The 144,179-nt window shown below is 41.2% G+C and overlaps 4 protein-coding genes and 1 long non-coding RNA gene across 8 annotated transcripts in view; 3 read left to right on the forward strand and 2 right to left on the reverse strand.

Annotated features, from left to right (window-relative positions):
* Positions 1 to 1,916: 1,916 nt before the first annotated feature.
* gramd1c (GRAM domain containing 1c) lies at positions 1,917 to 63,387 on the reverse strand. 3 transcript variants are annotated; one of them, XM_061921156.1, is made up of 13 exons: positions 62,906 to 63,387; positions 52,660 to 52,768; positions 50,097 to 50,196; positions 46,600 to 46,680; positions 32,772 to 32,867; positions 32,572 to 32,630; positions 12,799 to 12,917; positions 10,519 to 10,630; positions 10,228 to 10,444; positions 2,520 to 2,660; positions 2,337 to 2,455; positions 2,136 to 2,278; positions 1,917 to 2,060 (listed from the first exon to the last, which is right to left on the reverse strand). In XM_061921156.1, exons 2-13 carry the CDS (start codon positions 52,747 to 52,749, stop codon positions 1,943 to 1,945), a joined length of 1,395 nt encoding a protein of 464 aa, XP_061777140.1. In that variant the 5' UTR covers positions 52,750 to 52,768; positions 62,906 to 63,387; the 3' UTR covers positions 1,917 to 1,942. The 3 variants fall into 3 exon arrangements, with proteins under 3 accessions (XP_061777140.1, XP_061777139.1, XP_061777141.1); XM_061921155.1 differs by having other exon boundaries at positions 32,572 to 32,652; positions 46,600 to 46,700; positions 62,906 to 63,371; XM_061921157.1 differs by lacking the exon at positions 46,600 to 46,680 and having other exon boundaries at positions 62,906 to 63,380.
* A 7,049-nt stretch (positions 63,388 to 70,436) lies between these two features.
* Positions 70,437 to 82,606, forward strand: naa50 (N-alpha-acetyltransferase 50, NatE catalytic subunit). 2 transcript variants are annotated; one of them, XM_061921159.1, is made up of 5 exons: positions 70,437 to 70,639; positions 76,873 to 77,006; positions 77,066 to 77,185; positions 77,240 to 77,306; positions 81,844 to 82,606. In XM_061921159.1, the coding sequence occupies exons 1-5, from the start codon at positions 70,632 to 70,634 to the stop codon at positions 82,010 to 82,012; spliced, it is 498 nt and encodes a 165-aa protein (XP_061777143.1). In that variant the 5' UTR covers positions 70,437 to 70,631; the 3' UTR covers positions 82,013 to 82,606. The 2 variants fall into 2 exon arrangements, with proteins under 2 accessions (XP_061777143.1, XP_061777142.1); XM_061921158.1 differs by having other exon boundaries at positions 70,439 to 70,639; positions 76,870 to 77,006.
* Positions 82,607 to 91,414: 8,808 nt separating this feature from the next.
* LOC133569043 (uncharacterized) lies at positions 91,415 to 97,079 on the forward strand. The gene is made up of 3 exons (XR_009809733.1): positions 91,415 to 91,547; positions 96,871 to 96,981; positions 97,048 to 97,079. It is a non-coding gene; the product is annotated as an uncharacterized LOC133569043 (long non-coding RNA).
* A 3,657-nt stretch (positions 97,080 to 100,736) lies between these two features.
* Positions 100,737 to 117,021, forward strand: LOC133569042 (mucin-2). Its single transcript, XM_061921160.1, has 4 exons — positions 100,737 to 103,376; positions 103,453 to 103,549; positions 105,449 to 110,238; positions 115,134 to 117,021. Exons 1-4 carry the CDS (start codon positions 103,278 to 103,280, stop codon positions 116,904 to 116,906), a joined length of 6,759 nt encoding a protein of 2,252 aa, XP_061777144.1. The 5' UTR covers positions 100,737 to 103,277; the 3' UTR covers positions 116,907 to 117,021.
* An 11,207-nt stretch (positions 117,022 to 128,228) lies between these two features.
* boc (BOC cell adhesion associated, oncogene regulated) overlaps positions 128,229 to 144,179 on the reverse strand; it is an 82,952-nt gene continuing 67,001 nt past the window's right edge. The window contains 9 exon segments of the mRNA XM_061921161.1: positions 128,229 to 128,448; positions 128,522 to 128,592; positions 129,286 to 129,374; positions 133,833 to 134,131; positions 134,366 to 134,551; positions 134,625 to 134,757; positions 134,759 to 134,848; positions 140,691 to 140,866; positions 142,666 to 142,875. Coding sequence (XP_061777145.1) covers positions 128,375 to 128,448; positions 128,522 to 128,592; positions 129,286 to 129,374; positions 133,833 to 134,131; positions 134,366 to 134,551; positions 134,625 to 134,757; positions 134,759 to 134,848; positions 140,691 to 140,866; positions 142,666 to 142,875 — 1,328 coding nt within the window. The 3' untranslated portion in view covers positions 128,229 to 128,374.

Raw genomic sequence — 144,179 nt, forward strand, 5'->3', positions numbered from 1 at the left:
TTGCCTCCATGGAATCAAACTAGCACCTAACAATGACTGAATCTTCACATATTGTTGCTGGGTTACTAACATGCTTCAACTTGGATTCTTGCCTCCATGGAATCAAACTAGCACCTAACAATGACTGAATCTTCACATATTGTTGCTGGGTTACTAACATGCTTCAACTTGGATTCTTGCCCCCATGGAATCAAACTAGCACCTAACAATGACTGAATCTTCACATATTGTTGCTGGGTTACTAACATGCTTCAACTTGGATTCTTGCCTCCATGGAATCAAACTAGCACCTAACAATGACTGAATCTTCACATATTGTTGCTGGGTTACTAACATGCTTCAACTTGGATTCTTGCCTCCATGGAATCAAACTAGCACCTAACAATGACTGAATCTTCACATATTGTTGCTGGGTTACTAACATGCTTCAACTTGGATTCTTGCCTCCATGGAATCAAACTAGCACCTAACAATGACTGAATCTTCACATATTGTTGCTGGGTTACTAACATGCTTCAACTTGGATTCTTGCCCCCATGGAATCAAACTAGCACCTAACAATGACTGAATCTTCACATATTGTTGCTGGGTTACTAACATGCTTCAACTTGGATTCTTGCCTCCATGGAATCAAACTAGCACCTAACAATGACTGAATCTTCACATATTGTTGCTGGGTTAGTAACATGCTTCAACTTGGATTCTTGCCCCCATGGAATCAAACTAGCACCTAACAATGACTGAATCTTCACATATTGTTGCTGGGTTAGTAACATGCTTCAACTTGGATTCTTGCCTCCATGGAATCAAACTAGCACCTAACAATGACTGAATCTTCACATATTGTTGCTGGGTTACTAACATGCTTCAACTTGGATTCTTGCCTCCATGGAATCAAACTAGCACCTAACAATGACTGAATCTTCACATATTGTTGCTGGGTTACTAACATGCTTCAACTTGGATTCTTGCCTCCATGGAATCAAACTAGCACCTAACAATGACTGAATCTTCACATATTGTTGCTGGGTTACTAACATGCTTCAACTTGGATTCTTGCCTCCATGGAATCAAACTAGCACCTAACAATGACTGAATCTTCACATATTTGAGCTCCTATGTGTAGAAAATAAAGGCAGAAGTCCATTTGCTGACAAAGTATCTTTGACTGACTTCCTGCTTTGTTTGTTCAAACGGAAATTCCAAATAATAAAAGATTACTTGATCGGGAGATAATGAATGTCAAAAGTATATCAAACTTTTAATGGAGTGACACTCTTGCATTCTTCCACTCTCCTCCTTTGAAATGGAGTGTGAGCTACTTTTGTACTTTTTCATAACATCTTGCACTCTTCTGCCCTTTTTCATTACCTGAAGAGGAACTCTGAAGAAACCTTTTGAAGGATTCTTCCAGCCCAAAGCGGCACAATGATGGAGGGACGGCGTGGCGCAGTGGAAGAGTGGCCGTGCGCAACCTGAGGATCCCAGGTTCAATCCCCACCTAGTACCAACCTCATCACCTCCGTTGTGTCCTTGAGCAAGACACTTCACCCTTGCTCCTGATGGGTGCTGGTTAGCGTCTTGCATGGCAGCTCCCTCCATCAGTGTGTGAATGTGGAAGTAGTGTCAAAGTGCTTTGAGTACCTTGAAGGTAGTAAATAAGTGCTATACAAGTACAACCCATTTATCAGTTGTTTAATGCTAAGACTAAGACTAAGACTAAGACTAAGACTAAGAGGTGAGGTCATGAGAGGGCTGGGTGGGTGAGATGTTGGTCAGCATGTGAGGATGTATTATACACCGTGAATGTCACCTGCTTCTTGTTGTCACCCTGAAGGCAACCAAACTTCTCCACCTGAACTTTTTCCACTCAAACCTTCAACATCGTAATATTTTGATGACGGCGAGAAGCCAAAATCAAAATGGAGATTATTGGTCGACGTCAACTTTGCTCACCCAGTTCTCGAAAGTAATCTTCAATCCCGTTCCAGGAGTTCTTGGTGATGAAAGACTTGATGAGACTCCAGGGGTGCTTCTTGTACTTGACGTCGGTGAAGACCCTGACACACACAAAGTCTCCATCAACACAGCAGCGCCACACACACACACACAGCAGGAGGCGGCGGCGGCATTACGTCAGGCGACACTTGTGCTTGGAGTGGCGTCGGATGTAGTATCGGTTGTGGGTGTAGAAGTACTCGCTGTAGGGCACGTCGTGCGTGTACACCTCACAGTCCACCAGGTAATAGTGACCATCCTGCGAGTCCTTGTAGAGCGTCTGAGGGAGCAGTGGAGTCAGTAGGAGCAGCAACACCTGCCGGCTGACACCAACACACCTGCTTCTCCGTCGCCGTGGAGAACTTGCCAATCAGAGGGTTGCTGATGGTGATGGTGTAGTTCAGGATCCTCTCAGAGTTCCCCGCCGGGTTCTTCTGCCACTCTGTGAAGGTGGGCTCTGCCGGCGACACAAGGATGCTGCTTGAGCCGCTAGACTTTGGTGGCGGCACAGGTGGACTTACCGGTTATCTTGCGCACGCTCATGAAGCTGCGGATGAAGGGAGAGTCGCTGAAGAGCAGCTGGAACATCCGGCTGGCACTCACATGGAAGACTCTGTTGAGGTAGCGCCGGCCCTCTTCCTGCGGCAGGACCACTCCTTCCTCTGCAGGACCACAGCAAGTGCTTTCATTCATACGTCACAACATATAGTCGCACAGCCTCACACATCTGTGCTCCTTCCTCTGCAGGACCACAGCAAGTGCTTTCATTCATACCTCACAACATATAGTCGCACAGCCTCACACATCTGTGCTCCCTCCTCTGCGGGACCACAGCAAGTGCTTTCATTCATACATCACAACATATAGTCGCACAGCCTCACACATCTGTGCTCCCTCCTCTGCAGAACCACAGCAAGTGCTTTCATTCATACATCACAACATATAGTCGCACAGCCTCACACATCTGTGCTCCCTCCTCTGCGGGACCACATTAAGTGCTTTCATTCATACCTCACAACATATAGTCGCACAGCCTCACACATCTGTGCTCCCTCCTCTGCGGGACCACAGCAAGTGCTTTCATTCATACATCACAACATATAGTCGCACAGCCTCACACATCTGTGCTCCCTCCTCTGCGGGACCACAGCAAGTGCTTTCATTCATACATCACAACATATAGTCGCACAGCCTCACACATCTGTGCTCCCTCCTCTGCGGGACCACAGAAAGTGCTTTCATTCATACCTCACAACATATAGTCGCACAGCTACACACATCTGCTCTAAACACACATAGGAAGTGCTTTCATTCATACGTCACAACATATAGTCGCACAGCCTCACACATCTGCGCTCCCTCCTCTGCAGGACCACAGCAAGTGCTTTCATTCATACGTCACAACATATAGTCGCACAGCCACACATGTCTGCGCTCCCTCCTCTGCAGGACCACAGCAAGTGCTTTCATTCATACGTCACAACATATAGTCGCACAACCTCACATGTCTGCGCTCCCTCCTCTGCAGGACCACAGCAAGTGCTTTCATTCATACGTCACAACATATAGTCGCACAGCCACACATGTCTGCGCTCCCTCCTCTGCAGGACCACAGCAAGTGCTTTCATTCATACCTCACAACATATAGTCGCACAGCCACACATGTCTGCGCTCCCTCCTCTGCAGGACCACAGCAAGTGCTTTCATTCATACGTCACAACATATAGTCGCACAACCTCACATGTCTGCGCTCCCTCCTCTGCAGGACCACAGCAAGTGCTTTCATTCATACCTCACAACATATAGTCGCACAGCCACACACGTCTGCTCTAAACACACATAGGAAGTGCTTTCATTCATACGTCACAACATATAGTCGCACAGCCACACACATCTGCGCTCCCTCCTCTGCAGGACCACAGCAAGTGCTTTCATTCATACGTCACAACATATAGTCGCACAACCTCACGTCTGCGCTCCCTCCTCTGCAGGACCACAGCAAGTGCTTTCATTCATACCTCACAACATATAGTCGCACAACCTCACATGTCTGCACTCCCTCCTCTGCAGGACCACAGCAAGTGCTTTCATTCATACGTCACAACATATAGTCGCACAGCCTCACACATCTGTGCTCCCTCCTCTGCGGGACCACAGCAAGTGCTTTCATTCATACATCACAAAATATAGTCGCACAACCTCACACATCTGCACTCCCTCCTCTGCAGGACCACAGCAAGTGCTTTCATTCATACATCACAAAATATAGTCGCACAGCCTCACACATCTGCGCTCCTTCCTCTGCAGGACCACAGCAAGTGCTTTCATTCATACATCACAAAATATAGTCGCACAGCCTCACATGTCTGCGCTACCACCTCTACAGGACCACAGCAAGTGCTTTCATTCATACGTCACAACATATAGTCGCACAACCTCACATGTCTGCGCTCCCTCTTCTGCAGGACCACAGCAAGTGCTTTCATTCATACCTCACAACATATAGTCGCACAGCCTCACATGTCTGCGCTACCTCCTCTGCAGGACCACAGCAAGTGCTTTCATTCATACGTCACAACATATAGTCGCACAACCTCACATGTCTGCGCTCCCTCCTCTGCAGGACCACAGCAAGTGCTTTCATTCATACGTCACAACATATAGTCGCACAGCCACACATGTCTGCTCTCCCTCCTCTGCAGGACCACAGCAAGTGCTTTCATTCATACGTCACAACATATAGTCGCACAACCTCACATGTCTGCGCTCCCTCCTCTGCAGGACCACAGCAAGTGCTTTCATTCATACGTCACAACATATAGTCGCACAGCCACACATGTCTGCGCTCCCTCCTCTGCAGGACCACAGCAAGTGCTTTCATTCATACGTCACAACATATAGTCGCACAACCTCACATGTCTGCGCTCCCTCCTCTGCAGGACCACAGCAAGTGCTTTCATTCATACGTCACAACATATAGTCGCACAACCTCACATGTCTGCGCTCCCTCCTCTGCAGGACCACAGCAAGTGCTTTCATTCATACCTCACAACATATAGTCGCACAGCCACACATGTCTGCGCTCCCTCCTCTGCAGGACCACAGCAAGTGCTTTCATTCATACGTCACAACATATAGTCGCACAACCTCACATGTCTGCGCTCCCTCCTCTGCAGGACCACAGCAAGTGCTTTCATTCATACCTCACAACATATAGTCGCACAGCCACACACGTCTGCTCTAAACACACATAGGAAGTGCTTTCATTCATACGTCACAACATATAGTCGCACAGCCACACACATCTGCGCTCCCTCCTCTGCAGGACCACAGCAAGTGCTTTCATTCATACGTCACAACATATAGTCACACAGCCACACATGTCTGCGCTCCCTCCTCTGCAGGACCACAGCAAGTGCTTTCATTCATACCTCACAACATATAGTCGCACAGCCACACAGGTCTGCGCTCCCTCCTCTGCAGGACCACAGCAAGTGCTTTCATTCATACGTCACAACATATAGTCGCACAACCTCACATGTCTGCGCTCCCTCCTCTGCAGGACCACAGCAAGTGCTTTCATTCATACCTCACAACATATAGTCGCACAGCCACACACGTCTGCTCTAAACACACATAGGAAGTGCTTTCATTCATACGTCACAACATATAGTCGCACAGCCACACACATCTGCGCTCCCTCCTCTGCAGGACCACAGCAAGTGCTTTCATTCATACCTCACAACATATAGTCGCACAGCTACACACATCTGCTCTAAACACACATAGGAAGTGCTTTCATTCATACGTGACAACATATAGTCGCACAGCCACACACATCTGCACTCCCTCCTCTGCAGGACCACAGCAAGTGCTTTCATTCATACCTCACAACATATAGTCGCACAGCCTCACATGTCTGCGCTACCTCCTCTGCAGGACCACAGCAAGTGCTTTCATTCATACGTCACAACATATAGTCGCACAGCCTCACATGTCTGCACTCCCTCCTCTGCAGGACCACAGCAAGTGCTTTCATTCATACCTCACAACATATAGTCGCACAGCTACACACATCTGCTCTAAACACACATAGGAAGTGCTTTCATTCATACGTCACAACATATAGTCGCACAACCACACACATCTGCGCTCCCTCCTCTGCAGGACCACAGCAAGTGCTTTCATTCATACCTCACAACATATAGTCGCACAGCCTCACACATCTGCGCTCCCTCCTCTGCAGGACCACAGCAAGTGCTTTCATTCATACCTCACAACATATAGTCGCACAGCCTCACACGTCTGCGCTCCCTCCTCTGCAGGACCACAGCAAGTGCTTTCATTCATACCTCACAACATATAGTCGCACAGCCTCACTCATCTGCTCTAAACACAAATAGGAAGTGCTTTCATTCATTCGTCCCAACATGCAGTGGCACAGCCACACACGTCTGCTCTAAGAACACACTCACTAGACCAAAAGTTGCAGATAACTTGTACACTTGTGTTCATTTAGGAATCTCACAGCTGTTATTTCAACTTCTGCGGTATCCTCCGGAAGTTTCTGTGACGAGTGCGACCTGACAGGTTGGAATTAAACATTCCTTGTACAAGTCAAACTAATTGTGTGCTCACTTTTTGGAGTGTTGCCTCTCATTCACAATCAATATTTAAGACAAGAACACACAGGTTTTACTTTTTGATGCATTCCAAATCCTAAAATACAGCAAGTAAGAGGTGGCTAACTATGCAAATAATGGGAGCACAATCTTTTGCCATAAAGTTGCCAAATAAGCACCAACAATACATGTGGTGACCTGAATATCAACAAGTATTAGTGATCTTATTGTTATAAGTGCTAACACAGAGGAACTACTTTTAGAGAGCTATAATGACATATTGAGCTACTGCATCACCTCTGAGTTGGTGAAAGGTAATTGTAGATTAAAAATCATGCCACTCACCTCACACTTTTTTGATACAACTTCCTCAGGATCAGCATGACATGTTGATGTAAAGGGGAAGATATAAACACTCAGTCTTTATCCCAGTGAGAGCAGACATTATACAGTAGGTGATTTTATTATGTTTGTATATTTTGTTTAGGACTTAGCAATACTGCTACATGATGCTACAGTTTCTAAAACTTGTAGATCACCCTCCTTATATTCAGGTTCAAAAATAGAAGTTTGTGGAGCATCATTCGTCCTAAAGTAGTCTTTGTTGTCTCTCATCAAGTCTGCCATGGTTAGTAGTCTTCTTCTTCTTGTGGAAGGGAACTCGACAACATTTTGTGAAATTAATATGCCGCTGAATGATGAAAATATGTAAATATTACATGTTATTATGAATGTTACTACATGTTATATATACTTACATCATGTATATATTACATGTTATTATGAATGTTACTACATGACATATATACTTACATCATGTATATATTACATGTTATTATGAATGTTACTACATGACATATATACTTACATCATGTATATATTACATGTTATTATGAATGTTACTAGATACTACATATATACTTACATCATGTATATATTACATGTTATTATGAATGTTACTAGATACTACATATATACTTACATCATGTATATATGACATGTTATTATGAATGTTACCAGATACTACATATATACTTACATCATGTATATATTACATGTTATTATGAATGCTACTACATGACATATATACTTACATCATGTATATATTACATGTTATTATGAATGTTACTACATGACATATATACTTACATCATGTATATATTACATGTTATTATGAATGTTACTACATGACATATATACTTACATCATGTATATATTACATGTTATTATGAATGTTACTACATGACATATATACTTACATGTTATTTTGAATGTTACCAGATACTACATATATACTTACATCATGTATATATTACATGTTATTATGAATGCTACTACATGACATATATACTTACATCATGTATATATTACATGTTATTATATACTTACATTATGTATATATTACATGTTATTATGAATGTTACTACATGACATATATACTTACATCATGTATATATTACATGTTATTATGAATGTTACTAGATACTACATATATACTTACATCATGTATATATTACATGTTATTATGAATGCTACTACATGACATATATACTTACATCATGTATATATGACATGTTATTATGAATGTTACTACATGACATATATACTTACATCATGTATATACTACATGTTATTATGAATGTTACTAGATACTACATATATACTTACATCATGTATATATGACATGTTATTATGAATGTTACTACATGACATATATACTTACATCATGTATATATTACATGTTATTATATACTTACATTATGTATATATTACATGTTATTATGAATGTTACTACATGACATATACTTGCATCATGTATATATTACATGTTATTATGAATGTTACTACATGACATATATACTTACATGTTATTATGAATGTTACCAGATACTACATATATACTTACATCATGTATATATTACATGTTATTATGAATGTTACTACATGACATATACTTACATCATGTATATATTACATGTTATTATGAATGTTACTACATGACATACATATACTTAGTTTGTATATAAATCATTGGAAGTTTTTGGAAAAGAGCGACTCACATTAGCTCCATTGCTAGCTGACTTTTACCAGTGTTTATTCATCATTTAGAATGCATAAAACAAAACAAAAAAGCACATGTTCTTGTCTCACAATGTTATGCAGGATGCTTTCTGGTAATGTTGCATAATAATAATAATAATAATAATAATGGATTAGATTTCTATTGTTAGATACTCAAATCGCTCACAGAGAAGTGGGAAGCCATCATTCATTCACACCTGGTGGTGGTAAGCTACACCTGTAGCCACAGCTGCCCTGGGGTAGTTTGACGGAAGCGTGGCTACCAGTTTACCACTCACAGAGCTTATTTAAACCTGTTTCACAGAGTAATGAAGACAATTGGAGCCGCTAACGTTCTCGTGACTATCCACTAGCATTCATCCTGATGACAAGAATGTGGGCGTGCTGAGAAGCCATTGCCTTAGACACTTTCAACAACATGTACACACCGATTGTTGGTCCGGCAACATGTTGTGTGCAGCTTCCGCAATCACACGTACAAGATTGAAAGGCATACAGAGTACACTGATGGTTGTGATATAAACAACTTTAACACTTACTAATATGCGCCACGCTGTGAAGCCACACCCAACAAGATTGACGAACACATTTCGGGAGAACATCCTCACAGTAACACAACAAACGCAACACCACAAATACCCATAATCCTAGCGGGGTGTATAAAATAGTCAGGAAGTGTCATGAATACAAAGGATTCTGGGTATTTGTTGTGTTGCGTTTATGTTGTGTTACTGTGAGGATGTTCTCCCGAAATGTGTTTGTCGTTCTTAATTGGTGTGGCTTCAAAGCGTGGCGCATATTACTAAGAGTGTTACATTTGTTTCTATCACACCAATTAGTGTACTGTGTGTCACCCAGCATGCCTTGCAGTCGTGTGCGTGTTGACGCAGAAGACACACACAACATGATGCTGGACTGACAAGCAGACCGTACATGTTGTAGAAGGCGACAAAGCCAAAGGCTTCCTAGCACGCCCTAATAGTTATTATCTGGGTGAGTGCCGGGTGTCATTCAGGAGAATATTAGTGTCTCCTATTGTCTTCTTCGCTTTATGACACAGGTCTAAAATGGCTCTTTGAATGGCAAAGGATACGGATCCCAGGACCATGTATATCAAATATTTCCGGATGGTTCAACCGCCACCCGCCCGGATCTAATTAAAATTTATTTTTTCGCCATGTCAACCGCCCGACTCTCCGCGGATGAGACTGCAAACCGCGCATCTCTAGTGTTCATGTTCCCAATAAACTCAAGAAAGAAAGCATGTCAGCTCTTCCATCACCACGTCTGTCTTCTCCACTTTTCAATTGGCAAAACATCTGACATCTTCTCTGAGCCCTTTGCTCTCTTTCCACATTGTAGTGTTTTCCTGAGTCATCAGCAACAGGTGCACTGCTCTTCTTCTCTAACAGGCAATCATCTCTGAGCACTTTGCTCTCTTTCCACATTGTAGTGTTTTCCTGAGTCATCAGCAACAGGTGCACTGCTCTTCTTCTCTAACAGGCAATCACAATTCAAGCCTCACCTTCGTCCACGCTGTCCTCTGACACACCAGTGGTGCTGGGCTCAGGAGCAGGAGAGCGGCGCTTGGAGCCTCGCTCACCAGTGGTGCTGCGCTCAGGAGCAGGAGAGCAGCGCTTGGAGCCTCGCTCACCAGTGGTGCTGCGCTCAGGAGCAGGAGAGCGGCGCTTGGAGCCTCGCTCTGGTGTGACGAGATCCAGAGAAGTGCGAGGATGGTCGTTCTGTGGCAGAGTAGAAAAGTGTTAGGGTTATGGGGGTGTCCATGGGGGGAAGGGAGGGCAGACTTTTGGACTACCTCAATGGTGACCTTGCGTGAGTCACTTGGTGAGGGAAAGTCCTTGTCCTGAGGGCTGGAGGTGTCGGACCTGGCCAAGGTGGTATCGCCACCAGCAGACCTCGCAGCCACGCTGTCAAGTGAAAGGAACATCGAGCTAGGATTTCTACATCTTTCTTTCTTCATCTTTTTTAGCTGCTCTTTTTACTACAGATGTATTTATTTTTTGCTCTTTTTACTACAGATTTATTTAAATTGATTTGTTACTCTTTATTACAGATGTATTTACTATATATTACAGATTTATCTATTTGTTGCTCTTTTCATTACAGATTTATTTGTTGCTCTTTTTGTTACAGATGTATTTAATTAATGTATTTGTTGCTCCTTATTATCAAATACTTATTTATTTGTTGCTCTTTTTATAACAGATGTATTTTTGTTGATCTAATTATTACATATGTATTTATTTATTGCTGTTATTATTACAAATATATTTATGTGTTGGTCTAATTATTACAGATTTAATTCATTTATTTGTTCCTCTTTTTACTACAGATGTATTTATTTATATGTTGCTTTTTTTATTACAGATGCATTTAATTAATTTATTTGCTGCTTTTTTTATCACATATGTATTTATTTGTTGCTCTTTTTAATACAGATTTTATGTATTTATTTTTATCACAGATTTAATGTATTTGTTGCTGTTTTTAATAAAGATTGATTTAACCAATTCATTTGTTGTTGTTTTTATCACAGATTTATTTATTTCTGGCTTTTTTTATTACAGATTTAATGTATTTATTTGTTTCTCATTTTATTACAGATTGTATTTGTTTCTCTAATTACATATCTTTCTCTTTTTAATACTGATTTATTTAATGTATTTATATGTTGCACTTTATATTACAGATGTATTTAATGTACTTAAGATGTTGCTCTTTTTATCACTGATTTACTTATTTGTTGAATCAATATTTATTTGTTGCTCTTTTTATTAAAGATTTATATAATGTATTTATTTGTTGCTCTTTTGTATAACATATTTATGTGTTTATTTATTTGTTGCTCTTTTTATAACAGATTGATATTCGACAGTTGTTGCTCTTTTTTATTACAAATGTCTTTAATGTACTTATTTTGAAGTAGTCTAGTGCTCTCCATGCAAGTACACAAGTGTACCAAATGAGACAGTTTCAAAGTAAAACAGGGGTTCTTAACCTTTTTGACCTGGGGGCCCAACTTTTCCACTACAGAGGGGCCCGGGGCTCACTCGAATATCAACACTGAAATAGTAATCCTACTCTTGACTTTTCCAATTGATATGAAATCATGTATTATTCACAAAAGTTATTATTTATTAACACATAATCCTTGCGCTTAGATCAGGCTGATTAGAAAAGTAAGTGCTAATGAAATATACTGCATAATAAGGGACTCAGAAATAAGTGTACATACAATTTAGCTTAACTAAAGTGTCAATACAAATGAAAATATACAGCTTCACCACTTTAGTCATCATTTTTGCATTTCAGAAACTTCTCTACGACTTTAGCTGCTGACTTCTTCTGTTTGATATTGTCATTACTGCCGCAAGTGCTGGAAAAGTGTTTTACAAGCCAGTGCTGCTGCGGACTATAAACACAACAGCTGAGAAACAGATACTTTTCTTAGCAAGTGCTGGAAAAGTGTTTTACAAGCCAGTACTGCTGCGGACTATAAACACAACAGCTGAGAAACAGATACTTTTCTTAGCCCTCCAGGGGGCGCTTGCAAGCCAACAAGGGGCCGGGGCCTTAGGGTTAAGAAAGTTAAAGTAGCAATGATTGTCACACACACACACACACACACACACACAGTAGGTGTGGCGAAATTATTCTCTGTATTTGAGCCATCACCCTTGATCACACCCTGGGAGGTGAGGGGAGCAGTGAGCAGCAGGGGTGGCCGCGCCCAAAAATCATTTTTGGTGATTTAACCCCCAGTTCCCAACCTTGATGCTGAATGCCAAGCAGAGAGGTAATGGCTCCCATTTTTATAGTTTTTGGTATGACTCGGCCGGGGTTTGAACTCACAACCTACCCATCTCAGGGCGTACACTCTAACCACGTGGCCACTAAGAAGCAGAATCAGACATACTTTATTCATCCCCGAGGGGAAATTAAAGCAGTGGTTTCCAGCACAACACAAGCATTGTTTGAGGATGTAGTGCAGGAATGAGGTGACATGACGACTATCAGTATCAGTAAAGACATGTAGTTGCCACTGCTGTTGGGTCACATGACCCGTCTTACTCACCTGCTCTGCATGCTGGATTCAGCAGAAAAGCGCAAGGTCTCCATCTCCTCATGGCTCAGACCCAGGTCAGTGCCATAATGCTGTTGGACCATCTGAAGAGACTCTTTGGGGCTCAGCGGCTGCGAGTTACGGGAAGACAAGAGGGCGGGCCATGAACACCACTCGGAAAGTAGAAACCTTCATAAGTAACAGGAAGTAGAGGTGCTAAAGGGAAGTAGAAGTGCTAAAGGGAAGTAGAGGAGAACACAGGAAGTAGAAGTGCTAAAGGGAAGTAGAGGAGAACACAGGAAGTAGAAGTGCTAAAGGGAAGTAGAGGAGGCCACAGGAAGTAGAAGTGCTAAAGGGAAGTAGAGGAGGCCACAGGAAGGCGAAGTAGAGGAGGCCACAGGAAGTAGAAGTGCTAAAGGGAAGTAGAGGAGAACACAGGAAGTAGAAGTGCTAAAGGGAAGTAGAGGAGGCCACAGGAAGTAGAAGTGCTAAAGGGAAGTAGAGGAGGCCACAGGAAGGCGAAGTAGAGGAGGCCACAGGAAGTAGAAGTGCTAAAGGGAAGTAGAGGAGAACACAGGAAGTAGAAGTGCTAAAGGGAAGTAGAGGAGGCCACAGGAAGGCGAAGTAGAGGAGGCCACAGGAAGTAGAAGTGCTAAAGGGAAGTAGAGGAGAACACAGGAAGTAGAAGTGCTAAAGGGAAGTAGAGGAGGCCACAGGAAGGCGAAGTAGAGGAGGCCACAGGAAGTAGAGGAGAACACAGGAAGTAGAAGTGCTAAAGGGAAGTAGAGGAGGCCACAGGAAGGCGAAGTAGAGGAGGCCACAGGAAGTAGAGGAGAACACAGGAAGTAGAAGTGCTAAAGGGAAGTAGAGGAGAACACAGGAAGTAGAAGTGCTAAAGGGAAGTAGAGGAGGCCACAGGAAGTAGAGGAGAACACAGGAAGTAGAAGTGCTAAAGGGAAGTAGAGGAGAACACAGGAAGTAGAAGTGCTAAAGGGAAGTAGAGGAGAACACAGGAAGTAGAAGTGCTAAAGGGAAGTAGAGGAGGCCACAGGAAGGCGAAGTAGAGGAGGCCACAGGAAGTAGAAGTGCTAAAGGGAAGTAGAGGAGAACACAGGAAGTAGAAGTGCTAAAGGGAAGTAGAGGAGGCCACAGGAAGTAGAAGTGCTAAAGGGAAGTAGAGGAGGCCACAGGAAGTAGAAGTGCTAAAGGGAAGTAGAGGAGGCCACAGGAAGTAGAAGTGCTAAAGGGAAGTAGAGGAGGCCACAGGAAGTAGATGAAGATCAAATTGAGACTCTGCAGTCCCTCCATGACAGTAGGGCCCCGCATGCACCAAGACTACTGCCCTTTTTTACCTGCCACGCCGTGTTGGCTGACATTGGAATGTTTTAGTTGTGTTTTGTCTAAAAAATAGAACTGACCTACAGCCAGAGTAAAGAGAACAAGAATATAAATGTGAGTATTATCGCCACATTTTTAACCACTTCCACTCTTTTGTCCTTGCAATGAGTGACTCCCGTCCATGAAGCTTTCTTTCATATACTTTCAAGTTATTTTCTTTAAATCTTGACTTTTTTCTATATTTTTTTTATCACAGTGTTATTCGAATAAAGATTGAAAAAGAAAACCATCGCTTCACGGTGGCAGAGGGGTTGGTGCGTCTGCCCCACAATACGAAGGTCCTGCAGTCCTGGGTTCAATCCCGGGCTCCGGATCTTTCTGTGTGGAGTTTGCATGTTCTCCCCGTGAATGTGTGGGTTCTACGCCGGCTACCTCCCACCTCCAAAGACATGCACCTGGGGATAGGCCCCTCCCACCTCCAAAGACATGCACCTGGGGATAGGCCCCTCCCACCTCCAAAGACATGCACCTGGGGATAGGCCCCTCCCACCTCCAAAGACATGCACCTGGGGATAGGCCCCTCCCACCTCCAAAGACATGCACCTGGGGATAGGCCCCTCCCACCTCCAAAGACATGCACCTGGGGATAGGCCCCTCCCCCCTCCAAAGATAGGTTGATTGGCAACACTAAATGCTCCCTAGTGTGTGAATGTTGTCTGTCTGTGTTGGCCCTGCGATGAGGTGGCCACTTGTCCAGGGTGTACACTGCCTTCCGCCCGATTGTAGCTGAGATAGGTGCCCCAAAAGGGAATAAGCGGTAGGAAAATGGATGGATGGAAAGAAAACCATGATGAATTGATGAAGGTGGACCCCGACTTAAAGAAGTTAGAACTTATTGGGGTGTTAGCATTTAGTGGTCAATTGTAGGGAATATGTACTGTACTGTGCAATCTACTAATAATATGTACTGTACTGTGCAATCTACTAATAATATGTACTGTACTGTGCAATCTACTAATAATATGTACTGTACTGTGCAATCTACTAATAATATGTACTGTACTGTACAATCTACTAATAATATGTACTGTACTGTGCAATCTACTAATAATATGTACTGTACTGTGCAATCTACTAATAATATGTACTGTACTGTGCAATCTACTAATAATATGTACTGTACTGTGCAATCTACTAATAATATGTACTGTACTGTGTAATCTACTAATAATATGTACTGTACTGTGCAATCTACTAATAAAATATGTACTGTACTGTGCAATCTACTAATAAAATATGCACTGTACTGTGCAATCTACTTATAAAAGTTTCAATCAATCAATCAAAACACCTTGACGGACGGTAGGTAGCCTTCGCGCATGCGTGTACCGATGGTGTGGTCACGTGACTGACTAGCAGCTTTGCAGCAGGTTGATACTTTTTATTAATAGATTGCACAGTACAGTGCATATTTTATTAGTAGATTGCACAGTACAGTACATATTTTATTAGTAGATTGCACAGTACAGTACATATTTTATTAGTAGATTGCACAGTACAGTACATATTTTATTAGTAGATTACACAGTACAGTACATATTCCCTACAATAGACCACTAAATGGTAACACCCCAATAAGTTTTGAAACTTGTTTAAGTCGGGGTCCACCTTCATCCATTCCTGGTAGTGGTGGTTCCAAACAACACATTTGGATACAAAACTGGTCGATAAGTTGCATTGACATAAACAGTGTTAAGCATATTTGTATTATTAGTGTTTATATGAAGACCTTCCTTTCAGCTCTTGTTTCATATTATGAGGTTGTCTTCTTGCTCAATTCACCTTTTACAACATCAAACAAGTTGTTCCATTCCAGAAGATGAAATGTTAAACAAGTTGTTCCATTCCAGAAGATGAAATGTTAAACAAGTTGTTCCATTCCAGAAGATGAAATGTTAAACAAGTTGTTCCATTCCAGAAGGTGAAATGTTAAACAAGTTGTTCCATTCCAGAAGATGAAATGTTAAACAAGTTGTTCCATTCCAGAAGGTGAAATGTTAAACAAGTTGTTCCATTCCAGAAGATGAAATGTTAAACAAGTTGTTCCATTCCAGAAGGTGAAATGTTAAACAAGTTGTTCCATTCCAGAAGGTGAAATGTTAAACAAGTTGTTCCATTCCAGAAGGTGAAATGTTAAACAAGTTGTTCCATTCCAGAAGGTGAAATGTTAAACAAGTTGTTCCATTCCAGAAGATGAAATGTTAAACAAGTTGTTCCATTCCAGAAGGTGAAATGTTAAACAAGTTGTTCCATTCCAGAAGGTGAAATGTTAAACAAGTTGTTCCATTCCAGAAGGTGAAATGTTAAACAAGTTGTTCCATTCCAGAAGGTGAAATGTTAAACAAGTTGTTCCATTCCAGAAGATGAAATGTTAAACAAGTTGTTCCATTCCAGAAGGTGAAATGTTAAACAAGTTGTTCCATTCCAGAAGGTGAAATGTTAAACAAGTTGTTCCATTCCAGAAGATGAAATGTTAAACAAGTTGTTCCATTCCAGAAGGTGAAATGTTAAACAAGTTGTTCCATTCCAGAAGATGAAATGTTAAACAAGTTGTTCCATTCCAGAAGGTGAAATGTTAAACAAGTTGTTCCATTCCAGAAGATGAAATGTTAAACAAGTTGTTCCATTCCAGAAGGTGAAATGTTAAACAAGTTGTTCCATTCCAGAAGGTGAAATGTTAAACAAGTTGTTCCATTCCAGAAGATGAAATGTTAAACAAGTTGTTCCATTCCAGAAGATGAAATGTTAAACAAGTTGTTCCATTCCAGAAGGTGAAATGTTAAACAAGTTGTTCCATTCCAGAAGGTGAAATGTTAAACAAGTTGTTCCATTCCAGAAGGTGAAATGTTAAACAAGTTGTTCCATTCCAGAAGGTGAAATGTTAAACAAGTTGTTCCATTCCAGAAGATGAAATGTTAAACAAGTTGTTCCATTCCAGAAGGTGAAATGTTAAACAAGTTGTTCCATTCCAGAAGATGAAATGTTAAACAAGTTGTTCCATTCCAGAAGGTGAAATGTTAAACAAGTTGTTCCATTCCAGAAGGTGAAATGTTAAACAAGTTGTTCCATTCCAGAAGATGAAATGTTAAACAAGTTGTTCCATTCCAGAAGATGAAATGTTAAACAAGTTGTTCCATTCCAGAAGGTGAAATGTTAAACAAGTTGTTCCATTCCAGAAGATGAAATGTTAAACAAGTTGTTCCATTCCAGAAGATGAAATGTTAAACAAGTTGTTCCATTCCAGAAGATGAAATGTTAAACAAGTTGTTCCATTCCAGAAGATGAAATGTTAAACAAGTTGTTCCATTCCAGAAGATGAAATGTTAAACAACGTCCGTCAATCATTGACAACTTTGTACCTCGTCAGCCAACGTGGAGGTGAAAAGTCTTTTAGTCGCTCGTCTCTCAATATTCACTGCAAAGTTGACATTTCAAAGACTTCGCGTTCCAAGACTTCCCAAATCTTACTTGTTGCAGGTAAAGTCCTCAGGTAAGTCTCCAGGTAAGTTTCCAGGTGTGCTCCGACCGGGCGGCCAAGTGCCAACTGAAATCTGTTTCCACGACCCGGAAGTAGACAAGCTCCGCCCACATCAACGTCACATTATGACGTCAATTATTACGTCTTATTTCTTAATCCTAGCAAAAAGAGCAAGTGTGTTTGTGCAACAATAATATATTATTACCTTTTATTACATCTTATTTCTTAATTCTAGCAAAAAGAGCAAGTGTGTTTGTGCAACAATAATATATTATTACCTTTTATTACATCTTATTTCTTAATTCTAGCAAAAAGAGCAAGTGTGTTTGTGCAACAATAATATATTATTACCTTTTATCACATCTTATTTCTTAATTCTAGCAAAAAGAGCAAGTGTGTTTGTGCAACAATAATATATTATTACCTTTTATCACATCTTATTTCTTAATTCTAGCAAAAAGAGCAAGTGTGTTTGTGCAACAATTGACAACACCAGAAAGGTCAGTGAACTTTACCTAACGGTGCACGCACACAACTACACCGTGCACAATAAGGTCACGTATGTGAAAGCTGAACATTTAAGAAAGTAGAATGGGGGAAATCTTTATGTGCATAAATATTGCTATGAGTGCGTGCAATGATGTCATTGTAACAACAGGAAGTGGTGAGCAGTATCTTATCAACGTTGTTCTTCCAATGTTTGACTTTTTACTATCTTGTTTGCTCATTTGAAAAAAGATCTGCCAAATAATAGTGCACACCTTGATATGTGTCCACATAATAGTGCACACCTTGATATGTGTCCACATAATAGTGCACACCTTGATGTGTCCACATAAGAGTGCACACCTTGATATGTGTCCACATAATAGTGCACACCTTGATATGTGTCCACATAATAGTGCACACCTTGATATGTGTCCACATAATAGTGCACACCTTGATATGTGTCCACATAATAGTGCACACCTTGATGTGTCCACATAATAGTGCACACCTTGATATGTGTCCACATAATAGTGCACACCTTGATATGTGTCCACATAATAGTGCACACCTTGATATGTGTCCACATAATAGTGCACACCTTGATATGTGTCCACATAATAGTGCACACCTTGATGTGTCCACATAATAGTGCACACCTTGATATGTGTCCACATAATAGTGCACACCTTGATATGTGTCCACATAATAGTGCACACCTTGATATGTGTCCACATAATAGTGCACACCTTGATATGTGTCCACATAAAAGTGCACACCTTGATATGCGCCCACATAATAGTGCACACCTTGATATGTGTCCACATAATAGTGCACACCTTGATATGTGTCCACATAATAGTGCACACCTTGATATGTGTCCACATAATAGTGCACACCTTGATGTGTCCACATAATAGTGCACACCTTGATATGTGTCCACATAATAGTGCACACCTTGATATGTGTCCACATAATAGTGCACACCTTGATATGTGTCCACATAATAGTGCACACCTTGATGTGTCCACATAATAGTGCACACCTTGATATGTGTCCACATAATAGTGCACACCTTGATATGTGTCCACATAATAGTGCACACCTTGATATGTGTCCACATAATAGTGCACACCTTGATATGTGTCCACATAAAAGTGCACACCTTGATATGTGTCCACATAATAGTGCACACCTTGATATGTGTCCACATAATAGTGCACACCTTGATATGTGTCCACATAATAGTGCACACCTTGATGTGTCCACATAATAGTGCACACCTTGATATGTGTCCACATAATAGTGCACACCTTGATATGTGTCCACATAATAGTGCACACCTTGATATGTGTCCACATAATAGTGCACACCTTGATGTGTCCACATAATAGTGCACACCTTGATATGTGTCCACATAATAGTGCACACCTTGATATGTGTCCACATAATAGTGCACACCTTGATATGTGTCCACATAATAGTGCACACCTTGATATGTGTCCACATAAAAGTGCACACCTTGATATGCGCCCACATAATAGTGCACACCTTGATATGTGTCCACATAAAAGTGCACACCTTGATATGCGCCCACATAATAGTGCACACCTTGATATGTGTCCACATAATAGTGCACACCTTGATATGTGTCCACAAAATGGTGCACACCTTGATATGTGTCCACATAATAGTGCACACCTTGATATGTGTCCACATAATAGTGCACACCTTGATATGTGTCCACATAATAGTGCACACCTTGATATGTGTCCACATAATAGTGCACACCTTGATATGTGTCCACATAAAAGTGCACACCTTGATATGCGCCCACATAATAGTGCACACCTTGATATGTGTCCACATAAAAGTGCACACCTTGATATGCGCCCACATAATAGTGCACACCTTGATATGTGTCCACATAATAGTGCACACCTTGATATGTGTCCACAAAATAGTGCACACCTTGATGTGCGTCCACATAATAGTGCACACCTTGATGTGTCCACATAATAGTGCACACCTTGATATGTGTCCACATAATAGTGCACACCTTGATATGCGCCCACATAATAGTGCACACCTTGATATGTGTCCACATAATAGTGCACACCTTGATATGTGTCCACATAATAGTGCACACCTTGATATGCGCCCACATAATAGTGCACACCTTGATATGCGTCCACATAATAGTGCACACCTTGATATGTGTCCACATAATAGTGCACACCTTGATATGTGTCCACATAATAGTGCACACCTTGATATGTGTCCACATAATAGTGCACACCTTGATATGTGTCCACATAATAGTGCACACCTTGATGTGCGTCCACATAATAGTGCACACCTTGATGTGTCCACATAATAGTGCACACCTTGATATGTGTCCACATAATAGTGCACACCTTGATATGTGTCCACATAATAGTGCACACCTTGATATGTGTCCACATAATAGTGCACACCTTGATATGTGTCCACATAATAGTGCACACCTTGATATGTGTCCACATAAAAGTGCACACCTTGATATGCGCCCACATAATAGTGCACACCTTGATATGTGTCCACATAATAGTGCACACCTTGATATGTGTCCACATAATAGTGCACACCTTGATATGTGTCCACATAATAGTGCACACCTTGATGTGTCCACATAATAGTGCACACCTTGATATGTGTCCACATAATAGTGCACACCTTGATATGTGTCCACATAATAGTGCACACCTTGATATGTGTCCATATAATAGTGCACACCTTGATATGTGTCCACATAATAGTGCACACCTTGATATGTGTCCACATAATAGTGCACACCTTGATATGTGTCCACATAATAGTGCACACCTTGATATGTGTCCACATAAAAGTGCACACTTTGATATGCGCCCACATAATAGTGCACACCTTGATATGTGTCCACATAATAGTGCACACCTTGATATGTGTCCACAAAATAGTGCACACCTTGATGTGCGTCCACATAATAGTGCACACCTTGATGTGTCCACATAATAGTGCACACCTTGATATGTGTCCACATAATAGTGCACACCTTGATATGCGCCCACATAATAGTGCACACCTTGATATGTGTCCACATAATAGTGCACACCTTGATATGCGTCCACATAATAGTGCACACCTTGATATGCGCCCACATAATAGTGCACACCTTGATATGTGTCCACATAATAGTGCACACCTTGATATGTGTCCACATAATAGTGCACACCTTGATATGTGTCCACATAATAGTGCACACCTTGATATGTGTCCACATAATAGTGCACACCTTCATATGTGTCCACATAATAGTGCACACCTTGATGTGCGTCCACATAATAGTGCACACCTTGATGTGTCCACATAATAGTGCACACCTTGATATGTGTCCACATAATAGTGCACACCTTGATATGTGTCCACATAATAGTGCACACCTTGATATGTGTCCACATAATAGTGCACACCTTGATATGTGTCCACATAATAGTGCACACCTTGATATGTGTCCACATAATAGTGCACACCTTGATGTGCGTCCACATAATAGTGCACACCTTGATATGTGTCCACATAATAGTGCACACCTTGATATGTGTCCACATAATAGTGCACACCTTGATGTGCGTCCACATAATAGTGCACACCTTGATATGTGTCCACATAATAGTGCACACCTTGATATGTGTCCACATGATAGTGCACACCTTGATATGTGTCCACATAATAGTGCACACCTTGATGTGCGTCCACATAATAGTGCACACCTTGATGTGCGTCCACATAATAGTGCACACCTTGATATGTGTCCACATAATAGTGCACACCTTGATATGTGTCCACATAATAGTGCACACCTTGATATGTGTCCACATAATAGTGCACACCTTGATATGTGTCCACATAATAGTGCACACCTTGATATGTGTCCACATAATAGTGCACACCTTGATGTGCGTCCACATAATAGTGCACACCTTGATATGTGTCCACATAATAGTGCACACCTTGATATGTGTCCACATAATAGTGCACGCCTTGATGTGCGTCCACATAATAGTGCACACCTTGATATGTGTCCACATAATAGTGCACACCTTGATATGTGTCCACATAATAGTGCACACCTTGATATGTGTCCACATAATAGTGCACACCTTGATGTGTGTCCACATAATAGTGCACACCTTGATGTGCGTCCACATAATAGTGCACACCTTGATATGCGTCCACATAATAGTGCACACCTTGATATGTGTCCACATAATAGTGCACACCTTGATGTGCGTCCACATAATAGTGCACACCTTGATGTGCGTCCACATAATAGTGCACACCTTGATATGTGTCCACATAATAGTGCACACCTTGATATGTGTCCACATAATAGTGCACACCTTGATATGTGTCCACATAATAGTGCACACCTCGATATGTGTCCACATAATAGTGCACACCTTGATGTGTGTCCACATAATAGTGCACACCTTGATGTGCGTCCACATAATAGTGCACACCTTGATATGCGTCCACATAATAGTGCACACCTTGATATGCGTCCACATAATAGTGCACACCTTGATGTGCGTCCACATAATAGTGCACACCTTGATGTGCGTCCACATAATAGTGCACACCTTGATATGTGTCCACATAATAGTGCACACCTTGATATGCATCCACATAATAGTGCACACCTTGATATGCGTCCACATAATAGTGCACACCTTGATATGTGTCCACATAATAGTGCACACCTTGATATGTGTCCACATAATAGTGCACACCTTGATATGTGTCCACATAATAGTGCACACCTTGATATGTGTCCACATAATAGTGCACACCTTGATATGCGTCCACATAATAGTGCACACCTTGATATGTGTCCACATAATAGTGCACACCTTGATATGTGTCCACATAATAGTGCACACCTTGATATGTGTCCACATAATAGTGCACACCTTGATATGTGTCCACATAATAGTGCACACCTTGATATGTGTCCACATAATAGTGCACACCTTGATATGTGTCCACATAATAGTGCACACCTTGATATGTGTCCACATAATAGTGCACACCTTGATATGTGTCCACATAATAGTGCACACCTTGATATGTGTCCACATAATAGTGCACACCTTGATATGTGTCCACATAATAGTGCTCAACACAACTTTGTTGTCATAATAATACATGTAGTACAAAATAGTACAATGTAGTATTACTACATGTAGAACAATGTATTCTTTATTCATACTACATGCACTACAATGTACAAACCCCGTTTCCATATGAGTTGTGAAATGGTGTTAGATGTAAATATAAACAGAATACAATGATTTGCAAATCCTTTTCAAGCCATATTCAGTTGAATATGCTACAAAGACAACATATTTTTTGCAAATAATAATTAACTTAGAATTTCATGGCTGCAACACGTGCCAAAGTAGTTGGGAAAGGGCATGTTCACCACTGTGTTACATCACCTTTTCTTTTAACAACACTCAATAAACGTTTGGGAACTGAGGAAAATAATTGTTGAAGCTTTGAAAGTGGAATTCTTTCCCATTCTTGTTTTATGTAGAGCTTCAGTCCTTCAACAGTCCGGGGTCTCCGCTGTTGTATTTTACACTTCATAATGCGCCACACATTTTCCATGGGAGACATGTCTGGACTGCAGGCGGGCCAGGAAAGTACCCACACTCTTTTACTACGAAGCCACGCTGTTGTAACACTTGTCTTGCTGAAATAAGCAGGGGCGTCCATGATAACGTTGCTTGGCTGATAATATATGTTGCTCCAAAACCTGTGTGGACCTTTCAGCATTAATGGTGCCTTCACAGATGTGTAAGTTACCCATGATTTGGGCACTAATGCACCCCCATACCATCACACATGCTGACTACAACACACTAATACACCCCCATACCATCACACATGCTGACTACAACACACTAATACACCCCCATACCATCACACATGCTGACTACAACACACTAATACACCCCCATACCATCACACATGCTGACTACAACACACTAATACACCCCCATACCATCACACATGCTGACTACAACACACTAATACACCCCCATACCATCACACATGCTGACTACAACACACTAATACACCCCCATACCATCACACATGCTGACTACAACACACTAATACACCCCCATACCATCACACATGCTGACTACAACACACTAATACACCCCCATACCATCACACATGCTGACTACAACACACTAATACACCCCCATACCATCACACATGCTGACTACAACACACTAATACACCCCCATACCATCACACATGCTGACTACAACACACTAATACACCCCCATACCATCACACATGCTGACTACAACACACTAATACACCCCCATACCATCACACATGCTGACTACAACACACTAATACACCCCCATACCTTCACACATGCTGACTACAACACACTAATACACCCCCATACCATCACACATGCTGACTACAACACACTAATACACCCCCATACCATCACACATGCTGACTACAACACACTAATACACCCCCATACCATCACACATGCTGACTACAACACACTAATACACCCCCATACCATCACACATGCTGACTACAACACACTAATACACCCCCATACCATCACACATGCTGACTACAACACACTAATACACCCCCATACCATCACACATGCTGACTACAACACACTAATACACCCCCATACCATCACACATGCTGACTACAACACACTAATACACCCCCATACCATCACACATGCTGACTACAACACACTAATACACCCCCATACCATCACACATGCTGACTACAACACACTAATACACCCCCATACCATCACACATGCTGACTACAACACACTAATACACCCCCATACCATCACACATGCTGACTACAACACACTAATACACCCCCATACCATCACACATGCTGACTACAACACACTAATACACCCCCATACCATCACACATGCTGACTACAACACACTAATACACCCCCATACCATCACACATGCTGACTACAACACACTAATACACCCCCATACCATCACACATGCTGACTACAACACACTAATACACCCCCATACCATCACACATGCTGACTACAACACACTAATACACCCCCATACCATCACACATGCTGACTACAACACACTAATACACCCCCATACCATCACACATGCTGACTACAACACACTAATACACCCCCACACCATCACACATGCTGACTACAACACACTAATACACCCCCATACCATCACACATGCTGACTACAACACACTAATACACCCCCATACCATCACACATGCTGACTACAACACACTAATACACCCCCATACCATCACACATGCTGACTACAACACACTAATACACCCCCATACCATCACACATGCTGACTACAACACACTAATACACCCCCATACCATCACACATGCTGACTACAACACACTAATACACCCCCATACCATCACACATGCTGACTACAACACACTAATACACCCCCATACCATCACACATGCTGACTACAACACACTAATACACCCCCATACCATCACACATGCTGACTACAACACACTAATACACCCCCACACCATCACACATGCTGACTACAACACACTAATACACCCCCATACCATCACACATGCTGACTACAACACACTAATACACCCCCATACCATCACACATGCTGACTACAACACACTAATACACCCCCATACCATCACACATGCTGACTACAACACACTAATACACCCCCATACCATCACACATGCTGACTACAACACACTAATACACCCCCATACCATCACACATGCTGACTACAACACACTAATACACCCCCATACCATCACACATGCTGACTACAACACACTAATACACCCCCATACCATCACACATGCTGACTACAACACACTAATACACCCCCATACCATCACACATGCTGACTACAACACACTAATACACCCCCATACCATCACACATGCTGACTACAACACACTAATACACCCCCATACCATCACACATGCTGGCTTTTCAACTTTGTGCCTATAACAGTCCGGATGGTTATTTTCCTCTTTGTTCTGGAGGACACCACATCCACAAATTCCAAATATAATTTGTAATGTGGACTCGTCAGACCACAGGACACTTTTCCACTTTGCATCAGTCCATCTTAGATGATCTCGGGCCCAGCCAAGCCGGCGGCGTTCCTGGGTGTTGTTGATAAATGGCTTTCGCTTTGCATAGTAGAGTTTTAACTTACACTTACAGATGTAGCAACCAACTGTAGTTACTGACACTGGTTTTATGAAGTGTTCCTGAGCCCATTTGGTGATATCCTTTACACACTGATGTCGGTTTTTGATGCAGTACCGCCTGAGGGATCAAAGGTCTGTAATATCATTGCTCAGGAGTAGTGATTTCTCCAGATTCTCTGAACTTTTTGATGATTTTACGGACATCAAATATGTTGTCTTTGTAGAATATTCAACTGAATATGGCTTGAAAAGGATTTGCAAATCATTGTATTCTGTTTATATTTACATCTAACACCATTTCCCAACTCATATGGAAACGGGGTTTGTAGTATTACTACATGTTTCCACTCAAGATCATGCCCTACTAGATCCACTATGGATTGGACTCTCACACTATTATGTTAGATCCACTATGGACTGGACTCTCACTATTATGTTGGATCCACTATGGACTGGACTCTCACACTATTATGTTAGATCCACTATTGACTGGACTCTCACTATTATGTTGGATCCACTATGGACTGGACTCTCACTATTATGTTAGTTCCACTATGGACTGGACTCTCACTATTATGTTGGATCCACTATGGACTGGACTGTCACTATTATGTTAGATCCACTATGGACTGGACTCTCACTATTATGTTAGATCCACTATGGACCGGACTCTCACTATTATGTTAGATCCACTATGGACTGGACTCTCACACTATTATGTTAGATCCACTATGGACTGGACTCTCACTATTACGTTAGATCCACTATGGACTGGACTCTCACACTATTATGTTAGATCCACTATGGACTGGACTCTCACACTATTATGTTAGATCCACTATGGACTGTACTCTCACTATTATGTTGGATCCACTATGGACTGGACTCTCACTATTATGTTAGATCCACTATGGACTGGACTGTCACTATTATGTTAGATCCACTATGGACTGGACTCTCTCTATTATGTTAGATCCACTATGGACTGGACTGTCACTATTATGTTAGATCCACTATGGACTGGACTTTCACTATTATGTTAGATCCACTATGGACTGGACTCTCACTTTTATGTTAGATCCACTATGGACTGGACTCTCACTATTATGTTGGATCCACTATGGACTGGACTCTCACACTATTATGTTAGATCCACTATGGACTGGACTGTCACTATTATGTTAGATCCACTATGGACTGGACTCTCACACTATTATGTTAGATCCACTATGGACTGGACTCTCACTATTATGTTAGATCCACTATGGACTGGACTCTCACCATTATGTTAGATCCACTATGGACTGGACTCTCACTATTATGTTAGATCCACTATGGACTGGACTCTCACTATTATGTTAGATCCACTATGGACTGGACTCTCACTATTATGTTAGATCCACTATGGACTGGACTGTCACTATTATGTTAGATCCACTATGGACTGGACTCTCACACTATTATGTTAGATCCACTATGGACTGGACTCTCACTATTATGTTAGATCCACTATGGACTGGACTCTCACTATTATGTTAGATCCACTATGGACTGGACTGTCACTATTATGTTAGATCCACTATGGACTGGACTCTCACTATTATGTTAGATCCACTATGGACTGGACTCTCACACTATTATGTTAGATCCACTATGGACTGAACTCTCACTATTATGTTAGATCCACTATGGACTGGACTCTCACACTATTATGTTAGATCCACTATGGACTGGACTCTCACTATTATGTTAGATCCACTATGGACTGAACTCTCACTATTATGTTAGATCCACTATGGACTGGACTCTCACACTATTATGTTAGATCCACTATGGACTGGACTGTCACTATTATGTTAGATCCACTATGGACTGGACTCTCACTATTATGTTAGATCCACTATGGACTGGACTCTCACACTGTTATGTTAGATCCACTATGGACTGGACTCTCACACTATTATGTTAGATCCACTATGGACTGGACTCTCACTATTATGTTAGATCCACTATGGACTGGACTCTCACTATTATGTTAGATCCACTATGGACTGGACTCTCACTATTATGTTAGATCCACTATGGACTGGACTCTCACTATTATGTTAGATCCACTATGGACTGGACTCTCACACTATTATTTTAGATCCACTATGGACTGGACTCTCACACTATTATGTTAGATCCACTATGGACTGGACTCTCACACTATTATGTTAGATCCACTATGGACTGGACTCTCACTATTATGTTAGATCCACTATGGACTGGACTCTCACACTATTATTTTAGATCCACTATGGACTGGACTCTCACACTATTATGTTAGATCCACTATGGACTGGACTCTCACTATTATGTTAGATCCACTATGGACTGGACTCTCACACTATTAGGTTAGATCCACTATGGACTGGACTCTCACTATTATGTTAGATCCACTATGGACTGGACTCTCTCACTATTTTGTTAGATCCACTATGGACTGGACTCTCACTATTATGTTAGATCCACTATGGACTGGACTCTCACTATTATGTTAGATCCACTATGGACTGGACTCTCACACTATTATGTTCGATCCACTATGGACTGGACTCTCACTATTATGTTAGATCCACTATGGACTGGACTCTCACTATTATGTTAGATCCACTATGGACTGGACTCTCACACTATTATGTTAGATCCACTATGGACTGGACTCTCACACTATTATGTTAGATCCACTATGGACTGGACTCTCACTATTATGTTAGATCCACTATGGACTGGACTCTCACTATTATGTTAGATCCACTATGGACTGGACTCTCACTATTATGTTAGATCCACTATGGACTGGACTGTCACTATTATGTTGGATCCACTATGGACTGGACTCTCACACTATTATGTTAGATCCACTATGGACTGGACTCTCACTATTATGTTAGATCCACTATGGACTGGACTCTCACTATTATGTTAGATCCACTATGGACTGGACTCTCACTATTATGTTAGATCCACTATGGACTGGACTCTCACTATTATGTTAGATCCACTATGGACTGGACTCTCACTATTATGTTAGATCCACTATGGACTGGACTGTCACTATTATGTTAGATCCACTATGGACTGGACTGTCACTATTATGTTAGATCCACTATGGACTGGACTCTCACACTATTATGTTAGATCCACTATGGACTGGACTCTCACTATTATGTTAGATCCACTATGGACTGGACTCTCACTATTATGTTAGATCCACTATGGACTGGACTCTCACTATTATGTTAGATCCACTATGGACTGGACTCTCACTATTATGTTAGATCCACTATGGACTGGACTCTCACTATTATGTTAGATCCACTATGGACTGGACTCTCACTATTATGTTAGATCCACTATGGACTGGACTCTCACTATTATGTTAGATCCACTATGGACTGGACTCTCACTATTATGTTAGATCCACTATGGACTGGACTCTCACTATTATGTTAGATCCACTATGGACTGGACTCTCACTATTATGTTAGATCCACTATGGACTGGACTCTCACTATTATGTTAGATCCACTATGGACTGGACTCTCACTATTATGTTAGATCCACTATGAACTGGACTCTCACTATTATGTTAGATCCACTATGGACTGGACTCTCACTATTATGTTAGATCCACTATGGACTGGACTCTCACTATTATGTTAGATCCACTATGGACTGGACTCTCACTATTATGTTAGATCCACTATGGACTGGACTCTCACTATTATGTTAGATCCACTATGGACTGGACTCTCACACTATTATGTTAGATCCACTATGGACTGGACTCTCACTATTATGTTAGATCCACTATGGACTGGACTCTCACTATTATGTTAGATCCACTATGGACTGGACTCTCACTATTATGTTAGATCCACTATGGACTGGACTCTCACTATTATGTTAGATCCACTATGGACTGGACTCTCACTATTATGTTAGATCCACTATGGACTGGACTCTCACTATTATGTTAGATCCACTATGGACTGGACTCTCACTATTATGTTAGATCCACTATGGACTGGACTCTCACTATTATGTTAGATCCACTATGGACTGGACTCTCACACTGAGGTGGTGGAGGGGTATTTATGATTTGGGCTAAATAAATATACTTTGACTGATTGATTGATTGATTGATGTAGTACAATGTTGCCTTTGTTGTCTTACTACATGTAGTACAATGTAGTATTACTACATATAGTATAATTTGGTACAATGTAGTATTACTTCATGTAGTACAATGTATTGTTTGTTGTGATACTATGTGTAGTACAATGTAGTGTTACTACATACAGTATAATGTATACTTTGTTGGGATACTACATGTAGTGCAATGTATTCTTTGTTGGGATACTACATGTAGTACAATGTATTCTTTGTTGGGATACTACATGTAGTACAATGTATTCTTTGTTGGGATACTACATGTAGTACAATGTATTCTTTGTTGGGATACTACATGTAGTGCAATGTATTCTTTGTTGGGATACTACATGTAGTACAATGTATTCTTTGTTGGGATACTACATGTAGTGCAATGTATTCTTTGTTGGGATACTACATGTAGTACAATGTATTCTTTGTTGGGATACTACATGTAGTACAATGTATTCTTTGTTGGGATACTACATGTAGTACAATGTATTCTTTGTTGGGATACTACATGTAGTACAATGTATTCTTTGTTGGGATACTACATACAGTACAATGTATTCTTTGTTGGGATACTACATGTAGTACAATGTATTCTTTGTTGGGATACTACATGTAGTGCAATGTATTCTTTGTTGGGATACTACATGTAGTACAATGTATTCTTTGTTGGGATACTACATGTAGTACAATGTATTCTTTGTTGGGATACTACATACAGTACAATGTATTCTTTGTTGGGATACTACATGTAGTACAATGTATTCTTTGTTGGGATACTACATGTAGTACAATGTATTCTTTGTTGGGATACTACATGTAGTACAATGTATTCTTTGTTGGGATACTACATGTAGTACAATGTATTCTTTGTTGGGATACTACATGTAGTACAATGTATTCTTTGTTGGGATACTACATGTAGTGCAATGTATTCTTTGTTGGGATACTACATGTAGTACAATGTATTCTTTGTTGGGATACTACATGTAGTACAATGTATTCTTTGTTGGGATACTACATGTAGTACAATGTATTCTTTGTTGGGATACTACATGTAGTGCAATGTATTCTTTGTTGGGATACTACATGTAGTACAATGTATTCTTTGTTGGGATACTACATGTAGTACAATGTATTCTTTGTTGGGATACTACATGTAGTACAATGTATTCTTTGTTGGGATACTACATACAGTACAATGTATTCTTTGTTGGGATACTACATGTAGTACAATGTATTCTTTGTTGGGATACTACATGTAGTACAATGTATTCTTTGTTGGGATACTACATGTAGTACAATGTATTCTTTGTTGGGATACTACATGTAGTACAATGTATTCTTTGTTGGGATACTACATGTAGTGCAATGTATTCTTTGTTGGGATACTACATGTAGTACAATGTATTCTTTGTTGGGATACTACATGTAGTACAATGTATTCTTTGTTGGGATACTACATGTAGTACAATGTATTCTTTGTTGGGATACTACATGTAGTGCAATGTATTCTTTGTTGGGATACTACATGTAGTACAATGTATTCTTTGTTGGGATACTACATGTAGTACAATGTATTCTTTGTTGGGATACTACATGTAGTACAATGTATTCTTTGTTGGGATACTACATGTAGTGCAATGTATTCTTTGTTGGGATACTACATGTAGTACAATGTATTCTTTGTTGGGATACTACATGTAGTACAATGTATTCTTTGCGGTGATACCAGATGTAGTACAATGTATTCTTTGTTGGGATACTACATGTAGTACAATGTATTCTTTGTTGGGATACTACATGTAGTACAATGTATTCTTTGTTGGGATACTACATGTAGTACAATGTATTCTTTGCGGTGATACCAGATGTAGTATTCCTCCATGTAGTACTACAAGATGTATATTACCTGGTCCATCAGTGCGTTCTGCCACATCCGGAAGATTTCCTTGTAGCTTTTGTCTCTCGCTGAGAAGGAAGTGAGGAAGAGCTGTGTGTACAAGTGTGTACAAGTGTGTACAAGTGTGTACAAGTGTGTACAAGTGTGTACAAGTACAAGGAAAGTACACGTGAATGAACATTAAGTTGCAGTTGTTGTACATGTCTCACCCTCTCCGATGTGGTGCGGACAACCATGGCGTTGGGAATCAGACGGGCAGTTTTTTCCCTGGTCAGTTGCACGATGTCTTTGAGGAGAAGAGTGAACTACAACAACCAAAACACATGACTTTGCATCACAACCAATGTTGGAATCACAGCGACTGCTCAGTCAGCACTAACACAGTAGAGGACTAACAACACTGGCAAGTCCAACACCCCAACAACTAAACAGCAACGTTTTCAAGTGCACACAGAGGTAGACGTGAGTTCATTGATGACAACAACACTCCAACAACTAAACAGCAACATTTTCAAGTGCACACAGAGGTAGACGTGAGTTCATTGATGACAACAACTAAACAGCAACGTTTTCAAGTGCACACAGAGGTAGACGTGAGTTCATTGATGACAACAACTAAACAGCAACATTTTCAAGTGCACACAGAGGTAGATGTGAGTTCATTGATGACAACAACACCCCAACAACTAAACAGCAACGTTTTCAAGTGCACACAGAGGTAGACGTGAGTTCATTGATGACAACAACACCCCAACAACTAAACAGCAACGTTTTCAAGTGCACACAGAGGTAGACGTGAGTTCATTGATGACAACAACACCCCAACAACTAAACAGCAACGTTTTCAAGTGCACACAGAGGTAGACGTGAGTTCATTGATGACAACAACACCCCAACAACTAAACAGCAACATTTTCAAGTGCACACAGAGGTAGATGTGAGTTCATTGATGACAACAACACCCCAACAACTAAACAGCAACGTTTTCAAGTGCACACAGAGGTAGACGTGAGTTCATTGATGACAACAACACCCCAACAACTAAACAGCAACGTTTTCAAGTGCACACAGAGGTAGACGTGAGTTCATTGATGACAACAACACCCCAACAACTAAACAGCAACGTTTTCAAGTGCACACAGAGGTAGACGTGAGTTCATTGATGACAACAACACCCCAACAACTAAACAGCAACATTTTCAAGTGCACACAGAGGTAGACGTGAGTTCATTGATGACAACAACTAAACAGCAACATTTTCAAGTGCACACAGAGGTAGATGTGAGTTCATTGATGACAACAACACCCCAACAACTAAACAGCAACATTTTCAAGTGCACACAGAGGTAGACGTGAGTTCATTGATGACAACAACTAAACAGCAACATTTTCAAGTGCACACAGAGGTAGACGTGAGTTCATTGATGACAACAACTAAACAGCAACATTTTCAAGTGCACACAGAGGTAGACGTGAGTTCATTGATGACAACAACACCCCAACAACTAAACAGCAACATTTTCAAGTGCACACAGAGGTAGACGTGAGTTCATTGATGACAACAACTAAACAGCAACATTTTCAAGTGCACACAGAGGTAGACGTGAGTTCATTGATGACAACAACACCCCAACAACTAAACAGCAACATTTTCAAGTGCACATAGAGGTAGATGTGAGTTCATTGATGACAACAACACTCCAACAACTAAACAGCAACATTTTCAAGTGCACACAGAGGTAGACGTGAGTTCATTGATGACAACAACTAAACAGCAACATTTTCAAGTGCACACAGAGGTAGACGTGAGTTCATTGATGACAACAACACCCCAACAACTAAACAGCAACATTTTCAAGTGCACACAGAGGTAGACGTGAGTTCATTGATGACAACAACTAAACAGCAACATTTTCAAGTGCACACAGAGGTAGACGTGAGTTCATTGATGACAACAACACCCCAACAACTAAACAGCAACATTTTCAAGTGCACACAGAGGTAGGCGTGAGTTCATTGATGACAAAAACTAAACAGCAACATTTTCAAGTGCACACAGAGGTAGACGTGAGTTCATTGATGACAACAACACCCCAACAACTAAACAGCAACATTTTCAAGTGCACACAGAGGTAGACGTGAGTACATTGATGACAAAAACTAAACAGCAACATTTTCAAGTGCACACAGAGGTAGACGTGAGTTCATTGATGACAACAACACCCCAACAACTAAACAGCAACATTTTCAAGTGCACACAGAGGTAGACGTGAGTTCATTGATGACAACAACTAAACAGCAACATTTTCAAGTGCACACAGAGGTAGACGTGAGTTCATTGATGACAACAACACTCCAACAACTAAACAGCAACATTTTCAAGTGCACACAGAGGTAGACGTGAGTTCATTGATGACAACAACACCCCAACAACTAAACAGCAACATTTTCAAGTGCACACAGAGGTAGACGTGAGTTCATTGATGACAACAACTAAACAGCAACATTTTCAAGTGCACACAGAGGTAGACGTGAGTTCATTGATGACAACAACACCCCAACAACTAAACAGCAACATTTTCAAGTGCACATAGAGGTAGATGTGAGTTCATTGATGACAACAACACTCCAACAACTAAACAGCAACATTTTCAAGTGCACACAGAGGTAGACGTGAGTTCATTGATGACAACAACTAAACAGCAACATTTTCAAGTGCACACAGAGGTAGACGTGAGTTCATTGATGACAACAACACCCCAACAACTAAACAGCAACATTTTCAAGTGCACACAGAGGTAGACGTGAGTTCATTGATGACAACAACTAAACAGCAACATTTTCAAGTGCACACAGAGGTAGACGTGAGTTCATTGATGACAACAACACCCCAACAACTAAACAGCAACATTTTCAAGTGCACACAGAGGTAGGCGTGAGTTCATTGATGACAAAAACTAAACAGCAACATTTTCAAGTGCACACAGAGGTAGACGTGAGTTCATTGATGACAACAACACCCCAACAACTAAACAGCAACATTTTCAAGTGCAGACAGAGGTAGACGTGAGTTCATTGATGACAACAACACTCCAACAACTAAACAGCAACATTTTCAAGTGCACACAGAGGTAGACGTGAGTTCATTGATGACAACAACTAAACAGCAACATTTTCAAGTGCACACAGAGGTAGACGTGAGTTCATTGATGACAACAACACCCCAACAACTAAACAGCAACATTTTCAAGTGCAGACAGAGGTAGACGTGAGTTCATTGATGACAACAACACTCCAACAACTAAACAGCAACATTTTCAAGTGCACACAGAGGTAGACGTGAGTTCATTGATGACAACAACTAAACAGCAACATTTTCAAGTGCACACAGAGGTAGACGTGAGTTCATTGATGACAACAACACCCCAACAACTAAACAGCAACATTTTCAAGTGCACACAGAGGTAGACGTGAGTTCATTGATGACAACAACAAAACAGCAACATTTTCAAGTGCACACAGAGGTAGACGTGAGTTCATTGATGACAACAACACCCCAACAACCAAACAGCAACATTTTCAAGTGCACACAGAGGTAGACGTGAGTTCATTGATGACAACAACACCCCAACAACTAAACAGCAACATTTTCAAGTGCACATAGAGGTAGATGTGAGTTCATTGATGACAACAACACTCCAACAACTAAACAGCAACATTTTCAAGTGCACACAGAGGTAGACGTGAGTTCATTGATGACAACAACTAAACAGCAACATTTTCAAGTGCACACAGAGGTAGACGTGAGTTCATTGATGACAACAACACCCCAACAACTAAACAGCAACATTTTCAAGTGCACACAGAGGTAGACGTGAGTTCATTGATGACAACAACTAAACAGCAACATTTTCAAGTGCACACAGAGGTAGACGTGAGTTCATTGATGACAACAACTAAACAGCAACAATTTCAAGTGCACACAGAGGTAGACGTGAGTTCATTGATGACAACAACACCCCAACAACTAAACAGCAACATTTTCAAGTGCACACAGAGGTAGACGTGAGTTCATTGATGACAACAACACCCCAACAACTAAACAGCAACATTTTCAAGTGCAGACAGAGGTAGGCGTGAGTTCATTGATGACAACAAAACTCCAACAACTAAACAGCAACATTTTCAAATGCACACAGAGGTAGACGTGAGTTCATTGATGACAACAACTAAACAGCAACATTTTCAAGTGCACACAGAGGTAGACGTGAGTTCATTGATGACAACAACACCCCAACAACTAAACAGCAACATTTTCAAGTGCACACAGAGGTAGACGTGAGTTCATTGATGACAACAACTAAACAGCAACATTTTCAAGTGCACACAGAGGTAGACGTGAGTTCATTGATGACAACAACTAAACAGCAACATTTTCAAGTGCACACAGAGGTAGACGTGAGTTCATTGATGACAACAACACCCCAACAACTAAACAGCAACATTTTCAAGTGCACACAGAGGTAGACGTGAGTTCATTGATGACAACAACACCCCAACAACTAAACAGCAACATTTTCAAGTGCAGACAGAGGTAGACGTGAGTTCATTGATGACAACAACACTCCAACAACTAAACAGCAACATTTTCAAGTGCACACAGAGGTAGGCGTGAGTTCATTGATGACAACAACACCCCAACAACTAAACAGCAACATTTTCAAGTGCACACAGAGGTAGACGTGAGTTCATTGGTGACAACAACACCCCAACAACTAAACAGCAACATTTTCAAGTGCACACAGAGGTAGACGTGAGTTCATTGATGACAACAACTAAACAGCAACATTTTCAAGTGCACACAGAGGTAGACGTGAGTTCATTGATGACAACAACACCCCAACAACTAAACAGCAACATTTTCAAGTGCACACAGAGGTAGACGTGAGTTCATTGATGACAACAACACCCCAACAACTAAACAGCAACATTTTCAAGTGCACACCGAGGTAGACGTGAGTTCATTGATGACAACAACACCCCAACAACTAAACAGCAACATTTTCAAGTGCACACCGAGGTAGACGTGAGTTCATTGATGACAACAACACCCCAACAACTAAACAGCAACATTTTCAAGTGCACACAGAGGTAGACGTGAGTTCATTGATGACAACAACTAAACAGCAACATTTTCAAGTGCACACAGAGGTAGACATGAGTTCATTGATGACAACAACACTCCAACAACTAAACAGCAACATTTTCAAGTGCACACAGAGGTAGACGTGAGTTCATTGATGACAACAACACCCCAACAACTAAACAGCAACATTTTCAAGTGCACACAGAGGTAGACGTGAGTTCATTGATGACAACAACACCCCAACAACTAAACAGCAACATTTTCAAGTGCACATAGAGGTAGATGTGAGTTCATTGATGACAACAACACTCCAACAACTAAACAGCAACATTTTCAAGTGCACACAGAGGTAGACGTGAGTTCATTGATGACAACAACTAAACAGCAACATTTTCAAGTGCACACAGAGGTAGACGTGAGTTCATTGATGACAACAACACCCCAACAACTAAACAGCAACATTTTCAAGTGCACACAGAGGTAGACGTGAGTTCATTGATGACAACAACTAAACAGCAACATTTTCAAGTGCACACAGAGGTAGACGTGAGTTCATTGATGACAACAACTAAACAGCAACATTTTCAAGTGCACACAGAGGTAGACGTGAGTTCATTGATGACAACAACACCCCAACAACTAAACAGCAACATTTTCAAGTGCACACAGAGGTAGACGTGAGTTCATTGATGACAACAACACCCCAACAACTAAACAGCAACATTTTCAAGTGCAGACAGAGGTAGACGTGAGTTCATTGATGACAACAAAACTCCAACAACTAAACAGCAACATTTTCAAATGCACACAGAGGTAGACGTGAGTTCATTGATGACAACAACACCCCAACAACTAAACAGCAACATTTTCAAGTGCACACAGAGGTAGATGTGAGTTCATTGATGACAACAACACTCCAACAACTAAACAGCAACATTTTCAAGTGCACACAGAGGTAGGCGTGAGTTCATTGATGACAACAACAACTAAACAGCAACATTTTCAAGTGCACATAGGGGTAGGCGTGAGTTCATTGGTGACAACAACACCCCAACAACTAAACAGCAACATTTTCAAGTGCACACAGAGGTAGACGTGAGTTCATTGATGACAACAACTAAACAGCAACATTTTCAAGTGCACACAGAGGTAGACGTGAGTTCATTGATTACAACAACACCCCAACAACTAAACAGCAACATTTTCAAGTGCACACAGAGGTAGACGTGAGTTCATTGATGACAACAACTAAACAGCAACATTTTCAAGTGCACACAGAGGTAGATGTGAGTTCATTGATGACAACAACTAAACAGCAACATTTTCAAGTGCACACAGAGGTAGACGTGAGTTCATTGATGACAACAACTAAACAGCAACATTTTCAAGTGCACACAGAGGTAGATGTGAGTTCATTGATGACAACAACTAAACAGCAACATTTTCAAGTGCACACAGAGGTAGACGTGAGTTCATTGATGACAACAACACCCCAACAACTAAACAGCAACATTTTCAAGTGCACACAGAGGTAGACGTGAGTTCATTGATGACAACAACACCCCAACAACTAAACAGCAACATTTTCAAGTGCACACAGAGGTAGGCGTGAGTTTTTTGATGACAACTAAACTCCAACAACTAAACAGCAACATTTTCAAATGCACACAGAGGTAGACGTGAGTTCATTGATGACAACAACACCCCAACAACTAAACAGCAACATTTTCAAGTGCACACAGAGGTAGATGTGAGTTCATTGATGACAACAACACTCCAACAACTAAACAGCAACATTTTCAAGTGCACACAGAGGTAGGCGTGAGTTCATTGATGACAACAACAACTAAACAGCAACATTTTCAAGTGCACACAGAGGTAGACGTGAGTTCATTGATGACAACAACTAAACAGCAACATTTTCAAGTGCACACAGAGGTAGACGTGAGTTCATTGATGACAACAACACCCCAACAACTAAACAGCAACATTTTCAAGTGCACACAGAGGTAGACGTGAGTTCATTGATGACAACAACTAAACAGCAACATTTTCAAGTGCACACCGAGGTAGACGTGAGTTCATTGATGACAACAACACCCCAACAACTAAACAGCAACATTTTCAAGTGCACACAGAGGTAGACGTGAGTTCATTGATGACAACAACTAAACAGCAACATTTTCAAGTGCACACAGAGGTAGACGTGAGTTCATTGATGACAACAACACTCCAACAACTAAACAGCAACATTTTCAAGTGCACACAGAGGTAGACGTGAGTTCATTGATGACAACAACACCCCAACAACTAAACAGCAACATTTTCAAGTGCACACAGAGGTACACGTGAGTTCATTGATGACAACAACACCCCAACAACTAAACAGCAACATTTTCAAGTGCACATAGAGGTAGATGTGAGTTCATTGATGACAACAACACTCCAACAACTAAACAGCAACATTTTCAAGTGCACACAGAGGTAGACGTGAGTTCATTGATGACAACAACTAAACAGCAACATTTTCAAGTGCACACAGAGGTAGACGTGAGTTCATTGATGACAACAACACCCCAACAACTAAACAGCAACATTTTCAAGTGCACACAGAGGTAGACGTGAGTTCATTGATGACAACAACTAAACAGCAACATTTTCAAGTGCACACAGAGGTAGACGTGAGTTCATTGATGACAACAACAAAACAGCAACATTTTCAAGTGCACACAGAGGTAGACGTGAGTTCATTGATGACAACAACACCCCAACAACTAAACAGCAACATTTTCAAGTGCACACAGAGGTAGACGTGAGTTCATTGATGACAACAAAACTCCAACAACTAAACAGCAACATTTTCAAATGCACACAGAGGTAGACGTGAGTTCATTGATGACAACAACACCCCAACAACTAAACAGCAACATTTTCAAGTGCACACAGAGGTAGATGTGAGTTCATTGATGACAACAACACTCCAACAACTAAACAGCAACATTTTCAAGTGCACACAGAGGTAGGCGTGAGTTCATTGATGACAACAACAACTAAACAGCAACATTTTCAAGTGCACATAGGGGTAGGCGTGAGTTCATTGGTGACAACAACACCCCAACAACTAAACAGCAACATTTTCAAGTGCACACAGAGGTAGACGTGAGTTCATTGATGACAACAACTAAACAGCAACATTTTCAAGTGCACACAGAGGTAGACGTGAGTTCATTGATGACAACAACACCCCAACAACTAAACAGCAACATTTTCAAGTGCACACATAGGTAGACGTGAGTTCATTGATGACAACAACTAAACAGCAACATTTTCAAGTGCACACAGAGGTAGATGTGAGTTCATTGATGACAACAACTAAACAGCAACATTTTCAAGTGCACACAGAGGTAGACGTGAGTTCATTGATGACAACAACTAAACAGCAACATTTTCAAGTGCACACAGAGGTAGATGTGAGTTCATTGATGACAACAACTAAACAGCAACATTTTCAAGTGCACACAGAGGTAGACGTGAGTTCATTGATGACAACAACACCCCAACAACTAAACAGCAACATTTTCAAGTGCACACAGAGGTAGACGTGAGTTCAATAATGACAACAACTAAACAGCAACATTTTCAAGTGCACACAGAGGTAGACGTGAGTTCATTGATGACAACAACTAAACAGCAACATTTTCAAGTGCACACAGAGGTAGGCGTGAGTTCATTGATGACAACAACACCCCAACAACTAAACAGCAACATTTTCAAGTGCACACAGAGGTAGACGTGAGTTCATTGATGACAACAACTAAACAGCAACATTTTCAAGTGCACACAGAGGTAGACGTGAGTTCATTGATGACAACAACTAAACAGCAACATTTTCAAGTGCACACAGAGGTAGACGTGAGTTCATTGATGACAACAACACCCCAACAACTAAACAGCAACATTTTCAAGTGCAGACAGAGGTAGACGTGAGTTCATTGATGACAACAACACCCCAACAACTAAACAGCAACATTTTCAAGTGCACACAGAGGTAGACGTGAGTTCAATAATGACAACAACTAAACAGCAACATTTTCAAGTGCACACAGAGGTAGACGTGAGTTCATTGATGACAACAACACCCCAACAACTAAACAGCAACATTTTCAAGTGCACACAGTGGTAGACGTGAGTTCATTGATGACAACAACACCCCAACAACTAAACAGCAACATTTTCAAGTGCAGACGGAGGTAGACGTGAGTTCATTGATGACAACAACACTCCAACAACTAAACAGCAACATTTTCAAGTGCACACAGAGGTAGATGTGAGTTCATTGATGACAACAACACCCCAACAACTAAACAGCAACATTTTCAAGTGCACACAGAGGTATATGTGAGTTCATTGATGACAACAACACCCCAACAACTAAACAGCAACATTTTCAAGTGCACACAGAGGTAGACGTGAGTTCATTGATGACAACAACAACTAAACAGCAACATTTTCAAGTGCACATAGAGGTAGACGTGAGTTCATTGATGACAACAACACTCCAACAACTAAACAGCAACATTTTCAAATGCACACAGAGGTAGATGTGAGTTCATTGATGACAACAACACCCCAACAACTAAACAGCAACATTTTCAAGTGCACATAGAGGTAGATGTGAGTTCATTGATGACAACAACACTCCAACAACTAAACAGCAACATTTTCAAATGCACACAGAGGTAGATGTGAGTTCATTGATGACAACAACACCCCAACAACTAAACAGCAACATTTTCAAGTGCACATAGAGGTAGATGTGAGTTCATTGATGACAACAACACTCCAACAACTAAACAGCAACATTTTCAAGTGCACACAGAGGTAGGCGTGAGTTCATTGATGACAACAACAACTAAACAGCAACATTTTCAAGTGCACATAGGGGTAGGCGTGAGTTCATTGGTGACAACAACACCCCAACAACTAAACAGCAACATTTTCAAGTGCACACCGAGGTAGGCGTGAGTTCATTGATGACAACAACACCCCAACAACTAAACAGCAACATTTTCAAGTGCACACAGAGGTAGACGTGAGTTCATTGATGACAACATCTAAACAGCAACATTTTCAAGTGCACACAGAGGTAGACGTGAGTTCATTGATGACAACAACTAAACAGCAACATTTTCAAGTGCACACAGAGGTAGACGTGAGTTCATTGATGACAACAACACCCCAACAACTAAACAGCAACATTTTCAAGTGCAGACAGAGGTAGACGTGAGTTCATTGATGACAACAACACCCCAACAACTAAACAGCAACATTTTCAAGTGCACACAGAGGTAGACGTGAGTTCAATAATGACAACAACTAAACAGCAACATTTTCAAGTGCACACAGAGGTAGACGTGAGTTCATTGATGACAACAACTAAACAGCAACATTTTCAAGTGCACACAGAGGTAGACGTGAGTTCATTGATGACAACAACACCCCAACAACTAAACAGCAACATTTTCAAGTGCAGACAGAGGTAGACGTGAGTTCATTGATGACAACAACACCCCAACAACTAAACAGCAACATTTTCAAGTGCACACAGAGGTAGACGTGAGTTCAATAATGACAACAACTAAACAGCAACATTTTCAAGTGCACACAGAGGTAGACGTGAGTTCATTGATGACAACAACACCCCAACAACTAAACAGCAACATTTTCAAGTGCACACAGAGGTAGACGTGAGTTCATTGATGACAACAACACCCCAACAACTAAACAGCAACATTTTCAAGTGCACACAGTGGTAGACGTGAGTTCATTGATGACAACAACTAAACAGCAACATTTTCAAGTGCACACAGAGGTAGACGTGAGTTCATTGATGACAACAACACTCCAACAACTAACCAGCAACATTTTCAAGTGCACACAGAGGTAGATGTGAGTTCATTGATGACAACAACACCCCAACAACTAAACAGCAACATTTTCAAGTGCACACAGAGGTATATGTGAGTTCATTGATGACAACAACACCCCAACAACTAAACAGCAACATTTTCAAGTGCACACAGAGGTAGACGTGAGTTCATTGATGACAACAACAACTAAACAGCAACATTTTCAAGTGCACACAGAGGTAGACGTGAGTTCATTGATGACAACAACAACTAAACAGCAACATTTTCAAGTGCACATAGAGGTAGACGTGAGTTCATTGATGACAACAACTAAACAGCAACATTTTCAAGTGCACACAGAGGTAGACGTGAGTTCATTGATGACAACAACACTCCAACAACTAAACAGCAACATTTTCAAGTGCACACAGAGGTAGGCGTGAGTTCATTGATGACAACAACTAAACAGCAACATTTTCAAGTGCACACAGAGGTAGACGTGAGTTCATTGATGACAACAACACTCCAACAACTAAACAGCAACATTTTCAAGTGCACACAGAGGTAGGCGTGAGTTCATTGATGACAACAACTAAACAGCAACATTTTCAAGTGCACACAGAGGTAGATGTGAGTTCATTGATGACAACAACACCCCAACAACTAAACAGCAACATTTTCAAGTGCACACAGTGGTAGACGTGAGTTCATTGATGACAACAACTAAACAGCAACATTTTCAAGTGCACACAGAGGTAGACGTGAGTTCATTGATGACAACAACACCCCAACAACTAAACAGCAACATTTTCAAGTGCAGACAGAGGTAGACGTGAGTTCATTGATGACAACAACACTCCAACAACTAAACAGCAACATTTTCAAGTGCAGACAGAGGTAGATGTGAGTTCATTGATGACAACAACACCCCAACAACTAAACAGCAACATTTTCAAGTGCACACAGAGGTATATGTGAGTTCATTGATGACAACAACACCCCAACAACTAAACAGCAACATTTTCAAGTGCACACAGAGGTAGACGTGAGTTCATTGATGACAACAACAACTAAACAGCAACATTTTCAAGTGCACACAGAGGTAGACGTGAGTTCATTGATGACAACAACAACTAAACAGCAACATTTTCAAGTGCACACAGAGGTAGGCGTGAGTTCATTGATGACAACAACAACTAAACAGCAACATTTTCAAGTGCACACAGAGGTAGGCGTGAGTTCATTGATGACAACAACAACTAAACAGCAACATTTTCAAGTGCACACAGAGGTAGGCGTGAGTTCATTGATGACAACAACAACTAAACAGCAACATTTTCAAGTGCACATAGAGGTAGACGTGAGTTCATTGATGACAACAACAACTAAACAGCAACATTTTCAAGTGCACACAGAGGTAGGCAAATTCAAGTTATTGATCATATATTGCAGATGAAATCATGAAGTTATTGATCATATATTGCAGATGAAATCATGAAGTTATTGATCATATATTGCAGATGAAATCATGAAGTTATTGATCATATATTGCAGATGAAATCATGAAGTTATTGATCACATGTTGCAGATGAAATCATTCATCGAGAAAGCCACCATTTTCCCCCGCGGCTCGTAATGGACAAGCGGTAGAAATACGATGGATGGATGGATGGAATTTTAGTATTATTTATATGATCATTATTTTCATATTTATGATGATTGTTATTATAATGATCATGATTATTAATAATATTATCATAATGACGATTATGTGTATTATTATCATCATTATGATGGTTATGATTATTATTAGTAGTAGTATTATCATAATTATGATGATTTTTTGCAAAAGTATGATCAATATTATGATGATGATTAGTATCATTATTATGATGATAAATATTAGTATAATTATCATTAGTATGATGATGATTATTAGTATAATTATCAATATCATGAAGATGATTATTAGTATAATGATCATTATTATGATGTTTAGTATTTTGATGAACATTACTCTGGTGAATATGACCTTGGTGTTATGATGAACATTACTCTGGTGAATATGACCTTGGTGTTATGATGAACATTACTCTGGTGAATATGACCTTGGTGTTATGATGAACATTACTGTGGTGAATATGACCTTGGTGTTATGATGAACATTACTCTGGTGAATATGACCTTGGTGTTATGATGAACATTACTCTGGTGAATATGACCTTGGTGTTATGATGAACATTACTCTGGTGAATATGACCTTGGTGTTATGATGAACATTACTCTGGTGAATATGACCTTGGTGTTATGATGAACATTACTGTGGTGAATATGACCTTGGTGTTATGATGAACATTACTCTGGTGAATATGACCTTGGTGTTATGATGAACATTACTCTGGTGAATATGACCTTGGTGTTATGATGAACATTACTCTGGTGAATATGACCTTGGTGTTATGATGAACATTACTCTGGTGAATATGACCTTGGTGTTATGATGAACATTACTCTGGTGAATATGACCTTGGTGTTATGATGAACATTACTCTGGTGAATATGACCTTGGTGTTATGATGAACATTACTGTGGTGAATATGACCTTGGTGTTATGATGAACATTACTGTGGTGAATATGACCTTGGTGTTATGATGAACATTACTCTGGTGAATATGACCTTGGTGTTATGATGAACATTACTCTGGTGAATATGACCTTGGTGTTATGATGAACATTACTCTGGTGAATATGACCTTGGTGTTATGATGAACATTACTCTGGTGAATATGACCTTGGTGTTATGATGAACATTACTCTGGTGAATATGACCTTGGTGTTATGATGAACATTACTCTGGTGAATATGACCTTGGTGTTATGATGAACATTACTGTGGTGAATATGACCTTGGTGTTATGATGAACATTACTCTGGTGAATATGACCTTGGTGTTATGATGAACATTACTCTGGTGAATATGACCTTGGTGCCGCGGAACACGTTGCTGTAGAAACAGAGCCAGTTGTCTGTGAGGTAAAGACGTCCCTGAAGGAGGATGTCTCTCTGCAGGGCACACGGGTAGTCTGTCACACACAACATGTACACAACTCATGATGTACACAACACATGATATCACAATGCAGGGCACAGGGGTAGTCTGCCACACACAACATGCACACAACACATGATGTACACAACACACATGTAAGTACATGGACACAACACATGATGTACACAACACACATGTAAGTACATGGACACAACACATGATGTATACAACACACATGCAAGTATATGTACACAACACATGATGTAAAAAACACACATTTAAGTACATGTACACAACACATGATGTACACAACACACATGTAAGTACATGGACACAACACATGATGTACACAACACACATGCAAGTATATGTACACAACACATGATGTAAAAAACACACATTTAAGTACATGTACACAACACATGATGTACAAAACACACATGTAAGTACATGGACACACCACATGATGTACACAACACACATGTAAGTATATGTACACAACACACATGTAAGTACAGTATATGGACACAACACACTGGAGGTAACACGGGTAGTCTGATGTACACAACACACATGTAAGTACAGTATATGTACACAACACACATGTAAGTACAGTATATGTACACAACACACATGTAAGTATATGTACACAACACATGATGTACACAACACACATGAAGTATATGGACACAACACACTGGAGAGAACACGGGTAGTCTGATGTACACAACACATGATGTACACAACACACATTTAGGTACATGTACACAACACATGATGTACACAACACACATTTAAGTATATGTACACAACACATGATGTACACAACACACATGTAAGTACATGGAGACCACATGATGTACACAACACACATGTAAGTATATGTACACAATACATGATGTACACAACACACATTTAAATACATGGACACAACACATGATGTACACAACACACATGTAAGTATATGTACACAACACATGATGTACACAACACACATGTAAGTATATGGACACAACACACAATGTACACAACACACGTTTAAATGTATGTACACAACACATGATGTACACAACACATGATGTCTCGCTGCAGGGCACACAGGTACTCTGACACACACCACACATGTTGAACATAACACACCTTGAAGTACACATGATGTACACCATACACATGTTAGTACATGTACACAATACCAATGTAAGCATATGTACACACGTAATTTTATGTACACAAAACACATGTACAAATATACATGATGTACACAATACACATGTAAGTACATGTACACAACACATGATGTGCACAACACACATGTAAGTACATGTACACAACACATGATGTACACAACACTCGTGTAGGTATATACATAATGTACACAACACACATGTAAGAATATAAATGATGTATACAACACACACGTATGTATATATGTAATGTACACACACATGTAAATATATACATGATGTACACAACACACATGCAAGTATATACATGATGTATACAACACACACGTATGTATATATGTAATGTACACACATGTAAATATATACATAATGTACACAACACACATGTAAGTATATACATGATGTACACAACACACACGTATGCATATATGTAATGTACACACACATGTTAATGTGTACATAATGTACACAATACACACAAGTATATACGTGATGTACACAACACACATGTAAGTATATTTACACAATGCATGATGTACACAACATACATCTAAGTATATGTCCACAATGCATGATGTACACAACACACATACAAGTGTATACATGATGTACACAACACACATGCAAGTGTATACATGATGTACACAACACACATGTAAGTATATACATGATGTACACAACACACATGTAAGTATATACATGATGTACACAACACACATGTAAGTATATACATGATGTACACAACACACATGTAAGTATATACATGATGTACACAACACACATGTAAGTATAAACATGATGTACACGACACACACGTATGTATATACGTAATGTACACAACACACACGTATGTATATATGTAATGTACACACACACACATGTAAATATATGCATAATGTACACAATACACACGTAAGTATATACATGATGTACACAAAACACATGTAAGTATATGTACACAATGCATGATATACACAAAACACATGTAAGTATATGTACACAATGTATGATGTACACAACACACATGCAAGTGTATACATGATGTACGCAACACACATGCCATTGTATACATGATGTACACAACACACACGTAAGTATATACATGATGTACACAAAACACATGTAAGTATATGTACACAATATATGATGTACACAACACACATGCAAGTGTATACATGATGTACTCAACACACATGCCATTGTATACATGATGTACACAACACACATGTAAGTATGTATATATATGATGTACACAATAAATTATGTATACAATAGATGATATATAAAATAAATTATGTGTAACATAAAAGATGTGTAAAAAATTATGTATAAATTAGATGATGTATAAAATGAATCATGTATGAAATACATGATGCATAAAATAAATGATGTATAGAATACATAATGTGTAAAATTAATGATGTATAAATAAATGATGTATATAGCAAATGATGTATAAAATAAATGAGGTATAGAATAAATAATGTGTAAAATTGATGATGTATAAATAAATGATGTATATAGCAAATGATGTATAAATAAATGATGTATATAGCAAATGATGTATAAAATAAATGATGTATAGAATAAATAATGTGTAAAATTGATGATGTATAAATAAATGATGTATATAGCAAATTATGTATAAATAAATGATGTATATAGCAAATGATGTATAAATAAATGATGTATATAGCAAATGATGTATAAAATAAATGATGTATAAGATAAATGATGCGTAAAATATATGATGTATAAAATAAATGATGCATGCAAAAAATCATGTTTAAAATAAATGATGTACAAAATAAAGGATATATGAAATAGATAGTGTATAAAATAGATGATGTATAAAATAGATGATGTATAAAGTAAATTATGTATAAAATCAATGCCGTATAAAATATATGATGTATAAAATAAATGATGCATGCAAAAAATGATGTTTAAAATGAATAATGTATAAAATGGATGCTGAATAAAATAGATGATGTAAAAAATAAATGATGTATAAAATGATGATGTATAAAATAAATGCTGTATTAAATAGATGCTGTATAAAATTAATTATGTATAAAATAGCTGATGTATGAATAAATGACGTATAAAATAGATACTGTATTAAATAAATGCTGTATAAAATAAATGATGTATAAAAAATGATGTATCAAATAAATTATGTATAAGATAAATGATGTATAAAATAAATGTTGTGTAAGATAGATATCAAATAAATGCTGACTGACCCACAAGAAGTGTCTCAGAGTCCGGTACCTCCTTGAAGAACCTCTTGAACTCCTCCCTCCTCAGGGTGTAAGTGGGCAGAGGGAGTGGAGTACAGTTTTTCTGAGGGACAAAAGAAAGCTTTTGTTCCATCATCTGACACTTGAGTTTTCTCCTCTCCTCACTTTTGTTCCATCACCTGACACTTGAGTTTTCTCCTCTCCTCACTTTTGTTCCATCATCTGACACTTGAGTTTTCTCCTCTCCTCACTTTTGTTCCATCATCTGACACTTGAGTTTTCTCCTCTCCTCACTTTTGTTCCATCACCTGACACTTGCGTTTTCTCCTCTCCTCACTTTTGTTCCATCACCTGACACTTGAGTTTTCTCCTCTCCTCACTTTTGTTCCATCACCTGACACTTGAGTTTTCTCCTCTCCTCACTTTTGTTCCATCATCTGACACTTGAGTTTTCTCCTCTCCTCACTTTTGTTCCATCACCTGACACTTGAGTTTTCTCCTCTCCTCACTTTTGTTCCATCACTTTACACTTGAGTTTTCTCCTCTCCTCACTTTTGTTCCATCACCTGACACTTGAGTTTTCTCCTCTCCTCACTTTTGTTCCATCATCTGACACTTGAGTTTTCTCCTCTCCTCACTTTTGTTCCATCACCTGACACTTGAGTTTTCTCCTCTCCTCACTTTTGTTCCATCACCTGACACTTGAGTTTTCTCCTCTCCTCACTTTTTGTTCCATCACATGAGAGTTGAGTTTTCTCCTCTCCTCACTTTTGTTCCATCACCTGTCACTTGAGTTTTCTCCTCTCCTCACTTTTGTTCCATCACCTGACACTTGAGTTTTGTCCTCTCCTCACTTTTGTTCCATCACCTGACACTTGAGTTTTCTCCTCTCCTCACTTTTGTTCCATCACCTGACACTTGAGTTTTCTCCTCTCCTCACTTTTGTTCCATCACCTGACACTTGAGTTTTCTCCTCTCCTCACTTTTGTTCCATCACCTGAGAGTTTATTTTTCTCCTCTCCTCACTTTTGTTCCATCACCTGACACTTGAGTTTTCTCCTCCTCACTTTTGTTCCATCACATGAGAGTTGAGTTTTCTCCTCTCCTCACTTTTGTTCCATCACCTGTCACTTGAGTTTTCTCCTCTCCTCACTTTTGTTCCATCACCTGACACTTGAGTTTTCTCCTCTCCTCACTTTTGTTCCATCAACTGAGACTTGAGTTTTCTCCTCTCCTCACTTTTGTTTCATCACCTGAGACTTGAGTTTTCTCCTCTCCTCACTTTTGTTCCATCACCTGACACTTGAGTTTTCTCCTCTCCTCACTTGTGTTCCATCATCTGACACTTGAGTTTTCTCCTCTCCTCACTTTTGTTCCATCATCTGACACTTGAGTTTTCTCCTCTCCTCACTTTTGTTCCATCACCTGACACTTGAGTTTTCTCCTCTCCTCACTTTTGTTCCATCACCTGACACTTGAGTTTTCTCCTCTCCTCACTTTTGTTCCATCACCTGACACTTGAGTTTTCTCCTCTCCTCACTTTTGTTCCATCGTCTGACACTTGAGTTTTCTCCTCTCCTCACTTTTGTTCCATCATCTGACACTTGAGTTTTCTCCTCTCCTCACTTTTGTTCCATCACCTGACACTTGAGTTTTCTCCTCTCCTCACTTTTGTTCCATCACTTTACACTTGAGTTTTCTCCTCTCCTCACTTTTGTTCCATCACCTGACACTTGAGTTTTCTCCTCTCCTCACTTTTGTTCCATCATCTGACACTTGAGTTTTCTCCTCTCCTCACTTTTGTTCCATCACCTGACACTTGAGTTTTCTCCTCTCCTCACTTTTTGTTCCATCACATGAGAGTTGAGTTTTCTCCTCTCCTCACTTTTGTTCCATCACCTTTCACTTGAGTTTTCTCCTCTCCTCACTTTTGTTCCATCACCTGACACTTGAGTTTTGTCCTCTCCTCACTTTTGTTCCATCACCTGACACTTGAGTTTTCTCCTCTCCTCACTTTTGTTCCATCACCTGACACTTGAGTTTTCTCCTCTCCTCACTTTTGTTCCATCACCTGACACTTGAGTTTTCTCCTCTCCTCACTTTTGTTCCATCACCTGAGAGTTGATTTTTCTCCTCTCCTCACTTTTGTTCCATCACCTGACACTTGAGTTTTCTCCTCCTCACTTTTGTTCCATCACATGAGAGTTGAGTTTTCTCCTCTCCTCACTTTTGTTCCATCACCTGTCACTTGAGTTTTCTCCTCTCCTCACTTTTGTTCCATCACCTGACACTTGAGTTTTCTCCTCTCCTCACTTTTGTTCCATCAACTGAGACTTGAGTTTTCTCCTCTCCTCACTTTTGTTTCATCACCTGAGACTTGAGTTTTCTCCTCTCCTCACTTTTGTTCCATCACCTGACACTTGAGTTTTCTCCTCTCCTCACTTTTGTTCCATCACCTGAGACTTGAGTTTTCTCCTCTCCTCACTTTTGTTCCATCACCTGAGACTTGAGTTTTCTCCTCTCCTCACTTTTGTTCCATCACCTGAGACTTGAGTTTTCTCCTCACCTCAGGATCGTCTTCAGAGCTGCACTTGAGGTATATAAAGGACGTGTTGTCGTCCGCGGCCTCGCCGCCCAAGCAGGTGGTGAGGTCCATCTGCTGTGGACTTCCCTCTCTGTGGACAAAGTCATCAAACGTTACAGTCGTCACACATTTCCATTTGTTGTATACATCCTTTTTGCTCCTCAAAATTCTACACACAATACCCCATAATGACTTTTTAGAATTGTTTGCAAATGTCTTCAAAAGAAGTAATAAAGGTATTGAAGCTCCAAGGTCAGCTGCATTGTGTTTCAACTGATCTTCCTTGAGATCTTCCTACAGCTTGATTGAAGTCCACCTGTGCTAAATTCATTTGGTTGGACATGATCTGGTAATGTGATTTCTTACTCTTTTATTTTTATTACATTTGCAAAATGGTTTTAAAAAAGCCATTAACATTGTCATGGGGGGTTGTGTGTAGAATTTTGAGGATGTAATAAATATATACCATTTTCATTTTCATTTCCCATTAATTCATTTATTTCAGGCAATGACATAAAAAAAGAAAATTACTAGGTAGACAACACATAGTGATATAAATGAATATAATGCAAAAGGTAAAGTACAGCAGGTAAGCGTGGTGATCCACTTTTGCATGACAGGGAAGAAGATAACTTATTTCATCTCACCCCCATTCCTCCAATCAGTGATCAATACATTGATTGTTACTTTGTTTAAGGGTTATTATACAGATGTTGTATCATGGTGGCATTACCACAGCTAACAATAATTATTACACTCTAACAATCATTTGTATCAATTATTTAGGAAGAATTAAAACACTTTGGTAATAGACAACATAACAACAATGGTAATAGACAACATAACAACAATGGTAATAGACAACATAACAACAATGGTAATAGACAACATAACAACAATGGTAATAGACAACATAACAACAATGGTAATAGACAACATAACAACAATGGTAATAGACAACATAACAACAATGGTAATAGACAACATAACAACAATGGTAATAGACAACATAACAACAATGGTAATAGACAACATAACAACAATGGTAATAGACAACATAACAACAATGGTAATAGACAACATAACAACAATGGTAATAGACAACATAACAACAATGGTAATAGACAGCATAACAACAATGGTAATAGACAACATAACAACAATGGTAATAGACAACATAACAACAATGGTAATAGACAACATAACAACAATTGTAGGAGACAACATAACAACAATGGTAATAGACAACATAACAACAATGGTAATAGACAACATAACAACAATGGTAATAGACAACATAACAACAATGGTAATAGACAACATAACAACAATGGTAATAGACAACATAACAACAATGGTAATAGACAACATAACAACAATGGTAATAGACAACATAACAACAATGGTAATAGACAACATAACAACAATGGTAATAGACAACATAACAACAATGGTAATAGACAACATAACAACAATGGTAATAGACAACATAACAACAATGGTAATAGACAACATAACAACAATGGTAATAGACAACATAACAACAATGGTAATAGACAACATAACAACAATGGTAATAGACAACATAACAACAATTGTAGGAGACAACATAACAACAATGGTAGGAGACAACATAACAACAATGGTAGGAGACAACATAACAACAATGGTATTAGACAACATAACAACAATGGTAGGAGACAACATAACAACAATGGTAGGAGACAACATAACAACAATGGTAGGAGACAACATAACAACAATGGTATTAGACAACATAACAACAATGGTAATAGACAACATAACAACAATGGTAGGAGACAACATAACAACAATGGTAGGAGACAACATAACAACAATGGTATTAGACAACATAACAACAATGGTAATAGACAACATAACAACAATGGTAATAGACAACATAACAACAATAGTAGGAGACAACATAACAACAATGGTAAGGAAACACAGAGCACATGTTAACACTTTGAGACAGAGTACAAGATCAGGGCAATATAAAGACCGTCATCTTTATATTTGAAGCAAACCCCATGTTTGTATAATAGTTTACATCCACTAATAGTTTGGCATTGTTTGTGTTGTCGGTCTACTTACTTCCTGCTCCGATAACGTGTTTCACGTTTGGTCGACTAACGGCCTCAAAATTCTCAATGACCTGTACAACAATGGCTGTTCTCTTCCTTCACTTCTCTGTCAACAAGATACTATCTGCCTAATACTCATTTCTTTCCATAACTCCAAGGAAGGCATTTGATCAAAAAACTATTTCCTCATTTTCCCAACCGCCCCCCAGAAGCAGAAATTGATCAGTTTCTCTCCTTTGACTCTGACCAACGACGTCTGATATCTGTCATATACAACTCAATTGGCCTTCTACATACACCTGACCTTCACTTGCCTGAGAATCCTGGGAGCGTGACCTTGGGACAACTTTACTGATGGGCAGTGGAGAGAGGCTGTGAGGCTGGTACACTATATGTGCCAGGCATGTGTAAGGTACTGCATAAAGTACATTGAAACAATACTAGACTGGGAGGCTGGTACACTATATGTGCCAGGCATGTGTAAGGTACTGCATAAAGTACATTGAAACAATACTAGACTGGGAGGCTGGTACACTATATGTGCCAGGCATGTGTAAGGTACTGCATAAAGTACATTGAAACAATGTTAGACTGTGAGGCTGGTACACTATATGTGCCAGGCATGTGTAAGGTACTGCATAAAGTACATTGAAACAATACTAGACTGTGAGGCTGGTACACTATATGTGCCAGGCATGTGTAAGGTACTGCATAAAGTACATTGAAACAATACTAGACTGGGAGGCTGGTACACTATATGTGCCAGGCATGTGTAAGGTACTGCATAAAGTACATTGAAACAATACTAGACTGTGAGGCTGGTACACTATATGTGCCAGGCATGTGTAAGGTACTGCATAAAGTACATTGAAACAATACTAGACTGTGAGGCTGGTACACTATATGTGCCAGGCATGTGTAAGGTACTGCATAAAGTACATTGAAACAATACTAGACTGTGAGGCTGGTACACTATATGTGCCAGGCATGTGTAAGGTACTGCATAAAGTACATTGAAACAATACTAGACTGTGAGGCTGGTACACTATATGTACCAGGCATGTGTAAGGTACTGCATAAAGTACATTGAAACAATGTTAGACTGTGAGGCTGGTACACTATATGTGCCAGGCATGTGTAAGGTACTGCATAAAGTACATTGAAACAATACTAGACTGTGAGGCTGGTACACTATATGTGCCAGGCATGTGTAAGGTACTGCATAAAGTACATTGAAACAATACTAGACTGTGAGGCTGGTACACTATATGTACCAGGCATGTGTAAGGTACTGCATAAAGTACATTGAAACAATGTTAGACTGTGAGGCTGGTACACTATATGTGCCAGGCATGTGTAAGGTACTGCATAAAGTACATTGAAACAATGTTAGACTGTGAGGCTGGTACACTATATGTGCCAGGCATGTGTAAGGTACTGCATAAAGTACATTGAAACAATACTAGACTGTGAGGCTGGTACACTATATGTGCCAGGCATGTGTAAGGTACTGCATAAAGTACATTGAAACAATACTAGACTGTGAGGCTGGTACACTATATGTGCCAGGCATGTGTAAGGTACTGCATAAAGTACATTGAAACAATGCTAGACTGTGAGGCTGGTACACTATATGTGCCAGGCATGTGTAAGGTACTGCATAAAGTACATTGAAACAATACTAGACTGTGAGGCTGGTACACTATATGTGCCAGGCATGTGTAAGGTACTGCATAAAGTACATTGAAACAATACTAGACTGGGAGGCTGGTACACTATATGTGCCAGGCATGTGTAAGGTACTGCATAAAGTACATTGAAACAATACTAGACTGTGAGGCTGGTACACTATATGTACCAGGCATGTGTAAGGTACTGCATAAAGTACATTGAAACAATGTTAGACTGTGAGGCTGGTACACTATATGTGCCAGGCATGTGTAAGGTACTGCATAAAGTACATTGAAACAATACTAGACTGTGAGGCTGGTACACTATATGTGCCAGGCATGTGTAAGGTACTGCATAAAGTACATTGAAACAATACTAGACTGTGAGGCTGGTACACTATATGTACCAGGCATGTGTAAGGTACTGCATAAAGTACATTGAAACAATACTAGACTGTGAGGCTGGTACACTATATGTGCCAGGCATGTGTAAGGTACTGCATAAAGTACATTGAAACAATACTAGACTGTGAGGCTGGTACACTATATGTACCAGGCATGTGTAAGGTACTGCATAAAGTACATTGAAACAATGTTAGACTGTGAGGCTGGTACACTATATGTGCCAGGCATGTGTAAGGTACTGCATAAAGTACATTGAAACAATACTAGACTGTGAGGCTGGTACACTATATGTGCCAGGCATGTGTAAGGTACTGCATAAAGTACATTGAAACAATACTAGACTGTGAGGCTGGTACACTATATGTACCAGGCATGTGTAAGGTACTGCATAAAGTACATTGAAACAATGTTAGACTGTGAGGCTGGTACACTATATGTGCCAGGCATGTGTAAGGTACTGCATAAAGTACATTGAAACAATGTTAGACTGTGAGGCTGGTACACTATATGTGCCAGGCATGTGTAAGGTACTGCATAAAGTACATTGAAACAATACTAGACTGTGAGGCTGGTACACTATATGTGCCAGGCATGTGTAAGGTACTGCATAAAGTACATTGAAACAATACTAGACTGTGAGGCTGGTACACTATATGTGCCAGGCATGTGTAAGGTACTGCATAAAGTACATTGAAACAATGCTAGACTGTGAGGCTGGTACACTATATGTGCCAGGCATGTGTAAGGTACTGCATAAAGTACATTGAAACAATACTAGACTGTGAGGCTGGTACACTATATGTGCCAGGCATGTGTAAGGTACTGCATAAAGTACATTGAAACAATACTAGACTGGGAGGCTGGTACACTATATGTGCCAGGCATGTGTAAGGTACTGCATAAAGTACATTGAAACAATACTAGACTGTGAGGCTGGTACACTATATGTGCCAGGCATGTGTAAGGTACTGCATAAAGTACATTGAAACAATACTAGACTGTGAGGCTGGTACACTATATGTGCCAGGCATGTGTAAGGTACTGCATAAAGTACATTGAAACAATACTAGACTGTGAGGCTGGTACACTATATGTGCCAGGCATGTGTAAGGTACTGCATAAAGTACATTGAAACAATACTAGACTGTGAGGCTGGTACACTATATGTACCAGGCATGTGTAAGGTACTGCATAAAGTACATTGAAACAATGTTAGACTGTGAGGCTGGTACACTATATGTGCCAGGCATGTGTAAGGTACTGCATAAAGTACATTGAAACAATACTAGACTGTGAGGCTGGTACACTATATGTGCCAGGCATGTGTAAGGTACTGCATAAAGTACATTGAAACAATACTAGACTGTGAGGCTGGTACACTATATGTGCCAGGCATGTGTAAGGTACTGCATAAAGTACATTGAAACAATGCTAGACTGTGAGGCTGGTACACTATATGTGCCAGGCATGTGTAAGGTACTGCATAAAGTACATTGAAACAATACTAGACTGTGAGGCTGGTACACTATATGTGCCAGGCATGTGTAAGGTACTGCATAAAGTACATTGAAACAATACTAGACTGGGAGGCTGGTACACTATATGTGCCAGGCATGTGTAAGGTACTGCATAAAGTACATTGAAACAATACTAGACTGGGAGGCTGGTACACTATATGTGCCAGGCATGTGTAAGGTACTGCATAAAGTACATTGAAACAACGCTAGACTGTGAGGCTGGTACACTATATGTGCCAGGCATGTGTAAGGTACTGCATAAAGTACATTGAAACAATACTAGACTGTGAGGCTGGTACACTATATGTGCCAGGCATGTGTAAGGTACTGCATAAAGTACATTGAAACAATACTAGACTGTGAGGCTGGTACACTATATGTGCCAGGCATGTGTAAGGTACTGCATAAAGTACATTGAAACAATACTAGACTGTGAGGCTGGTACACTATATGTGCCAGGCATGTGTAAGGTACTGCATAAAGTACATTGAAACAATACTAGACTGTGAGGCTGGTACACTATATGTGCCAGGCATGTGTAAGGTACTGCATAAAGTACATTGAAACAATACTAGACTGTGAGGCTGGTACACTATATGTACCAGGCATGTGTAAGGTACTGCATAAAGTACATTGAAACAATGTTAGACTGTGAGGCTGGTACACTATATGTGCCAGGCATGTGTAAGGTACTGCATAAAGTACATTGAAACAATGTTAGACTGTGAGGCTGGTACACTATATGTGCCAGGCATGTGTAAGGTACTGCATAAAGTACATTGAAACAATACTAGACTGTGAGGCTGGTACACTATATGTGCCAGGCATGTGTAAGGTACTGCATAAAGTACATTGAAACAATGCTAGACTGTGAGGCTGGTACACTATATGTGCCAGGCATGTGTAAGGTACTGCATAAAGTACATTGAAACAATACTAGACTGTGAGGCTGGTACACTATATGTGCCAGGCATGTGTAAGGTACTGCATAAAGTACATTGAAACAATACTAGACTGGGAGGCTGGTACACTATATGTGCCAGGCATGTGTAAGGTACTGCATAAAGTACATTGAAACAATACTAGACTGGGAGGCTGGTACACTATATGTGCCAGGCATGTGTAAGGTACTGCATAAAGTACATTGAAACAACGCTAGACTGTGAGGCTGGTACACTATATGTGCCAGGCATGTGTAAGGTACTGCATAAAGTACATTGAAACAATACTAGACTGTGAGGCTGGTACACTATATGTGCCAGGCATGTGTAAGGTACTGCATAAAGTACATTGAAACAATACTAGACTGTGAGGCTGGTACACTATATGTGCCAGGCATGTGTAAGGTACTGCATAAAGTACATTGAAACAATACTAGACTGTGAGGCTGGTACACTATATGTGCCAGGCATGTGTAAGGTACTGCATAAAGTACATTGAAACAATACTAGACTGTGAGGCTGGTACACTATATGTGCCAGGCATGTGTAAGGTACTGCATAAAGTACATTGAAACAATACTAGACTGTGAGGCTGGTACACTATATGTGCCAGGCATGTGTAAGGTACTGCATAAAGTACATTGAAACAATGTTAGACTGGGAGGCTGGTACACTATATGTGCCAGGCATGTGTAAGGTACTGCATAAAGTACATTGAAACAATACTAGACTGTGAGGCTGGTACACTATATGTGCCAGGCATGTGTAAGGTACTGCATAAAGTACATTGAAACAATACTAGACTGTGAGGCTGGTACACTATATGTGCCAGGCATGTGTAAGGTACTGCATAAAGTACATTGAAACAATACTAGACTGTGAGGCTGGTACACTATATGTGCCAGGCATGTGTAAGGTACTGCATAAAGTACATTGAAACAATACTAGACTGTGAGGCTGGTACACTATATGTGCCAGGCATGTGTAAGGTACTGCATAAAGTACATTGAAACAATACTAGACTGTGAGGCTGGTACACTATATGTGCCAGGCATGTGTAAGGTACTGCATAAAGTACATTGAAACAATACTAGACTGTGAGGCTGGTACACTATATGTACCAGGCATGTGTAAGGTACTGCATAAAGTACATTGAAACAATACTAGACTGTGAGGCTGGTACACTATATGTGCCAGGCATGTGTAAGGTACTGCATAAAGTACATTGAAACAATACTAGACTGTGAGGCTGGTACACTATATGTGCCAGGCATGTGTAAGGTACTGCATAAAGTACATTGAAACAATACTAGACTGTGAGGCTGGTACACTATATGTGCCAGGCATGTGTAAGGTACTGCATAAAGTACATTGAAACAATACTAGACTGTGAGGCTGGTACACTATATGTACCAGGCATGTGTAAGGTACTGCATAAAGTACATTGAAACAATGTTAGACTGTGAGGCTGGTACACTATATGTGCCAGGCATGTGTAAGGTACTGCATAAAGTACATTGAAACAATGTTAGACTGTGAGGCTGGTACACTATATGTGCCAGGCATGTGTAAGGTACTGCATAAAGTACATTGAAACAATACTAGACTGTGAGGCTGGTACACTATATGTACCAGGCATGTGTAAGGTACTGCATAAAGTACATTGAAACAATACTAGACTGTGAGGCTGGTACACTATATGTGCCAGGCATGTGTAAGGTACTGCATAAAGTACATTGAAACAATACTAGACTGTGAGGCTGGTACACTATATGTGCCAGGCATGTGTAAGGTACTGCATAAAGTACATTGAAACAATACTAGACTGTGAGGCTGGTACACTATATGTGCCAGGCATGTGTAAGGTACTGCATAAAGTACATTGAAACAATACTAGACTGTGAGGCTGGTACACTATATGTGCCAGGCATGTGTAAGGTACTGCATAAAGTACATTGAAACAATGCTAGACTGTGAGGCTGGTACACTATATGTGCCAGGCATGTGTAAGGTACTGCATAAAGTACATTGAAACAATACTAGACTGGGAGGCTGGTACACTATATGTGCCAGGCATGTGTAAGGTACTGCATAAAGTACATTGAAACAATACTAGACTGTGAGGCTGGTACACTATATGTGCCAGGCATGTGTAAGGTACTGCATAAAGTACATTGAAACAATACTAGACTGTGAGGCTGGTACACTATATGTGCCAGGCATGTGTAAGGTACTGCATAAAGTACATTGAAACAATACTAGACTGTGAGGCTGGTACACTATATGTGCCAGGCATGTGTAAGGTACTGCATAAAGTACATTGAAACAATACTAGACTGTGAGGCTGGTACACTATATGTGCCAGGCATGTGTAAGGTACTGCATAAAGTACATTGAAACAATACTAGACTGTGAGGCTGGTACACTATATGTGCCAGGCATGTGTAAGGTACTGCATAAAGTACATTGAAACAATACTAGACTGTGAGGCTGGTACACTATATGTGCCAGGCATGTGTAAGGTACTGCATAAAGTACATTGAAACAATACTAGACTGTGAGGCTGGTACACTATATGTGCCAGGCATGTGTAAGGTACTGCATAAAGTACATTGAAACAATACTAGACTGTGAGGCTGGTACACTATATGTACCAGGCATGTGTAAGGTACTGCATAAAGTACATTGAAACAATACTAGACTGTGAGGCTGGTACACTATATGTGCCAGGCATGTGTAAGGTACTGCATAAAGTACATTGAAACAATACTAGACTGTGAGGCTGGTACACTATATGTGCCAGGCATGTGTAAGGTACTGCATAAAGTACATTGAAACAATACTAGACTGTGAGGCTGGTACACTATATGTGCCAGGCATGTGTAAGGTACTGCATAAAGTACATTGAAACAATACTAGACTGTGAGGCTGGTACACTATATGTGCCAGGCATGTGTAAGGTACTGCATAAAGTACATTGAAACAATACTAGACTGGGAGGCTTGACATCACCAAAAGTGATTCCAATAACACAACTCAGACAGAGTTGACCGCTGCCCCCCCACCCCCCCCCCCCACCCCCCACCCCCCAAACCCTATTCCCTGTGTTTGTTTACTTTTAGGTTATATTTTATTGTATATCTTATGTTTTATTGATTTATTTTACCTTATCCAGTTTTCTATTTATTTTCAATATATTTTGTTGGGTTGAACCTATGGTTAGATATATTCATGTGTTTCTATATTTGTTGTGGGCACTAGGTGACAATTACCCTGGGAACTGAGCGGGTGGGTACTATAAGGGCGGGGCTTTATTATGTTTATTGTAACACCTCAACTTGCTGTTACCATGTTCTGTCATACTGTACTCTCTGCAAAATTCAATACAAATATTTTGGAGGAAAAAAAAGGTGTTGCATACCTTAATGAATCATCAATTAGAAGATTGATGACTAGATGAAGTAAATATAAGAATAATATTCTTCCATCTGCTCCTTTCTGATCATGGAAATGTATAAGAAACAAAAACTAACTTATGTGCATCTTCATGAAAGGAATACAAAGAAAGGATGATGAAGATGACAACATACCCGACTGAGTCCACGCAACACAAACAAATACACTGATAGTCCTTCTGTTTGCTGCTAGTCCTTCTGTTTGCTGATAGTCCTTCTGTTTGCTGCTAGTCCTTCTGTTTGCTGCTAGTCCTTCTGTTTGCTGCTGCTAGTCCTTCTGTTTGCTGCTCGTCCTTCTGTTTGCTGCTAGTCCTTCTGTTTGCTGCTAGTCCTTCTGTTTGCTGCTCGTCCTTCTGTTTGCTGATAGTCCTTCTGTTTGCTGCTAGTCCTTCTGTTTGCTGCTAGTCCTTCTGTTTGCTGATAGTCCTTCTGTTTGCTGATAGTCCTTCTGTTTGCTGATAGTCCTTCTGTTTGCTGCTAGTCCTTCTGTTTGCTGATAGTCCTTCTGTTTGCTGCTAGTCCTTCTGTTTGCTGCTAGTCCTTCTGTTTGCTGATAGTCCTTCTGTTTGCTGATAGTCCTTCTGTTTGCTGCTAGTCCTTCTGTTTGCTGATAGTCCTTCTGTTTGCTGATAGTCCTTCTGTTTGCTGCTAGTCCTTCTGTTTGCTGCTAGTCCTTCTGTTTGCTGATAGTCCTTCTGTTTGCTGATAGTCCTTCTGTTTGCTGCTAGTCCTTCTGTTTGCTGATAGTCCTTCTGTTTGCTGCTAGTCCTTCTGTTTGCTGCTAGTCCTTCTGTTTGCTGATAGTCCTTCTGTTTGCTGCTCGTCCTTCTGTTTTGCTGCTAGTCCTTCTGTTTGCTGCTAGTCCTTCTGTTTGCTGCTAGTCCTTCTGTTTGCTGCTCGTCCTTCTGTTTGCTGATAGTCCTTCTGTTTGCTGCTCGTCCTTCTGTTTGCTGCTAGTCCTTCTGTTTGCTGCTCGTCCTTCTGTTTGCTGATAGTCCTTCTGTTTGCTGCTCGTCCTTCTGTTGCTGCTAGTTCTTCTGTTTGCTGCTAGTCCTTCTGTTTGCTGCTAGTCCTCTGTTTGTTGCTCGTCCTTCTGTTTGCTGCTAGTCCTTCTGTTTGCTGATAGTCCTTCTGTTTGCTGCTCGTCCTTCTGTTTGCTGCTAGTCCTTCTGTTTGCTGCTCGTCCTTCTGTTTGCTGCTAGTCCTTCTGTTTGCTGCTAGTCCTTCTGTTTGCTGATAGTCCTTCTGTTTGCTGCTAGTCCTTCTGTTTGCTGCTAGTCCTTCTGTTTGCTGCTCGTCCTTCTGTTTGCTGCTCGTCCTTCTGTTTGTTAGGTGGAATGTGGCAGGTGTAGTTTGCAGGTGCATGACACCTGGAAGGTGTTGTCCCTCGCTCCTCATTGGTCCTCCTTTGCCTTGATGACGTCACTTGCCCGCAGGTTGAGGAAGTCAGCGCCTGTCGACTTCCGTGCAGCGCTGGAATAATCTTCTTCAATATTCTCTTCATACTTTGTAATCTTATTATACTTACATTGAATAATCATCTAACATTATCTTTATACATTGTACTCTTTTGATACTTATATGGAATAATCAACATTAACATAGAGATTCTCTTCATAGATTGTAGTCTTTTTAACATCTATACTTATAGATTGTAAACACAAAATATATTTAAAATCTATACTACGTTATTGTTTGTAGATTTGTAAACACAAAAATATATTTAACATCTATACTATGTTATTGTTTGTAGATTGTAAAAGTAGAATATAAGGAACATCTATAGGTTGTAAACACGCTCGTATTAATGTTATGGACGTTCCTGCAAAAAGTACAAAGTGGTTGTGTTGTTTAGTGAGGATATGAAAGAGACATGTTGAAGGAAAGTCAGACATGTTGAAGCAGAGTAAGATATGTTGAAGGACAGTGAGACATGTTGAAGGACGGTGAGACATGTTGAAGGACGGTGAGACATGTTGAAAGAGAGTGAGACATGTTGAAGGAGAATAAGACATGCTGAAGTAGAGTGAGACATATTGAAGTAGAGTGAGACATGTTGAAGGACGGTGAGACATGTTGAAAGAGAGTGAGACATGTTGAAGGAGAATAAGACATGCTGAAGTAGAGTGAGACATATTGAAGTAGAGTGAGACATGTTGAAGGACAGTGAGACATGTTGAAGTAGAGTGAGACATGTTGAAGGGCAGTGAGACATGTTGAAAGAGAGTGAGACATGTTGAAGGAGAGTAAGACATGTTGAAGTAGAGTGAGACATGTTGAAGTAGAGTGAGACATGTTGAAGGACAGTGAGACATGTTGAAAGAGAGGGAGACATGTTGAAGGAGAGTAAGACATGTTGAAGGAGAATAAGACATGTTGAAGTAGAGTGAGACATGTTGAAGGACAGTGAGACATGTTGAAAGAGAGGGAGACATGTTGAAGGAGAATAAGACATGCTGAAGTAGAGTGAGACATATTGAAGTAGAGTGAGACATGTTGAAGGACAGTGAGACATGTTGAAGTAGAGTGAGACATGTTGAAGGGCAGTGAGACATGTTGAAAGAGAGTGAGACATGTTGAAAGAGAGGGAGACATGTTGAAGGAGAGTAAGACATGTTGAAGGAGAATAAGACATGTTGAAGTAGAGTGAGACATGTTGAAGGACAGTGAGACATGTTGAAAGAGAGGGAGACATGTTGAAGGAGAATAAGACATGCTGAAGTAGAGTGAGACATATTGAAGTAGAGTGAGACATGTTGAAGGACAGTGAGACATGTTGAAGTAGAGTGAGACATGTTGAAGGGCAGTGAGACATGTTGAAAGAGAGTGAGACATGTTGAAGGAGAGTAAGACATGTTGAAGTAGAGTGAGACATGTTGAAGTAGAGTGAGACATGTTGAAGGACAGTGAGACATGTTGAAAGAGAGGGAGACATGTTGAAGGAGAATAAGACATGTTGAAGTAGAGTGAGACATGTTGAAGGACAGTGAGACATGTTGAAAGAGAGGGAGACATGTTGAAGGAGAGTAAGACATGTTGAAGGAGAATAAGACATGTTGAAGTAGAGTAAGACATGTTGAAGGACAGTGAGACATGTTGAAAGAGAGGGAGACATGTTGAAGGAGAGTAAGACATGTTGAAGGAGAATAAGACATGTTGAAGTAGAGTAAGACATGTTGAAGGACAGTGAGGACATGTTGAAAGAGAGGGAGACATGTTGAAGGAGAGTACGACATGTTGAAGAACAATGAGACATGTTGAAGGAGAGCGAGAAATGTTGAAGTAGAGTAAGACATGTTGAAGTAGAGTAAGACATGTTGAAGGAGAGTAAGACATGTTGAAGTAGAGTAAGACATGTTGAAGGAGAGTAAGACATGTTGAAGTAGAGTAAGACATGTTGAAGTAGAGTAAGACATGTGAAGGACCAGTAGAACCAGACAGACAGACAGTCAGTAACATGCAGGAGACAAACAACAAAAGCAAACATGTTTTTCTTCATCTCCTTCTGGTGTGTCTGTCTGTGTGTGTGTGTGTGTGTGTGTGTGTGTGTGTGTGTGGTGTGTGTGCTGTGTGTGTGTGTGTCGTGTGTGTGTGTGTGTGTGTGTGTGTGTGTGTGTGTGTGTGTGTGTGTGTGTGTGTGTGTGTGTGTGTGTGTGTGTGTGTGTGTGTGTGTGTGTGTGTGTGTGTGTGTGAAGCAGGATCCCCGATGGGCTGTCTTTTTACACGTGACTTTTGCATCACTTTGGCGTGTAATATTTGTGTGGTGATCTCAGTGTGTAAAAGTGGTGATCTGAGTGTGTAAAAGTGGTGATCTCAGTGTGTAAAAGTGGTGATCTCAGTGTGTAAAAGTGGTGATCTCAGTGTGTAAAAGTGGTGATCTCAGTGTGTAAAAGTGGTGATCTCAGTGTGTAAAAGTGGTGATCTCAGTGTGTAAAAGTGGTGATCTCAGTGTGTAAAAGTGGTGATCTCTGTGTGTAAAAGTGGTGATCTGAGTGTGTAAAAGTGGTGATCTCAGTGTGTAAAAGTGGTGATCTCAGTGTGTAAAAGTGGTGATCTCAGTGTGTAAAAGTGGTGATCTCAGTGTGTAAAAGTGGTGATCTCAGTGTGTAAAAGTGGTGATCTCAGTGTGTAAAAGTGGTGATCTCAGTGTGTAAAAGTGGTGATCTCAGTGTGTAAAAGTGGTGATCTCAGTGTGTAAAAGTGGTGATCTCTGTGTGTAAAAGTGGTGATCTGAGTGTGTAAAAGTGGTGATCTCAGTGTGTAAAAGTGGTGATCTCAGTGTGTAAAAGTGGTGATCTCTGTGTGTAAAAGTGGTGATCTGAGTGTGTAAAAGTGGTGATCTCAGTGTGTAAAAGTGGTGATCTCAGTGTGTAAAAGTGGTGATCTCAGTGTGTAAAAGTGGTGATCTCAGTGTGTAAAAGTGGTGATCTCAGTGTGTAAAAGTGGTGATCTCTGTGTGTAAAAGTGGTGATCTGAGTGTGTAAAAGTGGTGATCTCAGTGTGTAAAAGTGGTGATCTCAGTGTGTAAAAGTGGTGATCTCAGTGTGTAAAAGTGGTGATCTCTGTGTGTAAAAGTGGTGATCTCAGTGTGTAAAAGTGGTGATCTCAGTGTGTAAAAGTGGTGATCTGAGTGTGTAAAAGTGGTGATCTCAGTGTGTAAAAGTGGTGATCTCAGTGTGTAAAAGTGGTGATCTCAGTGTGTAAAAGTGGTGATCTCTGTGTGTAAAAGTGGTGATCTCAGTGTGTAAAAGTGGTGATCTCAGTGTGTAAAAGTGGTGATCTGAGTGTGTAAAAGTGGTGATCTCAGTGTGTAAAAGTGGTGATCTCAGTGTGTAAAAGTGGTGATCTCAGTGTGTAAAAGTGGTGATCTCAGTGTGTAAAAGTGGTGATCTGAGTGTGTAAAAGTGGTGATCTCAGTGTGTAAAAGTGGTGATCTCAGTGTGTAAAAGTGGTGATCTCAGTGTGTAAAAGTGGTGATCTCAGTGTGTAAAAGTGGTGATCTCAGTGTGTAAAAGTGGTGATCTCTGTGTGTAAAAGTGGTGATCTCTGTGTGTAAAAGTGGTGATCTGAGTGTGTAAAAGTGGTGATCTCAGTGTGTAAAAGTGGTGATCTCAGTGTGTAAAAGTGGTGATCTCTGTGTGTAAAAGTGGTGATCTGAGTGTGTAAAAGTGGTGATCTCAGTGTGTAAAAGTGGTGATCTCAGTGTGTAAAAGTGGTGATCTCAGTGTGTAAAAGTGGTGATCTCAGTGTGTAAAAGTGGTGATCTCAGTGTGTAAAAGTGGTGATCTCAGTGTGTAAAAGTGGTGATCTCAGTGTGTAAAAGTGGTGATCTGAGTGTGTAAAAGTGGTGATCTCAGTGTGGTAAAAGTGGTGATCTCAGTGTGTAAAAGTGGTGATCTCAGTGTGTAAAAGTGGTGATCTCTGTGTGTAAAAGTGGTGATCTCAGTGTGTAATTAAAAGTGGTGATCTCAGTGTGTAAAAGTGGTGATCTGAGTGTGTAAAAGTGGTGATCTCAGTGTGTAAAAGTGGTGATCTCAGTGTGTAAAAGTGGTGATTGAATGCTGATCAGTGTGTAAAAGTGGTGATCTCAGTGTGTAAAAGTGGTGATCTCAGTGTGTAAAAGTGGTGATCTGAGTGTGTAAAAGTGGTGATCTCAGTGTGTAAAAGTGGTGATCTCAGTGTGTAAAAGTGGTGATCTCTGTGTGTAAAAGTGGTGATCTGAGTGTGTAAAAGTGGTGATCTCAGTGTGTAAAAGTGGTGATCTCAGTGTGTTAAAAGTGGTGATCTCAGTGTGTAAAAGTGGTGATCTCAGTGTGTAAAAGTGGTGATCTCAGTGTGTAAAAGTGGTGATCTCAGTGTGTAAAAGTGGTGATCTCAGTGTGTAAAAGTGGTGATCTCAGTGTGTAAAAGTGGTGATCTCAGTGTGTAAAAGTGGTGATCTCAGTGTGTAAAAGTGGTGATCTCAGTGTGTAAAAGTGGTGATCTCAGTGTGTAAAAGTGGTGATCTCAGTGTGTAAAAGTGGTGATCTCAGTGTGTAAAAGTGGTGATCTCAGTGTGTAAAAGTGGTGATCTCAGTGTGTAAAAGTGGTGATCTCAGTGTGTAAAAGTGGTGATCTCTGTGTGTAAAAGTGGTGATCTCTGTGTGTAAAAGTGGTGATCTGAGTGTGTAAAAGTGGTGATCTCAGTGTGTAAAAGTGGTGATCTCAGTGTGTAAAAGTGGTGATCTCAGTGTGTAAAAGTGGTGATCTGAGTGTGTAAAAGTGGTGATCTCAGTGTGTAAAAGTGGTGATCTCAGTGTGTAAAAGTGGTGATCTCAGTGTGTAAAAGTGGTGATCTCAGTGTGTAAAAGTGGTGATCTCAGTGTGTAAAAGTGGTGATCTCAGTGTGTAAAAGTGGTGATCTCTGTGTGTAAAAGTGGTGATCTGAGTGTGTAAAAGTGGTGATCTCAGTGTGTAAAAGTGGTGATCTCAGTGTGTAAAAGTGGTGATCTCAGTGTGTAAAAGTGGTGATCTGAGTGTGTAAAAGTGGTGATCTGAGTGTGTAAAAGTGGTGATCTCTGTGTGTAAAAGTGGTGATCTCAGTGTGTAAAAGTGGTGATCTCAGTGTGTAAAAGTGGTGATCTGAGTGTGTAAAAGTGGTGATCTCAGTGTGTAAAAGTGGTGATCTCTGTGTGTAAAAGTGGTGATCTCAGTGTGTAAAAGTGGTGATCTCTGTGTGTAAAAGTGGTGATCTCTGTGTGTAAAAGTGGTGATCTCAGTGTGTAAAAGTGGTGATCTCAGTGTGTAAAAGTGGTGATCTGAGTGTGTAAAAGTGGTGATCTCAGTGTGTAAAAGTGGTGATCTCAGTGTGTAAAAGTGGTGATCTCAGTGTGTAAAAGTGGTGATCTCAGTGTGTAAAAGTGGTGATCTCTGTGTGTAAAAGTGGTGATCTCTGTGTGTAAAAGTGGTGATCTCAGTGTGTAAAAGTGGTGATCTCAGTGTGTAAAAGTGGTGATCTGAGTGTGTAAAAGTGGTGATCTCAGTGTGTAAAAGTGGTGATCTCAGTGTGTAAAAGTAGCCCCTCATCCAACCCCCCAGATTATAAATAATGTAAATAATTCACTGTATATACTCTGATGATTAACTTGTGTGATGACTGTATTATGCTGATAGTTTATATTTGTACTGTAACGAACTGCTGATGTTGATTTTGTGTTCTTGAGTGAGTGATATTCAGAATTCCTATTGTTGTGAACATAGCAGGCCTGTAAGGTGATCGGCGAAGAAGGAGGAAGGTTGTTGTTGCGGAAATAAAAAAGGATAGACGTGCATGTGAAAGGAACAAGATAAGTAGAGCTTTGTTAGACAAGTTGCTCAATAAAAGTTAAAAAAAAAGTGTCAGACTTGGCGTGCACTTCTTCTGGTCGCTAAAGTACCATGAATTGATTAACGTGGACCCCAACTCAAACAAGTTGAAAGACTTATTTGTATGTTACTGTTTAGTAGTTGATCGTACGAATATGTACTGAACTGTGCAATCTACTCATAAAAGTTTCAATCAATCATGTAAAACATTTCGCTGCCAACCTGACAGACTAAATTCAGGTTCGTATTCGTCCGCTGCAATGAGACGTTAGTGCGCATGCGGGAGTGAGAGACGTTAGTGCGCATGCGGGAGTGAGAGACGTTAGTGCGCATGCGGGGGTGAGAGACGTTAATGCGCATGCGGGGGTGAAAGGTTGACGGCGGCTAAGCTAACAGCATCGTAAGTAGCTCCATGTGGAGGCTGAAAGGGAAGCCATCCAGTCACATTTCCCCGCTTTTAGCGGCTCCAGCGTCCTAGTTTAGCCCTGTGGAGGATCCCAGCTTGTCTGTGCGCACAATGAAAGGGTGAGTGACACCATTTAAGCGCATTAGCACATGTCAACTTAGACGGCTAGCCAGCTAGCATGCTAAGCTAGTTTCATCTCGGTGCCGCAGCCCACAAGAATGACTACAAAGATAACAAGAATTACTACAAAGCTAAGAAGAATTAGTAGAACGCTAAGAAGAATTAGCAGAAAGCTAAGAATAACAAGGCACCATTAGTGACTCCACTTTAGGACTAACTCGCGCTAGCTAGCTCGAAATGAACAGCCTCCATGATGACGTCATCCGTGACGATGACGTCACAGCGCTGCCAATTGTTGCTTGAGCTGCTAGTGCGTGTGTTGAGAGGGCTGCAACCATTCTGTGACGCTCTCATTTGTCTTACAAGGATACCAAACCATTGAGTGAGTATGAATGGATTGAGTAAATTGATCAAAGGAATAACAAAAGCGGCGGTGTAAGTTCATAAAAAGAAAAACAAAAGCAGCGGTGTAAGTGTGAAGTAAAAATGGATCCTGCAGGTGAAGTTTCCTATATTGCTGTTATCTCTGGTAAAGAATGATGTGGAAATGGAATATGATATAAGCAATAATTCATGATATTATTGGAAGGAAATGACGAAATAATGATACAATTACAGAACTATGCTTTCACGTTTTATCAAAAATAAAATGCAAGCACTTAGGCTAGAATTAACAAGAGTAAACTGCTCTCATTTTCAACATTTTAACAGTAGATGGAGCTGCTATGTCTGCTCTTGTTTTTCAACATAAAATACAAGACACATTTCAAAACAAAATGCAACCATCGTACTCTCATTTTAATAAACGGCTACGACGGCATTAAAAGTCACAACAACAAAGCCACAACACAACAATATAAAAACACAACTATACACCAAAGCATGAAAACATAAAGCCACAAGACAACTATAAGCCACAAGACAACTATAAACCCCAACACAGCAATTATATGCCACAACACAAGTGTACGCCAAAACATAAAGCTACAAATCAACAAGCATAAGCCAAAACACAACAATGTAAAGCCAGAACACAACTATAAGCCAAAACACAACAACTATAAGCCACAACGCAACGACTATAAGCCACAACACAACAAGTGTAAGCTAAAACACAAAAATATAAAGCCACAACAGAATAAGCATAAGCCACAACACAACTATAAGCGACAAAATCACTCTGAACCAAAACACAACAAAATAAAGCCATGAACTGATGAAGGTGGACCCCGACTTGAACAAGTTGAAAAACATTTTGGGGTGTTACCATTTAGTGGTCAATTGTATGCAATATGTACTGTCCTGTGCAATCTACTAATAAAAGTTTCAATCAAAACACAGAAACATAAAGCCTCACCACAACAACTATAAGCCAAAACACAACAATAGAAAGCCACAACACAACAATACAAAGCCACAACACAACAACTATAAGCCAAAACACAACAATACAAAGCCACAACATAAGTATAAACCAAAACAACAGGATAAAGCCACAACTCATGTATAAGCCAAAACACAACCATATCAAGCCACAATACAAATTTAAGCCAAAACACAACAATATTAAGCCAAAACACAAGTATAAGCCAAAGTACAACAATATCAAACCACAACACAAGTTTAAGCCACAATACAAAGCCACAACACAACAATATAAAGCGACAACACAACAATATAAGGCCACAATACAAGTATAAGCCAAAATACAACAATATAAAGCCAAAACACATGTATAAGCCAAAACTAAAGTATAAGCCACAACACAAGTGTAAACCAAAACAACAAGATAAAGCCACAAAACAAGTATAAGCCAAACCACAACAATATAAAGCCAAAATACAAGTATAAGCCAAAATACAACAATATAAAACCACAACACAAGTTTAAGCCACAACACAACAATACAAAGCCACAACACAACAATACAAAGCCACAACACAACAATACGAAGCCACAATACAAGTATAAGCCAAAATACAACAATACAAAGCCACAATACAAGTATAAACTAAAATACAACAATACAAAGCCACAACACAAGTATAAGCCAAAATACAACAATATAAAGTCACAATACAAGAATAATCTAAAATACAACAATACAAAGCCACAACACAATTATAAGCCAAAACACAATATGAAGCCACAATACAAGTATAAACTAAAAAACAGCAATACAAAGCCACAACACAACAACTATAAGTCAAAAGACAACGATATAAAGTTGTTTTGTGGCTTTATATTATTGTGTTGTGGTGTTTATTTGTTGTGACTTTTGCTATTGTGTTGTTTCTGAAAGTTGTTGTAATTTATCATGTCTTGTTTGTATTTGTTGTGACCTTTTTTAGCTATCTGCCATTTTTCTTGAGATGATGTCTGACTTAAGTAACGTCCTTTAAAATGTTCAACTTCATATGAAGTCTGTTGTTCTTTAATCCAATGTTTTAATCTTTTTCTAGTATGGATAAAAGGAATTTTTCAATGAAAAGGGAATTTTTCATTCCTTTTTCAAACATTCTTGTATTTTCTGAAAGACCAACAGGCCAAGCACAGATGAATAGAGAGAGGATCCCTTTATTTGTTTTACTCTACACAGCTACAATGGGATTAAAAGCTTTTATTGCCACTTAACAAATACACTGAGATTAAAAGCTTTTATTGTCACTATACAGAAGTACAATGAGATTAAAAGATTTTATTGTCACAATACACAAGTACAATGAGATTAAAAACTTTTATTGTCACTATACAGAAGTACAATTAGATTAAAAACTTTTATTGTCACTATACAGAAGTACAATGAGATTAAAAGCTTTTATTGTCACTATACACAGGTACAATGAGATTACCGTAAAAGCTTTTATTGTCACAATACACAGGTACAATGAGATTAAAAGCTTTTATTGTCACAATACACAGGTACAATAAGATTAAAAGCTTTTATTGTCACTATACACAGCTACAATGAGATTAAAAGCTTTTATTTTCACTATACACAGGTACAATGAGATTAAAAGCTTTTATTTTCACTATACACAGGTACAATGAGATTAAAAGCAACTCCAGTATCAGTGCGGCGGTCTATAAAAATTGAAAACATAAGAAGGAAAGTAAAAGACAGGTGGTAAGGTGCACAGTGCAGTTCTGAGAAGGAATATTCTGAATGTGTTGTTTAAAAATTATACTATATACATATATGGACGTAGATGTGTTGTTCAAATACTATACTATATACAGTGCGTATATATATATATATCTATATATATATACACACACATACATACATGCAGTGTATATAGATGCAAAGTGTTATATTTGGAGTATTAAAGGCCTACTGAAATGAGATGTTCTTATTTAAACGAGGACAGCAGGGCCATTCTATGTGTCATACTTGATCATTTCGCAATATTGCCATATTTTTGCTGAAAGGATTTAGTAGAGAAAATCGAAGATAAAGTTCGCAACTTTTGGTCGCTCTCAAAAAAGCTCTGCCTTTCCTGGAAGTAGTGCGCGTGACGTCACAGATTGTCGGGCTCTTCATATCCACCCATTGATTACAATCATGGACGCCAGCAGCGCGAGCGATTCTGACCGAGAAAGTGACTGTTTCCCCATTAATTTGAGCGAGGATGAAGGATTCGTGTTTGAGGATATTGATAGCGACGGACTAGAAAAAAAAAAAAAGAAAAAAAGCGACATCTCCGGGCGACGGCAGTGTGAGCGTTTCAGATTTAATTAGACACATGTATTAGTTTAATTCTGGAATATCCCTTATCTGCTTATTGTTTTAAGTCTTTTAGCGAGATTTTAAAGATTGTAAAGTAAAAATTGTAAAGACATACCTTGAGGTCGGATGGCTGCGTTGATCACACTGTGTCTCAAAGAGAACCCAAGGAGCCAAGCTCACAGCTGCTGCAGAACGACAAATAATCCCCAGATGTCTTCGGTAAGATATATATCACAATTTCCCCATCCAAAAACATGCTGGTTGACGTAGAGAAAACATGTTCGCTTGACCGCTCTGCTTTCACAACACACAAAGTAACAACCGGCTGGGTCTCGGTGCTAAAGACAGCTGGAATCCACCGCTTTCCACCAACAGCATTGTTCTTTATAGTCTTCGTTATTAAATGAACAAATTGCAAAAGATTCAGCAACACAGATGTCCAAAATGCTGTATAATTATGCGGTTAAAGCAGACGACTTTTAGCTGTGTGTGTGCGCAGCGCTAATATTTCGTCACAGTCTGTGACGTCAAGCGTACACGTCATCATTCCGCGACGTTTTCAACAAGAAACTCCCGGGAAATTTCAAATTGCAATTAAGTAAACTAAAAAGGCTGTATTGGCATGTATTGGACGGCGTGGCGCAGTGGTAGAGCGGCCGTGCGCAACCCGAGGGTCCCTGGTTCAATCCCCACCTAGTACCGACCTCGTCACGTCTGTTGTGTCCTGAGCAAGACACTTCACCCTTACTCCTGATGGGTGCTGGTTAGCGCCTTGCATGGCAGCTCCCTCCATCAGTGTGTGAGTGTGTGTGTGTGAATGTGGAAGTAGTGTCAAAGCGCTTTGAGTACCTTGAAGGTAGAAAAGCGCTATACAAGTACAACCCATTTAAAAGCGCTATACAAGTACAACCCATTTATAATTTATTTATTTATGTGTTGCAATGTTAATATTTCATCATTGAAATATAAACTATCAGACTGCGTGGTGGCTAGTAGTGGCTTTCAGTAGGCCTTTAAAAGAAGACCATGTCAAGGAAGTTGCTGACCATCAATTATTTCTTCAACTTTCTCATCCATTGTTGATGTTGGTGTGCAGGCTGTTGTATTGTTGTCTGGAAAATACAACAATCACACTCTCTTTGACTGTTATTCCGGTAGCCGCATGGAGCTGTGGGACGTGACGCCCCACAACATTGTTATCACTTGTCGTCTCTTTGACTGTTTTTCCAGTAGCCGCATGGAGCTGTGGGACGTGACGCCCCACAACATTGTCATCACTTCTTGTCTATTTGACTGTTGTTCCAATAGCCGCATGGAGCTGTGGGATGTGACGCCCCACAACATTGTTATCACTTGTCGTCTCTTTGACTGTTTTTCCAGTAGCCGCATGGAGCTGTGGGACGTGACGCCCCACAACATTGTCATCACTTCTTGTCTATTTGACTGTTGTTCCAATAGCCGCATGGAGCTGTGGGACGTGACGCCCCACAACATTGTTATCACTTGTCGTCTCTTTGACTGTTGTTTCAATAGCCGCATGGAGCTGTGGGACGTGACGCCCCACAACATTGTTATCACCTGTCGTCTCTTTGACTGTTGTTCCAGTAGCCGCATGGAGCTGTGGGACGTGACGCCCCACAACATTGTTATCACCTGTCGTCTCTTTAACTGTTGTTCCAGTAGCCGCATGGAGCTGTGGGACGTGACGCTCCACAACATTGTTATCACCTGTCGTCTCTTTGACTGTTGTTCCAATAGCCGCATGGAGCTGTGGGACGTGACGCTCCACAACATTGTTATCACCTGTCGTCTCTTTGACTGTTGTTCCAGTAGCCGCATGGAGCTGTGGGACGTGACGCCCCACAACATTGTCATCACTTCTTGTCTATTTGACTGTTGTTCCAATAGCCGCATGGAGCTGTGGGACGTGACGCCCCACAACATTGTTATCACCTGTCGTCTCTTTGACTGTTGTTCCAGTAGCCGCATCGAGCTGGGGGATGTGACGCCCCACAACATTGTTATCACCTGTCGTCTCTTTGACTGTTGTTCCAGTAGCCGCATCGAGCTGTGGGACGTGACGCCCCACAACATTATCACCTGTCGTCTCTTTGACTGTTGTTCCAGTAGCCGCATGGAGCTGTGGGACGTGACGCTCCACAACATTGTTATCACCTGTCGTCTCTTTGACTGTTGTTCCAATAGCCGCATGGAGCTGTGGGACGTGACGCCCCACAACATTATCACCTGTCGTCTCTTTGACTGTTGTTCCAGTAGCCGCATCGAGCTGGGGGATGTGACGCCCCACAACATTGTTATCACCTGTCGTCTCTTTGACTGTTGTTCCAGTAGCCGCGTGGAGCTGTGGGACGTGACGCCCCACAACATTGTTATCACCTGTCGTCTCTTTGACTGTTGTTCCAGTAGCCGCATCGAGCTGGGGGATGTGACGCCCCACAACATTGTTATCACCTGTCGTCTCTTTGACTGTTGTTCCAGTAGCCGCATCGAGCTGGGGGATGTGACGCCCCACAACATCAAGCAGCTGAAGCGTCTGAACCAGGTCATCTTCCCTGTCAGCTACAACGACAAGTTCTACAAGGATGTGCTGGAGGTGGGCGAGCTGGCCAAGCTAGGTGAGGCATGGTGTGGCGTGGCCTTCCTGTTGCTTGTGTTAAAAAGTCCTGTCTGGCAGCGTACTTCAACGACATCGCGGTGGGGGCCGTGTGCTGCAGAGTGGACCACTCTCAGAACCAGAAGAGGTTGTACATCATGACACTGGGCTGTCTGGCACCCTACCGGAGGCTCGGCATTGGTAAGGAGCATATTTTGGGCTGTGGTTTCTTTGTAACCTCCGTGGTCCTGGCAGGTACAAAGATGCTGAATCATGTGCTCAACATCTGCGAGAAGGATGGCACTTTTGACAACATTTACCTGTAAGTATCCTCAACCTTCATCTTAAAGAAGCACTCACATTCTACTCTTACACCTGGGAGTACTTTCATCTTAAAGAAGCACTCACAGTCCACTCTTACACCTGGGAGTCCGCAATGACTCTGGGTGTAACCATCAATCATCTTCCTTCCCAATCATATACATATCATTTTAAAAGCACTATCCATACTAGAAAGAGCAGCAGACTGTCTATGAATACTTTTAATGACAAGGACGTTACTTACGTCTGTCTGTGACGTCTTCTCAAGAAGAATGGCAGGTAGCTACAGCAGCTGAGAAAAGTCACAACAAATACAAACATAACAATATAACTTTCAAAACAAAAACTTTCTGCCACAACACAATAATATAAATCCACAGCACAACTTTAAGCCACAAAGGACACAATGGAAGTGACAGTGGGGCAAGTTAGGTTGACGGAGCCACTTCCTGAACCTTGTAAATTAGTCTTATTGGGAAAAGTCCAACACTTCACTAAAGTTTTCAACTTCCTTATTCCACACTTTCTGTCTCAGGAAGTTACTTTTCTTCTGTCTTTCTCTTGTTGTTGTTTGTGTTCTGCTGGCGTAGATGTTTATAACCACTGCTCATTCAACCTGAACAAATGTTAATATCAATTTATATTGTATTTGTATTTCTATGTCAAAAACAACAGTCAAATTAGCAGGTAAATCTACTAGGGCTGCAAACAACAACTAACTTTGATTATCGATTAATCTGTCGATTATTACTTCGATTAATCGATTAGTAATCGGATAAAGGAGACAAACTACATCTCTATCCTTTCCAGTATTTTATTTTAAAAAAACAGCATACTGTCACCATGTTTTTTCAACTTTCCAAATAAAATAAGCAGAGAGGTAGTGACATGGCTAACGTTCGCTGTGGCAGTTGGTGTGAGTGGTAATACGGGAGAAAGAAAGATGCCGATATGATAACAAATGAAGGAAGAATTAATTCCCAAGAAAATCAGCAGGGGGTCCATGGTATGGCGGTGGTTTGTCTTCAAGCGGCAAGATGTTGAACAGACAAGCGTAATATGTCAAAAGCGTTGCTACAAAAAGTAGCAGCACTGCTAATTTGTAGCATCATTTGAAAAGTCACCCGCTAGAGAATGAAGAGTGCTTGAAACTCCACATGTCAACATCTACCTTTGGTGCCACACCCACAAAATGCGGGAGCTACCATTTCCAAATCAAAACAATATGACACAAATAGTCAACAACAGAAGGAGATAACGTCCACAGGAACCTACCACATAGCGAAGGACATACGCTATTTGATTTAATAATATGCAGCTCATTTTTATTTGACACTTATCGAAATATCTTGTGACATCATGCACAAAAGTGCACTTTATTTGTTTTAAACTATTGTAGTGGCGTTCTGTACAAAAAGTGCACTTTAATTGAGTGTTGTTTTGATATGTCATCTTAGCAGAGGTGGGTAGAGTAGCCAGAAATTGTACTCAAGTAAGAGTACAGTTACTTTAGAGATTTATTACTCAAGTAAAAGTAAGGAGTAGTCACCCAAATATTTACTTGAGTAAAAGTAAAAAGTATGTTGTGAAAAAACTACTCAAGTACTGAGTAACTGATGAGTAACCTGATTACGGCAACAAATAATGCACAAAAACATAAAAATAGCAATGAGCAAATTCAGATTCAGGAATATCTCTTAAGCAATTAAAACAATATTATATATTAAATAATAGTACATTAAAATAAAATTAAAAAATGGCACATTGAGCCACAATAACTTAACAGCACAATAGCCTCAGTAGGCATTCATTGATTTGATTGATTGATTGATTGGTTAATTAAAACATGTATTAGTAGATTGCACAGTACAGTATATATTCCGTACAATTGACCACTAAATGGTAACACCCCAATAAGTTTTTCAACGTTTATCAATTACTTAGTAAATGACCAAGTCGAGGTGATCTACCTCATATATACATATACACACACACATATCATTATATATATATATATATATATATATATATATATATATATATACATACATTTATATATACAGTATATAATTTATATTCATTTATTTTGCCGTTTTTGTTCACATGTTAAAGGTGTTTTAATGAATATACATCCATGTTTAACATATATATTCCTATCTTTCATGAAGACAAGAATATAAGTTGGTGTATTACCTGATTCTGATGACTTGCAATGATTGGAATCAGACGTTCACGTTTTCAAATGGAGGAGAAAAAAAGTTCCTCTTTTCTGTCTAATACCACATGAAAGTTGTTTGGTTTTTGGCATCTTATTTGTCCAGCTTCCATATTTGTTTTTATACACTTAACAAGAAATACATTGGCGGCAAACTCCATGGCTTGCTAGCTTGTTTACGCTGGCTTTTGGAGACTCTTATTTTGTTAGCGCAGGCGCGATGGAGCGGCACTTTTATTGTGAAGACAGGAACTGTGCGATCAGTCTTTAGGCTTTTGACGGGAAGTACGGTTGAAATAAAAAGTGTCTTTTTTCCTTTACACTTTTGATTGATTGATTGAAACTTTTATTATTAGATAGCACAGTACAGTACATATTCCGTACAATTGACCACTAAATGGCAACACCCCAATAAGTTTTTTAACTTGTTTAAGTCGGGTCATGTGACCACCTGGCTCTGTTTGATTGGTCCAAGGTCACCAGTGACTGCATGTGATTGGTGAAACGCAGGCCTGCCTAGATTCTACTTTGAAGCTCTGTCATTAACCAAAACAAACATTAATAGATCGATTAAAAAAAAGTAGCGAGCTAAATGTAGATAAATGGAACGGAGTAAAAGTAGCGTTTCTTCTCTATAAATATACTCAAGTAAAAGTATGTTGCAAAAAAACTACTCGTAGAAGTACAATTTATCCCAAAAGTTACTCAAGTAAATGTAACGGAGTAAATGTAGCGCGTTACTACCCACCTCTGCATCTTAGTGACATCATGTACAAAAGTGCACTCATAGCTTGTTTTAAAATGTCTCTGACAATCTTGCACTTTCTGTCTGGAAATGACATGAATGTTTGTGCCACTGTGCCAATAACTGTTTCATAAATACACTTTTGCTAAGTTGACTAAGTGGTGATTTTCCTCTGCATGAAAGTTTGAAATTAATGCAGTATGAAGAAGAATGTTTGAATGTAGACACATAGAATCATCATACCGCTGTGATTATATGCATCAAGTGTTCATTCAAGGCTAAGGCAAACTATCCACATACTGTATATATATATATATATATATATATATATGTGTATGGTCACAAACTATCCACATACTGTGTGTATATATATATATATATATATATATATATATATATATATATATATATATATATGGTGTATGGTCACAAACTATCCACATACTGTATATATATATATGGTGTATGGTCACAAACTATCCACATACTGTACGGTATATATATATATGGTGTATGGTCACATCCCTCTTACACACATGTAAAAGGGATGTGTACTATGGCTGTGAGTTGTTGTTGTTGTTTTTTTTCCCTTGGCCTCAGTCTGGACCCCCTCTCCAGGGGCCCAGGCTAAGACCGACTTTTTTTTTTTTTTTTTTTTTTTAAATCTTCTATTTTTTTCTCCCATTCCCCCCCACTTGTTTACCTGTATCTCATCTTTTTTGTAAGGGGCGCTGGAAGCCGGCAGACCCGTCAGCGATCCTGTTCTGTCTCCCTGTAATGTTTGTCTGATCTTGAATGGGATTGTGCTGAAAATTGTAATTTTCCTGAAGGAATAAATGAAGTACTAGATTTGAATAGAAGACCATATGGCCCAGCCCTACTAGCCCCTCATCAGACGTGCACATAGCATAGATCCAACCAATCAATGAATAAATTAATCGCCAACTATTTATATCATTCATTTTAATCCATTTAACCTATTAGTTGTTGCAGCCCTAAAATTGACTTTTATTTTTAATGTGAAGATTTTGGTTGCACTTTATTTGTGATATTAATATTGTATAATTTGATGTTGAAGCTGCAGGTAAATCTACTGTTATTTTGATGGTTATTTGTGACATTGTAATATTTGATTTTGAAGCTGCAGGTAAATCTACTGTTATTTTGATGGTTATTTGTGACATTGTAATATTTGATGTTGAAGCTGTAGGTAAATCTACTGTTATTTTGAAGGTTATTTGTGACATTATAATATTTGATGTTGAAGCAGCAGGTAATTCTGTTATTTTGAAGGTTATTGTGATATTTGATTTTGAAGCTGTAGGTAAGTCTGTTATTTTGATGGTTATTTGTGATATTGTAATATTTGATTTTGAAGCTGTAGGTAAGTTTAGTGTTATTTTGAAGATTATTTGTGATATTGTAATTATCTGATGTTGAAGCAGCAGGTAAATCTGTTATTTTGAAGGTTATTGTAATGTTTGATGTTGAAGCAGCAGGTAAGTCTCCTGTTATCTTGTAGGTTATTTGTGCTGTTGTAAAAGTTGATGTTGACTTGAAGATGACTGTCATCCTCAGTCACGTGCAGATCAGCAACGAGTCGGCCATGGACTTTTACCAGAAGTTTGGCTTTGAGATCATGGAGACCAAGAAGAACTACTACAAGAGGATAGAGCCGGCCGACGCCCACGTCCTGCAGAAGAGTCTGAAGAGTGCGGCCAGCCAAGAGCTCCAGAAGGCGGAGTGAACTGTGACAAACACAAAGGAGGCGACAAGCAGAACTCATTCGGGGGTGAATCTAAATTTCTTTTGGGGATTGGATTGGTTGTTTTTGTGCATATTTGATTGCTTCCCAGCCAGTTGACAGAGAGGCCGCCAGGTTGTGTCAGTTCAACATGTTTTCTTTTAAAGGTCTATTTTACATTGCACAGCTTGATGTTTCAGAGCTTCTCCTGGCTTTGTAACAACTAAGTCTTGGCTCAGCACTCCTCCTTCGCTGCCTTGCCCGAGGGTTTCTGCCGGCCCATGTCCACCTTCTTGGCCCCAGAGGAAGCTCTGACTCCACATGCATGTAGTGTCAGCATGCCTGAAGAATTTTATCTTTTCTGGAGCTCTATATTGTAAGACTTTTTAACCTGGAAATAAAGGAAGTACTATTTGCAGTAAACTTCATTTCTGCCTTGGAACCTTCAGGGCTCAAGTCAAAACAATAATCAACTTTAGATTGATCTATTAATGGCACTTTTTATTTTTCATTTGGATTTGTATGGAAGAAACTCAAATTATGCAATATTTGAAAGTGGTGTGCAGTCTTCATAACATTAAAGTGGATTACTTGTTATTTTTTAGCAGAGACACTTTTTTCAAATATCCCACTAACATTTGCAGGGATCAGAAGTGTTAAAAATAAATCATACATTCCAATTTTACATTTTCAACATTTACATCTCTAGATCAACTTCAGATCTAGCCATCTGGGGTAAGTTATTTTTTGTTCCTTTTTATGTCTGTTTTGTCAAAGAAACCCCATTTCATATCATACACACAATATGCAGTATTTTATATGACAATCACACAATATGCAGTATTTTATATGACAATCACACAATATGCAGTATTTTATATGACAATCACACAATATGCAGTATTTTATATGACAATCACACACAATATGCAGTATTTTATATGACAATCACACACAATATGCAGTATTTTATATGACAATCACACAATATGCAGTATTTTATATGACAATCACACAATATGCAGTATTTTATATGACAATCACACACAATATGCAGTATTTTATATGACAATCACACACAATATGCAGTATTTTATGACAATCACACAATATGCAGTATTTTATATGACAATCACACAATATGCAGTATTTTATGTGACAATCACAAAATATGCAGTATTTTATGACAATCACACAATATGCAGTATTTTATATGACAATCACACAATATGCAGTATTTTATGACAATCACACAATATGCAGTATTTTATATGACAATCACACACAATATGCAGTATTTTATATGACAATCACACACAATATGCAGTATTTTATATGACAATCACACACAATATGCAGTATTTTATATGACAATCACACAATATGCAGTATTTTTATGACAATCACACAATATGCAGTATTTTATATGACAATCACACAATATGCAGTATTTTATATGACAATCACACAATATGCAGTATTTTATATGACAATCACACAATATGCAGTATTTTATATGACAATCACACAATATGCAGTATTTTATATGACAATCACACAATATGCAGTATTTTATATGACAATCACACAATATGCAGTATTTTATATGACAATCACACAATATGCAGTATTTTATATGACAATCACACAATATGCAGTATTTTATATGACAATCACACACAATATGCAGTATTTTATATGACAATCACACACAATATGCAGTATTTTATATGACAATCACACACAATATGCAGTATTTTATATGACAATCACACAATATGCAGTATTTTATATGACAATCACACACAATATGCAGTATTTTATATGACAATCACACAATATGCAGTATTTTATATGACAATCACAAAATATGCAGTATTTTATGACAATCACACAATATGCAGTATTTTATATGACAATCACACAATATGCAGTATTTTATATGACAATCACACAAATTGCAGTATTTTATATGACAATCACACACAATATGCAGTATTTTATATGACAATCACACAATATGCAGTATTTTATTTGACAATCACACAATATGCAGTATTTTATATGACAATCACACAATATGCAGTATTTTATATGACAATCACACAATATGCAGTATTTTATATGACAATCACACACAATATGCAGTATTTTATATGACAATCACACACAATAGGCAGTATTTTATATGACAATCACACACAATATGCAGTATTTTATATGACAATCACACACAATATGCAGTATTTTATATGACAATCACACACAATATGCAGTATTTTATATGACAATCACACAATATGCAGTATTTTATATGACAATCACACACAATATGCAGTATTTTATATGACAATCACACAATATGCAGTATTTTATATGACAATCACAAATATGCAGTATTTTATGACAATCACACAATATGCAGTATTTTATGACAATCACACAATATGCAGTATTTTATATGACAATCACACAATATGCAGTATTTTATATGACAATCACACAATATGCAGTATTTTATATGACAATCACACAATATGCAGTATTTTATATGACAATCACACAATATGCAGTATTTTATATGACAATCACACAATATGCAGTATTTTATATGACAATCACACACATATGCAGTATTTTATATGACAATCACACAATATGCAGTATTTTATATGACAATCACACAATATGCAGTATTTTATATGACAATCACACAATATGCAGTATTTTATATGACAATCACACAATATGCAGTATTTTATATGACAATCACACACAATATGCAGTATTTTATATGACAATCACACACAATAGGCAGTATTTTATATGACAATCACACACAATATGCAGTATTTTATATGACAATCACACACAATATGCAGTATTTTATATGACAATCACACACAATATGCAGTATTTTATATGACAATCACACAATATGCAGTATTTTATATGACAATCACACACAATATGCAGTATTTTATATGACAATCACACAATATGCAGTATTTTATATGACAATCACAAAATATGCAGTATTTTATGACAATCACACAATATGCAGTATTTTATGACAATCACACAATATGCAGTATTTTATATGACAATCACACAATATGCAGTATTTTATATGACAATCACACAATATGCAGTATTTTATATGACAATCACACAATATGCAGTATTTTATATGACAATCACACAATATGCAGTATTTTATATGACAATCACACAATATGCAGTATTTTATATGACAATCACACAATATGCAGTATTTTATATGACAATCACACACAATATGCAGTATTTTATATGACAATCACACAATATGCAGTATTTTATATGACAATCACACAATATGCAGTATTTTATATGACAATCACACAATATGCAGTATTTTATATGACAATCACACAATATGCAGTATTTTATATGACAATCACACACAATATGCAGTATTTTATATGACAATCACACACAATAGGCAGTATTTTATATGACAATCACACACAATATGCAGTATTTTATATGACAATCACACACAATATGCAGTATTTTATATGACAATCACACACAATATGCAGTATTTTATATGACAATCACACACAATATGCAGTATTTTATATGACAATCACACAATATGCAGTATTTTATATGACAATCACACACAATATGCAGTATTTTATATGACAATCACACAATATGCAGTATTTTATATGACAATCACACAATATGCAGTATTTTATATGACAATCACACAATATGCAGTATTTTATATGACAATCACACAATATGCAGTATTTTATATGACAATCACACACAATATGCAGTATTTTATATGACAATCACACACAATAGGCAGTATTTTATATGACAATCACACACAATATGCAGTATTTTATATGACAATCACACACAATATGCAGTATTTTATATGACAATCACACACAATATGCAGTATTTTATATGACAATCACACAATATGCAGTATTTTATATGACAATCACACACAATATGCAGTATTTTATATGACAATCACACACAATATGCAGTATTTTATATGACAATCACACAATATGCAGTATTTTATATGACAATCACACACAATATGCAGTATTTTATATGACAATCACACACAATATGCAGTATTTTATATGACAATCACACAATATGCAGTATTTTATATGACAATCACACACAATATGCAGTATTTTATATGACAATCACACACAATAGGCAGTATTTTATATGACAATCACACACAATAGGCCGTATCCAACCCCCCCCCCCCCCCCCCCCCCCCTCATTGCTACTATTGAGCAGTGACTGTTTTATTGAAAATGGCAGCTTTGTGTTTTATTAGTCAAGATTGCAACTATTTTTCTGTACATTTCACCTTTTTTGCTCTTTTATTCTACTTAATATTTGAATAGTATTTTTAGTGGTTAGCAGTCCTGGGTTCAATTCCCAGGGTCAGGGTCTTTTGTCAAGTTTTCATGTTCTCCCTGTGACTGTGTGAGTTCTCCCCTCCCACCTCCCATGACATGCACCTGTGGATAGGCCCCTCCCACCTCCCATGACATGCACCTGGGGATAGGCCCCTCCCACCTCCCATGACATGCACCTGGGGATAGGCCCCTCCCACCTCCCATGACATGCACCTGGGGATAGGCCCCTCCCAACTCCCATGACATGCACCTGGGGATACGCCCCTCCCACCTCCCATGACATGCACCTGTGGATAGGCCCCTCCCACCTCCCATGACATGCACCTGGGGATACGCCCCTCCCACCTCCCATGACATGCACCTGTGGATAGGCCCCTCCCACCTCCCATGACATGCACCTGGGGATACGCCCCTCCCACCTCCCATGACATGCACCTGTGGATAGGCCCCTCCCACCTCCCATGACATGCACCTGTGGATAGGCACCTCCCATGACATGCACCTGGGGATACGCCCCTCCCACCTCCCCTGACATGCACCTGGGGATAGGCCCCTCCCACCTCCCCTGACATGCACCTGGGGATAGGCCCCTCCCAACTCCCATGACATGCACCTGTGGATAGGCCCCTCCCACCTCCCATGACATGCACCTGTGGATAGGCCCCTCCCACCTCCCATGACATGCACCTGTGGATAGGCCCCTCCCACCTCCCATGACATGCACCTGTGGATAGGCCCCTCCCACCTCCAAAGAGATGCAGCTGGGGATAGGCCCCTCCCACCTCCCATGACATGCACCTGTGGATAGGCCCCTCCCACCTCCCATGACATGCAACTGTGGATAGGCCCCTCCCACCTCCCATGACATGCACCTGTGGATAGGCCCCTCCCACCTCCCATGACATGCACCTGTGGATAGGCCCCTCCCACCTCCAAAGAGATGCACCTGGGGTGTGAATGTTGTCTATCTGTGTAGACGGGGTGGTGACTTGTCCAGGGTGTACTCCGCCTTCTGCCCGAGTGCAGCTGGGAAAGGCTCCAGCACCCATCCCCCGCGAGGGACAAGCGGTAGCAAGTAGATAGTTGGACTGCAAAAGATGTTAGTTAAGTAGATAGTTGGGCTGTAAAAGATGTTAGTTAAGTAGATAGATGGGCTGTAAAAGATGTTAGTTAAGTAGATAGATGGGCTGTAAAAGATGTTAGTTAAGTAGATAGATGGGCTGTAAAAGATGTTAGTTAAGTAGATAGTTGGGCTGTAAAAGATGTTAGTTAAGTAGATAGATGGGCTGTAAAAGATGTTAGTTAAGTAGATAGATGGGCTGTAAAAGATGTTAGTTAAGTAGATAGTTGGGCTGTAAAAGATGTTAGTTAAGTAGATAGATGGGCTGTAAAAGATGTTAGTTAAGTAGATAGATGGGCTGTAAAAGATGTTAGTTAAGTAGATAGATGGGCTGTAAAAGATGTTAGTTAAGTAGATAGTTGGGCTGTAAAAGATGTTAGTTAAGTAGATAGTTGGGCTGTAAAAGATGTTAGTTAAGTAGATAGATGGGCTGTAAAAGATGTTAGTTAAGTAGATAGATGGGCTGTAAAAGATGTTAGTTAAGTAGATAGATGGGCTGTAAAAGATGTTAGTTAAGTAGATAGTTGGGCTGTAAAAGATGTTAGTTAAGTAGATAGATGGGCTGTAAAAGATGTTAGTTAAGTAGATAGTTGGGCTGTAAAAGATGTTAGTTAAGTAGATAGATGGGCTGTAAAAGATGTTAGTTAAGTAGATAGATGGGCTGTAAAAGATGTTAGTTAAGTAGATAGATGGGCTGTAAAAGATGTTAGTTAAGTAGATAGTTGGGCTGTAAAAGATGTTAGTTAAGTAGATAGATGGCCTGTAAAAGACGTTAGTTAAGTAGATAGTTGGGCTGTAAAAGACAGTAGTTAAGTAGATAGTTGGGCTGTAAAAGATGTTAGTTAAGTAGATAGATGGGCTGTAAAAGATGTTAGTTAAGTAGATAGATGGGCTGTAAAAGATGTTAGTTAAGTAGATAGATGGGCTGTAAAAGATGTTAGTTAAGTAGATAGATGGGCTGTAAAAGATGTTAGTTAAGTAGATAGATGGGCTGTAAAAGATGTTAGTTAAGTAGATAGATGGGCTGTAAAAGATGTTAGTTAAGTAGATAGATGGGCTGTAAAAGATGTTAGTTAAGTAGATAGATGGGCTGTAAAAGACGTTAGTTAAGTAGATAGTTGGGCTGTAAAAGACGTTAGTTAAGTAGATAGATGGGCTGTAAAAGATGTTAGTTAAGTAGATAGATGGGCTGTAAAAGATGTTAGTTAAGTAGATAGATGGGCTGTAAAAGATGTTAGTTAAGTAGATAGATGGGCTGTAAAAGATGTTAGTTAAGTAGATAGATGGGCTGTAAAAGATGTTAGTTAAGTAGATAGATGGGCTGTAAAAGATGTTAGTTAAGTAGATAGATGGGCTGTAAAAGATGTTAGTTAAGTAGATAGTTGGGCTGTAAAAGATGTTAGTTAAGTAGATAGATGGGCTGTAAAAGATGTTAGTTAAGTAGATAGATGGGCTGTAAAAGATGTTAGTTAAGTAGATAGATGGGCTGTAAAAGATGTTAGTTAAGTAGATAGATGGGCTGTAAAAGATGTTAGTTAAGTAGATAGATGGGCTGTAAAAGATGTTAGTTAAGTAGATAGTTGGGCTGTAAAAGACGTTAGTTAAGTAGATAGATGGGCTGTAAAAGATGTTAGTTAAGTAGATAGATGGGCTGTAAAAGATGTTAGTTAAGTAGATAGATGGGCTGTAAAAGATGTTAGTTAAGTAGATAGATGGGCTGTAAAAAGATGTTAGTTAAGTAGATAGATGGGCTGTAAAAGATGTTAGTTAAGTAGATAGATGGGCTGTAAAAGACGTTAGTTAAGTAGATAGTTGGGCTGTAAAAGACGTTAGTTAAGTAGATAGATGGGCTGTAAAAGATGTTAGTTAAGTAGATAGATGGGCTGTAAAAGATGTTAGTTAAGTAGATAGATGGGCTGTAAAAGATGTTAGTTAAGTAGATAGATGGGCTGTAAAAGATGTTAGTTAAGTAGATAGATGGGCTGTAAAAGATGTTAGTTAAGTAGATAGATGGGCTGTAAAAGATGTTAGTTAAGTAGATAGATGGGCTGTAAAAGACGTTAGTTAAGTAGATAGTTGGGCTGTAAAAGACGTTAGTTAAGTAGATAGATGGGCTGTAAAAGATGTTAGTTAAGTAGATAGATGGGCTGTAAAAGATGTTAGTTTAAGTAGATAGATGGGCTGTAAAAGATGTTAGTTAAGTAGATAGATGGGCTGTAAAAGATGTTAGTTAAGTAGATAGATGGGCTGTAAAAGATGTTAGTTAAGTAGATAGATGGGCTGTAAAAGATGTTAGTTAAGTAGATAGATGGGCTGTAAAAGATGTTAGTTAAGTAGATAGATGGGCTGTAAAAGATGTTAGTTAAGTAGATAGATGGGCTGTAAAAGATGTTAGTTAAGTAGATAGATGGGCTGTAAAAGATGTTAGTTAAGTAGATAGATGGGCTGTAAAAGATGTTAGTTAAGTAGATAGATGGGCTGTAAAAGATGTTAGTTAAGTAGATAGATGGGCTGTAAAAGATGTTAGTTAAGTAGATAGATGGGCTGTAAAAGATGTTAGTTAAGTAGATAGATGGGCTGTAAAAGATGTTAGTTAAGTAGATAGATGGGCTGTAAAAGATGTTAGTTAAGTAGATAGATGGGCTGTAAAAGATGTTAGTTAAGTAGATAGATGGGCTGCAAAAGATGTTAGTTAAGTAGATAGATGGGCTGTAAAAGATGTTAGTTAAGTAGATAGATGGGCTGTAAAAGATGTTAGTTAAGTAGATAGATGGGCTGTAAAAGATGTTAGTTAAGTAGATAGATGGGCTGTAAAAGATGTTAGTTAAGTAGATAGATGGGCTGTAAAAGATGTTAGTTAAGTAGATAGATGGGCTGTAAAAGATGTTAGTTAGTAGATAGATGGGCTGTAAAAGATGTTAGTAAGTAGATAGATGGGCTGTAAAAGATGTTAGTTAAGTAGATAGATGGGCTGTAAAAGATGTTAGTTAAGTAGATAGATGGGCTGTAAAAGATGTTAGTTAAGTAGATAGATGGGCTGTAAAAGATGTTAGTTAAGTAGATAGATGGGGCTGTAAAAGATGTTAGTTAAGTAGATAGATGGCTGTAAAAGATGTTAGTTAAGTAGATAGATGGGCTGCAAAAGATGTTAGTTAAGTAGATAGATGGGCTGTAAAAGATGTTAGTTAAGTAGATAGATGGGCTGTAAAAGATGTTAGTTAAGTAGATAGATGGGCTGTAAAAGATGTTAGTTAAGTAGATAGATGGGCTGTAAAAGATGTTAGTTAAGTAGATAGATGGGCTGTAAAAGATGTTAGTTAAGTAGATAGATGGGCTGTAAAAGATGTTAGTTAAGTAGATAGATGGGCTGCAAAAGATGTTAGTTAAGTAGATAGATGGGCTGTAAAAGATGTTAGTTAAGTAGATAGATGGGCTGTAAAAGATGTTAGTTAAGTAGATAGATGGGCTGTAAAAGATGTTAGTTAAGTAGATAGATGGGCTGTAAAAGATGTTAGTTAAGTAGATAGATGGGCTGTAAAAGATGTTAGTTAAGTAGATAGATGGGCTGTAAAGATGTTAGTTAAGTAGATAGATGGGCTGCAAAAGATGTTAGTTAAGTAGATAGATGGGCTGTAAAAGATGTTAGTTAAGTAGATAGATGGGCTGTAAAGATGTTAGTTAAGTAGTTTGGACATCTCTGCTTGAGAAGTTGTTAATGTTCGCTGACACAAGAGTGCTTGCAGTGTGTGCTCAACCTACTTACCCTTCACTGATTGGCTGCGTCGTCCAGACCTTGAACTCTGATAGGCTGACAGCTGCGTAGGCCCGCCTCCTCTGTGCAGCTGCAGTGTTTGAGCTATGTTGACGGTGCTGCTAGCCTGCTAGCCAGCTAGCCAGCAGTGAGAATGCAAACATTGTGAGGAACAGACTTCTAACTCACTTCTTGGAACATGTTCTCAGCACAGTACAGGTTGGTGGCCATTCCTTGCTTTCATCACGCTTTTTTAGCTGAAACGCTGCTCAGTTTCTCTTCCAAATCATGCCTTTGAAGTTAGCTAAGCAAAGCTAGCTAGCTAGCCGGATAATGCTACTTTTTATCGGATAAAACCACCTAATAAGTGTGTGGATCATCAATAATATATTTATATTACACCACTTTTTATCGGATGAAACCACCTAATAAGTGTGTGGATCATCAATAATATATTTATATTTCAGCACAAATACCATCTCCGCACTATGTTACTTGACGTCTGTCTTCTGTCCAGGCTGCACATGTTTGGAAATGACTTCAGATTACTAAGACTGTTGTCTTTCTATGCCACCAAATGTCTTTTAACTACACCACTATTGTCTTTCAATGCCACCAAATGTCTTTTAACTACACCACTATTGTCTTTCAATGCCACCAAATGTCTTTTAACTACACCACTATTGTCTTTCAATGCCACCAAATGTCTTTTAACTACACCACTATTGTCTTTCAATGCCACCAAATGTCTTTTAACTACACCACTATTGTCTTTCAATGCCACCAAATGTCTTTTAACTACACCACTGTTGTCTTTCAATGCCACCAAATGTCTTTTAACTACACCACTATTGTCTTTCAATGCCACCAAATGTCTTTTAACTACACCACTATTGTCTTTCAATGCCACCAAATGTCTTTTAACTACACCACTGTTGTCTTTCTATGCCACCAAATGTCTTTTAACTACACCACTATTGTCTTTCAATGCCACCAAATGTCTTTTAACTACACCACTGTTGTCTTTCAATGCCACCAAATGTCTTTTAACTACACCACTATTGTCTTTCTATGCCACCAAATGTCTTTTAACTACACCACTATTGTCTTTCTATGCCACCAAATGTCTTTTAACTACACCACTATTGTCTTTCTATGCCACCAAATGTCTTTTAACTACACCACTATTGTCTTTCTATGCCACCAAATGTCTTTTAACTACACCACTATTGTCTTTCAATGCCACCAAATGTCTTTTAACTACACCACTATTGTCTTTCAATGCCACCAAATGTCTTTTAACTACACCACTATTGTCTTTCTATGCCACCCTGAGAAATGTCTTTTAACTACACCACTATTGTCTTTCTATGCCACCAAATGTCTTTTAACTACACCACTATTGTCTTTCAATGCCACCAAATGTCTTTTAACTACACACTATTGTCTTTCAATGCCACCAAATGTCTTTTAACTACACCACTATTGTCTTTCAATGCCACCAAATGTCTTTTAACTACACCACTATTGTCTTTCAATGCCACCAAATGTCTTTTAACTACACCACTATTGTCTTTCAATGCCACCAAATGTCTTTTAACTACACCACTATTGTCTTTCAATGCCACCAAATGTCTTTTAACTACACCACTATTGTCTTTCAATGCCACCAAATGTCTTTTAAACTACACCACTATTGTCTTTCAATGCCACCAAATGTCTTTTAACTACACCACTATTGTCTTTCAATGCCACCAAATGTCTTTTAACTACACCACTATTGTCTTTCAATGCCACCAAATGTCTTTAACTACACCACTATTGTCTTTCAATGCCACCAAATGTCTTTTAACTACACCACTGTTGTCTTTCTATGCCACCAAATGTCTTTTAACTACACCACTATTGTCTTTCAATGCCACCAAATGTCTTTTAACTACACCACTGTTGTCTTTCAATGCCACCAAATGTCTTTTAACTACACCACTATTGTCTTTCTATGCCACCAAATGTCTTTTAACTACACCACTATTGTCTTTCTATGCCACCAAATGTCTTTTAACTACACCACTATTGTCTTTCTATGCCACCAAATGTCTTTTAACTACACCACTATTGTCTTTCTATGCCACCAAATGTCTTTTAACTACACCACTATTGTCTTTCAATGCACCAAATGTCTTTTAACTACACCACTATTGTCTTTCAATGCCACCAAATGTCTTTTAACTACACCACTATTGTCTTTCAATGCCACCAAATGTCTTTTAACTACACCACTATTGTCTTTCAATGCCACCAAATGTCTTTTAACTACACCACTATTGTCTTTCAATGCCACCAAATGTCTTTTAACTACACCACTATTGTCTTTCAATGCCACCAAATGTCTTTTAACTACACCACTATTGTCTTTCAATGCCACCAAATGTCTTTTAACTACACCACTATTGTCTTTCAATGCCACCAAATGTCTTTTAACTACACCACTATTGTCTTTCAATGCCACAAATGTCTTTTAACTACACCACTGTTGTCTTTCTATGCCACCAAATGTCTTTTAACTACACCACTATTGTCTTTCAATGCCACCAAATGTCTTTTAACTACACCACTGTTGTCTTTCAATGCCACCAAATGTCTTTTAACTACACCACTATTGTCTTTCTATGCCACCAAATGTCTTTTAACTACACCACTATTGTCTTTCTATGCCACCAATGTCTTTTAACTACACCACTATTGTCTTTCTATGCCACCAAATGTCTTTTAACTACACCACTATTGTCTTTCTATGCACCAAATGTCTTTTAACTACACCACTATTGTCTTTCAATGCCACCAAATGTCTTTTAACTACACCACTATTGTCTTTCAATGCCACCAAATGTCTTTTAACTACACCACTATTGTCCTTTCTATGCCACCCCTGAGAAATGTCTTTTAACTACACCACTATTGTCTTTCTATGCCACCAAATGTCTTTTAACTACACCACTATTGTCTTTCAATGCCACCAAATGTCTTTTAACTACACCACTATTGTCTTTCAATGCCACCAAATGTCTTTTAACTACACCACTATTGTCTTTCAATGCCACCAAATGTCTTTTAACTACACCACTATTGTCTTTCAATGCCACCAAATGTCTTTTAACTACACCACTATTGTCTTTCAATGCCACCAAATGTCTTTTAACTACACCACTATTGTCTTTCAATGCCACCAAATGTCTTTTAACTACACCACTATTGTCTTTCAATGCCACCAAATGTCTTTTAACTACACCACTATTGTCTTTCAATGCCACCAAATGTCTTTTAACTACACCACTATTGTCTTTCAATGCCACCAAATGTCTTTTAACTACACCACTATTGTCTTTCAATGCCACCAAATGTCTTTTAACTACACCACTATTGTCTTTCAATGCCACCAAATGTCTTTTAACTACACCACTATTGTCTTTCAATGCCACCAAATGTCTTTTTAACTACACCACTATTGTCTTTCAATGCACCAATGTCTTTTAACTACACCACTATTGTCCTTTCAATGCCACCAAATGTCTTTTTAACTACACCACTATTGTCTTTCAATGCACCAAATGTCTTTTAACTACACCACTATTGTCTTTCAATGCACCAAATGTCTTTTAACTACACCACTGTTGTCTTTCAATGCCACCAAATGTCTTTTAACTACACCACTATTGTCTTTCTATGCCACCCTGAGAAATGTCTTTTGATGACACAAATATTGTCATTCTGTGAGCACTAAAGCAGTCTTCAGGTGTGAGTTGTCCATGTCCAGGTGTGAGTTGTCTTTGTCCAGGTGTGAGTTGTCCTTGTCCAGGTGTGAGTTGTCTTTGTCCAGATGTGAGTTGTCCTTGTCCAGGTGTGAGTTGTCCTTGTCCAGGTGTGAGTTGTCCGTGTCCAGATGTGAGTTGTCCATGTCCAGGTGTGAGTTGTCCTTGTCCAGGTGTGAGTTGTCCTTGTCCAGGTGTGAGTTGTCTTTGTCCAGGTGTGAGTTGTCTTTGTCCAGGTGTGAGTTGTCTTTGTCCAGGTGTGAGTTGTCCTTGTCCAGGTGTGAGTTGTCCTTGTCCAGGTGTGAGTTGTCCTTGTCCAGGTGTGAGTTGTCCTTGTCCAGGTGTGAGTTGTCCTTGTCCAGGTGTGAGTTGTCCTTTGTCCAGGTGTGAGTTGTCCTTGTCCAGGTGTGAGTTGTCCTTGTCCAGGTGTGAGTTGTCCTTGTCCAGATGTGAGTTGTCCATGTCCAGGTGTGAGTTGTCTTTGTCCAGGTGTGAGTTGTCCATGTCCAGGTGTGAGTTGTCCTTGTCCAGGTGTGAGTTGTCTTTGTCCAGATGTGAGTTGTCTTTGTCCAGGTGTGAGTTGTCCATGTCCAGGTGTGAGTTGTCCTTGTCCAGGTGTGAGTTGTCCATGTCCAGGTGTGAGTTGTCCTTGTCCAGGTGTGAGTTGTCATTGTCCAGGTGTGAGTTGTCCTTGTCCAGGTGTGAGTTGTCCATGTCCAGGTGTGAGTTGTCCTTGTCCAGGTGTGAGTTGTCCTTTGTCCAGGTGTGAGTTGTCCTTGTCCAGGTGTGAGTTGTCCTTGTCCAGGTGTGAGTTGTCCTTGTCCAGGTGTGAGTTGTCCTTGTCCAGGTGTGAGTTGTCTTTGTCCAGGTGTGAGTTGTCCTTGTCCAGGTGTGAGTTGTCCATGTCCAGGTGTGAGTTGTCCTTGTCCAGGTGTGAGTTGTCCTTGTCCTGGTGTGAGTTGTCCATGTCCAGGTGTGAGTTGTCCATGTCCAGGTGTGAGTTGTCCTTGTCCAGGTGTGAGTTGTCCTTGTCCAGGTGTGAGTTGTCTTTGTCCAGGTGTGAGTTGTCCTTGTCCAGGTGTGAGTTGTCCTTGTCCAGGTGTGAGTTGTCCATGTCCAGGTGTGAGTTGTCCTTGTCCAGGTGTGAGTTGTCCATGTCCAGGTGTGAGTTGTCCTTGTCCAGGTGTGAGTTGTCCATGTCCAGGTGTTAGTTGTCCTTGTCCAGGTGTGAGTTGTCCATGTCCAGGTGTGAGTTGTCCTTGTCCAGGTGTGAGTTGTCTTTGTCCAGGTGTGAGTTGTCCTTGTCCAGGTGTGAGTTGTCCATGTCCAGGTGTGAGTTGTCCTTGTCCAGGTGTGAGTTGTCCTTGTCCTGGTGTGAGTTGTCCATGTCCAGGTGTGAGTTGTCCTTGTCCAGGTGTGAGTTGTCCTTGTCCAGATGTGAGTTGTCCATGTCCAGGTGTGAGTTGTCCTTGTCCAGTGTGAGTTGTCCATGTCCAGGTGTGAGTTGTCCTTGTCCAGGTGTGAGTTGTCCATTGTCCAGGTGTGAGTTGTCCATCTCCAGGTGTGAGTTGTCCTTGTCCAGTGTGAGTTGTCCTTGTCAGGTGTGAGTTGTCCATGTCCAGGTGTGAGTTGTCCATGTCCAGGTGTGAGTTGTCCTTGTCCAGGTGTGAGTTGTCCTTGTCCATGTGTGCAGTTGTCCTTGTCCAGGTGTGAGTTGTGCACATTGTGTTCAGGACGGGAAGAGGAAGGATGTGAGGTCCACCCGGTGAAGGATGTGAGGTCCACCTGGTGAAGGACAGGATGCCAGAGATGACTGACAGCGACTCAAGTGGACGCAGACCAAAGTGAGAACTGGAGGGACATTTCTTGCTCGCAGATCTTTGATGTCTCACTTCTCCAACCTTTTGCAGGAAGAAGAAGAACAAAGAGTCCACAATGCAGGTAGATGTGTCCTTCCTTTCCATCTGTGCTCGCCATCTTTGCCTTCCTTTCCATCTGTGCTCGCCATCTTTGCCTTCCTTTCCATCTGTGCTCGCCATCTTTGCCTTCCTTTCCATCTGTGCTCGCCATCTTTGCCTTCCTTTCCATCTGTGCTCGCCATCTTTGCCTTCCTTTCCATCTGTGCTCGCCATCTTTGCCTTCCTTTCCATCTGTGCTCGCCATCTTTGCCTTCCTTTCCATCTGTGCTCGCCATCTTTGCCTTCCTTTCCATCTGTGCTCGCCATCTTTGCCTTCCTTTCCATCTGTGCTCGCCATCTTTGACTTCCTTTCCATCTGTGCTCGCCATCTTTGCCTTCCTTTCCATCTGTGCTCGCCATCTTTGCCTTCCTTTCCATCTGTGCTCGCCATCTTTGCCTTCCTTTCCATCTGTGCTCGCCATCTTTGCCTTCCTTTCCATCTGTGCTCGCCATCTTTGCCTTCCTTTCCATCTGTGCTCGCCATCTTTGCCTTCCTTTCCATCTGTGCTCGCCATCTTTGCCTTCCTTTCCATCTGTGCTCGCCATCTTTGCCTTCCTTTCCATCTGTGCTCGCCATCTTTGCCTTCCTTTCCATCTGTGCTCGCCATCTTTGCCTTCCTTTCCATCTGTGCTCGCCATCTTTGCCTTCCTTTCCATCTGCGCTCGCCATCTTTGCCTTCCTTTCCATCTGTGCTCGCCATCTTTGCCTTCCTTTCCATCTGCGCTCGCCATCTTTGCCTTCCTTTCCATCTGCGCTCGCCATCTCTGCCTTCCTTTCCATCTGTGCTCGCCATCTTTGCCTTCCTTTCCATCTGTGCTCGCCATCTTTGCCTTCCTTTCCATCTGTGCTCGCCATCTTGCCTTCCTTTCCATCTGTGCTCGCCATCTTTGCCTTCCTTTCCATCTGTGCTCGCCATCTTTGCCTTCCTTTCCATCTGTGCTCGCCATCTTTGCCTTCCTTTCCATCTGTGCTCGCCATCTTTGCCTTCCTTTCCATCTGTGCTCGCCATCTTTGCCTTCCTTTCCATCTGTGCTCGCCATCTTTGCCTTCCTTTCCATCTGTGCTCGCCATCTTTGCCTTCCTTTCCATCTGTGCTCGCCATCTTTGCCTTCCTTTCCATCTGTGCTCGCCATCTTTGCCTTCCTTTCCATCTGTGCTCGCCATCTTTGACTTCCTTTCCATCTGTGCTCGCCATCTTTGCCTTCCTTTCCATCTGTGCTCGCCATCTTTGCCTTCCTTTCCATCTGTGCTCGCCATCTTTGCCTTCCTTTCCATCTGTGCTCGCCATCTTTGCCTTCCTTTCCATCTGTGCTCGCCATCTTTGCCTTCCTTTCCATCTGTGCTCGCCATCTTTGCCTTCCTTTCCATCTGTGCTCGCCATCTTTGCCTTCCTTTCCATCTGTGCTCGCCATCTTTGCCTTCCTTTCCATCTGTGCTCGCCATCTTTGCCTTCCTTTCCATCTGTGCTCGCCATCTTTGCCTTCCTTTCCATCTGTGCTCGCCATCTTTGCCTTCCTTTCCATCTGCGCTCGCCATCTTTGCCTTCCTTTCCATCTGCGCTCGCCATCTTTGCCTTCCTTTCCATCTGCGCTCGCCATCTTTGCCTTCCTTTCCATCTGCGCTCGCCATCTCTGCCTTCCTTTCCATCTGTGCTCGCCATCTTTGCCTTCCTTTCCATCTGTGCTCGCCATCTTTGCCTTCCTTTCCATCTGTGCTCGCCATCTTTGCCTTCCTTTCCATCTGTGCTCGCCATCTTTGCCTTCCTTTCCATCTGTGCTCGCCATCTTTGCCTTCCTTTCCATCTGTGCTCGCCATCTTTGCCTTCCTTTCCATCTGTGCTCGCCATCTTTGCCTTCCTTTCCATCTTTGCATTCCTTTCCATCTGCGCTCGCCATCTTTGCCTTCCTTTCCATCTGCGCTCGCCATCTTTGCCTTCCTTTCCATCTGCGCTCGCCATCTTTGCCTTCCTTTCCATCTGCGCTCGCCATCTTTGCCTTCCTTTCCATCTGTGCTCGCCATCTTTGCCTTCCTTTCCATCTGTGCTCGCCATCTTTGCCTTCCTTTCCATCTGTGCTCGCCATCTTTGCCTTCCTTTCCATCTGTGCTCGCCATCTTTGCCTTCCTTTCCATCTGTGCTCGCCATCTTTGCCTTCCTTTCCATCTGTGCTCGCCATCTTTGCCTTCCTTTCCATCTGTGCTCGCCATCTTTGCCTTCCTTTCCATCTGTGCTCGCCATCTTTGCCTTCCTTTCCATCTGTGCTCGCCATCTTTGACTTCCTTTCCATCTGTGCTCGCCATCTTTGCCTTCCTTTCCATCTGCGCTCGCCATCTTTGCCTTCCTTTCCATCTGCGCTCGCCATCTTTGCCTTCCTTTCCATCTGCGCTCGCCATCTTTGCCTTCCTTTCCATCTGCGCTCGCCATCTTTGCCTTCCTTTCCATGTGCGCTCGCCATCTTTGCCTTCCTTTCCATCTGTGCTCGCCATCTTTGCCTTCCTTTCCATCTTTGCTCGCCATCTTTGCCTTCCTTTCCATCTGCGCTCGCCATCTTTGCCTTCCTTTCCATCTTTGCTCGCCATCTTTGCCTTCCTTTCCATCTGCGCTCGCCATCTTTGCCTTCCATACCATCACACATGCTGACTACAACACACTAATACACCCCCATACCATCACACATGCTGACTACAACACACTAATACACCCCCATACCATCACACATGCTGACTACAACACACTAATACACCCCCATACCATCACACATGCTGACTACAACACACTAATACACCCCCATACCATCACACATGCTGACTACAACACACTAATACACCCCCATACCATCACACATGCTGACTACAACACACTAATACACCCCCATACCATCACACATGCTGACTACAACACACTAATACACCCCCATACCATCACACATGCTGACTACAACACACTAATACACCCCCATACCATCACACATGCTGACTACAACACACTAATACACCCCCATACCATCACACATGCTGACTACAACACACTAATACACCCCCATACCATCACACATGCTGACTACAACACACTAATACACCCCCATACCATCACACATGCTGACTACAACACACTAATACACCCCCATACCATCACACATGCTGACTACAACACACTAATACACCCCCATACCATCACACATGCTGACTACAACACACTAATACACCCCCATACCATCACACATGCTGACTACAACACACTAATACACCCCCATACCATCACACATGCTGACTACAACACACTAATACACCCCCATACCATCACACATGCTGACTACAACACACTAATACACCACCATACCATCACACATGCTGACTACAACACACTAATACACCCCCATACCATCACACATGCTGACTACAACACACTAATACACCCCCATACCATCACACATGCTGACTACAACACACTAATACACCCCCATACCATCACACATGCTGACTACAACACACTAATACACCCCCATACCATCACACATGCTGACTACAACACACTAATACACCCCCATACCATCACACATGCTGACTACAACACACTAATACACCCCCATACCATCACACATGCTGACTACAACACACTAATACACCCCCATACCATCACACATGCTGACTACAACACACTAATACACCCCCATACCATCACACATGCTGACTACAACACACTAATACACCCCCATACCATCACACATGCTGGCTTTTCAACTTTGTGCCTATAACAATCCGAATGGTTGTTTTCCTCTTTCAATCAATCAATCAATGTTTACTTATATAGCCCTAAATCACTAGTGTCTCAAAGGGCTGCACAAACCAAAACACAAACCACTACGACATCCTCGGTAGGCCCACATAAGGGCAGGGAAAACTCACACCCAGTGGGACGTCGGTGACAATGATGACTATGAGCCAGAGACAGAGATGACTTACTTCCTCTTTGTTCTGGAGGACACCATGTCCTCTGTTTCCAAATATGATTTGAAATGTGGACTCGTCAGACCACAGAACACCTTCCACTTTGCATCAGTCCATCTTAGGTGAGCTCGGGCCGAGCCAACCCGGCGGCTTTTTTAAGGATATTGTTGATAAATGGGTTTTGCTTTGCATAGTAGAGTTTTAACTTGCACATACAGATTTACCGACCAACTGTAGTTACTGACAATGGTTTAATGAAGTGTTCCTGAGCCCATGTGGTGATATCCTTTACACACCGATGTTGGTGTTTGATGCAGTACTGCCTGAGGGATCAAAAGCCCGTAATATCATTGCTTACGTGCAGTGATTTCTCCAGATTCTCTGAACTTTTTGATGATTTTACGGACCGTAGATGGTAAAATCCCTAAAGGCCTACTGAAATGAGATGTTCTTATTTAAACGGGGATAGCAGCTCCATTCTATGTGTCATACTTCATCATTTTGCAATATTGCCATATTTTTGCTGAAAGGATTTAGTAGAGAACATCCACGATAAAGTTGGCAACTGGAGAAAAGCCCTGCCTGTACCGGAAGTCGCAGACGATGACGTCACATGTTGATGGCTCTTCATATATTCACATTGATTTTAATGGGAGCCTCCAACAAAAACAGCTATTCAGACCGAGAAAACGACAATTTCCCCATTAATTTGAGCGAGGATGGAAGATTTGTGTTTGAGGATATTGATAGCGACGGACTATTCATCCATCCATCCATCCATCCATCCATCCATTTTCTACCGCTTATTCCCTTTTGGGGTCGCGGGGGGCGCTGGCGCCTATCTCAGCTACAATCGGGTGGAAGGCGGAGTACACCCTGGACAAGTAAATAAAAATAAAAACAAGTTAAAAAAAAAAACGCGATTGCAATCGCGTTGCATTGAGAGGGATTCATATTTTTTTAGAGACATTTACTAGGATAATTCTGGGAAATCCCTTATCTTTCTATTGTGTTGCTAGTGTTTTAGTGAGTTAAATAGTACCTGATAGTCGGAAGTGTACGTCCACGGCCGGGTGTTGACGCGCAGTGTCTCGGGGAAGTCGACGGCAGCTGTACGAAGAAGCGACTTTTTAACCACAATTTTATCACCAAAACCTGCTGGTTGACTTTCGGTTGGGATCCATGTCCGCTGTGATCCATAGTAAAGTTTCACCTCCGGGAATTTTAAACAAGGAATCACCGTGTGTTTGTGTGGCTAAAGGCTAAAGCTTCCAAACTCCATCTTGCTACTTTGACTTCTCCAATATTAATTGAACAAATTGCAAAAGATTCAGCAACACAGATGTCCAAAATACTGTGTAATTATGCCGTTAAAGCAGACGACTTTTAGCTGTGTGTGTGTGCAGCGCTCATATTCAGAACAGCCCGTGAGGTCACGCGTACACGTCATCATTACGCGACGTTTTCAAGAAAAAAGTCCCGGGAAATTTAAAATTGCAATTTAGTAAAGTAAAAAGGCCGTATTGGCATGTGTTGCAATGTTAATATTTCATCATTGATATATAAACTATCAGACTGCGTGGTGGCTAGTAGTGGCTTTCAGTAGGACTTTAAATTCCTTGCAGTAGCTCGTTGAGAAATGTTGTTCTAAAACTCTTCGACAATTTGCTTACAAAGTGGTGACCCTCGCCCCATCCTTGTTTGTGAATTACTTAGCATTTCATGGAAGCTGCTTTTATAGCCAATCATGGCACCCACCTGTTCCCAATTAGCCTGCTCACCTGTGGGATGTTCCAAATAAGTGTGTGATGAGCATTCCTCAACTTTATCAGTATTTATTGCCACCTTTCCCAACTTCTTTGTCACATGTTGCTGGCATCAAATTCTAAAGTTAATGATTATTTGCAAAAAAAAAATGTTTATGAGTTTGAACATCAAATATGTTGTCTTTGTAGCATATTCAACTGAATATGGCTTGAAAAGGATTTGCAAATAATTAATTCCATTTATATTTACATCTAACACCATTTCCCCAACTCATATGGAAATGAGGTTTGTAGTTGGGTGCTGAGTGCACTTTCAACCTTCAATTTGTCCTTGTCCGAGGCCAGGATGGCAAAATGGTCCGCGAACAGGAACAAATTGCTGGGATGGAATTGTAAAAACAAGACGGTCCCTGAATGGTATGGCAAGCAGCAGTTGAGAATGGAATGGTTGGCGCCCTAATGACATAAGTATGTTGTCCTTTGTAGTTGAGAGGCACAGGAAAGAGAAGATAAATGCTGGAATTAACCGCATTGGTAACCTTCTGCCCTGTTCGCAAGCACTCCGACAGGTAGGATGCATTTGGAAAGGAGACCATGTCACTCACCACTCTCTGGTAAAACCCCTCCATCTGTTTGACTTTGCAGAGTAAGAACATGATCCTGGACCAGGCCTTTCGCTACATCACCGAGCTGAAGAAACAGAATGATGCCATGCTGCTGGAGGGCGGCGACAAAGTCCAAGGTAAAGTCCTTGCTTGATCGACCGGCATCAGGCCTTCAAACTGCCTGTCTGGGGAACAAAAACATTGCAGTGTTTCCCACAGGACTGACATTAATCGGTGGGGGAGGGTGTATTTTTCTCAATTGTCCATGACGCATGTAACTTTTTAAAAAGGCGAAACAAGTCTTAGACTATTTAAAAAAAAAAAAAATTAGTATCAACATTTCAGTTTAAAGGTGCTGTTTGCAACTTACTTACAGTTACAGTTGTCAAAGCAAAAACTATAACAAGAACACCCCAAGCTAGCTTATGTTACACATTTGTTTAACAATCGTCTATATTTGACACAAATACAAAGTTTATGAAATAGTTTTGTTTGCCGGCCCGAATAAAATGATTGGTGTTTACGGCGGTCATACCACCCGGTCTCGTCAACACGTACACGCGAAGGAGCGCAGTCCAAGAGAAGCAAGGAACAATTTGCAGACATGTTGTTTTGATAGAATATACATTTAATGACACCTAATGCCAGCTATCCTAATTGCTATGATCAGCTAACAACACCTAAAGCTAACGTGCATGCATGTGTTACGTACGTACGTGTCTACATCATTACCTAGGAATTTGCTTTGCTATCTTTTGGTTCAGTTTCATTTCTACGTTGTGCCACAGGCCCTGGGTCAGTTTCATTTCTGTATTGTGCCACAGGCCCTGGGTCAGTTTCATTTCTACATTGTGCCACAGGCCCTGGTTCAGTTTCATTTCTGTATTGTGCCACAGGCCCTGGTTCAGTTTCATTTCTACATTGTGCCACAGACCCTGGTTCAGTTTCATTTCTGTATTGTGCCACAAGTCCTGGTTCAGTTTCATTTCTAAAGTGTGCCACAGGCCCTGGTTCAGTTTCATTTCTACATTGTGCCACAAGTCCTGGTTCAGTTTCATTTCTAAAGTGTGCCACAGGCCCTGGTTCAGTTTCATTTCTACATTGTGCCACAAGTCCTGGTTCAGTTTCATTTCTGTATTGTGCCACAGGCCCTGGTTCAGTTTCATTTCTACATTGTGCCACAGGCCCTGGGTCAGTTTCATTTCTACATTGTGCCACAGGCCCTGGTTCAGTTTCATTTCTGTATTGTGCCACAGGCCCTGGTTCAGTTTCATTTCTACATTGTGCCACAGACCCTGGTTCAGTTTCATTTCTACATTGTGCCACAAGTCCTGGTTCAGTTTCATTTCTAAAGTGTGCCACAGGCCCTGGTTCAGTTTCATTTCTACATTGTGCCACAAGTCCTGGTTCAGTTTCATTTCTAAAGTGTGCCACAGGCCCTGGTTCAGTTTCATTTCTACATTGTGCCACAGACCCTGGTTCAGTTTCATTTCTGTATTGTGCCACAGGCCCTGGTTCAGTTTCATTTCTAAAGTGTGCCACAGGCCTTGGTTCAGTTTCATTTCTACAGTGTGCCACAGGCCCCAGTTCAGTTTCATTTTTATATTTTAACACAGACCCATAAAAAAAAATAGCTGCACTTTGGACACCCCCGGCTTACAAATTTTACTGGGAATGATTTGCCGCCACAGATAAAGTACATAATTCCTAATTGCATGAAAACTACAGGTTTAAGCAAGCTCTCTCGCTTTGTGGCCTGGATGGTGACTCTAGAGCGCAACAAATGTCAAAATTCGAACACGATGGAAAGAGACTATGAGGCTAATGTAAAAGGGCCTAGTGTACTGAACGATACCTACCGCCTGGTAGAAACATGACTATGGTAAACGTCATAAAATCAGCTTTTTGAGTTATTTAATTTATTTCAGTGGACAATGCAGGCAAAAACGCACAGCAGTTGTTATCTAATAGAGCAAGGGCACTATTTGAGGATTTTTGTCATAATAGATAATTCCGCTTGTTCTCGGTCTCCACAGCGGAGGAGATCCGCCGACTGCGGCGTCAACTGGATGAGCTTCGCAAGGAGAGCGCTCACTACATCGAGCTCCTCAAATCCCATGACATCAACCTTCTGGAGGACCTTACCCTTCACTGGAAGGGTAAGCAGAGCTGCACCAAGGTGGCCAAAGTGACGCCCACCTATCAGCCCCCAAAGGGAATAATGGTCTACTCTGACGGAAAGGAGGCGTGTCCTGGCAAACAGCAGTCTGACTCGTTAATTCTTCAGGCTCCTACTGAGGTCGGCGCAAAGTTAAGGGTCAATGGAACCTTGCTGCACATTGAGGCTTCTTCCACCGCTTCCACGGTCCCACATAGCCAGTCTACAACAGGTCTCGCTGTGGTGGAGCAGATCCCAGTCGTCCCCTCTTTGCCACCGTCTGTGTCCTACATCACCCTTCAGCTCCCCCAACACACCAACATGGCTACTTCAGCATGCCCACACCTCACTCAAAGCCCACCTCTTTCCAGCTTCACAACACTGGTTCAGACCATCACCACGACAACTGCCATACAGGACACGACTACCAGAACTGTAGCTTATACCGCCATCCGCAACAGCCAAGCTCTCCTCAGGGCGGGGGCGGCCAGCAGCACGCAAACCACGTGGACGACGCTGCAGATGGCAGGCAACACGGTGCAGCCTGTCTGTCAGAGTCTTGGCAGCACTACTCAGTCTGTCCACCAAGTGACAGTGTGTCCTCCTCCTGGTCAACCCATTCAAATACACATGCAACCTCCTGTGCAGCAATCCCCCATCAGCACCCACATTCAAGCAAGAACGCCCCAGCTACGACCTTCCATTCAGACGCTTCTCGCCCCCGAACCTCAGACACTCCTCGCCCCCCAACCCCAGTGCGCCGTGTTACCACAATCTGCCATCGTACCTCAGCCACCTATGGTAGCTCACCCTGCTATCGTCTCTCAGCCACAATCTGATGTTCTTCAGCCAGCCTCATTAGTTCCTCACCCTCCTGCTGCCATTCTCCCTCAACCTCAGCCTAAGGTGCCCCAGCAGCAGGCCACCGTGCTTCCCCTCCTGCAGACCATGCAGGTGTTACAGGTCAACCCTAACGTTGCGTCAGTCTCTTCACCGCAGAACACACACAATGCCAGTGTGGTCATCTTACAGCAGGCCAGTTCCTGCCCAAGCCAGCCGGTCTTAAGAGAAGACAAGCCAACGCCATGTCAGCACATTGTTATCATCCAGGCCCCCAATCAAGCTGCCCCCGCCCCTCAGAATTCTCAGGTGGGCCTGGTGCCTGCTTCCTTACCTGCAGTGTCAACTCAAACACCCACACCCAGCAGCTCGTCATCAACCGTGCAGAGTGTAAGCGGCAAGCAGCTGGTGCACATCCTCCCACGCCCGGCTCAGCCTCCAGTGAGCCAAGCGCTCACCGGTCCAGGGCTCCAAGCAACCCCACAGACCATCACTGTGAATGGGCAGGTGTTTGCTCTGCAGCCCATGACAACGTCAGACAAAAGCACCCCGCAGGGCGTCCAGAGTAAAATCCAACTGGTCCAGCCCACCACCACAGAGGAGCCGACAACTAATGTTGCGCTTAAGAGTTTGGGAGCCCTCAGCAGTTTGAACCAGAGCATCTCTCAGGGCCTTCCACTTAGCATCACTAGTCAGAGCAACAGCGTCCCGCCTCCACCTGCTGCATCAACAGTGGTCCTGCAGCGGCCTGCTCCTTTGACAGTTCCTGCAAAAACCATCAAACAGGGCCTAGGGCCTAGTGCTCCTAAACCTGTAGGAAAGAGGCTCAGGACTTCTCTTCATGCTAAGCGGTCTGCAGGTAAAAAGACCAAAGCATCAAATAAGAGTGAGCCTAGCTGGGCTTGCTTAGACATTTCTTCCATGGTCACCACCACCATCAGTGATGCTGTAAAAAATGCTACCGCCACATTAACACTTTCACCCAGTAATTCACAGCCGCAAAGTTTAGGCTCTGTCAGCTCCACTCAGAGTGATCTTATTCTCAGGCAAACCAAAACCAGTGTGACACAAGCAGTTGTCAGCGCAACATTAGTCAAGCCTTCAGAGAGCGATAAAACATCTTCCAGCAGTAGCTCCGTTGGAAGCAAAGTTTTCGACTCCGGAGTAAAAAAGTCACCCACTAAGTCAGTAACCTTCACTACGCAAAGCAAGACAGCGCCACCTGCTGCTAAACAAAGCAGATGTGTTGTTACAACCGCTTGTCCTATGGCAGTCTGTGGCACAGCTGCAACATCCATAGCTCCCAGCACGCCAAACAGCTCAGCTTCTTGTCCCCAGCAAACCACAACAACGCCTTTGCCTTGTAAGAAGCCAGTTCCCTCCTCCACAGTATCCACAAGCGTCACCCTGTCTTCATCAGTCAGCTCCAGTACTGCCGCAACAATTTGTTCAGAGTTGAGAAAAGGATTCATGGCCACAAGAGAGCAGCAGCCGGAAGTCCAAGTGCCCGACTCTGCAGAAAAACCCAGACAGCTCCAGGAAGAACGAGCAATCACACGAACAGAGACCCTATCTGACGTGACATCTAAAAAAGACTTTGCGCTCCCTCATGGGTTGTACACTAATCTGGGCGACCAAGCAACGGAGCACCCCACACGGACAGATTCCCCCATCTCGTCAGTGGTGGAGGGAGTTCGAGACTTCTCTGTGGCCTCCATGCTCCCTCAGGGTCAAAGTATAAGTGCCTCTTCCGCTACCTTCGGCACCTTCACGTTCACTTCAGAGCAGGCTGAGATGTTAGCCCTGGCCATGTTGGAGCAGGATTGTCCTGGGAGGAGGACTGGAAGCTGCACCGGGAGCGATGCAACACCAACCAACAACACCGCACCAAGCGACACCACCGCACCAAGCGACACCACCGCACAAACCAACGACAGCGCGCAATCCAACGACGCCGCACCATCCCACGACGCCGCACCATCCCACGACGCCGCACCATCCCACGACGCCGCACCATCTCACGACGCCGCACCATCCCACGACGCCGCACCATCCCACGACGCCGCACCATCCCACGACGCCGCACCATCTCACGACGCCGCACCATCCCACGACGCCGCACCATCCCACGACGCCGCACCATCCCACGGCGCCGCACCATCCCACGACTCCGTACCATCCCACAACTCCGCACCAACCAACAACAACGCACCATCACACAACACTGCACCATCACACAACACTGCACCATCACACAACACCGGACCATCACACAACACTGCACCATCACACAACACCGCACCATCACACAACACCAACACTGCACCATCACACAACACCGGACCATCACACAACACCGGACCATCACACAACACCGCACCATCACACAACACCGGACCATCACACAACACTGCACCATCACACAACACCGGACCATCACACAACACCGCACCATCACACAACACCGCACCATCACACAACACCGCACCATCACACAACACCGGACCATCACACAACACCGCACCATCACACAACACCGCACCATCACACAACACCGCACCAACCAACAACACTGCAGCGGCTTGGGAGCCTCCAAAAGTGTCTGTTAATAAAGACAAGACTGTGCAGCAGACCAAAGTTAGCAAACCTTTGGACACAGTGAAAGTTCCAGTTCAAGTGTCAACCAGAGGACAAGTTGGAGATGTCTCTGTCAGTGGGAGCAGTATAAGCAGACACCCTCAGAACTTGGCTCATCACATCTTGTACTCACAGCCTCAGTCTGTCCCTCAGGTCCAGACTCAGAGTGGCCCAGTGGCAAGCCTGAGTGTCAATAACCTGATCAGACCCAGCTCCTCGCAGCAGCCCTACCCTGCCGCTCCCAATCTGGCAGCCCAGCAGGCCTCAGGACCCACATCCGCTACCGCTGCCTTCGTCCATGAATCCCGAGGCTCCAACAACTCGCACAACAGCAGTTCTGGTGCGTCCCAGCTCAACGAATACGCCCCCATGAAAACGGCTCTAATGAGGGCTCAGGCCGAGCGCCAGGTCAAGATCATCTCAAAGCGGCAGGCCCAGGAGGAGGCCATGCTCAACACGGGAAAGCGAGCCAAACCTTGTCCGGCGCCGCCACCTGCTGTAGGCCAAAGGGACGTGAAGGCAGCGGAACACAGTCAGATGATGGTGGGACAGCTTCCCTCCTCATCTTCAGCCATGGCGAGGATTCATCCTGAAGGCTCGCTCTTCTCGCCAAACTCCTTTATGAGCCCCCCTGAGCACAACCAGCCTGGAGTGCTCCATTTGCCCCAAAGTCATCCACAGCATCCACCAGCCCAGCCTGGACAGCATCTGGGAGGTAACATCTACATGAAGCAGCAGCAAGAGCAACACAGGCACCATCTTTATCACCTCCAACACCACCTGACTCAGCCCGATCCCGCACAGCGACACTCGCTCCACCAGAGGGCACTGCAGGAACAGCAGCAGCAGCAGAAGAAGCGGGGGCTGGGCTCACCCGCCGGCATGCAGCAGAAGCAGCATCACCTGGAGAAGCAGCAGCACTCACATCAGCAACAGGCTGGACATCAGCATGCCCAACAACAACAACAACAACATCAACAACACCAAGCGTCCCATCCTCAGCAGCACCAAGCACACCAAGCACAGCACCAACAACATCATCAACAACTGCAGCAGAACTCTCATTCCAGACACCAGCAGCATCTTCAGCAGATTCAACATTTTAGACATCAGGAGAAAAGCTGCGACACCCAGGCTCCTGGAACCAGAACCCTCCACGGCAACCATTTGGCCCAGCAAGACCACCTCAAGGTTGGAATACTTTTGCTTTTTTCTACAACTAAAGTCTTCTCATGACTCAAACTGTAAACATTGTAAACATGACAAGACTGTAAAGCTATTGCTAATGCTAGCTTTGTAACAAGTTATAGTCCAACATGCTCACATTACCTTTCAACTTAGCTCACATGGAGTAAGTTTAATTTAGTTGACAATCATTTATGAACTCCCTTACTATGATTACGACTAAGATTATGTTTATATTCGACCCCTATACAAGCAAGTAGGACAATAAATCAAAAACCTCTCAAACTGGCTGGAAATGATTGAAAATTACAATATAAATAAATAAAATGAAATATATTTCCGCTTTGATGAATGGAACGCCACGTTCCAGCGAAGCTGCCAGTGATGCTATAAGTTCACAAAAGAACCAAAAAACCTGTGCACATCTTGAAGGCACGCATCTGTGCTCAAGCAGACAAATAGTCTGAGTTGGTGCGTGAGGTAGAGTAGTTTAGGCTGGATCACGTTGGTCTCACTTCCACGCACAGCAATGGCTCTGGACTCTCTTGCAATCTGGTGTTGACAGGCGGGGTGGCTATACTTGCTGCCCTGCAGCTCAGAGCCTGTACGGAGTTTAACCCGGTTGACGAGAGGGTAGCTTCCCTTCACTTCCGAGTGGGTCTATGGGTCATGACTGTAGTTTGTGCTTACGCACCAAACAGCAGCTTAAAGTAGCTGCCCTATTTGGTGGCCCAAGAGGGAGTACTGGGGAGTGCTCCCTCATAGGGCTGGACGAGACGGCATTTTTTTAATATCTCAATGTTTTTAGGCCATATCACGATACACAATATATATGTGGATATTTTGCCTTAGCCTTGAATGACCACTTGATGCATATAATCACAGCAGTATGATGATTCTGTGTGTCTACATTAAAACATTCTTCTTCATAATGCATGAATATATGCTACTTTTAAACTTTTATACAGAGAGGGAAATCACAACTAAGTCAATTCAGCAAAAGTGTATTTATTAAACAATTATTAAGCAGTGGCACAAACATTCATGTCATTTCAAAACAGAAAGTGCAAGATTGTCAGTCATTTTAAAACAAGCTAATAGTGCACTTTTGTGCATGATGTCACACAAAATATTTCAATGAGTGTCAAATAAAAATGATCTGCATAAAAGGAAAACAAATACTGTATGTCCTTTGCTAAGTGGTAGGTTCCTGTGGACGTTACCGCCTTCTGTTGTTGACTATTGGTTTCATATTGTTTTGTTGTGGAAATGGTTGCTCCGCATTTTGTGGGTGTGGCACCGAACGGAGATGTTAACACGCGGAGTTTCAAGTGCTCTTCATTCTCTAGCGGGTGACTTTTCAAGTGATGCTACATATTAGCAGTGCTACTACTTTTTGTAGCAACGCTTTTGCCGCATACTTGACAAATTACGCTTGTCTGTTGGACATATTCCCGCTTGAAGCCAAACCACCACCAGACGATGGACCCTGTGCTGTTTTTCTTGGGAATTAATTCTTCCTTCATTTGTAACCAGATTGGCACCTTCTCTCTCTCATATTAGCACTCGCACCCCAGCTAACGCAACTCATGCTGCTACCTCTCTGCTGGGCGAGGGCGTATAAGTATGTTACGTATGAGGGGACAGTATGTGACGTATGTAAGAAGGTGCGCTTGCTGTCTGTGAGAAGGAGAGACAACAGAGTAAAAAAAAGCCTGTAGTGTAATGCCAGCAGCTAAAAGCAACTGCGTGAGAAGGTATACTCCAATATCACAGTGTAGTCATTCTCTATATTGCACAGAGAAAAACCTGCTATAAACCAAGTATATAAATATATTTCCCAGCCCTACTTCCTCAGGTGATTCCCTTGTTCTACTGGGTAACTTTAACACTCAAGTTGGCAACGACAATGAGACTTGGAGAGGCGTGATTAAGAGAAACAGCCGCCCTGATCAGAACCAGTGTTGTTTTGTTATTGGACTTTTGTGCTCGTCTCAGATTGTCCATACCATACACCATGTTCAAACATAAGGGTGTCCATATGTGCACTTGGCACCAGGACACCCTCGGCCACAGTTCCATGATCGACTTTGTGGTTGTATCATCAGATTTGCGGTCACTCTGGTGAAGAGAGGGGGTGAAGCTTTATATTGATCACCACTTGGTGGTGAGTCAGCGCCGATGTTGGTGGAGGATGCTGGATAGACCTGGCTGGCCCAAACGCACAGTAAGTGTCTGCTTGGAACCACTGGCAGAGTCTCCCATCAGAGTTTAAATTTCAACCTCCGGAAGAACTTCCAACATGTTACGAGGGAGGCACCGGACAATGAGCCGAGTGGACCATGCACGTTCTGTACCCCTACTGTCGAGGCAGTTGATCAGACCTGTGGCTGCAAGGTGATCGGCGCCTGTCGTAGTGGTAATCCCAAAACCCGCTGATGCCGTTGGATCCTGTTGGGTTCTTTTGGCTCATGGGACTCTGGAGGCAGTGGACAGGTACCGACAGGCCAAAAGGTGTGCGGTTTTGGCGGTTGCAGAGGCAAAAACTCAGACATGAGAAGTTTGGAGAACCCTTGGAGAACGACTTCCGGACCGCTTCGAAGCGATTCCGGACCACCATTCGCTGCCTTAGGAGGGGGAAGCAGTGCAGTGTAATTTACTCGCTGTAAAGATCATACCTTCTGGAGGAAGGTTCTGTGGTCAGATGAAACAAAAATTGAGCTGTTTGGCCACAATACCCAGTAATATGTTTGCAGGAGAAAAAGTGAGGACTTTAATCCCAGGAACACCATTCCAATCGTCAAGCATGGTGGTGGTAGTATTATGCTCTGGGCCTATTTTGCTGCCAATGGAACTGCTGCTTTAAATGGGACAATGAAAAAGGAGGAGTAGCTCCAAATTCTTCAGGACAAGCTACAATCATCAGGCCAGAGGTTGGGTCTTGGCCGCAGTTGGGTGTTCCAACAGGACAATGACCCCAAAGACACCTCAAAAGTGGTAAAGGAATGGGTAAATCAGGCTAAAATGAAAGTTTTAGAATGGCCTTCCCAAAGTCCTGACTTAAGCGTGTGGACAAAATGCTGAAGAAACTAGTCCATGTAAGGAAACCAAAACACTTAGCAGAACTGCACCAATTTTGTCAAAATGAGTGGTCAAAAAAATCAAGCAGAAGCTTGTGGATGGCTACTAAAAGCGCCTTATTGTAGTGAAACTTGCCAAGGTTACATTGCTGTATGCATACTTTTGACCCAGCACATTTGCTCACATTTTCAGTACCACATACCCAGTCCCCCCTGGCTTTTTTTAAAGAGGTCTAGGACTCTATTGATTTTTCTGAGGGACATCATCAACAGCAGCTTGATTTCTGGCAGTGTGTCCTCTTTTTGTAGAGGACCGGTTGTTGAGCCTTCCATCAAAAAAACAGGTCTTGATCTTACAAGTTTGTCTAATCATCGGCCCATTTCTAAATGACCTCTGGTGTCAAACAATTTGGAGAAATGTGTTTTGGCGCAATTGCAGCCTCTTTTAGATGAAAATAGCACTTTAGATCCATTTCATTCTGCTTTACACAGTACTGAATCTGCACTTGTAAAGGTTTTTAATGACTAACTGTGGCAGCTCTGCCATTTTAGTGCTTTTAGATCTCCCAGCTGTCTTTGACACAATTCTTTTAGACTGCATTGGAGTGCTGGACATCCTACCTGTCAGAGAGCTGCTTCTTCACTGTGGTGTCCTCCAGGGATCTATCCTGTTTGCTCTTCATCTGCTCCCTCTTGGAGAGATTTAGAAGTGTCATATTTGGTGATTTATAAAGGCCACGTCCCCCTGACACCCCTTCTCAACTGTCTGTGCCACCTCAAGGCTTGGTTAGCCCAGAATTGTTGAATAATGAATGTGGGGAAAAAGGGAAATTGTAGTTTTTGGTCTGGCCCTCACTGACTTGGGACCATTGCAAAATGATGTCAGCAGCCTTGGCGTCACTATCGACAGGCATTTTTAAACTTGACAAACACGTCAATGTCCTTTTTACATCCTGTTTTTAACATTTTCGTCTTTTAGCAAAAGTAAAACCGTTTTTATCTTTGAACCTTTTTGTAGACGTGGTGCATGATTTTATTTCAAGTGGCCTGGACTACCGCAATGCACTTAATGCTGACAATAGCCTAAAAGCTCTCTCCCGCTGCAGTTAGTCCAGCAGGACTTTTAACGGGGGCCAGGAAAAGTCAGCATATAACCCAAATTCTTGAGACTTTGCATTGGCTCCTTCTTCATTTTACAATTGATTTTAAAATGTTTGTTTGGTTTTAAAGCTTTGCATGGACTGGCACCTCATAATATCTCATCCAAATGTACACTCTTGCTCGCGCTCTGAGGTCAGAGAGCCAGCTCCAGCTCGTGGTGTCCAAGACCAGACTTAAAAACAGGGCTATGCTCTGGAACATTCTGCCCCTCCATGTTCCAACTGCTCCCACAGTAGACTCCTTTAAGTCTCCCACTTTCATTCTCTGCATTTTAACACTACTTGACTTGTGTTTAAACATTTTTATTTCTATTTATTGTTTTCATTGGTTTTACCCTTTAAAATAATTTTTAATCATATTTATTATTATATTGGTCTTATATTTATTTATTTAGTTTTTATTCAGTCATTGATGGAGCTAAGGATAGAATTTGAATCTTGTTTTTAATATTTTGTGCAGCACTTTGGAAAGTTGTTTAAATGGGCTACAGAAGTAAATTGGATTGGATAAATGTATAAATCAGAATCAGAAGTACTTAATTATCCCAGAGGGGAAATATTTATATTTAATTTGCACAAGCAGTTTGTAAAAGCAAAGTAAAACTTGACACATTGTTGCGATTGTAGACGTTGTGTTCAAGTGACGTTTGTTTGTCCTCAGCCGGCTCAGGATCACAGCGCCATGCAGCGGATGATGAGTTCTCGGACTCTGGAGCAGCAGCAGCTCATCTCGTCTCCTAGCAACCCCGTCTCCCGTCCATCTGAGCTGTCCTGTGTTCCATCCCGCCAGGAGCGCCACCGCGTGTCCAGCTACTCCGCCGAGGCACTCATAGGGAAAAGCCCGACGAGCGGCGACCAGCAGCAGCGTTTGGCGCTGCAACTGCAGTCGGGCCGTGCTGCAGCCCAGGACCAGCCTGACCTGCGAGCGTACATGAACACCAACACGCGGGCGAAAGCCAACATGGCACACAACCCCCAGAACCGCCTCCCGTCGGAGCAGCACCCAACTGACATCCAGAGGGTCTCAGAGTGCCCCCCCTTCAAGGCCATGGCGGCAGGAGGACACCAACTGACCGGATTCGAGGCGCAGGTTTCACGCAGCGGCGACATGGCCCCTAAGCCGGGACCCCCGTCCCAGCGGGGACCTTCGGGCCAGCAGCAAGGGACCTTCAGGATGAGTGTAGCCCCCCCGGCAGACAGTAGAAACCGCTATGCTGGTATCCAACTTGGCTCTCAGGGGTCACAAGGGGAAGCGTGTCACCAGACCTTCATGCAGAGCCTCCTTTCCCCCCACATGCTGGAGCACAGCAACCACCAGAGGGTGGCACAGTGCTGCCCCCCGGTCAGCATGGAGTACGCCTGTGGCCCCCCATCAGCAGACATCCAGACCGCCAAGAGCTCCAGTCCCAATGTGCCCCCCAGCCAGAAGGCCTCGGCCATGAGTAACAAAGGTCATATCTCTCAGGTGAACACCAACATGCACGGGGTTGTCCGAGTGGGTGTGGCCCACCCTCCCACGCCTCACAGCAGCTCTGAACCCGGTCGCCCTACTGCTGTCTCGAGGCCGCCCCCAGTCGTAAGCCAGCATTCACGCCACATCGCCCGGGACAATCAGAGCACCAAACTGAGACCGGGCGAACGGCCCAGATCTGGAACTTTACGTCCCGCTAACCCCTTTGAGGCCGAGCCCCACCTGCCGGGGGGGATGCTGCTGGGCCGGCCTCAGCCCCCATCAGGGGGCGAGGCTAGGCGTAGCGCCATTGTTCGCTTTATGGCGGACGGCTCTCAGCCACCTGGCGACAACGGCCTTGTGCCTGAACAACACCTGACGCAGAACTTTGGCTTCCCTTTTATCCCCGAGAGTGGCATAAACCCTCCACCCCCCATTAACGCCAACTCCACTTTCATCCCCCCCGTCAGCCAACCCAGCACCTCCCGTACGCCCTCCTTGCTGCCCGTGGAGCCCCCCCAGAACACCTTAGCCTCCTTCTACCCGTCCTACTCGCCTGCTGCCCACCCCAGCCTGCCGGGTGACGTCACCCTGCAGTACTTCTCCAACCAAATGTTCTCCAGCCCCACTGCTGACAAGGCCAGCGCCCCCCCGCCACCACCCCCTTTGAACAACCGCTTCGGCTCCATCCTGTCGCCGCCGCGCCCGGTAGGCTTTGCTCAGGCCAGCTTCCCCCTGCTGCCTGACATGCCCCCCATGCCCATCACCAACTCTGCAGGCATCACACCTCACATCTCCAACTTTAGCCTCACCTCTCTCTTCCCGGAGATTGCTGCGGGAATGCCTACGGACGGCTCGGCCATGCCCATGTCGCCTCTGCTGTCCCTCGCCAACGCGTCCTCGGCTGACTCCGGCAAGCAACCCAACAGGCCCGCCCACAACATCAGCCACATCCTGGGACACGACGGCAGCTCGGCGGTCTGAAGGTGGACAAACCTTTTTAACTTATATGGCTTTTGTAAATACTCACCTTTCATATCAGAGTTTAGATTGTCTATTTGTAAATACCAAAAGATAAATAAAGTTTATAAGAGACGCAGCACTCATCCTGTCCACTATGCCGTACCAAGCATGACAGCATGGAACATGGCGCCCCGGAGTCACGTGACCAATCACTTGGCTTTATTCTCTCTGATTGGTCAAAAGCCCCTCATGTGACTATAGAGCACCATGTTGGGGACCAACTCTGAAACCCGGTTGTCCATACGTTGTCATATTTGAATGCAATACTGTCCGTCCACTAGAGGGCACCAAAGCAAAAATTATAAGAACAATTCACGCAATATTGTTGTCCACTTGGATGCCCAGTCCGCTACACCAGAGTAACAAAGACTCTGAGAAACTTTTGAAGGCAATACTGTCAAAACAATTCAGTAAATTAGTTCTTGTGTCCACTGGAGGGTGTCAGTAACATTTCAATAGCAACATTTGAAAGCATAGTCCTCTACACTAATCCTTGTAGTTGGCTGAGCTGCACACAAGGATCTGGGCTCGAAGGCATTGCAAACTCCTTCAAGATAGCAAAAAAAAATGAACCAATCAGGATCGCCAGGCGGGATTTCATGGATGTGACGTAGCGCCGAAGGGACTGTTTGATTGAAACAATAATGATGTGCTGACCATCGCAAATTTTCTGACACATCGCTCATGTGAGTGCTTGAAGTAGCTCCCCATTCAAGATGACGGACAAGTGCTTTATCCAATCACATACAAGGGTTTAGGGTTAGGGTCCCTAACCCCGCCTTCTGAAATACATCTATTGAGAAATCCCACATCCTTGTGTGGCGCTCAGCCAACTACAAGGATCTGGCCAGAGTCAGGTTAAGTCTACACCAGAGTGTAATACTCTTTGTGTCCACTTGAGGGCACACCACTCATTTCAAGCAGGTGTGTAAAGAGCATCTGTTTCAAACATGGCAAACGCTCTTCACGGGACTCAAGGCGCCATGTTTGGTCCCAATTTCAAAACCGAGAGCCGTACTCACAGGATCATTTGAAGGCAATACTGTCTGTCCACCAAAGCAAGGATTCATGCGACATCCCTGGTGGCCACTTGAGGGCAGCAAACATTTGGATGAAAGTGTGGATGTAGTACTCTCTCAGTCCACTGGAGGGCAACATGTCATTGAGGGAGAGAAACAAGCCATGAAAGTGTTTCACAAGCTTTCATTTACATGCAAGAGTGCTCCCGCCGTTATTTAGGATGTCATTTACATGCAAGAGTGCTCCCGCCGTTATTTAGGATATCATTTACATGCAAGAGTGCTCCCGCCGTTATTTAGGATGTCATTTACATGCAAGAGTGCTCCCGCCGTTATTTAGGATGTCATTTACATGCAAGAGTGCTCCCGCCGTTATTTAGGATATCATTTACATGCAAGAGTGCTCCCGCCGTTATTTAGGATTTAATATACATGCAAGAGTGCTCCCGCCGTTATTTAGGATGTCATTTACATGCAAGAGTGCTCCCGCCGTTATTTAGGATGTCATTTACATGCAAGAGTGCTCCCGCCGTTATTTAGGATGTCATTTACATGCAAGAGTGCTCCTGCCGTTATTTAGGATATCATTTACATGCAAGAGTGCTCCCGCCGTTATTTAGGATTTAATTTACATGCAAGAGTGCTCCCGCCGTTATTTAGGATGTCATTTACATGCAAGAGTGCTCCCGCCATTATTTAGGATGTCATTTACATGCAAGAGTGCTCCCGTCGTTATTTAGGATGTCATTTACATGCAAGAGTGCTCCCGCCGTTATTTAGGATGTCATTTACATGCAAGAGTGCTCCCGCCGTTATTTAGGATGTCATTTACATGCAAGAGTGCTCCCGCCGTTATTTAGGATGTCATTTACATGCAAGAGTGCTCCCGTCGTTATTTAGGATGTCATTTACATGCAAGAGTGCTCCCGCCGTTATTTAGGATGTCATTTACATGCAAGAGTGCTCCCGTCGTTATTTAGGATATCATTTACATGCAAGAGTGCTCCCGTCGTTATTTAGGATGTCATTTACATGCAAGAGTGCTCCTGCCGTTATTTAGGATATCATTTACATGCAAGAGTGCTCCCGCCGTTATTTAGGATTTAATTTACATGCAAGAGTGCTCCCGCCGTTATTTAGGATGTCATTTACATGCAAGAGTGCTCCCGCCATTATTTAGGATGTCATTTAAATGCAAGAGTGCTCCCGTCGTTATTTAGGATGTCATTTACATGCAAGAGTGCTCCCGCCGTTATTTAGGATATCATTTACATGCAAGAGTGCTCCCGCCGTTATTTAGGATGTCATTTACATGCAAGAGTGCTCCCGCCGTTATTTAGGATGTCATTTACATGCAAGAGTGCTCCCGTCGTTATTTAGGATATCATTTACATGCAAGAGTGCTCCCGTCGTTATTTAGGATGTCATTTACATGCAAGAGTGCTCCTGCCGTTATTTAGGATGTCATTTACATGCAAGAGTGCTCCCGCCGTTATTTAGGATAGAATTTGCATGCAAGAGTGCTCCCGTCGTTATTTAGGATTTAATTTACATGCAAGAGTGCTCCCGCCATTATTTAGGATATCATTTACATGCAAGAGTGCTCCCGCCGTTATTTAGGATATAATTTGCATGCAAGAGTGCTCCCGTCGTTATTTAGGATGTCATTTACATGCAAGAGTGCTCCCGCCATTATTTAGGATATCATTTACATGCAAGAGTGCTCCCGCCGTTATTTAGGATAACATTTACATGCAAGAGTGCTCCCGCCGTTATTTAGGATGTCATTTACATGCAAGAGTGCTCCCGCCATTATTTAGGATGTCATTTACATGCAAGAGTGCTCCCGTCGTTATTTAGGATGTCATTTACATGCAAGAGTGCTCCCGCCGTTATTTAGGATGTCATTTACATGCAAGAGTGCTCCCGCCGTTATTTAGGATGTCATTTACATGCAAGAGTGCTCCCGCCGTTATTTAGGATGTCATTTACATGCAAGAGTGCTCCCGTCGTTATTTAGGATGTCATTTACATGCAAGAGTGCTCCCGCCATTATTTAGGATGTCATTTACATGCAAGAGTGCTCCCGTCGTTATTTAGGATATCATTTACATGCAAGAGTGCTCCCGTCGTTATTTAGGATGTCATTTACATGCAAGAGTGCTCCTGCCGTTATTTAGGATATCATTTACATGCAAGAGTGCTCCCGCCGTTATTTAGGATTTAATTTACATGCAAGAGTGCTCCCGCCGTTATTTAGGATGTCATTTACATGCAAGAGTGCTCCCGCCATTATTTAGGATGTCATTTACATGCAAGAGTGCTCCCGTCGTTATTTAGGATGTCATTTACATGCAAGAGTGCTCCCGCCGTTATTTAGGATATCATTTACATGCAAGAGTGCTCCCGTCGCTATTTAGGATATCATTTACATGCAAGAGTGCTCCCGTCGTTATTTAGGATGTCATTTACATGCAAGAGTGCTCCCGCCGTTATTTAGGATGTCATTTACATGCAAGAGTGCTCCCGTCGTTATTTAGGATGTCATTTACATGCAAGAGTGCTCCCGTCGTTATTTAGGATGTCATTTACATGCAAGAGTGCTCCCGCCGTTATTTAGGATAGAATTTGCATGCAAGAGTGCTCCCGTCGTTATTTAGGATTTAATTTACATGCAAGAGTGCTCCCGCCATTATTTAGGATATCATTTACATGCAAGAGTGCTCCCGCCGTTATTTAGGATATAATTTGCATGCAAGAGTGCTCCCGTCGTTATTTAGGATGTCATTTACATGCAAGAGTGCTCCCGCCATTATTTAGGATATCATTTACATGCAAGAGTGCTCCCGCCGTTATTTAGGATAACATTTACATGCAAGAGTGCTCCCGCCGTTATTTAGGATGTCATTTACATGCAAGAGTGCTCCCGCCATTATTTAGGATGTCATTTACATGCAAGAGTGCTCCCGTCGTTATTTAGGATATAATTTGCATGCAAGAGTGCTCCCGCCGTTATTTAGGATGTCATTTACATGCAAGAGTGCTCCCGTCGTTATTTAGGATGTCATTTACATGCAAGAGTGCTCCCGCCATTATTTAGGATGTCATTTACATGCAAGAGTGCTCCCGTCGTTATTTAGGATGTCATTTACATGCAAGAGTGCTCCCGCCATTATTTAGGATGTCATTTACATGCAAGAGTGCTCCCGCCATTATTTAGGATATCATTTACATGCAAGAGTGCTCCCGTCGTTATTTAGGATATAATTTGCATGCAAGAGTGCTCCCGCCGTTATTTAGGATGTCATTTACATGCAAGAGTGCTCCCGTCGTTATTTAGGATGTCATTTACATGCAAGAGTGCTCCCGCCATTATTTAGGATGTCATTTACATGCAAGAGTGCTCCCGTCGTTATTTAGGATGTCATTTACATGCAAGAGTGCTCCCGCCATTATTTAGGATGTCATTTACATGCAAGAGTGCTCCCGTCGTTATTTAGGATGTCATTTACATGCAAGAGTGCTCCCGCCGTTATTTAGGATGTCATTTACATGCAAGAGTGCTCCCGCCGTTATTTAGGATATAATTTGCATGCAAGAGTGCTCCCGCCGTTATTTAGGATGTCATTTACATGCAAGAGTGCTCCCGTCGTTATTTAGGATGTCATTTACATGCAAGAGTGCTCCCGCCATTATTTAGGATGTCATTTACATGCAAGAGTGCTCCCGTCGTTATTTAGGATGTCATTTACATGCAAGAGTGCTCCCGCCGTTATTTAGGATGTCATTTACATGCAAGAGTGCTCCCGCCATTATTTAGGATGTCATTTACATGCAAGAGTGCTCCCGTCGTTATTTAGGATATAATTTGCATGCAAGAGTGCTCCCGCCGTTATTTAGGATGTCATTTACATGCAAGAGTGCTCCCGTCGTTATTTAGGATGTCATTTACATGCAAGAGTGCTCCCGCCATTATTTAGGATGTCATTTACATGCAAGAGTGCTCCCGTCGTTATTTAGGATGTCATTTACATGCAAGAGTGCTCCCGCCATTATTTAGGATGTCATTTACATGCAAGAGTGCTCCCGCCATTATTTAGGATATCATTTACATGCAAGAGTGCTCCCGTCGTTATTTAGGATATAATTTGCATGCAAGAGTGCTCCCGCCGTTATTTAGGATGTCATTTACATGCAAGAGTGCTCCCGTCGTTATTTAGGATGTCATTTACATGCAAGAGTGCTCCCGCCATTATTTAGGATGTCATTTACATGCAAGAGTGCTCCCGTCGTTATTTAGGATGTCATTTACATGCAAGAGTGCTCCCGCCATTATTTAGGATGTCATTTACATGCAAGAGTGCTCCCGTCGTTATTTAGGATGTCATTTACATGCAAGAGTGCTCCCGCCGTTATTTAGGATGTCATTTACATGCAAGAGTGCTCCCGCCATTATTTAGGATGTCATTTACATGCAAGAGTGCTCCCGTCGTTATTTAGGATATAATTTGCATGCAAGAGTGCTCCCGCCGTTATTTAGGATGTCATTTACATGCAAGAGTGCTCCCGTCGTTATTTAGGATGTCATTTACATGCAAGAGTGCTCCCGCCATTATTTAGGATATCATTTACATGCAAGAGTGCTCCCGCCGTTATTTAGGATATAATTTGCATGCAAGAGTGCTCCCGTCGTTATTTAGGATGTCATTTACATGCAAGAGTGCTCCCGCCATTATTTAGGATATCATTTACATGCAAGAGTGCTCCCGCCGTTATTTAGGATAACATTTACATGCAAGAGTGCTCCCGCCGTTATTTAGGATGTCATTTACATGCAAGAGTGCTCCCGCCATTATTTAGGATGTCATTTACATGCAAGAGTGCTCCCGTCGTTATTTAGGATGTCATTTACATGCAAGAGTGCTCCCGCCGTTATTTAGGATGTCATTTACATGCAAGAGTGCTCCCGCCGTTATTTAGGATGTCATTTACATGCAAGAGTGCTCCCGCCGTTATTTAGGATGTCATTTACATGCAAGAGTGCTCCCGTCGTTATTTAGGATGTCATTTACATGCAAGAGTGCTCCCGCCATTATTTAGGATGTCATTTACATGCAAGAGTGCTCCCGTCGTTATTTAGGATATCATTTACATGCAAGAGTGCTCCCGTCGTTATTTAGGATGTCATTTACATGCAAGAGTGCTCCTGCCGTTATTTAGGATATCATTTACATGCAAGAGTGCTCCCGCCGTTATTTAGGATTTAATTTACATGCAAGAGTGCTCCCGCCGTTATTTAGGATGTCATTTACATGCAAGAGTGCTCCCGCCATTATTTAGGATGTCATTTACATGCAAGAGTGCTCCCGTCGTTATTTAGGATGTCATTTACATGCAAGAGTGCTCCCGCCGTTATTTAGGATATCATTTACATGCAAGAGTGCTCCCGTCGCTATTTAGGATATCATTTACATGCAAGAGTGCTCCCGTCGTTATTTAGGATGTCATTTACATGCAAGAGTGCTCCCGCCGTTATTTAGGATGTCATTTACATGCAAGAGTGCTCCCGTCGTTATTTAGGATGTCATTTACATGCAAGAGTGCTCCCGTCGTTATTTAGGATGTCATTTACATGCAAGAGTGCTCCCGCCGTTATTTAGGATAGAATTTGCATGCAAGAGTGCTCCCGTCGTTATTTAGGATTTAATTTACATGCAAGAGTGCTCCCGCCATTATTTAGGATATCATTTACATGCAAGAGTGCTCCCGCCGTTATTTAGGATATAATTTGCATGCAAGAGTGCTCCCGTCGTTATTTAGGATGTCATTTACATGCAAGAGTGCTCCCGCCATTATTTAGGATATCATTTACATGCAAGAGTGCTCCCGCCGTTATTTAGGATAACATTTACATGCAAGAGTGCTCCCGCCGTTATTTAGGATGTCATTTACATGCAAGAGTGCTCCCGCCATTATTTAGGATGTCATTTACATGCAAGAGTGCTCCCGTCGTTATTTAGGATATAATTTGCATGCAAGAGTGCTCCCGCCGTTATTTAGGATGTCATTTACATGCAAGAGTGCTCCCGTCGTTATTTAGGATGTCATTTACATGCAAGAGTGCTCCCGCCATTATTTAGGATGTCATTTACATGCAAGAGTGCTCCCGTCGTTATTTAGGATGTCATTTACATGCAAGAGTGCTCCCGCCATTATTTAGGATGTCATTTACATGCAAGAGTGCTCCCGCCATTATTTAGGATATCATTTACATGCAAGAGTGCTCCCGTCGTTATTTAGGATATAATTTGCATGCAAGAGTGCTCCCGCCGTTATTTAGGATGTCATTTACATGCAAGAGTGCTCCCGTCGTTATTTAGGATGTCATTTACATGCAAGAGTGCTCCCGCCATTATTTAGGATGTCATTTACATGCAAGAGTGCTCCCGTCGTTATTTAGGATGTCATTTACATGCAAGAGTGCTCCCGCCATTATTTAGGATGTCATTTACATGCAAGAGTGCTCCCGTCGTTATTTAGGATGTCATTTACATGCAAGAGTGCTCCCGCCGTTATTTAGGATGTCATTTACATGCAAGAGTGCTCCCGCCGTTATTTAGGATATAATTTGCATGCAAGAGTGCTCCCGCCGTTATTTAGGATGTCATTTACATGCAAGAGTGCTCCCGTCGTTATTTAGGATGTCATTTACATGCAAGAGTGCTCCCGCCATTATTTAGGATGTCATTTACATGCAAGAGTGCTCCCGTCGTTATTTAGGATGTCATTTACATGCAAGAGTGCTCCCGCCGTTATTTAGGATGTCATTTACATGCAAGAGTGCTCCCGCCATTATTTAGGATGTCATTTACATGCAAGAGTGCTCCCGTCGTTATTTAGGATATAATTTGCATGCAAGAGTGCTCCCGCCGTTATTTAGGATGTCATTTACATGCAAGAGTGCTCCCGTCGTTATTTAGGATGTCATTTACATGCAAGAGTGCTCCCGCCATTATTTAGGATGTCATTTACATGCAAGAGTGCTCCCGTCGTTATTTAGGATGTCATTTACATGCAAGAGTGCTCCCGCCATTATTTAGGATGTCATTTACATGCAAGAGTGCTCCCGCCATTATTTAGGATATCATTTACATGCAAGAGTGCTCCCGTCGTTATTTAGGATATAATTTGCATGCAAGAGTGCTCCCGCCGTTATTTAGGATGTCATTTACATGCAAGAGTGCTCCCGTCGTTATTTAGGATGTCATTTACATGCAAGAGTGCTCCCGCCATTATTTAGGATGTCATTTACATGCAAGAGTGCTCCCGTCGTTATTTAGGATGTCATTTACATGCAAGAGTGCTCCCGCCATTATTTAGGATGTCATTTACATGCAAGAGTGCTCCCGTCGTTATTTAGGATGTCATTTACATGCAAGAGTGCTCCCGCCGTTATTTAGGATGTCATTTACATGCAAGAGTGCTCCCGCCATTATTTAGGATGTCATTTACATGCAAGAGTGCTCCCGTCGTTATTTAGGATATAATTTGCATGCAAGAGTGCTCCCGCCGTTATTTAGGATGTCATTTACATGCAAGAGTGCTCCCGTCGTTATTTAGGATGTCATTTACATGCAAGAGTGCTCCCGCCATTATTTAGGATGTCATTTACATGCAAGAGTGCTCCCGTCGTTATTTAGGATGTCATTTACATGCAAGAGTGCTCCCGCCATTATTTAGGATGTCATTTACATGCAAGAGTGCTCCCGCCATTATTTAGGATATCATTTACATGCAAGAGTGCTCCCGTCGTTATTTAGGATATAATTTGCATGCAAGAGTGCTCCCGCCGTTATTTAGGATGTCATTTACATGCAAGAGTGCTCCCGTCGTTATTTAGGATGTCATTTACATGCAAGAGTGCTCCCGCCATTATTTAGGATGTCATTTACATGCAAGAGTGCTCCCGTCGTTATTTAGGATGTCATTTACATGCAAGAGTGCTCCCGCCATTATTTAGGATGTCATTTACATGCAAGAGTGCTCCCGCCGTTATTTAGGATGTCATTTACATGCAAGAGTGCTCCCGCCGTTATTTAGGATATAATTTGCATGCAAGAGTGCTCCCGCCGTTATTTAGGATGTCATTTACATGCAAGAGTGCTCCCGTCGTTATTTAGGATGTCATTTACATGCAAGAGTGCTCCCGCCGTTATTTAGGATGTCATTTACATGCAAGAGTGCTCCCGCCGTTATTTAGGATGTCATTTACATGCAAGAGTGCTCCCGCCGTTATTTAGGATATCATTTACATGCAAGAGTGCTCCCGCCGTTATTTAGGATTTAATTTACATGCAAGAGTGCTCCCGCCGTTATTTAGGATGTCATTTACATGCAAGAGTGCTCCCGCCATTATTTAGGATGTCATTTACATGCAAGAGTGCTCCCGTCGTTATTTAGGATGTCATTTACATGCAAGAGTGCTCCCGCCGTTATTTAGGATGTCATTTACATGCAAGAGTGCTCCCGTCGTTATTTAGGATATCATTTACATGCAAGAGTGCTCCCGTCGTTATTTAGGATATCATTTACATGCAAGAGTGCTCCCGTCGTTATTTAGGATGTCATTTACATGCAAGAGTGCTCCTGCCGTTATTTAGGATATCATTTACATGCAAGAGTGCTCCCGCCGTTATTTAGGATTTAATTTACATGCAAGAGTGCTCCCGCCGTTATTTAGGATGTCATTTACATGCAAGAGTGCTCCCGCCATTATTTAGGATGTCATTTACATGCAAGAGTGCTCCCGCCGTTATTTAGGATGTCATTTACATGCAAGAGTGCTCCCGTCGTTATTTAGGATGTCATTTACATGCAAGAGTGCTCCCGTCGTTATTTAGGATGTCATTTACATGCAAGAGTGCTCCCGCCGTTATTTAGGATAGAATTTGCATGCAAGAGTGCTCCCGTCGTTATTTAGGATTTAATTCACATGCAAGAGTGCTCCCGCCATTATTTAGGATATAATTTACATGCAAGAGTGCTCCCGCCGTTATTTAGGATATAATTTGCATGCAAGAGTGCTCCCGTCGTTATTTAGGATTTAATTTACATGCAAGAGTGCTCCCGCCATTATTTAGGATATCATTTACATGCAAGAGTGCTCCCGCCGTTATTTAGGATAACATTTACATGCAAGAGTGCTCCCGCCGTTATTTAGGATATCATTTACATGCAAGAGTGCTCCCGCCATTATTTAGGATATCATTTACATGCAAGAGTGCTCCCGTCGTTATTTAGGATATAATTTGCATGCAAGAGTGCTCCCGCCGTTATTTAGGATGTCATTTACATGCAAGAGTGCTCCCGTCGTTATTTAGGATGTCATTTACATGTAAGAGTGCTCCCGTCGTTATTTAGGATGTCATTTACATGCAAGAGTGCTCCCGTCGTTATTTAGGATATAATTTGCATGCAAGAGTGCTCCCGTCGTTATTTAGGATTTAATTTACATGCAAGAGTGCTCCCGCCATTATTTAGGATATAATTTGCATGCAAGAGTGCTCCCGTCGTTATTTAGGATATAATTTGCATGCAAGAGTGCTCCCGTCGTTATTTAGGATTTAATTTACATGCAAGAGTGCTCCCGCCGTTATTTAGGATATCATTTACATGCAAGAGTGCTCCTGCCATTATTTAGGATTTAATTTACATGCAAGAGTGCTCCCGCCGTTATTTAGGATATCATTTACATGCAAGAGTGCTCCTGCCATTATTTAGGATATCATTTACATGCAAGAGTGCTCCCGCCATTATTTAGGATTTAATTTACATGCAAGAGTGCCCCCGCCATTATTTAGGATATAATTTGCCTGCAAGAGTGTTCCCGCCGTTATTTAGGATATCATTTACATGCAAGAGTGCTCCCGTCGCTATTTAGGATATAATTTGCATGCAAGAGTGCTCCCGCCATTATTTAGGATGTCATTTACATGCAAGAGTGCTCCCGCCGTTATTTAGGATGTCATTTACATGCAAGAGTGCTCCCGTCATTATTTAGGATTTAATTTACATGCAAGAGTGCTCCCGTCATTATTTAGGATTTAATTTACATGCAAGAGTGCTCCCGTCATTATTTAGGATTTAATTTACATGCAAGAGTATTCTGGTCGCTATTTAGGATTTGGCAAGAGTGCTATTTATGATGTCCTCCATTTGTCTGGCAAAGAATAGGAGGTGACACAGCTGGTGCGCAGCAAATAGATGACAGAAAGAAGCATTTATGTTATTTCCAGACAAAGTTTATGCTGCTGTAGAAAAAGAGTCCATCTTATATACAGGATGATATGTACAAAGGTATAAATAGATAAATATCTGCCATAGAAAAATAAATATTGCTGTGTTGCTCTCTCATGTGGCGCCGACTTCTTGGCCACCGGGCGCTGCTTGGTCTTGTAGAGAAGCGCTGGGAGAAGACGTGACTTCTGCATGGAGGAGCAGAGAGGAGGTGTACCTAATGAAGTGTCCTGCTTTGTCACATATTGTCCTGCTCCTCACCTGGCCACTGCTGAGGCTCCGCCCACTGAGGACACGGATCCAGCACGGACCAATCAGGAGGCTCAGCGTCACTGAAAGCAGCAGAGGAGTCATTCCGATCATTGATTATTGATACATTATTGATGCGCCATTGATTAGGTGAGTATTTACATTATTGATGCACCATTGATTACTGATCTGCCTTTGATACATTATTGATGTGCCATTGGTTGTTGATACATTATTACTGCACCATTGATTATTGATACATTATTACTGCACCATTGATTATTGATACATTATTGATGCACCATTGATACATTATTGATGTGCCATTTATACATTATTGATGCACCATTAATTATTGATACATTATCTATGCACCATTGATACATTATTGATGCGCCATAGATTATTGATACACAATCGATAGATTATTGATGCACCATCGACTATGGATACATTATCGATGCGCCATTGATTATTGAGACATTATCGATGCGCCATTGATACATTATTGATGCGCCATTGACTATGGATACATTATTGATGCGCCATTGATCGATACATTATTGATGCGACATAGATTATTAATACATTGATGCGCCATTGACTATTGATACATAATGCGCCATAGATTATTGACACACAATCGATAGATTATCGATGGACCATTGATTATTGATACATTTGATACATTGATAGATTATTTTAAACACACTATTGATAAATTACTGATGCACCATTGACAGAATGATGGACCATGGATGAGACAAGTAACGTACTCGTTGGCGTAGTGGCACAGAGGAGCGTGCCCGTTGGACAGTCGCCGTGGTAACAAGGTGTCACACTCCATAGAAGCTTCCAGGTCCTCCTGCAGCACACACACCAGTGCCATTAAAAAAACACTAATCATCATGTCAATCATCAATAATAATCAAAACAATCATTAATAATAATCATAAGTAACCATAATGATCATAGCAATCATCAGTAAAAATCCACACAATCATATATAATAATCATAACAATCATCAATGATAATCCTAACAATCATCAATAATAACCATAATCAATATTAACCAAAAGCATCAATGATAATCATAACAATCATCAATAATAATCCTAATTATCAATTATAATCATAATCAATAATAATCATAATTATCAATAATAACCCTAACAATCATTGATAATAATCCTAACAATCATTGATAACCATACCAATCATCAATATTAATTGTCAATAATAATCATAAAAGTCATCAATAATAATAACAATAATAACCCTACCAATCATCAATAATAATCCTAACAATCATCATTAATAATCATACCAGTCATCAATAACAATCATTAATAATAATCATAATTAGCAATAATAATTATCAATAATAATCATAACAATAGTCGATGATTATAATCATCAATAATAATCCTAACAATCAATAATAATCAGCATTACAAATATCGATCATAATCATAATTGTCAGTAATAATCATTTAAAAAAATCAATAATCCAACAAGCATCGATAATAATAACAATCAAAAATATTCATAATATTCAATAATGATCGTAACAATCATCAATACCACGCCAAGCAATCATCAAGGATAATCATAATCAATATTAACCCTAACTATCATCAATAATAGTCATAATCATCCAAAATAATCATAAAAAGTATCAATAATAATCATACAATCGTCAGTAATAATAGCCAGACTAATCGTCAATAATAATCATACCAATCAATAATAATTATACAATCATCAAGCATAATCCTAAAAATCCTCAATGATAATCCTAAGAATCATCAATAATAAATATAATCAATATTAACCTTAACTATCATCAATAATAATCATACCAATCATCAATAATAATTATACAATCAATGATAATCCTAAAAATCATCAATAATAAATATAATCAATATTAACCTTAACTATCATCAATAATAATCATAACAATAATAATTTTAACAATCACCAATAATAATATCAATCGTCAATAATAATCATACCAATGATCAATAATAATCATAACCATCTATATGAATCATCAATAATCATACAATCACCAATGATCATCCTAAAATCATCAATAATAATTAGAATCAATATTAACCCTATCATCAATAATAATCATGACATCATCAACAATAATATCAATCATCAATAATGATCGTCTCAATTATCAATAATAATCATAAATATGAATCATAAAAATCAATAATAATCATACAATTGTCAATAATAATCCTAACAATCATCAATAATAATCATACCAATCACCAACAATAATTGTATCAATCATCAATAATAATCGTATCAATCATCAATAATAAATATAAAAGTTATCAATGATAATCATACAATCGTCAATAATAATCATACCAATCGTCGATAATAATATAGCAGACCAATCGTCAATAATGATCATACCAATCAATAATATTCAATTAACAATCATCAATGAGCATCCTAAAAATCATAAATGATAACCTTAATCATCAATAATAATCATAATCAATATTAACCGTAACCATCATCAATAATAATCATAACAATCATCAATAATAATCATAATTATCAATAATAGTCATAACAATCATCAATGATAAGTATGCCAATCATCAGTAATAATCATACAATCAATGATAATCCTTACAATCATAAATAATAATCATAATCAATATTAACCTAACTATCATCAATAATAATTATACAATCATCGACAATGAGCTTATAAATGTAATCAATATGAAGACTAAATGTAATCAATATGAAGACTAAATGTAATCAATATGAAGACTAAATGTAATCAATATGAAGACTAAATTTAATCAATATGAAGACTAAATGTAATCAATATGAAGACTGAATGTAATCAATATGAAGACTGAATGTAATCAATATGAAGACTGAATGTAATCAATATGAAGACTGAATGTAATCAATATGAAGACTGAATGTAATCAATATGAAGACTGAATGTAATCAATATGAAGACTGAATGTAATCAATATGAAGACTGAATGTAATCAATATGAAGACTGAATGTAATCAATATGAAGACTGAATGTAATCAATATGAAGACTAAATGTAATCAATATGAAGACTAAATGTAATCAATATGAAGACTGAATGTAATCAATATGAAGACTGAATGTAATCAATATGAAGACTAAATGTAATCAATATGAAGACTGAATGTAATCAATATGAAGACTGAATGTAATCAATATGAAGACTGAATGTAATCAATATGAAGACTAAATGTAATCAATATGAAGACTGAATGTAATCAATATGAAGACTGAATGTAATCAATATGAAGACTAAATGTAATCAATATGAAGACTGAATGTAATCAATATGAAGACTGAATGTAATCAATATGAAGACTAAATGTAATCAATATGAAGACTGAATGTAATCAATATGAAGACTAAATGTAATCAATATGAAGACTGAATGTAATCAATATGAAGACTGAATGTAATCAATATGAAGACTGAATGTAATCAATATGAAGACTAAATGTAATCAATATGAAGACTGAATGTAATCAATATGAAGACTGAATGTAATCAATATGAAGACTGAATGTAATCAATATGAAGACTGAATGTAATCAATATGAAGACTGAATGTAATCAATATGAAGACTGAATGTAATCAATATGAAGACTGAATGTAATCAATATGAAGACTGAATGTAATCAATATGAAGACTAAATGTAATCAATATGAAGACTAAATGTAATCAATATGAAGACTGAATGTAATCAATATGAAGACTAAATGTAATCAATATGAAGACTGAATGTAATCAATATGAAGACTAAATGTAATCAATATGAAGACTAAATGTAATCAATATGAAGACTGAATGTAATCAATATGAAGACTAAATGTAATCAATAAGAAGACTAAATGTAATCAATATGAAGACTGAATGTAATCAATATGAAGACTGAATGTAATCAATATGAAGACTGAATGTAATCAATATGAAGACTAAATGTAATCAATATGAAGACTAAATGTAATCAATATGAAGACTGAATGTAATCAATATGAAGACTAAATGTAATCAATATGAAGACTGAATGTAATCAATATGAAGACTGAATGTAATCAATATGAAGACTGAATGTAATCAATATGAAGACTGAATGTAATCAATATGAAGACTGAATGTAATCAATATGAAGACTGAATGTAATCAATATGAAGACTGAATGTAATCAATATGAAGACTGAATGTAATCAATATGAAGACTGAATGTAATCAATATGAAGACTGAATGTAATCAATATGAAGACTGAATGTAATCAATATGAAGACTGAATGTAATCAATATGAAGACTGAATGTAATCAATATGAAGACTAAATGTAATCAATATGAAGACTAAATGTAATCAATATGAAGACTGAATGTAATCAATATGAAGACTGAATGTAATCAATATGAAGACTAAATGTAATCAATATGAAGACTGAATGTAATCAATATGAAGACTGAATGTAATCAATATGAAGACTGAATGTAATCAATATGAAGACTGAATGTAATCAATATGAAGACTGAATGTAATCAATATGAAGACTGAATGTAATCAATATGAAGACTGAATGTAATCAATATGAAGACTGAATGTAATCAATATGAAGACTAAATGTAATCAATATGAAGACTAAATGTAATCAATATGAAGACTGAATGTAATCAATATGAAGACTAAATGTAATCAATATGAAGACTGAATGTAATCAATATGAAGACTAAATGTAATCAATATGAAGACTAAATGTAATCAATATGAAGACTGAATGTAATCAATATGAAGACTAAATGTAATCAATAAGAAGACTAAATGTAATCAATATGAAGACTGAATGTAATCAATATGAAGACTGAATGTAATCAATATGAAGACTGAATGTAATCAATATGAAGACTAAATGTAATCAATATGAAGACTAAATGTAATCAATATGAAGACTGAATGTAATCAATATGAAGACTAAATGTAATCAATATGAAGACTGAATGTAATCAATATGAAGACTGAATGTAATCAATATGAAGACTGAATGTAATCAATATGAAGACTGAATGTAATCAATATGAAGACTGAATGTAATCAATATGAAGACTGAATGTAATCAATATGAAGACTGAATGTAATCAATATGAAGACTGAATGTAATCAATATGAAGACTAAATGTAATCAATATGAAGACTGAATGTAATCAATATGAAGACTGAATGTAATCAATATGAAGACTAAATGTAATCAATAAGTGCTTCTCACCTGCCGGTGTACGTCTTCTTGGTTTTGCGGGAGGGTCAGGTGGGCGTCCTCGGGGGCGTGTCCCACCAGAGTCAGGTGGGCGTCCACGGGGGCGTGTCCCACCAGAGTCAGGTGGGCGTCCACGGGGGCGTGTCCCACCAGGGTCAGGTGGGCGTCCACGGGGGCGTGTCCCACCAGGGTCAGGTGGGCGTCCACGGGGGCGTGTCCCACCAAGGCCACACCCTGCAGAGGAACCACCGTGTAGTGGCAGGAGGATGTGGGGGCGGCCATGGCGGGGAAGCACAAGGCCGACGTTTGCTCTGGAAGGCAAAAAGAGGTCTGAAGGTGAAGGTCAAGGTCTGAAGGAAAGGTCAAGGTCTGAAGGAAAGGTGAAAGTCTGAAGGGAAGGTGAAGGTCTGAAGGGAAGGTGAAAGACTGAAGGGAAGAGGAAGGTCTGAAGGGAAGGTGAAAGACTGAAGGGAAGGTGAAGGTCTGAAGGCAAGGTGAAGGTCTGAAGGCAAGGTGAAAGTCTGAGGAAGACTCCCAAGTCTCACTCTGCTTGGCCCAAGATCTCCACAGGCAGAAGGGGATGAAGGCCACCACCATGAAGACGAAGGCGCCCAGGACCACGCCCACAATGAGGTATGGCAGGTCGCCCGGCCGAGGCACCGAGCCGCCGGAGCGACCCGCCTCCTGGTCGGGTCCTTCCGAGGGGGCGGGGCGCTGGTGATGCGGTCGTGCTGAGGAGGACGACAACGGCGTTAGGAGGCCATGGCAATCAGACAGGACGCCATCTTTGAGAGGGCCGCTGACCTTTGGTCTCCAGGATGACCACGTTGCCAAAGTCGCTCTCGCCCTTCTCATTGAAACTCTGCATCTTGATGTCGTACGCCGTCTCGGGCTGCAGGTCGCTGATGGCGTGCCAGTAGTGCTCGCCCTCCACCACCGCCCTTCTGGTAGTCGCTGTCGTTGTCGCTGTCGCTGGGCCGGTAGTAGATGTAGAAGCCATATATGGGCGTGTTGTTGACCGCCGTGTACTGCAGGGCACACCTGACGTTAGAACAGGTATTGTCTACTGCAGGGCACACCTGACCTTAGACCAGGACTTGTCTACTGCAGGGTACACCTGACCTTAGACCAGGACTTGTCTACTGCAGGGCACACCTGACCTTAGACCAGGACTTGTCTACTGCAGGGCACACCTGACCTTAGACCAGGTATTGTCTACTGCAGGGCACACCTGACCTTAGACCAGGTGTTGTCTACTGCAGGGCACACCTGACGTTAGAACAGGTATTGTCTACTGCAGGGCACACCTGACCTTAGACCAGGACTTGTCTACTGCAGGGCACACCTGACCTTAGACCAGGACTTGTCTACTGCAGGGCACACCTGACCTTAGACCAGGTGTTGTCTACTGCAGGGCACACCTGACCTTAGACCAGGTGTTGTCTACTGCAGGGCACACCTGACCTTAGACCAGGTGTTGTCTACTGCAGGGCACACCTGACCTTAGACCAGGACTTGTCTACTGCAGGGCACACCTGACCTTAGACCAGGTATTGTCTACTGCAGGGCACACCTGACCTTAGACCAGGTGTTGTCCACCCCTGTCTACTGCAGGGCACACCTGACCTTAGACCAGGACTTGTCTACTGCAGGGCACACCTGACGTTAGAACAGGTGTTGTCCACCCCTGTCTACTGCAGGGCACACCTGACCTTAGACCAGGTGTTGTCCACCCCTGTCTACTGCAGGGCACACCTGACCTTAGACCAGGACTTGTCTACTGCAGGGCACACCTGACGTTAGAACAGGTGTTGTCCACCCCTGTCTACTGCAGGGCACACCTGACCTTAGACCAGGTGTTGTCCACCCCTGTCTACTGCAGGGCACACCTGACCTTAGACCAGGACTTGTCTACTGCAGGGCACACCTGACGTTAGAACAGGTGTTGTCCACCCCTGTCTACTGCAGGGCACACCTGACCTTAGACCAGGTGTTGTCCACCCCTGTCTACTGCAGGGCACACCTGACCTTAGACCAGGTGTTGTCCACCCTGTCTACTGCAGGGCACACCTGACCTTAGACCAGGTGTTGTCCACCCCTGTCTACTGCAGGGCACACCTGACCTTAGACCAGGTGTTGTCCACCCCTGTCTACTGCAGGGCACACCTGACCTTAGACCAGGTGTTGTCCACCCCTGTCTACTGCAGGGACCTTACCATACTCCTCCCTCCAGGAAGACCACCGGGTGGCACTATCCCACGTGAGGATGACATGTTAGCATCTACTTGAGTATGACTGTAGTATCGTCACGTTAGCATCTACTTGAGTATGATTGTAGTATCGTCACATGTTAGCATCTACTTGAGTATGATTGTAGTATCGTCACATGTTAGCATCTACTTGAGTATGACTGTAGTATCGTCACATGTTAGCATCTACTTGAGTATGACTGTAGTATCGTCACATGTTAGCATCTACTTGAGTATGATTGTAGTATCGTCACATGTTAGCATCTACTTGGGTATGACTGTAGTATCGTCACATGTTAGCATCTACTTGAGTATGACTGTAGTATCGTCACGTTAGCATCTACTTGAGTATGACTGTAGTATCGTCACATGTTAGCATCTACTTGAGTATGACTGTAGTATCGTCACATGTTAGCATCTACTTGAGTATGACTGTAGTATCGTCACGTTAGCATCTACTTGAGTATGACTGTAGTATCGTCACATGTTAGCATCTACTTGAGTATGACTGTAGTATCGTCACATGTTAGCATCTACTTGAGTATGACTGTAGTATCGTCACATGTTAGCATCTACTTGAGTATGACTGTAGTATCGTCACATGTTAGCATCTACTTGAGTATGACTGTAGTATCGTCACGTTAGCATCTACTTGAGTATGACTGTAGTATCGTCACGTTAGCATCTACTTGAGTATGACTGTAGTATCGTCACGTTAGCATCTACTTGAGTATGACTGTAGTATCGTCACCTGTTAGCATCTACTTGAGTATGACTGTAGTATCGTCACATGTTAGCATCTACTTGAGTATGACTGTAGTATCGTCACGTTAGCATCTACTTGAGTATGACTGTAGTATCGTCACGTTAGCATCTACTTGAGTATGACTGTAGTATCGTCACGTTAGCATCTACTTGAGTATGACTGTAGTATCGTCACGTTAGCATCTACTTGAGTATGACTGTAGTATCGTCACATGTTAGCATCTACTTGAGTATGACTGTAGTATCGTCACGTTAGCATCTACTTGAGTATGACTTGTAGTATCGTCACATGTTAGCATCTACTTGAGTATGATTGTAGTATCGTCACATGTTAGCATCTACTTGAGTATGACTGTAGTATCGTCACATGTTAGCATCTACTTGAGTATGACTGTAGTATCGTCACATGTTAGCATCTACTTGAGTATGATTGTAGTATCGTCACATGTTAGCATCTACTTGGGTATGACTGTAGTATCGTCACATGTTAGCATCTACTTGAGTATGACTGTAGTATCGTCACGTTAGCATCTACTTGAGTATGACTGTAGTATCGTCACATGTTAGCATCTACTTGAGTATGACTGTAGTATCGTCACATGTTAGCATCTACTTGAGTATGACTGTAGTATCGTCACGTTAGCATCTACTTGAGTATGACTGTAGTATCGTCACATGTTAGCATCTACTTGAGTATGACTGTAGTATCGTCACATGTTAGCATCTACTTGAGTATGACTGTAGTATCGTCACATGTTAGCATCTACTTGAGTATGACTGTAGTATCGTCACATGTTAGCATCTACTTGAGTATGACTGTAGTATCGTCACGTTAGCATCTACTTGAGTATGACTGTAGTATCGTCACGTTAGCATCTACTTGAGTATGACTGTAGTATCGTCACGTTAGCATCTACTTGAGTATGACTGTAGTATCGTCACCTGTTAGCATCTACTTGAGTATGACTGTAGTATCGTCACATGTTAGCATCTACTTGAGTATGACTGTAGTATCGTCACGTTAGCATCTACTTGAGTATGACTGTAGTATCGTCACGTTAGCATCTACTTGAGTATGACTGTAGTATCGTCACGTTAGCATCTACTTGAGTATGACTGTAGTATCGTCACGTTAGCATCTACTTGAGTATGACTGTAGTATCGTCACATGTTAGCATCTACTTGAGTATGACTGTAGTATCGTCACGTTAGCATCTACTTGAGTATGACTGTAGTATCGTCACGTTAGCATCTACTTGAGTATGACTGTAGTATCGTCACAGTTAGCATCTACTTGAGTATGACTGTAGTATCGTCACATGTTAGCATCTACTTGAGTATGACTGTAGTATCGTCACGTTAGCATCTACTTGAGTATGACTGTAGTATCGTCACGTTAGCATCTACTTGAGTATGACTGTAGTATCGTCACGTTAGCATCTACTTGAGTATGACTGTAGTATCGTCACGTTAGCATCTACTTGAGTATGACTGTAGTATCGTCACGTTAGCATCTACTTGAGTATGACTGTAGTATCGTCACATGTTAGCATCTACTTGAGTATGACTGTAGTATCGTCACGTTAGCATCTACTTGAGTATGACTGTAGTATCGTCACGTTAGCATCTACTTGAGTATGACTGTAGTATCGTCACATGTTAGCATCTACTTGAGTATGACTGTAGTATCGTCACATGTTAGCATCTACTTGAGTATGACTGTAGTATCGTCACGTTAGCATCTACTTGAGTATGACTGTAGTATCGTCACGTTAGCATCTACTTGAGTATGACTGTAGTATCGTCACATGTTAGCATCTACTTGAGTATGCACTGTTAGTATCGTCACTGTTAGCATCACTTGAGCATGACTGTAGTATGGTCACATGTTAGCATCTACTGAGTATGACTGTAGTATCGGTCACATGTTAGCATCTACTGCGTATGACTGTGGTATGGTCACATGTTAGCATGCGACTGTGGTATGGTCACATGTTAGCATCGACTTGACTTGCCTGTGGTATGGTCACATGTTAGCATGCGACTGTGGTATGGTCACATGTTAGCATGCGACTGTGGTATGGTCACATGTTAGCATGCGACTGTGGTATGGTCACATGTTAGCATGCGACTGTGGTATGGTCACATGTTAGCATGCGGACTGTGGTATGGTCACATGTTAGCATGCGACTGTGGTATGGTCACATGTTAGCATGCGACTGTGGTATGGTCACATGTTAGCATGCGACTGTGGTATGGTCACATGTTAGCATGCGACTGTGGTATGGTCACATGTTAGCATGCGACTGTGGTATGGTCACATGTTAGCATGCGACTGTGGTATGGTCACATGTTAGCATGCGACTGTGGTATGGTCACATGTTAGCATGCGACTGTGGTATGGTCACATGTTAGCATGCGACTGTGGTATGGTCACATGTTAGCATGCGACTGTGGTATGGTCACATGTTAGCATGCGACTGTGGTATGGTCACATGTTAGCATGCGACTGTGGTATGGTCACATGTTAGCATGCGACTGTGGTATGGTCACATGTTAGCATGCGACTGTGGTATGGTCACATGTTAGCATGCGACTGTGGTATGGTCACATGTTAGCATGCGACTGTGGTATGGTCACATGTTAGCATGCGACTGTGGTATGGTCACATGTTAGCATGCGACTGTGGTATGGTCACATGTTAGCATGCGACTGTGGTATGGTCACATGTTAGCATGCGACTGTGGTATGGTCACATGTTAGCATGCGACTGTGGTATGGTCACATGTTAGCATGCGACTGTGGTATGGTCACATGTTAGCATGCGACTGTGGTATGGTCACATGTTAGCATGCGACTGTGGTATGGTCACATGTTAGCATGCGACTGTTGGTCCTATGGTCACATGTTAGCATGCCTGTGTATGGTCACATGTTAGCATGACTGTGGTCACATGTTAGCATGCGACTGTGGTATGGCATACGACTGTGGTATGGTCACATGTTAGCATGCGACTGTGGTATGGTCACATGTTAGCATGCGACTGTGGTATGGTCACATGTTAGCATGCGACTGTGGTATGGTCACATGTTAGCATGCGACTGTGGTATGGTCACATGTTAGCATACGACTGTGGTATGGTCACATGTTAGCATGCGACTGTGGTATGGTCACATGTTAGCATGCGACTGTGGTATGGTCACATGTTAGCAGCATGCGACTGTGGTATGGTCACATGTTAGCATGCGACTGTGGTATGGTCACATGTTAGCATGCGACTGTGGTATGGTCACATGTTAGCATGCGACTGTGGTATGGTCACATGTTAGCATGCGACTGTGGTATGGTCACATGTTAGCATGCGACTGTGGTATGGTCACATGTTAGCATGCGACTGTGGTATGGTCACATGTTAGCATGCGACTGTGGTATGGTCACATGTTAGCATGCGACTGTGGTATTGGTCACATGTTAGCATGCGACTGTGGTATGGTCACATGTTAGCATGCGACTGTGGTATGGTCACATGTTAGCAGCATGCGACTGTGGTATGGTCACATGTTAGCATGCGACTGTGGTATGGTCACATGTTAGCATGCGACTGTGGTATGGTCACATGTTAGCATGCGACTGTGGTATGGTCACATGTTAGCATGCGACTGTGGTATGGTCACATGTTAGCATACGACTGTGGTATGGTCACATGTTAGCATGCGACTGTGGTATGGTCACATGTTAGCATGCGACTGTGGTATGGTCACATGTTAGCATGCGACTGTGGTATGGTCACATGTTAGCATGCGACTGTGGTATGGTCACATGTTAGCATGCGACTGTGGTATTGGTCACATCTCACCGTCCACTTGAGGATGACGGCGGTATCGTTGATGGCTTCGGTGTAGGTGATGTAAGGGGCGGCCACGGGGCGCTGGTGGGTCCTGCCGCCCACCACGGTGTAGGCCTTGGAGGCAGCGCTAGGCGGGCTGGATCCGATCACGTTGACGGCCAGCACTCGGAACTTGTAGGAGGTTCCTGCAGACAGGGTTAGGGTCAGAGAAGAACTTGTAGGAGGTTAGGGTTAGGGTTAGGGTCAGAGAAGAACTTGTAGGAGGTTAGGGTTAGGGTTAGGGTCAGAGAAGAACTTGTAGGAGGTTCCTGCAGGCAAGGTTAAGGTCAGAGAAGAACTTGTAGGAGGTTCCTGCAGGCAGGGTTAGGGTCAGAGAAGAACTTGTAGGAGGTTCCTGCAGGCAAGGTTAAGGTCAGAGAAGAACTTGTAGGAGGTTCCTGCAGGCAGGGTTAGGGTCAGAGAAGAACTTGTAGGAGGTTCCTGCAGGCAGGGTTAGGGTCAGAGAAGAACTTGTAGGAGGTTCCTGCAGGCAGGGTTAAGGTCAGAGAAGAACTTGTAGGAGGTTCCTGCAGGCAGGGTTAGGGTCAGAGAAGAACTTGTAGGAGGTTCCTGCAGGCAGGGTTAGGGTCAGAGAAGAACTTGTAGGAGGTTCCTGCAGGCAGGGTTAAGGTCAGAGAAGAACTTGTAGGAGGTTCCTGCAGGCAGGGTTAGGGTCAGAGAAGAACTTGTAGGAGGTTCCTGCAGGCAGGGTTAGGGTCAGAGAAGAACTTGTAGGAGGTTCCTGCAGGCAGGGTTAGGGTCAGAGAAGAACTTGTAGGAGGTTCCTGCAGGCAGGGTTAGGGTCAGAGAAGAACTTGTAGGAGGTTCCTGCAGGCAGGGTTAGGGTCAGAGAAGGACTTGTAGGAGGTTCCTGCAGGCAGGGTTAGGGTCAGAGAAGAACTTGTAGGAGGTTCCTGCAGGCAGGGTTAGGGTCAGAGAAGAACTTGTAGGAGGTTCCTGCAGGCAGGGTTAGGGTCAGAGAAGAACTTGTAGGAGGTTCCTGCAGGCAGGGTTAGGGTCAGAGAAGAACTTGTAGGAGGTTCCTGCAGGCAGGGTTAGGGTCAGAGAAGAACTTGTAGGAGGTTCCTGCAGGCAGGGTTAGGGTCAGAGAAGAACTTGTAGGAGGTTCCTGCAGGCAGGGTTAGGGTCAGAGAAGAACTTGTAGGAGGTTCCTGCAGGCAGGGTTAGGGTCAGAGAAGAACTTGTAGGAGGTTCCTGCAGGCAGGGTTAGGGTCAGAGAAGAACTTGTAGGAGGTTCCTGCAGGCAGGGTTAAGGTCAGAGAAGAACTTGTAGGAGGTTCCTGCAGGCAGGGTTAGGGTCAGAGAAGAACTTGTAGGAGGTTCCTGCAGGCAGGGTTAGGGTCAGAGAAGAACTTGTAGGAGGTTCCTGCAGGCAGGGTTAAGGTCAGAGAAGAACTTGTAGGAGGTTCCTGCAGGCAGGGTTAGGGTCAGAGAAGAACTTGTAGGAGGTTCCTGCAGGCAGGGTTAGGGTCAGAGAAGAACTTGTAGGAGGTTCCTGCAGGCAGGGTTAGGGTCAGAGAAGAACTTGTAGGAGGTTCCTGCAGGCAGGGTTAGGGTCAGAGAAGGACTTGTAGGAGGTTCCTGCAGGCAGGGTTAGGGTCAGAGAAGAACTTGTAGGAGGTTCCTGCAGGCAGGGTTAGGGTCAGAGAAGAACTTGTAGGAGGTTCCTGCAGGCAGGGTTAGGGTCAGAGAAGAACTTGTAGGAGGTTCCTGCAGGCAGGGTTAGGGTCAGAGAAGAACTTGTAGGCAGGGTTAGGGTCAGAGAAGAACTTGCAGGCAGGGTTAGGGTCAGAGAAGAACTTGTAGGAGGTTCCTGCAGGCAGGGTTAGGGTCAGAGAAGAACTTGTAGGAGGTTCCTGCAGGCAGGGTTAGGGTCAGAGAGGGTGAGCCCTAAGCCTTTAGGCGGTGCAAGAAGATTGCCGACCTTTCTCCAGGTGTGTGATCTCCACCGAGAGGCGTGAAGGTGGGATGTTGTCCACCGCCGTCTTCCAGTCCTCGCCCGCCTGCCGCACCTTCTTGGACTCCACACGGAAGGACTGGATGGGGAAGCCACGGTTGCCGCGGGGGATCCAGGTCACGTAGGCCGAGGTCTCTGTTGCCGTGGAGACCGTGGGCTTGTCCGGTGCCTCGGGTGCTGTTAGGACGACCAGGTCAAAGGTCAAAGAAAGCAAAGTGATGGGAAATTAAATAAAAATCAAAATATTGTTTTTAATATGTACTATAAACACAAATAATCCTTACTATATACACGTATAATCTGCACTATATACACGTATAATCTATACTACATACACATAATCTGTACTATATACATATTTAACCTGTACTATATACACCTAACATTTTTAGTCTGTACTATTTACACGCATAATCTGTACTATATACACGTATAAACTGTACTAAATACACGTATAATCCGTACTATATACACGTATAATCCGTACTATATACAAGTATTATTTCTAATCTGTACTATATACACGTATTATTTGTAGTCTGTACTATATACAGGTTTTGGCCTTGCCAGGAGGTAGACACTCATCTGCACCCTCTTTTACGCTGACAAGGACACAAATATACATACATACATACATATATATACATATATATATATATATACACATATATATATATACACACACACACATATATATATATATATATATATATATATGTATATACACACACATACATACATATATAATTACACATATGCATACATATACACATACATACACATATATATACAGACATATACATACATATATATGCACACATACATAATTATACACATATATATACATATACATACATACACATATATACAGACATAGACATACATTTATACATACATATACACATATATATATATATATACACATATACATACACATATACATACATATATATATATATACACATATACATACACATATACATACATACACATTTATAGACACACATATACATACATATATACACACACACATACATACATACATATAAACATACATATATATATACATATACATACATACATATCTATATATACACAAATATACATACACATATACATACATAATATAAGATAAGATATATATATATACACATATATATACCCATAAATACATACATACACATATACACATATGCATTCACACAAATACACATATACAGTACATACATACACATATATACATACATACACATAAATATGCACATATACATACACAAATATACACGTATACATTATATATACATATATCCATGTATACATTATATAGAAATACATATACACATTACATTTATATACACACATATATATATATACATGTTTACACATAGATATATACATATATATTTATAGATATATACATGTACATATATACGTACATATATACACATATAAACATACATATATACACATGTATATATATA

The sequence above is a fragment of the Nerophis ophidion genome, linkage group LG15 (genome assembly GCF_033978795.1).
Source record: "Nerophis ophidion isolate RoL-2023_Sa linkage group LG15, RoL_Noph_v1.0, whole genome shotgun sequence".
In the NCBI taxonomy this organism is placed as follows: Eukaryota; Metazoa; Chordata; class Actinopteri; order Syngnathiformes; family Syngnathidae; genus Nerophis; species Nerophis ophidion.

Excerpts from the sequence above, each read along its gene's own strand:
- gramd1c (XM_061921155.1), bottom strand. The coding sequence starts at position 52,749 with ATGGACCTCACCACCTGCTTGGGCGGCGAGGCCGCGGACGACAACACG. Across the intron at positions 50,197-52,659 it reads GCTCTGAAGACGATCCTGAG|AAAAACTGTACTCCACTCCC; the intron begins GTGAGGAGAAAA and ends TTTGTCCCTCAG. Across the intron at positions 2,456-2,519 it reads GAGCGTGCGCAAGATAACCG|AGCCCACCTTCACAGAGTGG; the intron begins GTAAGTCCACCT and ends TGTCGCCGGCAG.
- naa50 (XM_061921158.1), top strand. Across the intron at positions 77,007-77,065 it reads GGGCGAGCTGGCCAAGCTAG|CGTACTTCAACGACATCGCG; the intron begins GTGAGGCATGGT and ends CCTGTCTGGCAG. Across the intron at positions 77,307-81,843 it reads ACTTTTGACAACATTTACCT|TCACGTGCAGATCAGCAACG; the intron begins GTAAGTATCCTC and ends TGTCATCCTCAG.
- LOC133569042 (XM_061921160.1), top strand. The coding sequence starts at position 103,278 with ATGTTGTCCTTTGTAGTTGAGAGGCACAGGAAAGAGAAGATAAATGCT. Across the intron at positions 103,377-103,452 it reads GTTCGCAAGCACTCCGACAG|AGTAAGAACATGATCCTGGA; the intron begins GTAGGATGCATT and ends TTGACTTTGCAG. Across the intron at positions 110,239-115,133 it reads CCCAGCAAGACCACCTCAAG|CCGGCTCAGGATCACAGCGC; the intron begins GTTGGAATACTT and ends GTTTGTCCTCAG.